The sequence below is a fragment of the Hoplias malabaricus genome, chromosome 15, assembly GCF_029633855.1.
Source record: "Hoplias malabaricus isolate fHopMal1 chromosome 15, fHopMal1.hap1, whole genome shotgun sequence".
NCBI lineage: Eukaryota > Metazoa > Chordata > Actinopteri > Characiformes > Erythrinidae > Hoplias > Hoplias malabaricus.
In genome coordinates, this window is record NC_089814.1 from 12,949,893 (window position 1) to 13,094,071 (window position 144,179).

Here is a 144,179-nt window from a genome sequence, read left to right on the forward strand (position 1 = left end):
AGAATAAGAGTGAGAAATCTGTGGGAAGGAGAGCACTACAGTTCTTGGTACTACAAAGAGCTTGAGCTTTTAAGAGCTCCTAGAGAGAGAGAGATAGAGAGAGGGGAGGAAAAGAAAACCCCCTTCTCAGGCGCCTGGCCGCCAGGCGGAGGGACGTTGTTTGGATTAGGCTCAGAGTGATGGAAGGAGAAGAGCCTGAAGAGCTCAGGACAGGGGGAGTGAAGACTTAAAGTGTTTGGAAGCCCTGCTGAAGGCCTGCTTTTATAGAAAAATGATGGGCTGCCATGACTCCACGCTGGATCCACTTGTGGCTAATGTGCAGGGTGCATTAGTACGTCCACTTCTTGTTTTTCAGATCTAACATGTAGTCTTATATTCACTTAAGTGTACCCTGCCCCACTGCACTTTCTGTCCCAGATTATGTTTCTGTAGCAAACGTCTACTTCATGTTCATCTACTTCATTCGACCCTCCAGCAATTACCCATCTTTTAAATGTTGATTTATCCCCCATTTCTGATGAAATTTCTATACAATTATTATTTATTGCACACAGTGCCACAAACCCAGAGAATGTGGGGTCAAACATGCTATCTCTGGAACAGGATAAGCCAATGTACAATGCACCTTGACCAGAGAAATGGGGTGTGGTTGTGGCTGTGTGTCATCCCACGCAAAAAGAGAGACCCAGTGTGTTGTCTAGGTCACCCAACCTCAGATGGCTGAGGTATCACCACGGAGTGAACTAACACTCTCCTGATGGTAGGGTCAGTATTAAGCCACTGAGGATAGACATATTACAATCCAACCATCTTTTTTTGATCTGATAAAAGTCAGAAAGCATGGGATAAAATGACACATTCTGATTTGTGCTGCATCTTACGTGGAGTGCAGACACACAGGAGTTCCCCTTAAACTGGATACCAGTTTAGCATAAAGTGCTATTAGTGGTCTATAAATCTGGTGTAGGGCAAGTGTATTCATCAGATTTGCTACGAATATATGAGCCAAGCAGAACTCTCAGAGCCTTAGAAGACAGTCAGTTACTTATGCCTCTGGTGAAGTCTAAACCCCTTTTACCTACTCTTGCTCTCTAAAACAGAAGAAGCTGACAGAAAAAAGAGAAAGAACTTATTGAAAACACTCCTATAAAAGTTGACAGTTTAAAATATTGTTCACTTTTTATTCTGTAACAGCTCTTTAATAATTACATATCTTTTTACTATTTTTAATTGTAACTTTCCTTCCAATGCCTTTCTGAGGTGCTAGATTTCAGGAATCATCTGATGTATTTTTTTTTTTTTTTGAATAATAATTTATAATAATAGTTTTTAATCATGTATTTTCATTTAAAGTGGACAAATGTTGTACATTTTCTGGATATTTTGGGATCTTTGGGCCATTTGTACACAGATGTACCACTGTACATTGAATGATTGCAGCCAAAAACAACACACCTTTTCGTCATTTTTCATGAAATTAAGTGCAACTTCTAGAGCTGTTGTCCACCATCTACGTCACAGGCAAGACGCCTATTAGAGTTTCCGAACACTGTTGGGGGGTGGGAAGAACCAACGATCTTTTAAACCTTATTCCTTGAATTAGTAAAAAATAACTTGTTTTCTGACTATCAATAAACACAAGTTAGGAACTCAAATTCCACTGTATTTATTTGTTTGACACTTTCATATAGCTGGTACTTAGCTTTTAAACCCTGGACCTGTGTTTATGTAAGAACACAAACAAAACAAGTAAGGAGAAATGTAGCGATTAAATATAGCAAAAACTAGAATGAAGAGAAAAGAGAACTGAAGAGAGAAGTGAAGTATTGTGTGGTATATTTGGAGCAAGACCACTGAGCCCCTGTGACAGTGGAACTCGTAGTTGTAGTTACACATGTACACATCAAAATATCTCAGAGAATTTCCTTTCTGTTTTAATTAGTAATCAGATAATGTGTTACATCGCCCCGTCCAGGGCGTGTCCCTGCCTTGCGCCCAGTGATTCCGGGTCTGCTCTGGACCCACAGCGACCCTGTATTTGTTACATTGTTAGAAACAATGAATCTGGACAAGGCTTTTCATAGGAGGCACTCAGTCACAAAATCAGGAGACATCAGCGAATAGCATTCGACATGTGGCCAACAAGTGCCTCTGACTGGTGAAAGGTTTTCACTGATCTCTGAATAGTGCTCACCTCTGGCTTTACAAATGCACAAATCACTTTTGTACCACCTTTACTAAGATATCTGGTGGAAAAATAGGATCACATATGTGTGAGCAAAAAGTAAATATATTTTGTAAAAAAAAAAAACACACACCAAAAAAAAAACAGCATTTGACGCTACCAGCAGTTACAGTATGTGTTATTAGATGTTCTACAGGTGTGGAACCCTCATTCCATGAATTCACATACTGATTTATGAATAATAAATATTGTCCATGGTTTCACATTATATATGAACCTGCAAATGTTTTGCACCATATTCTCTGCTGCAACTGCAGTAAATCTGTGAGCATATGATATTTCTTTTTTACTTTTAGTGTGATGGGTTTGTGCACCTGCAATGAAAAATGTATGAAGTTATAACTGTTATGTGGTTTTGGGGGGAGAATACTTCAAATTTACTCATCTATGTTTAACTATTTTCTACTTTACACTGTCACAGGTGCTCAGTGATTTTGATCCAAAAATACCTTCATACAGAAACTCTCTCTTATCTGCACACTTCTCTTTACTTCTTTTGTCTGTGTCCAGGATTCAAATTAACAGTCAAATGCAATTAATTAAAAATTAGAATTAAAAACATAAATCTAAAATACATTTGAAATCATTCTGATGTAAAGGAACAGTCACTGACACCAATCAGATCACAGTTACCGTTTATAAACTTGGCACTTTTGTACATTTAGCTGAAAGTCCAAGCCCCATATTCCTCAGTCACAATACAGGATAGCAACAGATACCTCAGACTCAGAAGTGATATGAACGAATGATTCTGCAATCAGCAGATTCTCAATGTACAGAAATCGGTGTGACAGCGCTCAGTGTTTCTGACCGAGTTTCAGCCTCAGACCTAAGCTCTGTGTGCACTTTTATCATCATCTCAATTCACAATGAAGCTCAGTCGGTCGACTGGACTGGACTCAGTGTTAATCTGCTGGAGCCCACTCCTCATTTCCAAAGGCTCTGACCCTTCCTTTGATCTGCCAGGGGTGATTCCTGCTCCTCTTTTTTGACGTTAAGCTCTTCTTTACAGCCTCACAGGGTGATTCCTCCTCTCTCCTCACCTCACTGAGCAGCCTCACATAGCTGGGCCTTTCACACACACTGCTTACAGGCCCATCCTCCTGCCACAGCTTTTACCACTAAACGGCCTTGAAGTGGACAAATGTCTGCTGACCTCTAGTAATGAGCCAGGGCAATTCGCTTTAGCCATTTCTGCTTTGGTGCATTCTTTCAACAGCACAATTGTGTGGGTGTGTACAAATATTTGAACAAAAATCTTTTAACATTAACTTTCATTTTAAGTCAAGAATGTTGTTCCTACGTCGTTCTCTGTGGTCTCTTAGAATGACATGCAGTGATGAATTTTTCTGGAGTTGATTCCAGAAAAGGAATGATAAGGCAACAGGTAGTGTCACCAGGGTCCTGGTGTTGTGGGATGAGTTTGTTGTGTTCTCTCTGTGTCTGCATGGGTTTCCTCTGGGTGTTCTGATGTCTTCCAATAATCCATAGTGTTCATAGTTGTGAGGGTGAATGACTGTGTGTGTCTGTGTGTGTGTTCCCACCAACCAGTGATTCTGGGTAGGCTCCAGACCCACCGCAATTCTGAACAGGATGATGTGGTTACAGAAAATGAGTGAAAGATTGAATAAATGGATTGACTCCTGGTGCCAGCATTAATGAAATTGACTTCTCATTTCCACTTAATTTTAACCACAATTTGTATAAAGTAATTACTCTGTTTTACGAAAGATCGCATCAGAGCCATAGATAAATTCATAGACTTGAAGTTAAACCACATTTTCTAATGCTCTCGCAAACTGGGACTGAGTTTAGTGCAAATATTTCAAAAGCTATTATAATGCCAAAATCCAATCCTTTAGAGTCAAAGAATCAGCCTTTTGCCAAACAAATCATTGAATCCTCCAACTGACACCTGCAATGCTCATGTGCAAAATCACTCCTCAAAATGGTCCTGAATGCAGCACTGTCTTTGAGGGTAATGAATGTAATTGGTTACCAGCTAACAGGCAGTGATCAATGTGATTGGGTAACATGAATTGGGCAGAACTTTTCAAACAAAGGGCTATAAACCAGTAAAGCTCTGCTCTGACTGCCAGAAATGTCTTTGGAAGGAATAAGTGTACAATACAATTTTATTGTTTTGTTACCGGAGACTTAGAGACAAAATCTTGCTCTTTTGTTAAACTTGAATGAATTATAATGTAACTTGCTGCCTCTGAGGGAGCTGCAGAATGTTATAAAATAAGCATATAATCAGAATCAAGCATGTGATGCTCAATAAGGACCTACTCTTTCCATTCTGTATTATTGTTGGGGTGTTTCTTTTGTTTGGGTGTGTATTTGGCACTTACAGGCCACCGTATTTATGTTAGTGTGTTTTGTTTTGTGTATGAAGTTGATGGTTGTTGTGTTCTGTGGTAATCCACTGTCCTCATGCCTTACCCCCTGCATTCTGGCATGTTGTAAAGTAGTAATCAGAATAATGTCTCTGGGCAGGGAGTCGGCTCTTATGGCTCTGTTCTTTTCTGATAGCTGCTTTAAATAAAAACTCATCACTTTTTTTTCCTTTTAGAAAGCAGGGGTTAGCTTCATCTGTGAAAGAATCCTTATGAAGGATTGATCAGATACAAATTTCAAAATCACACCAATATAATTTCATTTCAGGAGTGTGGAACAGGTTAAGCAGCACTACATTACTCATGCTACCAGACCTAATGTCAATGATCAGCATTGTAAACATTACACAGTGCTTTGTTTTCACTAACACCACTCCCTCTCTTCATTATATGTCTGGCTTGCTCAACCACCACTGCTCACTCTCTCTCTGTCTCACGGTTATGGAGCCAGAGGGTGAATGGTTTGTTTAAACAGTAACCGACAAATCGCACTTTGTCAGTGTTGAAGGAGCAGTGTCTGTCTCGAGTGACTGGCTGTCTCTCACTTTTTGCTTGGGGAGAGGAGTTGATTTGAAGCAGACAATGGAATTTGGAAGCAACCATAAAAAAAAAATGATTGTCAAGTCCAACTCAGCTCCCTTCTTTTTTACCAAAGAACCACTGAAAAGGACTGGATCATTAGACAATGTAATATCACTACTGTCAGTATGGGGTGGGCTGTGGGGCTTAACACTGCTTTAGTGAAGGCTGATTTTATATTTCTCATCCTGAAAGTGCCTAGCCTAAATTACTGACACTTATTTATTGTGAATTAAACTTTGGGATAAACTTTGGTCCCTGTAACTGTTTTTTTTTTTCTTTTTTTGGGTCAGTGTATACATTTAGGGCGGCACGGTGGCGCAGCAGGTAGTGTTGCAGTCACACAGCTCCAGGGGCCTGGAGGTTGTGGGTTCGATTCCCGTGAGGAGTTGGTGTGTTCTCCCCGTGTCCGCGTGTGTTTACTCCGGGTGCTCCTGTGCTCTGTGTGTGTGTGTGTCTGTGTTGCCCTGTGAAGGACTGGCGCCCCCTCCAGGGTGTATTCCCTGCCTTGCGCCCAGTGATTCCAGGTAGGCTCTGGACCCACCGCGACCCTGAATTGGATAAGCGGTTACAGATAATGCATGAATAAATGTATACAGTTAACTTCATGTTCAGAGTTGTCTTCACAAGTCAAAGTCTAAACATGTTCAAACAGCAGACAGCATTTTTCTTTGATACAAACTGATGAGTTGCTTGGTTTGTCTCAGTGTTTAGGTGTTCCTCCGTCTTGCTTCCATGTTGCAGACTGGATGATGTAGAATCATGTGACTACATGTCTAGTAATATGGTACATGTACACACAGTACGGGACATAAAAGAGTTAACAAAAAAGAAGAATAGAATTAAAAGGAAAATCAATATAAAGTATAAAAACAAGATTACACTAGTTCTGAATGTTGATTTTGATTCACTTTTGACTAATTGCCCAGCTCTTTTGTTTCCTTGTTTGCCCTCTTTCACCTCTTTTATGTTCTTAAACTGTCGGGACTTGCAACGGACCATAAGTCGAATATTCTCATGTGTGTGTTCTAATTCAACATTTCAAATACAATAAATAATGAAATAATACAATTATATAAAGTAATAATCCATGTACATTCTTGTCAGGTTATACACATTTTATCGCTCTCTATAGCGTTGTTTATCAAAATTGTGGAAATTCCTCAATAAATTAATTTGTTCATACACTGGGTAATGGCTGGTGTCTCCTGCTTGAAATGACATTTTGTAACATAGGGTCCTTGAAGCAGATGCCTGTGTATTTCTGAAACAAGCTGAATTTGTTGGAAATATCAGCAAACATTTGATGGTGATGAACCTCAGTCTTTAAACCTCTAAATTCCCACATTTATTATAAAAGAACTGGATGGAGAGCAATGTATATTTACAACAGTGTTCTTTAAATGTGGGAAGGCCTGAATTTTATTGTCCTGATAATCTAAAGGGTTAATGTGATGTTTTGTGGTGAGACTTGATTCGTGTGATTATCTGTGAAAAAAAAAAAACTTGCTTTGTGCCCTGCCTCTCTTTCTGACATTCTTTGTTTGTCAGACAAATGTAGCATTGTAGTGGAGTTTCTCTGAGGCAGCAGGCACGACTCTCTTTCTCATAACAACAGTCTATTAAATAGAAAATGAAGTTCAAAAGTGCTCTTTATATTGTGTCGTATACCGCCGCAGTTTATGTTGCTTCACATTTAATCACGCATACACATTAAACTTGTAATTACTGTTGGTGCTGTGTAGATGAAAAACTTTCATTCTTTCTCTTTCTCTCACACACACGTACACACACACACTTTCTTTTTTTCTCTCACTCTGTGTTTCTCACACTCTTTGTCTCTCTTTGTCTTTCTCTTCTTGTCTTTCTCTTTTTTTTCTCTCTGTCCCTCTTACATTTTCTCTCTGATTTTTATGCACACTCTACTTCTCTCTTACTCTTATTGTCTATGCTGTCTTTTATTTTCTCTCTGTTTTCAGTTTCATCTCTCACTCTCTCTTTTAATTGTATCCTCTCTACCTTTTGCTCTCTCTAGCTCCCTCTCACTTTCTTTTATTTTACTCTCTTTCTATTTTACTCTGTACTATTCACTTGTTTATTTCTCTCTCTCTCTCTCTCTCTCTCTCTCTCTCTCTCTCTCTCTCTCTCTCTCTCTCTCTCTCTCTCTCTCTCTCATTCCTTCTCCGTTTTAATGTTGATGATTGTGAGGGCTTTTGCCTGCACTGCATGCCAGTTTCAGAAGACTAGTGCAGCTGTAGTCATTTGGACCTCTTAGCACATCTTTACAAATGTCCCTTGGCTTGGTTGCTGTGCTTTTTGGCTCAGAGTCTCTATGAGTCTGTAGATGTCATGCTGAGTCTCTCCACGTCTCTCTGTGTCTTTCTGTGTGCCGTTTCACCCCCACGTCTGCTGTCTGCTCTAAAATGTGTTTAATGGCAATCAGTCAAGCTGAAATGAGGAGCCGTTGGTCTTAACCCTGGACACAGAGGGCCTGTCAGACTGAGAGGAGAAGAGTGTTGGGGTCAGATAAACTGAACAGGAGCTGGAGGATTAAAAGACGTCTTTTGAGAATGAACAAGCTCTCACCAGGCCAAATCAGCTCTTGTAGAGCGGGCATACTCACCCAATGCATAAAGGCTAATATAAAGGTATAGGGGTCCAAAGGTCTAGACCTCTGGCCTCACGACTCAGAGGGGCACTCTTTGAAATTCCCCATGTCAATAAAGGGTTAATGATAATGAACATCCAATCATTAATCCCTTTAAATTCTCATGATAATTGGGAAAAAATTTTAAGTATTTGAATTGCAGTATTGTTCATTAGGAGGGCGCAGTGGAAGTCCAGGCGTTCAGAGACCTGGCAGGACTTGGGCCTTCAAAGGTTAACCCCACCAGCTAACACCATGATAAAAAGCTTATAAAAAGATGTGGGGTTCCAGGGTTTGGTGAAAAGTCTAGGGTCCAAAGCCCAAATCTCAGGTTAGGAGATTTAGAGGAGCAGTGAATATTAAGCCCTATTACTCAGCAGGTCACTACTAATCAACCCCTTCTTCAGAGTGGCCCAGATACCTGTACACACAGCAGTGTACAGCTCTAATAACATAAAAATAGCACAATTTTTACTTAATTACAACCAAGTAGCAATCAAGCTCAAATTATGTAGCCTTTTTTTGATAAACGTTCTTTGTAAGATTTTTCCCCAACTTGTGTGGGTGCCTGAATGACAGGACTAGCATTAGCCTGCATCAAAATGCAGCATAATCACAGGTGTCATCCTCCATAATAAGTGAGTGCACACTAGGGAAAGAAAAGTGATGCATTGTTTCTTTACTTGGAACTCCTATCTGCATGAAAGAAGGAGTTGGGATGAATACTTAAAGAAAGTAATGATGGCAAAATCCTAAATACACTGTTAGCCCTTTTCCACCAAAAGAACTCAGGCTCATGAACCAGTTCCATTAGAATATTGATGTTATCCAGTAAACTAGCCTTTGTTTCTGTCAGTTTTAATGGGAACAAGGATATGTCATCAGCAACAACAACATTTTCCTGTTATATTTCCTGGTTTTGTTTCCAAATCGAAAATCAGATAACAGGTCTTTTACCCAGGACAATGAGGACAATATTACAGGCTGCAAATGACCCCACCCAGCTCCACTGCATTATAACACTTTATTTGAGGCTCTGTGCTCTTTCTGGAGTTTCGTTTTCTTGATAGGCTCATGTGCTGAACAGTTCCAAATTAGGCTTGCGAATGAAAACTGAATTGGTTCCACACTGACAGTAAAGGGCTATGTAGTATGCAGCGCATTTACATACTTTTAAACAGGCTTTCACATTTCATAATTTTTTACTGTCTTCTTTTGGTGGGCAGGTAAATGTGATTGAGTGAGATGAATTGTGGCCTCTCTCCTGTGTAAGTCTGCATAAATATCCAGACAAACCCTAATTATAAGCAACCAATATGAGGCATGTTCAGGGATTTCACAGAGAAAAAACAAGTAAACAGTCCAAGGTCAAAGCATAAGAAAAACACAGACACAGAAGTAGAATAGGCTAATCCAAAAGGCAGAGCCAAAGCCAGAAAAAAAAATAGGTTGGTGCATGAGAAAACAACAACAAAGTACGCTCAGTGTGCATTGAGAGAGAGACAATACTCAACAAAGCACACGAGACAACAAAAAGCTTATTACACAGGTGAACAGGATCAGTAATTCTGTGAATTCAGTTCTCTGATTGGGCTGTGAGCTCTCAGTGTGGAGCATATGATCCTCAGGGGGATTCTGGCAGTTGGAGTTCTCCCAGGTTAGTGTGATTATTTTTCAATTGTTTTCCATTTTTCACTGATCAATAAAGATTACTGTCAAAGGTTATTGATATTTTAAAGGTTGATCCTGATGACCTGCCACATGGAATAAGGATTTCAGCTAAAAAAATGCGAGGGCACCCCAGCTTGGACATGAACATCTTTTTATGCCAATAAGAGTCCCCTGGGCAAGACTCCAAATCCTGCATTCACTTCTTATGTACAGCTTGAATGATCTCCATGGATAGCCATTGTTCAGAGAATAGGAACCTCTGGATCAGTGCACAGAATGCCCAATACCAAGCAGGGGCCTCCCAGAACTGGACTGTGGCGCAGAGTATCTGTATTCTCAGGCATGATGGAGCTCCATCCAACCTCAACTCACAAATGTGAATGGCATCAACATCCAGTACAAAGCCTTCCCAGAAGAGTAGGAGGGCAAACTCTTTGGATAATCCGGCGCCAAACAAATTCTGCAGAGCATGTGTTACTGCACAACGAATTACTTGTAGGTCCACCTTTAGCCTGAATAACATATTGTGATAACATTTTATGAACCCCTGTAATCTCTTGATGTATTCCATCCTTAGGACTGGTGTTCTGTAATAGGTCTGAGTGTAATTACAGCTAGCTCAGTTATTCTGAAGATCTAAGAGGAATGGATGTCTGGATCTGGTGGTGTTTCCTGGAAATCAAGGGGTTAACGCAATGATGAGTGGTTGAGTGCTCATCATTCACAGGCCGTAAGACATTTCTGGCCAAATCTTTTACACTCCAGCACCATCCATTTCTCTGAGATGGTCGTCGCTGTTGTTGTTGGAGCTCAGTCTGTACTGGAATGGCCCACACTAACATTTGTCCTAAATGACACACTATGTTCATCCCTTTCAAAAAGTTCATTACCTCACAACACTTTCCACCATCATCATGAGAAATACTCCCCAAACCCAGCTTTCACAGAAACTAATCTAAATATTTTCTACAAATTCATGCGATCTGTTGGAAGCCATGCTCATTGCTAAGCTGAGGATTTTGAGAATAGAGCTCCATATAGTCTGTTTTCATAATGAATTTTAAAGAATGAATTTTGTGAAAAACAGCTGAACTAATCAAACTCTCTGGCTTTATGTGGCCTGGTTAATCCTCAGAATTTACAGTTATCCCCAGTTGTAATAAAAATATGGTGCCATTTTAATATTAATGATATAATGTAATTGTTTCTCTTTCAAATTCCGCACATGCGCCAATCAAACGTAATTAAAGTTCAGATTTTGTGAACAAGTTATTTGTTTAGATTCAAAGCACCTCACAGATTTTTATTGCAATTCACTCACTCACATATATACTCATTCACCCACATATACAAACTCTCTAACATCATTCTCAGTCACTCACATGCATATACACACATATTTACTGAGTCACTGACACACTTAATTACTCACTCACTCATAAACTTACGGACTCACACTCATACTCTCACATAAATACCCACTCACTCACACAGATTCCCACACATACACCCACTCACTCTTTCACTACCTCACTTTCCACATTTAGACACTGCTCCTCAAGGGGGTGCTATTCAATGCTTCACATCCACTTAGCGTTTATTTGAAAGCTTCTGAAGAGACAGAACATCAGCTTTTATTTTTAGAGAGGTGGGGAAATCAGGCCACACTCTGGCTTCATACTCGAAGATTTCTGTCCATTCTTCAGCCGTGAGAAAACAACTCAATGCTTTGGGTCTGAAAGGATGTGGAGCTGTTAAAGATCTATTAAGATACAGTGTTCACAGAATGTTGGACTGATACCAGACCTTAACACTGCTGAGTGTGCATGGGATTACTCAGATTGTAAAAAGCTGATTTGGAAGCACTGAGAAAAAAAAAATCCCTGCTTAATTCTTTACAAAACTGAAAATGATACTCACTGTAAACATCCTTCACTGTGCAGCATTGTAATTACTTACTTATTTAATTATATACTACTTGACATTACATGAAATGGCTAATCTTGTCAGGGTGTTTGAGTGAGAAGTGGAGCACAGAGTACATGAAATACCAATCAAGCACGACAAAACGACGCTGGAGAGGGTTGAGTTTGCAGGGTACACAGTAGGGGACGCTATTTATGACATGTAATGTCACTAACAGACTTCTACAGAGTGAGTATGATATCATAACCCTGGTGTGTGTAATGCACACTCACATCCCCCAGCAGCTCATACATCAGCCTCAGCACAGTGAGACACAGAGGAGCAAATTCCCCCTAAAATCCTCCACATCCTGCCCTCCCCCTTCTTCTAAACCAACACTAAATAACCCCCCTCCCACACACTCACCTCCCCGCTGACCATACACACACTAACATACACACCCTGCTGTCCATAAACATAAATTACCCTGCGAATGACACACACAGAGGAGACGGCTGCTCCTCCTCACCTATTTAGGCCAGGATCTCTAAGTCCTCTCTGAGTGTTGACTTATTTATTTATGACCTTACTTGTTTATAATTCAGATATAATATGCTAATACGGTTTGCAGTTTGTAGCTGAGAATTACTTTAGGTCCATTTTCTAACATTTTGCATGGGCAAGAGCATTTGTACTAAGTGTGTATAGTGCTTATATCATAAACACCCATCTATGAGATTTTGGAATGTAATTACACTAATTATTATAATGTAATTTACAGCAAGACTGTATATATAGTTTTCTGAGGCTCTTGTAAGCTTTCCACATGCGCGTTAGAAGGCTGAATGATGTTGAAAACTATTTGATGAGACTAAATCACAGATGTCTGTCAGTTCCCTGTCAGCCTATCAGTGATGGCCTGTTTACTATAAGTGGTTAAAGGGTCAGTATGAAGGGAATGTGTGTTGCTGCAATGCAGGTGTTCTCAATGTTCACTCCTGGGGCCTGCTGTAGTCTCACTGTTTACATTCCCTTTTTTCTCAGGCACTAAAGTGCCATGGCCTGGAGTATGTTAGCTTAGCTTATCTAAATTAGCTGCTCTCCTCGCTGACTGGCCATCTGTATTGCCCTGTCCGGTGAGAAGGGGGGTTATTGTTACGCATTTATAGGCGCCTATTTGCAGATTTACCCCTCTTTTGTCGCAGTAATTTGCTCTGCAATCATTCTTCAGCCTTTACTCACAGTCCAGCACACATACAGACACACACATACATTCTCAAGCAGAAAATACCTCTCTGTGCTGCTTAACCCAGGCCCTTCTCAAAGTCTGAGCACATAATGGATTGTTTGAGCAGCAAGATAAACAGGTTTGGGGACCTGAGGTTGTGAAATGTGATCGCCAGGTCATCGTGGAAGATTTATGGGCCCTGATGATGAATTGTTTTTCAGAGAGAAGGGTGTAATGATCAATTGGGACTGGACTGAAGTCACTGCGCTAATCTGTGGATTCAGCTGCGTCCCACATGCCCCCACACCTTTAGCTGCTGAGAGACTGTGGTGGGTTTGTTTAATCTGACCCTCGCTCACCTTTTTTTTCTTTTTTTTTTTATCAGTCTCAACATCTACTCAGGCCAGACAGAACAAGGCCAAAGGCCAGGCTACTCGGGCCAAGTGGTCAGCAAAAGACTGATAGTACATCAACAAGGACAACAGCTCTGGTTGTGGTCTTCTCCAGAGCCTGAATGACAAATATATTAACATGTACTGATCTGTGCTACCAGATGCAAACATCTATCCGTATATCCGTTTCTTTTTTGTATAAAAAAAAAAATGCAGTTTAATTATAACACATTTGTTATTGTTAATCAGATTCTGTAAACATGATGTACACAAGACATGGACACTAAAATGTCCATTTCATATCAATGTTAGTCAGTCCAATTCCACCTATTAGTTAAGTCTCTTACCGTACGATACTTTAAAACTGAAAAAAGGTGAATGCTAACAGGTGCTCACTGTTTCTTACTGCAACAAATTGTGCCTGCACATTAGAAAAAAGAGTGTAGATGCCAAAGCAGACAGACTTGTCTATCTAGGAGGCATGACCATGGCAGAGGGGTGGAGTTTGTTCCAATGTTTCTATTGGCTGATGTACTTCCATGTCAGAATTGCAGCAAAAGTGATAATGTCTTTCTGTAGATGAAGGCACAGAAATACTGAAATACATTGGGGATCTATCTCTATCTATCTCTAATGTGTAGACAGCGTAACATGTCAACATGCTTTCAGGAGAACATTAACTGCCAATTCTGTAACTTCACCTAACAGAAGCCAGTGTTATCATCACACTAATGGTGAATTTCCACTGCATTGTACCTGCTTTACTCGGCTCTACTCACTTTTTGGTCCGTGGTACCTGATTTGTTTTCTTCTACAAAGTCTTCCCCCGAAATGTAGCCAGTGACATCGTAAAACACAGAATCTAATGGGAACCGCAGGCTGTGGAAACAGCAACAATTGCAGAGATATAATTAAGCATTGTTTACTCATTTTGTATTATTTTGTTTTGTGTTGTTGTTTTTGGGACTGAACATGGCTTAGCCAAGCATCAATTTGCACACATCACTGTAGATTTTTTTTTCCTTGTTGCCTAGTCTAGCTCTCACTGAAGTCTTTCATCTGCCACCAGTCCAAGAAGCGTTTGAACATTCACAAAACAAATATAATCACTACTGTAGCTTGGAGATTTTACAAATCGTACTGCGCTGGATGTCTGCATTTCGCTGTGACTGACAAGTTACATATTAGTTCCCACTTGGCTTGCTTGGAACCATGAGAGAGCAGGAACTAAAAAAGTGTTCAGCTCCAGATACCACTGCCCAAATTTGCTTAATTGAAAAGTGAGTCAATTCTAATACCACCAGGTGGAAAAACATTGTTTTATCTAGCATTACAAGCCTTCCTGTGGAGGGTCACTATTTACACCAACAATCCTTTCTCATAGACTTGTTGTCTTGCCAGGTGAGGACAAGACAGAGGTTGCTGAGGGTCCTTAATATAAATATCATGCAGACCCCCTGCCTTAATCTATAATCCAACAGACCAATACTGCCATGAAGTGATTAACAAACATCAGTCAATGCCTGAAGATGTAAGAACATCACAACACAAGTCATCAGACCTTCATCATTGAATTAAGGATCACGGGAATCTAATCTGCATGCTGTTTGTACTGTCTGAATGTTCCAGAAGCATGTGACAGCAGTGCAATAAGGACAACAGACCAGGGCCTGTTCTTCCATTAGCTTTCCCCAATAAGACAGTGTGTTTGTGCACATTCAGATAACCGCATCTGTGTCCTGCAAGGATTCTGTAATAACTGCCCAGCACCAGCTCCTGGACCTGATACTCGGGTCAAGCCCGAGTTAATACAATGTCTCAGACACATACATAAACACACACGCACAGCCAGAGGTGTGTAGTAAATTTAACATGCTGGCCTCTGCTGATATGGTTGAGTCCTGAGGCACAGTGGACATGCATATACAGTGACATTATTATTTTTTTTCTTATTCTGGTCATGTTTCAGTTTCAGGAAAGGTTGAGGGGGGGGGGGGTGGCTGGGTGATGAAGAAAAGAAAAAAGCTTCTGAATGAATGTTGTGATGCTTGTAAAGGATTTACTATGTTAATGTCTAAAAACCCAATTCCAAAAAAGCTGTGAAATGTGAAATGCAAATAAAAACAGAGCAGTGATTTGTAAACCAACTTTGACCTGTATTTGAAACGGACTTATTATAACTGACTCTTTTTTCCCCCCCAGTGCACTTGCACATTAATTTGGGAATCTAGAGCTTCAATCCACAAACTGTGAAAAATACCAGAGAGAATGTTTTATGTCCTGTGTGAAAACATGGCCTAAGACAAGTTGTTCTGATTCTGTGCTGATTTTTACATAAAGTGCAGAGGTTTTTTTTAACTGCCTTCTTGTCTGAGTCCAATCACGTTGCTGGACCCATCCTTATATGAAAGTGCAAGGATGAGGTTAAACAAAGTAAAACAAACACAACAAGCACAAAGAAATAAGATTACTGATTAAATATGGAGAAAAACTAAATGGAGAAGAAAGAGAACCAAGTAAAAATGGCTAAAATCCAGAGTTTCTGCTCCTCACTCCTGGGCTCTTATACTAAACTGAGCTGTAAACCAGTCGTTCTCAACAGGGCTGCTTAGACGAAGGAGAATGGCAGTGTGTTGTTTGATCCTTGTGGTATTTTGTGTTAACTTGCGGAATACTTGTGGTAGACTACAGACTAGTACTTTAGATAAAGCAGAGTTCTTCAGGAGCAGGGGCAGGTTGGGGCTTGTCCTAAGAACAAATATTTCGACAACAGTTAAAAGCTAAACACTAGCTAATATTTACTATAAAAATACAGCTTTAAAAATCATTGTGATTCTCTACTGACTAGAATAGAGACTCTGATTTTGCTACTCCAGGCTCAGCACTGCAGAAATTGCACTATGTAACTTCTGGAGAAAGCAAGGAAATCATGTTTTTCCTGGCAGGTTTTTGTGGGGTGTTTCTTGTATGCAGTGGCTACTAAAAGTGGTTCAAACAGGGTGACCAGACGTCCTCTTTTACCCGGACATGTCCTCTTTTTTAGACGTAAAAAAAATGTCAGGGCGGAATTTCATAAACGTCCGGGACTTTGTTTTTCTAGAGCTTACATAGAACTTGGAGAAGCGTTTTGTTCACAAACTAGTCCCGCCCTCCCCTACTCCGATTGGTTCGCTTGAGTGAGAAGGGGACCTGGTGAAGTAGCCTAAAATCTTCTGACTGGACGGTCTGACTGATTGGACGGAGACTGTTATTGGTCAATAACCTTCTCTGTGAACATATAATTGGTCAGTCTGCACATCAGTAGTTGTCGTCGCGCCCCCCCCCATGAGACGTGTCCTTTTTTTCACCATCTCAGATCTGGTCACCTTAGGTTCAAGTGAATACAGTCCTCAAAGTTCACTGAGGCATGACGGAAGCAAAGGCTAGTCGTTCTGGTCTGAACACAGAAGAGCTACAGTAGCATAAACTGCTAAAAAAGATCCAGCTGGCTGTGACAGATAGGTGTCTGAAGCCACAGATCATGACCATTTGTGCTACAGTAGCTTTTCTGTGGGATCAGACCAGACGAGCTAGCCGCCGCTCCCTATAGGTATAAACATGCAATTGTTTATTCACTGTTTATCTTACCCTTTTCTTAGACACTGGCTATTGCATACAGGGAACACTCCACAAGTCCTGCCATTTTAGAGATGCTCTGATAAATCATTTAACCTCAGCTCCAGCAACTGGTTCATCTGTGTTTTCACTTCACCTGCCAGTAGTTGTAATCTTGTGGCTGTTCTGTTAATGCTAGTATTTCACTTACTCTGGAAACTGTGGGCTGTTTTACGCATCGGGGCATCGTCACTTATCTTACGGTATGTGGGTGAAATCAATAAGAAACTGCATTTATGTGATTAAACTGGAGTGCAGATCAGACCGAATGCTTAATTGCCTTGTGTTTTGGAGCTGGCTGCAGGGGGCTAGTGGTGGCATGGTGATTAAAGCAGTGCTGGTAAATGAAGCATACCTGTGCCAGGCTGCTTCTCTTCTAGTAATTAATGGAAGGCACTGGCTCTCTGTTTTGATCTCTGATTTATATCTATAAATATTCTGGTCAATAGTTTCACGTCAGTGGTTTGCAGAGTACCCACTGCCAAAGAACACATATAATTTATGGCCAAAAGTTTATGAACACCTGCTTGTCCAATAGTTCTTGCTAAATAAAGCATATTTATTAGTAATAAAAGGTTTGTGTCCTGTTATATAACTGGACAGAACAGTTATTAGTGACTGCATGTTAAGGGTCACCACAGCAGATAAACCAATATACACTGTTAACTTGGCTTTTACATCAGATGCCCTTCCTAACGCAACCCTCCTATTGCACTTGGTCTTGGAGCACCCAGACTGATGCAAGGGCGTAGGATTAGCATGGACGAAGGTGACAAATGAAGAAAAACCAATATGGCCAGTGAGATTGGCTATGTCTTTCCCTGCTGTCACGTGAGTCTCTGTAGTTTGATTGTGTGCAGCTCTAAAACAGTAAGGAAAACTTTCATAGGTGAGCGTTAATGAGCAAGACTCAGGTGCATTGTGGGTGACACACGGGTGTCAAAAGCGAGTTCGGATGGCAGCAAAAAAAAGAAGGTGGACATATGGAGCTATTTTTCAAAGGAACGTGGAAGTCACTTAAAGTCATGTTTGCTAATTAAATGAGTCCATCATAATAACAGCAGGCTAAAATCGTCTGTGGCTATGAATAACATGGTTTGGAAATTAACTGCACAACAAACTGCCAATTGTCAGTTCTCTTACATTGTCGTTTTATCATTAGGTTAGATTCATAGGTCCCCACCAATGCCAAGAGCAAATCTACACCATTGGACTGACGCAACCCCCAGCAGCTGAAGAACACATTAAAATCTATACAGACAATGACCTGAAGCAGTGACTGAACTCCAGACCCCCAGGCCCTGGAGCTGTGCAGCAGTGGTATCCTTGTCTCCCCACCTTGTCTACCCTTATTGATGGAAATGTAAGATAATAAAAAGTTTGACCACTGTATGACAAAAAAAAAAAATCACAGTGGACACTAGAACATCAAACAGGAGCTTGTCTCGCTCCTCACAGCAGCAGTGTCTACTCTTCTGGGAGGGCTTAAAATGACATGTTAGTATAGTGTGGGTTTGATTACATTCAGCCACCAAAACACTAAGTGAGTCACATTTAAGTTATCCTTTAAGAAACACTAGGTAGTATTTTTACCTTAAAATCACAGCTACAAACTCACTGTGATGCTTCACTGTTCTGTAATAGGGAGAATAGAATATTTGTCATTGCTACAGCAGGCTTAGGACTGCAGAAACTGCTCTGTGTAACTTTTGGAGATGGGTAGGAAACCACCCCCATACTCTCTCCCACTCTCCCTTGATGTGAGGACAGTGTAAATATGAATTACACGTTGCAAAACAACTCTAGGGGGAGCGCCAAATAAAATATTAATTAATTCATTCATTCATTGTCTGTGACCACTTATCCAGTTCAGGGTCGCGGTGGGTCTGGAGCCTACTTGGAATCCCTGGGCACAAGGCGGGACCACACCCTGGAGGGGGCGCCAGTCCTTCACAGGGCGACACACACTCATACATTCACTCACACCTAGGGACACTTCTTTTTTGAGTCACCAATCCACCTACCAAAGTGTGTTTTTGAACCATGGGAGGAAACCGGAGCACCTGGAGGAAACACACGCAGACACAGGGAGAACACACCAACTCCTCACAGACAGTCACCCGCAGCGGGACTCGAACCCATAACCCCAGGCCCCTGGAGCTGTGTGACTGCGACACTACCTGCTGCGCTACTATATAATCTACTACCAAGATTAAAAAATTCTTACCTAATATTGTTTTTTACAAACGCTTGGACATATATCAGAATTATTTCATAAATGTCAGAAAGACTTTACATTGCCTTTCATATCAGCTGATGTAAATTTACGCAAACACCTTTACAAAAAAGCTTCATTAAAGTGTCACTAATGTTTCTAATGTAGTGGACGTTAACATGCATATATTGTCATATGTTATGAAATATACTGCAGTCTTAATTAACATCTCATTAGTGAGACTGGCATCTGTTTATCGCTCTTGTGTTTGTGACGGCTGACGCACGTGCTCTGGCTGTTGATGTGGACAGAGACGAGCGGTGTGTAAAATATCCTCCTACACCTGTTAGTCTCAGCATTATTCCACCTGAGACATGTAGCAGTAGAGCTGTGAGGGGAAGAAGCTCAGATTAGTGGTGGCATGCCTTGTGCTTCTATGAAAATGGGGAAAGCTTCTGTACCAATCGTTAGAAAGTGATTTATCTTCCTTTTCTCCCTAAAGTGCCACTTTGAAATATTCCTGTTGTCTCTTAGCAGTCAGTCCATCACCGCCAAAATATGGCACTCATCACCTCCTCGGGATTATAACGCCTGCACAGTTTATTCACCTTTTTCTCTGATAGTAGAATGACTGAAATAACACAGAGCTCATGACGTGTGGGCAGGAAGCGAGCGATCACACACACTCACGGCGAGAGCTGAATACCTGCGAATGGGGGAGATTTGTTGGAGCTCAGTCTGCAAAGCCACTCTGAGTCGGCTGAGATCAATACATTTCATTTTTAACAGAGGGATGCCATCGATCGGCGAGAGTGTCTTTACACAGGGCCAATCTCTTGTTGCACGCTAAGGCGCATATTATTTTAATCATCGGGATGTTTCATCTGCCAGTCCTGCCGGCTGAAACTGTTTCGAAGTCCAGGCACCTCTCAAAGTCAAGCTGAACCAATTCCCTGGAAGCAATACGCACTTTTCATGCAGTTTTTTTGGTGCGTAATCCTCCCCTCTTTCCCTACAAACCCTTAGCTTTTAGCTGCCTTGCCCCTTTTCTTTCATTCATTCCATAATTCTCATTCACTCTCCTCCTCTGTCTTTCTTGATCACTTCTTCAGTCTGCTTTCACTCTCACTCCCTTCACCTCATACACACATAAAGCCTACAGCAGCTCAGTCAGTTCCTACGCTCAAGCACCCATACATACACACAGACAAAGGCCTGCTATGGATTGTGACGAATGAGGCGGCCAAATCGGCCAATGTGTGAAAGAAATATTCATCCCGAAATCGTTTTCATCTGTAAAGCCTCATTAACCCAATCCACATCCATCAGGCGTCTCGCGGGGATGCTGAGGAAACTGTCCATTGCTCAAAAGTGAGACAGCGCGGGGAGATTTTCATCCTCACATGCCAGCCGCCCTGACAAATCACTGTCCCTCCTCTCGGGTGGGGTGGGGGGGGCATGACATCACATGGCTCTGGAGCCACTATCTTATCCTCCCCTTGTCCAATAAACAGCTCGCAGCCATTACGGCATCCCACTCCAGCCGGTAAATACCACCATCATTAGAAAGGCACTAAATGGCAGGAGGTGCTCTCGCTGGGATCGGAGTAAATGCCAAAAGGGTCAGGAGTGTAACAGCACGGCAAATAGCACTGGGTCAGCTCTGGGATGAACAGCCACATGCTAAAGGCCATGAGCCTCTCCTCGGACACTCAGTACTGGGTACAATGGACTCTAAGGCTATGATCTCTTTCAGTGAAGGACAGACCATGATGGAGCACAGAAGGAATTCAGGTTATTTAGATAGTATAATGAGATGGGCTTTTCAGGACCACAAAGTCCATGCCAGGTTTTCTTCCAACTGCCTGAAAAGATCTGCAGCTGAGCTAACTGAAGAAGCCAGGCAGTTGGAACAAAACCCAGGGGAGGATTTGTATGGTCTGGATCTGAACTCTCCAAATGTTGACATCTGTTGCAAAGCAGCTTGAGAGAAATCTGGGTCCCTACCTCAAATAGGAACACATTCTCCTCTGTGTTTTTGGTTTCTGTTTCTGTAATAATAAAGGTGCCAAGTGGCATAAGTAAAAAATGGTGCAGTTCTGATTTGTAACAATATTGGAATTGATTGCTGCATAACAAGTTCCTTAAAGAATGTATTCAATATGTTACCCATTTTATGGCACTGCATGGTACATGACTCCTCCTGGTTTTTGGTCCCACACCACCCCCTTCCTACCACACACACACACACACACACACACACACACACACACACACTCAATGATACTGGAAAAACAATTTCTAATAGGAACAGCAGGCTTTGGAATCCACAACAATAGTGATGATATGGTTAAGCATGTTATAGTTACTCATCGTGTGCTCATGTGGTGTTGTTGTTGTTCAGGTCTCACTGGATTAATCAGCCACCAATCCATAGATATATTCTCTTCAAAAGTCCATGGCGTAAATTTACAAGCTGCTGTTGTGAGTCAGATAAAAACAAATGTGATCACTACTGTAACTTGGGCATTTTACAAATGCCTAGTTTGTGCTGGATGTCTGCATTTCATTGTTATTTACAAGTCTCTCTTGTCAATCACCACTCTGAAAGGTTTACATGTTATGTTTAATCCCTACTCTGCCAGCTCTGAACCATGAGTGAGCAAGTACAAAATAAATACCTGGTTCTATCTACCAGGGACCAAAATAACCTGTGGAAAAGCAAAAAAGCAGAGCCGAGTACAGTAGAGTAGGTACGCAGTCGAAAACGCAATAAGAGAAGGTCCAATGAACAAGTTAAATAGCCACTGTTGAGTGTTTATGGTTCTATAAGAGAGCCAATGCCTAGAGAACCCTTGGAGAACAATTTTAGGATGCATATGGCTGAATTTTTGTTTTGAACACTTATTTCTGTCCGTTAATATTTGATGTCCTCTGGCCAGTTTGTCAATTTTGCTTTTATCCAAATGGCAGCAATTGTGTTAAATGGCAGGGTTTGTAATCAGCGATCTCTCTAACAGCACAGCCCTGATGCACTGGTCATTTAGATGCTGTGGAGTCAAGTGAGACACAATAAAAGAAGTTGGAGTCTTTCATATGTAATTGCTTGGTTAATACTTGTCAAGTCAGTTTGGGAGGGGGGTAGATTGGAATCTTGTGAGCAGTTTATCACGCTGAGTGGTGAGCCCAGCGCACTTCCACCCAATGTACCATAATTTTATTCATCGGGCAAATTTGCAAATGAAAGGAATGGCGCATTCATAACGTGCAAATGGGCGCGGACAGAAAGCAATCATGAAGTGTGTTGCTGCTTGCCCGGTGATTCATCGGCTGGGAGATGCCAGAAACTGCAGCACAGAACTCCTTGTCAAGGGCAAACATGCACATATTGGGCACTGTGTTCCAATGTATCCTCTCTTATGCTGTGTTGTCACTTCTCTGAAAGTTTTTTTTAATTGTGGGTGAGTTAATGTAATGGAACGTTGTACCAGTTCTGTTAGGCGGTTTGTTACAAATAGACCATAATTCAATAAGTGTGCGTATAACTAAATCTAAAAATGACCACACACATATTTGACCGACAGTTTTGTAATTCATTATCTTCATCTTTGGCCCATGTGCTGTGGACAAACGTCTGTAGAACACCTGTTCATCCAACACTAATGCAGTATGATTAGTGTTTATTGAGGTTCCATCACTTTAGAGCAGGTTTTCAAATTACAGGGATTTGGGGGCGAAACATTTACATGTCCTTCTTACCTGTAACGTTAAATATTACAATAAATGTACAATATCCATGCCTGGAAGTATCTTGCCTCATGCATATTGTTGGTCACGTGGATTGCGTCCTCATTAAGCACCTGCACAAGCCAGAGAAGGCAATACATGTACGTAGCTAATTAGCTTTTTAATAACACTTTTTTGCCTTCAGAAAATTACTGATGCTAGATGTTACCATTCCACCTTAAATGTTACAGTGGTGACACACAAGTTTCAGCCTGAAAATGTGTTTTAGGCACTTTGAACAAAACTTTGTCAGCTTTCAAGGTGGAACAGATCATTCAAAAAGAAGCCATGCTTATTTTTTTATGTGAGCTGTTTGTATTATCCGCACAACATAAGCAGAAATGTATAAAATGCATCAAGAACTTAACATCTTCTACAAGCTCAATACAATGTATGCACCATTTTAAGGCAGAAGGAAAAATTTGAACAAGATCCTGGAAACTTCATAATCTGGTGGCTGTAGTAGTATATAGTGTGCTGTAGGCTGTAGTGTGCTTAGGCACACTGGTTTCACTTAACGTAATGAGAGTTTACTAAAAGAGAGTTTACTTTGGAAGTTAACAATAGCCAATCTTCTATATAAAAGCATTCCACCACACTACCCTTAACATTACACATTATAGGTGTTGTATTGGTCCCAGTATGAATGGATGAGGCAGTACAAAAGCTTAAACTACAATGACTTTCAGTGACTTTATACCCATTTATTCCGAATTAATTAATTCATGGTTCCCCTGGAAGAGATTTTGTATAATATATGAATTTCGCATTCAGGGCAAGAAAATTGCTGACAGACTTTCATCATTGGGTGGTCTATGCCTTTACGACGGAATACAAAGGTTGTCGTGTGGTATGTGACACATTAGCTGGTGTAATGGATTTGTCATTAATGTACTGCAGAAATTACAGTAAACAAGCAAGACTCTGTAAGGATTGTAAGACTTCAGTTTACTGAACCACACACCTGTGCTGTACTGGTTTCCCATGATGACCCCCTAGTGTAGGGGGTCTTTATAACCTTTTGGTCATTGGTGACCTGTAGGCTCATGTGTGTCTTCTCCAATGCATCCAATTCCCAATGGCTTCTTGATTTTCTCTAGGGATTATAAGTGGTGTCAAACTTTTGGGCGTATAATGAATATACACCAGTTCAGAGCCACTGCACTGCACGCATGAGGAATTACTGGGCACACAAATATTCCCAAAGTTTAAATGCCACTGGATTCGCTTTAAGCAAATCTGTTTGATTTCATTAAACATGATCCAATCTATGCTACCTCCCTGCACTGTTTAATCCCTAAACTGGAGTCATACAGTGTTGGCAAGAGTCTCTGAACATTCACAGAACTTCTATCACGGTCTTGATCCTATCTGTTCCAGCCTTCAAGTCTTTCTTTCATCTCCCAATACACTTCCATTTATCTCAGCTCTCTTTGAATTCCCATTCTTCAGAAAGGCTCTAGTCCCCTAGTCGTTTTGCATATGCGTCCCATGCAAAATTCATACCCTTCCTCTCATAAGACGTTCAGGTGGAGGCTATAGTGAAATATGGAGGCACCTTTTCGCGCACCGTGATTGGATATGTGGAAGATGGTAGCCCATGACCAGGCTGGTGATGCGTAGCATCGTAATGAGAAGCTGTCCCTCTCACATATCATTACAGCCAGGGCCCAGGAGACCATAAATCTCCACACCACATCTCATCTCAGTGTCCGCTTCTATTTCTCACATGTTAGCTACTGCAGACTTTGCTTTTCTACTCTTCTGTCTATTTCACTAGACTGCAGAAAATGGTATCTCAGCAAGTGGAATCATCTTAAATCTTGGTAATAGAAAGCCGCAAGGTCAGAAAGCATCCTTCATTTATTTCATTTTCAATAAAAGCCTCCATTAACTTATTCATTCTTCAGGTGATACTTCTGAGGAGAATAGAGTAGAAATATAATATAATTCATGTGCAGTAGGAAGAGGAAAATCAAAGTGAAAAGTAGAAATTTAAAAACTTTAATATAACAGTGTCCTTACAGTGTTTTCCTTGTTTAAAATCATTTAATTCTCACAATAATTTAAATGAAACTATATACCTTTACTTGGATATCTGTTTGAATTATGTTGTTCTAGAGTATGTTTTTAATATTTTATAAAAATTGTATTTTATTTTTAATTAGTGCAGTAGTATATTAGTATATTATACTACTGAAATCATCTGGTGAAAACATTAGACACTAATGATGTAACAGTTTGGCAGTGCAGAGTTCTGCTCACAGTACATGTGAACCGCAGTTTTTCTTTATACAGTTTTACACTTTCTAGTTGGCAAAACTGTGTCTTTTGATGCTCACAAAACCAAACTGAACCGCAAACCGGCTGAACTGGGCTGGACACATCTATTAGATACACTGACTGCATTTAACTTGCCTGGACGTAATTCGTTGCAGTCAAGTAGTCGTTTCCACAAAGACTGAGTTGTGAGGTGAGCTGAGCCCTTGATCTGACCTCGTGTCGACCCGTGGCCTCATTAGAATGTCTCCCTAATCCCAGCGAGCACATTTCTACAGTTACTGCACTGAAGAAAAACACAGTGCTGGAAAACACACCTTCTCTTCAGCTTTATGGGCAGATCTCAGGGGAGCCCAGCTGGGGAGTGATCACTTTACTGCTGTTTTAGAACCACAGCTACCCCACATGTGCTTGAAAAAAAAAAAAAAATATATATATATATATATATATATATATATATATATATGTGTGTGTGTGTGTGTGTGTGTGTGTGTGTGTGTGTGTGTGTGTGTGTGAGTAACTGACCATTTTATAGTCCATTTGTTTATTTGGAGCAGATGTTTGCTTGCTTCTGGTTGGTCTAACTCATGTCATCTATATTTCTCATCTTGCCAAAAGTAAAGTTGTAGTTCTGGCTCTATTTGACTATTGTGCTGTTCTTATAAAAACAATTCATCTTTGAGCCCTAGTTTGAGATATGTTTGTGTGTTGGTGTGTATAAAAAGAGCTTTATCGTCCCACCATTGTTTACGAGTGTGATGTGGCAGAGCTGAGGGCTGAGAGAGTAGTTTGTGCAGATGTGGTGCGGTGGGCAGCTCGTGTTTGGGGTTAGCTGGATTAACGTGTCACATATAAAGCTCTGCACAATTGCTCTCCCTGCTGAGTAAAGCGTGGTTGATGCATTAGGGCCTACGCTTACTTACCACATCTCTGCCGTGCCTTTACTGCACCATGTTTTCTTTCCCTACTTTTGACTAATGGGTGCATTTAGAAACAGTAACCTGCTCCATGCTGAAAGCCAGAGAGAAACCGCACAGAATGAGACATGCACAGTGTGGTACAGCTGAGGCCTGACAATATCCAGGCTCTTCCAGCCCACCCTCAGCTAAATGTTTGAGATTTTTAATCCAGTCCTGCCTTTTTAACACTCTCTAAACTTCCACTGCATTATTTGGGTTTGCAGTAGATGGGTGGTTTGCATTAAATATGAGGCACTAAAGCAGAGGTGGGCAGAACAATCACATATTCAAGTACAAGCATTGTTACTTTGGTGAAGTATTGAATGAAGTAGAATTATAAATAGCTCTCCATTACATTACATTACATTACATTGTATTGTGGATACATGCAGTTAGGTATGTAAAAGCTTGCCTAATCCCCATAGAAAACATGAACTTAATGGTATGTGGGTTCTATAAGGGTGCTTTTGTAAAGGCGATGTTTCCATATAGGACCAGCAGTTGAACCAGCTGCATGGTGAAATGGTTCTTCAGATTCAGAGAATATGTTGTATATGTTTTTTGGAGCACTAAAAAAGCCTGACCTTTGAACAGAAGTAGAACCATTTTTGGTGCTATTCAGGACTTTTTTTATTTTTAATGTACTACATCATTTGAACACAGCAGCTGTCCTGAATGGACCAATAGAAATGCTCCAGAATTACTTGGATTACTATTTTTTACATTGTCCTCCATTTGACAATTATAAAGGGTTTTTTTCCCTTCACAATATAAAATTACTATTTTGGAGATGCATATTTTTTCTTTAGACAGTGGCGATATTATATAAAATCATAAAGAACAAATGTTTGGCATCAGGTTTCATACAAGGTGTGGGATGATAACTATAAACACTACTTGTGTTTATTGGAAAGAGAATTGGAAATGGTTGTGTGAACACACTAGCGTACAGCCACTTTTTATTGAACTAATATTATTTGCAGTAGTATTAATAAACATAAAGGAAAAATCACTTGTTCAGTGCATGAGCACAATAATTTAAAGATCAGGTTCTGAGTAGGTGCTGAATGTGGTCTTTCTGAACCGGGCTGTTTAGACAGGGGGAGAATGTTGCTGTGCTGTTTGGTCTTTGTGGTATTTTGAACAAAGTATGTTATAGATGTTTCATTAAGAACCCATGGAAGTGTGTTCACTAATGGAAGAGGGATGGAAAATGTTCCATTTAAATAAAATGTGCAAATGTTTCAGTAGAATTTGCATATAAATGTGTAAAAGTTTAAATATTTTTAGAAAATTATTCCAGAAATACATATAGCCTGTGCACATAGAGTAAACGTAACCAGTGGAGGTTCTACCTACCCCTGGAATGGACATAATTCATAATTTTCAATGGTAATTAAGCTTTGATACGCTTATACTTAAATGAGCTGATCGGTTGTCAGGGGTTGGGGCGGATGGTAGTGAGAAAGGAAAGGTGCAGAGCATGAGAAGAACAGACCCTGTATGTGTGTCTGTCTGTGTGTGTGTGTGTGTGTGTGTGTGTGTGTGTGTGTGTGTGTGTGTGTGTAAGTGAGTGAGAGTGTGTGTAAGTGTGTGCCTGAGAGAGAAGGCGAGCTGTAAAGCGAGTGAGGCTCTCCGGCACTAATGTATCCTGACAGGGTGAGTGAAGAGGCAGTTCATTATTATGCCACGCATCAGGAGTGTGGCAGTGACCCCTGACACTCTACAACCCCAGCCTAACACGAGCCCCTCACACCAGCACGCTGCTCCACAGCCTGCAGCCCATCTAGCTTTTAACAAGAGAAATCCCTATTACTATTTAATACAGGGCCGTGTAACAGATTTTTTAATACCTGTAGGCCGATGAATAAGCCCTGGCCTGGTGGACATTCACCCTGCTTTGAACTCTGGAGCTGAAGTGTTGTGCTAAGTAGAGGCCTGAAAACTAATTAATCATAAAAGCGACAGATACCCTAAATCTTAATAAGGGAGCTATTATGCACCTCCAGAAACCAATAAATCAACGCTGGGTGTCAACAACGTTTACCTCATACATTTGTAATGAGGGCTGAGAATTCAGTGGAGCGACAGCAGCTTTTTGGCCACAGCTTCTTGACAGCGCCCGGGTTGATGCCACTGATCATTTGCTGTTCTGTCGTGTTCGGTGCTAGATGGCCGGGCCGTGGTCACCTTGCGTCGCAGTATTCCGCGGAAGATGAAATGGCTTAGTCTTCATAATCACTCACCTGTGACATAACAGCAATGAGAAAGCAGCTGCTCACTGCTCTACATGTCGTAATAACTTTATTGTGTGGATGAAAGATGGCCTGTCTATTTCAGACTGGACATAAGACGACTCAACCTATCCTTCTATGTCCAATTAGCTGGAGAATATGAAGGTGAGGTGACCAGTGACAATTTTGGGCATGGTACAGTCTGCTCAGCTCTATTTGGCTCTGCTTCACTTTCTGGTTGGCTTGCTTGGTTGGTTCCCCACTATAGTGGTTCCCCCTGAAATGTAGCCAGGGACATCGCAGCAACACATGTCTGACAGGAACTGCAGGATTTGAAAACCACAAAAACTGTGGCTGTATGGTTAGGCGTTGTTTATTTAGGGTGTATTCATAAGTTCACAGCTCTGCACAGCAGTTTAAACAGATTAGTGTAGTTTTTTGTTCCTTGTTGCACCGTACATCTCTTGCTGGATTATTTTTTATCAGTCACCAATCCAAGTAGCATTTGAATCTCTATAAAAGACAATGGTGTCATTTTACAAGCAACCATTGTGAGTCAGATAAAAAACAAGTGTGAACTGTACTGTAGCTGGAAGATTGTACAAATGGCTATTTTTTGCTGATGCTGTGTTGCATCATGATGGACAAGACTCTCTGGCCTGTCAGCACTCTGCAAGGTTTACATGTCATGTTTAGTCCCTACTCTGCTTGCTCGGAACCATATTATACACTCTCCCAAAAAAGGTACAGTAGAGGTGCATTATTAGTCACTAAAGGTACAAACAGTGCAGATGTACAACAGTGGTGTTAAAGTCCACTTTTGTTCCCTAGAGGTACATTACATTCTCTTTTCCTGAAGACGATTTGTGAATATTTGTAATATATAATTGTAGAAATGTGCAAAATAAAGTAACACAATTTAAGCCCAAAAGATGAAATTGTATGAAATCAACACAATTGTAATCTACAATTATAATTATCTTCTGTACCTTAATGGAAGGAAATGTACCCTTGAGGGTACCACCACAATGACAGCAAAAGGTACAATGCAGTGACAGTTTTTCTGACAGTCTTCATTGGCCCCCAATGAACCCAACAGATCTCTTAGCTATAGGATAGATGGCCAAGTAACTATAACCACAGGAAGTTTAAACTATCTTTGTGCTGTACTTACACTAGTATCCTGTGTTCCTGAGATCATACGACCAGAATTACCCACTGTTATTATCACCACTTCAAAGCTCTTTTCCAAAGTGACTGTTTCCCCATCAATCTGTCAGTCACATGCTCCAGAACATGCCGGAATGACTTGAGCAGACCATGTCCTTTCAAGCAATGGAAAAAGGCCACCTCTGGCCCTCTGACTTTATTGAAATGCGTTCGTCTGTTTCATTCATGCTCAGCGGCTCCCACAGGAGGGTCAGGTATCTCTCGGAAATGAAGCCAGACATTCCTTTTTTCCAGTGTATTCCCTCTTGTGCCGGCACAAACCTTGTCACGCCTAGATCTCTGGTTGTGCTGGGGAAATCCCGGCTGATTTTGTTTGATGGGGTAGGGGTGTGTGGGGGTGAGCTGTTGTCTCTCTTGCACATGAGTTCTTAGATCTGCTCTACATCTGCGAGAGCTTACACTACTCCTCATATCAAACTGCCTGCTCCCTATAGGCCTGTCTTCAACAAGTACCTTCTTCAGCAGAAACTCTTTCACTCAAAGAATTCTGAGCATTGGCATTTACCAGGGTTATGTAAGTTGGCTTATGTAGCCATGCTGCAAAAATGAATAGCTAGATTATATGCAGTGTTTCGTAATCCAGTATTAAATGTATTTATGTGTTTGATACTCTAATACACTTAAAGCAAGTAATGATTAAAGCTAACTGATATTTTTATGCTGTGCCCACAGATTTTGTCTGACATAGCTCTCCATGCTCTGTACAGTGTTGCTAGTTTGGATATGCTTTTACGAGTACTAGCAAAAAGCCAGTGCCTTGTTAGCTAGAGAAAGGCTTTAGGTTTGAGCCATAAACATCAAAACGCATGCTAATTGCTAGGATAATGCTAACGCTAAACTCATAAATTTTCCAAGTTAGTCAGGAATTTTGCTGAGGATCTGTGAGCTCTTTATACTCTTTGCTGATTTTGAAGAAAAGGAGTGAGAGAATGCAGGCAAGCACTTGCACCCAAAAACATGGAGAATCATGTAGATTTGACTCTGGACAGGACTAACATGATCAGGCGAGCACTGAGTATGTGATAAATGATAGGTAATTTTCTGCGGAGAGAACAGAGGGACGAAAAGCAGACCTGGCTGATTGGGATGACAACAAATCCCAGAGGAGCACCTGTAAAAAGAACAAAGAAGGCTACCCCAGGACCCCATGACCTTCTAATCCCATCAAAATAAAGCTTGTGTATTTATTTTGAAGAGAAACAAAGGTAAATGGTAAACCCAATAAAACAGCATGAATAGTTGAATTAATGAAACAGAAAATGGTTGCCCTTGCTCATATTTATATACATACACACACACACACACACACACACATTACATAGACATTCATTTTGTGGAATTGTACCCTGACCTTAACCAAAATTACCACAACCCTAACCCATCCATAATGCTATCCCTATCCCTCATCCTAACCTTAACACATCGTCACCTTAAAATGTAATGGTTTCCTTTATGGGGACAATGTGAGTGTGTAAACAGATTTTTTCACATTATTTAGACCACACACACACACACAAACACACACACACACACACACACACACACACACACACACTAAGTCAGTTTACCATTAGATTAAATAGGATTTTGTGGACACAGCATGAATATGTCAATGAACAAACCCTGAGGAGGGTTATGATCCACTGTTTAAAGTAGCAGATGTGCATGTTTAGAATTCTGAGGTATTAACTGCTCTTATATGTCAATGTTTTTAGGCCTGTTGCGATGCTGCAAAGTCAGTTTTAACGGTGTTGAATATGGGTGGATCTGTTTCTTTTCTCACACATATTTCACAGGACTTCCTCTGGGACACTCTCTAGTTCTTGTAAATTTTTTGTTAGTTAGCTTGAGTTAAAAGATCCCCATGGGTTTGATACAGTAGAAGCTGAAAAAAGTGCTGGAAGACTTCCTGACTTGCATTTCTTTATCTGTGGACCTGACATCTGAGAATGTGTTCTGGGACCAAGATCCCCCAAATGAAGTCACTCGAAACTAATATAAGAGCTGAGCCAAGCAGGCTGAATGAATCCGGGTCTTGTTTTCTGATCTGGCTCTATCAGCTGCTTGGGCCACAGTGGATCAGAGTGGTGCAGATCTCCACAGTAACGCTAAACTACGGTGAGAACTTCCCGTTCCGAAATAGCAGGCATTCCGATGTCAGCAGCGCTCACTTTTCATACAATGAGCCTAAACAGGAGGCTGTGGGTCATGGCCACTGCAGTGGAGAGGCTAGTAGCACGCCTCACTGTCTGTAAGCAGGAGAGGCCAATGTGTATGAACTAGGGGTCACGTAAAGATAAGAGAGGTCAGCAGGGGGTGCCTCATACACACACACACTCATGCACACACCCACCTAAAATAAATCAGATGTGTTTGTACAAGTCCAAGCGGTGTGAGTCAGGCACCAGGCTTAGTGCTTCAGTGCCAGGGCCTCGGGCTCAGTCTCTGAGCAGACAGAGTAAAATTATCTGCAGCAGTCTGAAAATAACCTCTCGCATTATTAGTTAAGGTCTTTATCACCTCATTATGCTGGATGAAATAAGATCTATTCTTCACATTTCTAAGAGCTGCACAGTTCATTTTCCCTTACAGTTTATGACTGTTTATTAAAGCACCCACTTAGCGATTACATACTGCTAATAGACAGTCGCTTCATAACTGATTATAGTATTGTACTGTTACATTCTGTTCTGAGACACAGCTAATTTACAGTACGTATTTGGTAGCTCTGAAAGTCAGTTACTACCAGCGTCTAGTGTAATTTAATCTTTGATATTATTTAGAAGATAACCTTAAGCAGGGGTCACAAATAGGCGGCCCACGTTCCGAGTCCGGACTAGACGCTGTCCTATGACCTGTAATAGTATGATAAACTATTAAGAGCTGTTTAATTTTTAACAGAATGTTTGTTTTAAATTGTATAACTCTTCTAGTCATTACGGTTCAGGTTTAGTGCTACAGGGATTGACCAGACTAATCGCATGCGTTTCTGCATATCACACGTGAGACTACTCAGCCAATCAGATCTGTGCATTACGATGAGCGCTGTGACAAATGACACAGGGCAGGGCTTCAGACACCGCTGTCCTAGGGCCAGTAAAAATAGCCCAAGGGACATGATAAAATCTCTTTCGGGACACTTTCAGAACGACAGTGTTGTGTAAGTTAAAACCAGAAACTTTAAAAATAAGGTAAAGATCACAGATTGAAATTCTCATGACGCTGAACATGGATTCCAGACCTTCAACATAAAGAGCTAATCAGCTTGCTGTTAACGGTAAAGTCCCTTCCAGCAACAAGAATCAATCGGATTACTGTTTATGCAAAGCAGTAAAGTCAACTGCAACTATGCATTTTTTTTTTCAAAATCATTGTTTTATTTGTAAATTTAACTTTAAATGAGAAAATTACATTTTATTTATAATATTTATAAATCCTGTTGAAATATATTAAAATGTAATTAAAAGGGTAATTTTATTTAAAATTCCATTGTTAACTACATAACATGTTGTTATAACTACAAGGCTACTTCAATATGCAGGATATGGTACTGATCATAATGCAGGTTTTACACTGTGTTCCGGACCTTGGCTTGAGAAAATTTCCCCTAATTGGACCGTAAATAATTGTAATTAATTACCCCTGGTCTAAAGTCTGATAATCTATTGGATTTCTTTTGGATTTCCTATACTCTAAATTATTTATGGGTTTCAAAATGAGCCATTTCCTTCAATATGTTTTGAAGCTTTTAAAAAGGCAGACACTTCACATACCCTCTGTTTTTCCTCTCTCCCAAAATCACTGGTAAATACTGTAAATAATCATACTGACTCAACTCCAGGGCTATGGGCCCTGCTTTTGAGCCTCACCTCTGGGCACTATTCGACTCCATGGTGGCTACACTACTGAACTCAGTTTGTTTTGCTTTTCCATTAATCAAATGTGATGCTTTGTGCCTGAAACCGTGTCCCTTTTTAGTTGCTTCTTGCTTCTGGTTCCAGGCTGAAAAAATCTCTGGCAAGATTCAGATAATTGAACAAGAGAAAGAAAAACTACTAACCTGTCTGACCTCATGCGTCACTAAGCTATGTTCAGTCCCCGAAAAAATGTGAATACACGATGAGTAAACATCATTTAACATTACCTTTGCCATTTTTGTGAATTCCAAAGCCTGCAGTTCCCATTAAGAGATTTTAATGTTTTGCAATGTCACCAGCTACCAGGGATTGAAGAAGTGAGTAAAGTGGAGTGGAGTACTGTAGGCAAAACACTGTGAAAAAGTGGCATCAGTGTCTTCTCACTACATTTGCTACACAGCCACTGAGGTTTCACTTGTGCATTGCTGGGGCCAGTCCCAACCCCAGGTGAAATGGGAGCACTCTGCCACAAAGGGCATCTGGCACAGGTTGGCAGCTGATCTGCTGCAGTAATGCATCAATGACAACAGCAATAATAAAAGGCAATTTCATCATTTGAAAAATAATAATCAATAAAAGTAATTGAGATCTAATTACAAAACACTTTAAAAGTAACATGAAGTACTTTTTTTAAAGTATTAAATTAATGTAATTCTGAGAAGCTCTGAAGATTACCTTTGAGAATATTACTGTATTTAACAACTTCAAAGCCTAGGACCTGCTGCAGATCCTACATTATCTATTAAATGTATAACCCCAATTCCAATGAAGTTGAGACGTTGTATAAAACATAAATAAAAACAGAATATAATGATTTGCAAATAATTTTCAACTTATATTCAATTGAAGACGCTACAAAGACAAGATATTTAATGTTCAAACAGATAAACTTTATAGTTTTTTTTGCAAATATTCACTCATTTTGAATTTAAGGCCTGCAACACGTTCCAAAAGACTTGGGCCAGGGGCAACAAAAGACTGGGAGCATTGAGGAATGCTCAAAAAACACCTGTTTGGAACTTTCCACAGGTGAACAGGTTAATTGGAAACGGGTGTGTCATGATTGGGTATAAAGCGAGCATCCCTGATGTGCTCAGTCATTCACAAGCAAGGATGGGGTGAGGTTCACCACTTTGTGAACAACTGCATGAGCAAATCGTCCAACAGTTTAAGAACAACGCTTCTCAACGTACAATTGCAAGGAATTTAGGGATTTCATCATCTACAGTCCATAATGTCATCAAAAGATTCTGAGAATCTTGAGAAATCTCTGCAAGTGGCAAGGAAACCAACATTGAATTCCCGTGACCTGCAATCTTTGCTTCCGTAAATATAGATTTGATCCATTAATGAGAGTAAAGTAGAGAGATGAGAGTTTTCGGCCAAATGGTACTGACAGGTGCAGTTACATTGCATGGTTGGTTTTTACATTGCAAGGTTTGGATTGCTTGTGAGCCTCAGGATGTAATACATCTGGGAATTGAAAGGGTTAACCTACTGTTATCCTTTGACCGTTGTATTCTATTTATACTTGCTTCTTGCTATTGCAGCCAAGGAGACATGGTTGCAGTTTCTGTGGAAACCTTAACACCTTCTGAATCAACAATTATCAGTGACCACATATCAATAATCACGTTTACCCAATCAATGATTAAACTAAGCCTTACTCCTCCACACTCTCCTGCCAGCAGTGACCTCAGCAGAGCCTCCATCCATCATTCCCTCTTTCCCTCTCCCTCTCTTTCCTTCTTTAGTGACGCTGTTGAACTCTGTTCTCCAGTCTCTGATGCCCTGACGCCCCATGCACACGTTCCAGTTCCACATGAAGGCTCATGGATCCAGCTGGAGTCAGTCACATTAGAGTTTCTGCTCCCTAAGATACAGACACATAAATGGCTTTGCCAGGCCAGAGATAAACATTTATTCTGCCAGAAGGGGCTTGTTCAGCAGGGAGCACTGAACAGTGCAGGCACATTCAGCATTTGAAGATGAGGAACTTGAAAGGGAGAAGAAAGCATTGAGTATGTTTTTGTCTGGTTTTCTGCTGTCCCACAGAAGATCTGCATCTTAGCAGCTACTTCAAAAAATGCACAGTAGACTGGAGTGGGAAAACTGGGGCATGGCTAATTTTCTTAAGATACTACACATAATATTGTACATAATATTGAAATGGGTCTGCATGAACATTTTGCTGGACTTTCAAGAGGAACTCAAATACGCGTTTGAATTCTCTTATTAAAGAGTAGATCTCATATGTAATTTTGCCCCAGTGCAAGTATAATCAGAGAATTGCTTTTGGGAGCATATTTTCTCTGAAAGGAGCTTATCAGAAGGATGTGAAATGTATGCAAGGATTTTGGTGCTCAAATTGTGCAGTTATTATGTGATTACGCACAGCTTATCCCCCACTAATGGAATGAGGATATGGAGGAAAGATGCCATCACCCTTTACAGTACAAACACATTGGGTGTATGATGACAACTGCTTTTGTTGTACATCAATATTGCAGTAAATGGACGAGCAGTTTTAATCTGCCCGTAATCTCCTTTATTTCCCAAACTCAATCTCCACCTCCGGTCTTAGTGTGTGTCTGTGTGTGTGTGTGTGTGTGTGTGTGAGAGAGAGAGAGAGAGAGAGAGAGAGAGAGAGAGAGAGAGAGAGAGAGAAAGAGAAAGAGATTACAGCTGTACAATGAAACTACCCTGTCTGTAATTTATTCATTTAAATGAAAGGCTTCTTTGTCTAGTCAACGTAGACAGTAACAGTTACGGATTAGTCTGCAGGGGTGATGGCCTCTTGGTGGGACATATTAAGCAGCATGTCCCATTTCCAGAACAGCCAGCCCAAACAAACACAGCATGAGTTCACTGATTTCTTTTAATATATATTAGGCAAATAAGACTAAGCAGACATGTTTATCATATTAAATTATATTATTTGGCTCCTTGGGCTGCTTATGTACAGGGCCAGAGGAAATATGAGAGAGAGAGAGAGAGAGAGAGAGAGAGAGAGAGAGAGAGAGAGAGAGAGAGAGAGAGAGAGAGAGAGAGAAAGAGAGAGAGAGAGAGAGAGTTTTCCCTCACTCCACTGTGAGGCGTGTGAGGCATGTTGGGACTTTGCTGATTTCAAACACACTGGACATGTCACTTTCCACTTTCACTTGTCTTTAAGGATGCTATAATTCATTCATTCATTCATTCATTATCTGTAACCCTTATCCAATTCAGGGTCGTGGTGGGTCCAGAGCCTACCTGAAATCATTGGGCGCAAGGTGGGAATACACCCTGGAGGGGGCGCCAGTCCTTCACAGGGCAGGATGCTATAAGCTAATTTAATTACATTTTCTAATTAGAGAAAAATAAATGCAAAATACTGAGAAATTAAGGAAACCATTAACAAATAGCTATTTAAACAATATCATCAGCACAGGCACATTTTAAGCCTAAGAAAACTTGTTTGACAAATGCCACTTGGGACAGAGTCTTTATTTATACTGAATTCATGTCAGTTATTTTAACAGACCCTCCCGAATGCTCCTTAATCCACCCCATCTTTGTACGGTGAGCATAGAGATGTGGTCTATTCCGCAAGGGTCCTAACATCAGCAGTTGCTTATAATAAGAATGGTGGTTTTAAAAACCCTATATTTAAAAAGTAAGTAAATGGTTTTTTTTTTTTGTTTTGTTTTTTTTTTAAAAAAAAGGTACATAAAGTGCATTTGTGAGCATGTATAATTATCTTTTCCCCCGATCATCTTCTACCGTTGCTATGGAGATGGCATGGGCTAGCTTGGTTTTGGGGTTTTGGTCTAACTCCAAATGTGTTTACAGAATAAAACTAAAGAAACACTCAATTAAGTTTTTGGGGTTATTTTATTTTATTTTCAAAGGGCAAAAAAATATAATATTAAAAAATTTCAGAATACAGGAAACTGGAATCTCAAGTTGGATGCCTAGTTTGTAACTATAGCATTTTATCTTTTATAATCAAACAGTATCCTAGATTTGTTTTCAGTATACATATACATTGTAAAGATAAATGTATTATGGGTAATTGTTATGCAAATTACATTCTTATCATGAAGCAGTTTCATTATTTCTTTCTTTTTTTTTTTTTTTTTGCCTTTATTCAAAGTACCTAAACTCTAGTCATCAGGTAGATATTTGCATATTTTGCTCTGAACAAAATATAAGTTGAATATTAGTAATTTTATAATAATTTTGGATACTTTTTGCAATGCATATATATATACACTTTTTCTTTCTACAAATTTCCATTTTCCAGTCTTGATCTAGGACGGGTATTACTGACAAGCCAGTGGGTTTTTTTTGTTTGTTTGTTTGTTTGTTTTTCAATATTAGAAATATTCCTCTGTACTTGACAATTACCATCCAGAGAGCTATTCCTAAAACGTCTGAATGGTACAGGGAACAATGGTTTATTACTGACTTTTATAGCTTATTAAAGCTTTATTCAATTTAGTGGTTATTTCTTGTCTATGAGAAAACGAAGGGCTATCCGGATAAACGGAAATGGCTATGATAAATAATCTTAGTTAAAAAAATAAATCATTTAAGTAAATGCTCTGTTTCCATGACCGACAGAAAAATAAAATCAGCCTCATAATAATCTGAGCATGAAAACCACTACATTTAAGAAATATATTATTAAAATGAAAAAACAAATCGAAATTTAACTAGTTGTCATGACTACCCGAAAACATTTGCTCACGTGAGAATGTTGCTCGCTCCCGGAGCCCGCTTGGTGATTGGCTGTTGACTTGCAGGGGCGGAGCTGTAACAGACGGAGCCCGAACCGCTCTCAGTCGGCTCATGGAGAGAGAGGTGAGTCGGAGTGCGCGGACAGAGAGAGGATCTCAGCGGCCTCTCGGAGAGACTTCATCCGCGAAACCTACACCTTACAGGCTTGGGCAGTTTCATTTCTGTCAGTTTTGAGCTGAAGCTACATTTCATTGTGGGCTGTTGTGGTTTGCGTTGTCTTCTTTACATTTCTTTTCCACCGTTGACAGTTTGAATACGAGTGGAAAGTACGTTACGCTCGGGACGGACACGGCAAAACAAAACTCAGCGTGGCTCTTTAGCTCCAGAGTTCATTCTGCTCACACCGTGGAACCTGTTCTGGACATATTTTAACTCACCAGAAACTTCCACCTGCTGGGTCATTTTGTGTGTTTGAGTAGAGTGGTTTCATTTGGGGGCTGTAAGAGTTTCTCGGTGTTGATGCAGACACGGTAAGCTCCTGGAGGAGCGATGCGCTGCCACACAGACGGGACTGTACTCTAAAAAACAGACGCCGAAACAGTTTTCGTCCAACGTTTCTCTCACTCTCTACTTGTTGTTGCGCTCCAGAAACATCTTTCGCTGAATGTTCGGCCACAGTTCTCTTCACACGTGGAGCTACTGAATAAAGCCCGGCTTAAGGGGCCACAGATGTGAGTTTGTCTGGCGTTTGTTTTTTACCCGCTCCAGCCCAAGGTCCAGCACCAGCCTTAGCGCCGTACGCGGGAAGAGAGCGAGAAAGACCGTGAGCGATGCCGCAGGTGGGAGTGCTGCTCTTCCTCGTCCTCCTCCTGTGGATGTGTGTGCTGGGTCAGGAGCCTGCTTCCAAGCTGGTGGCGGATCGCTATGCCGTCTACTGGAACCGCACCAACCCGAGGTGAGTGATCACAAGACTGTCCTTCAGTAGCAGGCGGCTGCCCCCCCCCTTTCCGCTCAAATCTGTCATCTAAGGCCACTTCTACATTAACTTTGGTTATTGGATGCTTTAAAGGGACCATGTTTTTTCTGTGCGTTCATAGGTTATATATGCGCCTCGTAGAATGACTAACACAATGCCCAAACAAACTTGGAGACGTTATTTAAGGTGGATAACTGTGGCTAAGCCTGTGAAATGATTCCTTTACTGGACGTCTAGCGATTAGATCTGGCCTCGGTGTCAGGTTTAGGTGTTATGTACATTGTAACATGCAGATCACAAGGGCCAAAGTGATATTTTAAGAGGGAAAGTAGTTCCACATCACAATCAAGGTCTTAACGAGAACTAGATTTATAAAAATGCTGCCCAAACATTAAAATGACTCAAATATATGTGTCTCTCTGCTTCTTAACCCCAATATCATCCGTTGTTTTGTGGTTTATAGGTAAAACTGAGCTAACTGATCTTGTTCTAAGCTTCCATTCCATTTTTATTCTAAGCCTTTGTCTTCTGATGGTTGTTTATAGACAGTTGGTCAGTTTATGATTATTATTATTATTATTTTGTGTGTGTGTTTGAGCAGGATTTGTCTTCTGAATTGTAGAGCGTTTGGCAGTGTGCATGTGTCTCTGTACCAGATCAAAATCCGAGCAGTGTGCTTTCACGAGTCCTGAAACACGCATCAAAATATATGTCCGTATCACGTTAGAAAACCAGCTTCAGGATTTTCCTGTATTCTAAATTCCTGGGACCCCCAGTCATCAGCTAAATGTGCTGAATTTGTCCAGGTCTTTCAACACAAACTGTAGGGTAGATTATATAACTCAGGCATCTCACCCTTGTACAATGACCCCCTACCATTGAGGACCTCAGATAAAAACAGTTTGGCCTTGAGAATGCATTTAAAATGGCAAGCGTACTGTCCTCTGCTCTTTGGAGGAGTTCATGGCTTGTCTGTGAAAACCAACTCTTCCCCATTCCCTGTTCTCCGTGCTCAGTTGCCATGGGGCTCTCTCTGTGCCCTGCGCTCCAGCCCCATGCCGAGCCAACACAATAGCCAAGGCTCAGAGCGGTCTTCAGTGGGGCCTGCTGCCCAGCCGGGGGCACGCTCATGAGAGGGAAACGCATGCCGAGCTCACACATTCAGAGGTAACAGCATTGAGCCTGTGTTAACCATCAACGGAGCTGTGCTGGACTCCGTTTAGGGTGCAGCCCCAGGGCATGCACTGCCTTTAAGACCAGTGCTGGGACTGTATGGGGGTACTGTATGTGTGTGTGTGTGTGTGTGTCACAGACACCCTGCCTGGGTTTTATCCAGGCAGAATGAGGCCCCTCTGGTAAATAAATGAGTTTGTCCAAATGAGTGTCTCTCATTCGCATTCATGCGCTCACTCAGTGGTCTAATCCAAATCGGACCATGCTGTATAATGTAGCAGCACTGTCTGTCATGACCTTGAGGCCCAGAATTTGCTGTTAAACTCTCAAAACAAGTCCCTTTATGTGCCCTTCCTATCCTGACTGTCTTTAACACTCTCTCCATCCACCAGGCCTTTAAACCCATCTCAATTACTTTAACCTTAATATGGAAGTAGACTTGTTTCAGATGTGAAAGATGCATTTTAAGCTTTCATTTCCTGACCACATCAAAGATTTGCACTTTGCATTCAGCGGGTAGTTATTTAGCCCTTTGGATTGAAAGTCTTGGATCATGACTTCTTTTACTCTACAGCTGCTTCATCTTCTCTTTTGAATATCTCCCATTAATGTGCAAAAATTACAGGCATTAGAACAAATCTTACAAGAGATCAAATCAAAAGCTTTAGCCAAGCCTGCTGTGAAATACTAGGGCATCAGTTGGTGGCAGAAGATGATTGCATGAATTGAAATGAATTTAACTGCCATTTTAAAGTGTTTAATAGTACTTCTGATTTTTTTTTTATAACAAATAGAGATAAAATTACATTTTCATTTCACTCTCAAACACTAACTCTCAGCTGCTAATCAAATTCATTTTAAATTTTCAATCATAATTATTATGTTCACATAAATACCAGTGATCACATCTTTTTTTTGGTGTGGGTGACATTTTTGTAATTTCAGGCTAATTTTCACAAACTCATATAATTTTAAACATATAAACTCAAGCATAAAAACTGGGAAAACAAAAACAAATGTGAATTGCAGCACCTAAAATGCTTTTCATAAACATTGGAGCTTTGTTCTGTAGACATAAAACAGCTTTGTGCCAACTGCCATGGATTTCGCTATAGTGTAGTGTATAGAAATTCTTCAGAGGATTTAAAAGCAACTGCTCCTTTAGTTTTAGAGTTTAGAAGCTCAGCTATTCACATGCAAGTTTCCCTCTGTCTCTACATATGGTCTCCCAGGCTTCACTGGGTTTTGGGGCTTTTTGGTAATACGGCCAGGGCACTCGCAATTACAAATCAGGATAATTTATGTTGGCACCATATGTTGTTTCCTTAAATTGACTTTTTTTTAGGCAATGTTCTTTATGAGAAAGTTTGCTGCTTGTTTTTTACATTTCTATACTTCTTCTGTTTTGTGAAAAATCTGTGTGCGTGTGTGTGTGTGTGTGTTAGTTGCAATTGTTCAAATGTATTCTCAAGGTAATCAGCTCGTGTTGAAAATGAGAGCTGTTTATTTGTTGCTGATGGGATGGATCAGTCAAGAATCAGTATCGAATTCCACTCTTAATCTTCTGGATGTTTGTGTATGTGGTGCCATGGAAGCTGATACCGCTGTCCATCAAAGGGAACCATGGAGTAGGTCTAAGGGCTCAGCAGCTGGAAAGAGGGATCTTTGGAGAGCAGAACCTTTTCTGCAATGCTCTTTTAATCTCAGATAATGCCTTTCAAAGCTTTGCCTAACAGATGGAAAACACTTTTTCTGTCAAAATTGCAAAGTTGCTCAATTCTTGGCTTGCAGGAGCACCACAGCTAGTTTGGAAATGTCTGAGGTTCACTTTCTGTGGGGGTCTAATTCAGCACTTTTCCTGTCTTTATCTGTCCTTCACAGAAATGTGATGGATTTCTTTTAAAGCCCCCTCTTTTCCACCTCATAACCCCCAGCTCTGATGCACATCCTTAGTTAAGTGCTACGTAAAATGACCTCAAATGTTTTCCTTTATGTTACAGCTCAGTTTTAATCTCCACTTAAAACACAAAGCCCCCTCTTTTCTTGTGGTTTGTGGCCAGTCGATGTTGTGATAGCTGCTCGGTGTATTGTATAGCACTCGCTTGGTATTGTCCCTTATGTTTACCCTGCTTTTCCCTCTTCAGTTGCTGCTGGCTCCTTACTGCTTTGTTCAGCTTCAGTTCTACAATTAAAAAAAAAAGAAAAGAAAAAAAAAACCCAAAAACATACAAATATTGACTGGATTTCAAGCCCTCTGTCCTCTAGCCAGTACCCGACCTATGTGAAAGGGTGCCATTGTTCCTGTCTTAGTGGATTTTTGCCAGGGTCTAAAGTATGTAAGCTTGTACGCACGGGAAAGGCATACCACAAGGCTTATATGTAAGAATATGTAGGGCCATAGAGCAGGGGTAAGTCACAGTTTGGAAATGGTGCATCACCCTCCTTACAACTGTAAAGAGGAACTGGGGCCTTTAAGGGTTGAATCTACTGTCCCACAGCCCCTTCCTGAAGAATCCCAAAACAGAAGTTCTGGAACAATCTCAAGAGACAAGGAGTGTCAGAAGGATGATCTCTGCCAAGAGAAAGTCCTCCTGTGAGTAACTAACACAACCTGCTGTTAGGTGACCCTTTCACATTGAGTAGGGTTCTCTAAAGTCTGCTTTGATTTTCTAATGTTTCGTTATGTTATAACACTCATGTTTTCAAACAAAGTTTACAGTGTTAAATCAAAGAATTGATTTTTTAAAAAAATTTTTGGTGTTAAAATTCTTGATTCTGAACAGCTCTATGTACAACATTTTGTTTAGCTGAGTATTAGGATGTCCTTGTGCAAACAGGAATTCATATATATGTTTGTGGGTTAGTGAATTTTTACACTTTTGCTAATAGGTAGGAAGGAAAAAATTGTGAGTTTATCTGATGATTACTGACTATTAGTTCCTTCATTCATTGACGGTAACCATTTGTCTTGTTCATGGTTGTGGTGGATCCGGTGCCTACCCAGAATCATTGGGCAAGAACACACCCTGGAGGGGGGCGTCAGTCCTTCACTGCATGACACTAGCCATTGAAACATTTGCAACTAGCTACACTTTTTTAATGTTTGAGGCCATTAAACAACACATTTGGCCTCCTGACTGTGGCTAAAACTCTGACAGGACAGAAGAATAACGTGATTATCAAAAGTGTAAACATAAGTAGCTAATTGAAGTCAGCAAAAATGATTGTGATCAATTCAAAAATTGTAATTTGATAAATATTTTAGACCAGCTGTTAGGTATTTGTGGCTTTATTAAACACATGACAATACATGTAATAGTTGCTACATTTTCATAAGCAGTTGCTACTGTCTTCCGTAATTGGCAAACCTCTTTTTTTGTTCTGTTGAATGAAAATTGTTGGTGTTGCCTTAGTGATCCCTTCTTCTCATGGGAGGCTTTTCTTCTAAGTGACGCTTTTCATCCGTTCGTGTTTACTCCTGGTAAACTGCTCATACTTTTAAAATGTGAGTGTTGAAATGGCTTCTCTCAGGTCTTTGAAGGTCCGGTGAAGGTATTAACAGAGAGACTCTAAAGGACTTAAGAGGTCATCGGCCTATTGTGTAGAGACACAAAACACTTCCTCTGAACCCCTTCACCCTTCCCTCTCTCCTCCAGTGAGCCACAACCTCACCGACCATTCATATTCATCAGCCTCAGGCCCTAAAGACCCCGATAAAGTTCTCGAGAGGACCCTAAAGTTTGCTAAGCCTGCTTGATAAGCATTGCAGAAAAATGTTGTTTGTGATACCAACTGCTTTGCACATTGTATCGCTGCAAAAGTATCAAACGGTGCCCGATCTAGGGCCCTTTGTGCCCTTCATTACGCCACGTTTAATTGCAAAGGGAAATAATGAAGGAAGTATTTGTCCAACAGACTAAGCTAATAAAAATGGGTAAAAGCAAGCGAGAGAAATATTGCCACTGCCTGGAAAGCAGGCAAGTGTCAGTGATGTAATATTGTCCATTTATTGTGAAGGCTACTGTCATTGGAGACTGATGGATTCAGAATGGTGAAACCTGGATTAATATTGAACACAGTGAACACTTTCGTCCATTTGATTTGAGTGGACAGTTTTGGAGTGTGATTTTCGAAGATGCAATGTGCCATGTTCTGTGAAGATTGGAGTTTGACATGCAGGTAAATCTTTAACCTGGTTTAGAAAAACACCACAGGGTTCTTTACAAATGGAATGAGCCTATTACCCCTTCTGTTTGTCAATCAGGACACTGACACTTCTGTCATGTCAACATAATGAGAGTGTATAGGGCTTCTACTGAGTCTGCAAAATCCTGGTTACTACAGTATCATGGTGACATCATGTTTTGAACTTTATTCTGGCGACTGAGAGTTTTATTATAAACAAAATGCCTCCAAGGGAATATTAGTGTAGTTTTATTGAGCAGTTCATTAACACCTAATGGAAAAACAGAGCCGCTTCACTTAATTGCCTTTCTATTTATGTCATGTTTTTTTGTAACAAATTGACCGAAAGACAAGTGCTACTTATGAGGCAGGGTTTCGTCAGGACTGCACATTGTTTGTTAACTTCAATTTCTGAAGACTCTTTATGAACATTTCCTCCAGTGTAATATCAGCTCTTCATGTTTTAGATCATTTCCTTCCCAGATAAAGGTCTCCTCTCTAACATACCTGCACATTAGCAACATCTTGCGTGAGAATAAACACGCTCTCCATTGTCTCTGTGTGACTATAAGTAAACTTTTATGAGAATTATTAGCCTGTAGAGAAAAGCATAAAGCATTTTCTTGTATTGAACGTCATTTCCCTGAGAGCTTTGGGATCTATGAAATATTAAAAGCTGTTTGCGATCTCAGAGTCAAGTCTAGCCAAAAAAACCTTCACACGCAATGTGTGGAAAATGAGGTCAGGATGGCCATGATTGGAATGTCGGGGTCGACATTTTGTCTTAAGAGCTGTGTTGCATTTGGCCTGATTTTGCTTTTTTTTCCCGCTTTTTGTCCTTTTCCATTTTGCATACTCTGGAGTTCCATGAGTTTTCTTTTATTATGAATATGTTGGACCCCAGCAAGTTTCAGTAGTGATTAAAATGGCAGAGTTATATCATGTTTGTTGTTCTCCAGGAGAAAGTCTTCCTTTTTTGAGACTGCGAGGTGTGCGCAATCCGCCATTTTCAAACTTGCCACCATTTTGTTTCCAGAGCGGAACGGCTTCGGCAGATTGGAGATGACTCCTCAGGCATGTGCTTTTTTTGGGACCATCAAGCAGCGGTATTTTTTCCCCTTTTGAATCTGTGCTGAATTATATTCTGTGCCGTTAGCAAATGCAAACTATCATCCAAATATTAAATATTATTTCGATTTTCGCGGAATGCAAGTGAATGAAATGATGTTTGGATTTGTTTTACTCCAATGACAACTAAACTAAAATAAAGACTAATTAGATCATGAAAATGTTGCGCGACTGTCATAATTTTAAGTGTAAAGTGTTAGTGTTGTGGCTGTGTGTTGGCAGGATACAGAAGTGTTTCTGTGCTGCCCGAGTGGCCGTGTGGTTGTGCTCTGGTGTGTGTGTGCCATACCAGTGCCAGCGTGCTGCTCTATGTCCTGGCACTCGTATCACTGGTAGAGGGGAGACGTAGACGCGCGTTGGAATCACAGAGTCTTGTACAGCTCCTTTATGCCTGTGCTTTGGCCAGGCCTCAGTTATTCTTGTGCATAATTGATGGAAAAGTTAGAATAGCAGAAGTAATGCGATGAGAGGGTGCAGTGAAGCGGCACGACAGACAAGCGCACTGCTGGCAGCCAAGAGAGGAATCGCGTGCGTGGGACAGCAAACATTGGTGGGGAGGAAAGGGCATCTGGAGTAACAGGTCCTGACACAGAGACGGGACAAAGTGTCAGCGTCCAGTCAATCAGAGCCCCCGTGTTCATAGAGTAACCTTACGGTCAGCAGCATCGCAATGTAGTAATTCACTCAAGACTAGATCTGGGAATCTATAGAAGAAGGTGTTCCTTCAACCCTATTTGGCAAACTTAAAGGGGAATTACATCCATTTTTCTATATTTCTGCATAAATATATCAATAAAATATAAACTAAGTTTATCAGCTTGATTACTTGTGACATTGTCCTTTTTAGAGAAACTTGCCAAGGACCACACAAGCTTTTTTTGTCCTAAGATCTGTTTAGTGTGAAGAAATAGGCAAATAGTCCCCAAAGAAGATAAATTATCATTAATCGTAATCAGAATGCAACATTCCTAAATAGAATAGCATTGAGAATGACTGTTCATATCTTATCACTTTGTTAATGCAGACGTTTTGAGAATAAATATGATGCAACTAACTTTAAATACTAAAATCCTTTTGAATTGTTTTTCAGTAAATCTTAATAGTGTTCAGTCTTTAGTTTCAGTTATCAATCTTAGTTTTTCAGCAACAGCAAATTTTGTGATAAAAATCCTGATATAAAGTTAAAAGCATGAATTATTAAAATATGAGATTAAACTCTTTAAAAGCTATGTTTTTGTTTTTTTTATTTTTCCTTCCTTTTAAAAACTGTCCCTTACTTGATTCCCAGATGTGTATCACACCTTGCACAGTCATTACAAAGAGGTGCTAATAGGCGAACAACTCTGCTTTATCTCACCAACAATGAGCCATGACTGTAACCTGGATCATCCAGTTTCAAAGCAGCCTGACAAACCTTCACAAGACTCTGGTTACACTGGATATCTCAGAAACATCTCAGGGATATTGTTTTGATCTGCCCAGAAACCAAAACCAAATCCACCCTTTTGTGATGACAAACTATGAAACGAATTTACTGCCCTGTCCTGACAGAAATTTTATAATTTAATAATTATAATAACCTAATATAAATAACATAATAATCATGTTATTACGATGTATTAGTTACCTGTTTATCAGAAGAATTTTCTTTTAACATATGTTTATTTTTTTTACTGTTAGAGAATGGCATAGTAGCAAATTTGCAGAAAATATACAAACATGAATTATATGTGTTCCAATTTCGTTGTACTATGTATACTGTGTATGATGTGTATAATGACAATAAAGGCTTTCTATGTAGCTTGTAGATATATTTATCATCTAAGGAAAGCTTGGGAAGCAACACTGACTAACATAGTCCTGACTTGATTAAATTAATGACTATTACTATTGTCTAAAACAAGTTCTTACAGCAATTGATGCTAATTATACCATTTATTTGCCTGATAAAACTGTCATTTTGATCAGATTAAAAATCTGATTTCTACCATAGTATTTAATATGACCTGGTTCAGTTTATATTGCTGTTTACCAGTGCAATATATTAGTTGCTTACCTTTTTTAAAGACTCTCAGTTTGATCATAAATTTAATATATAATTTCTCCAATAGTAGTGTAATAAGATCATTCAGTTTCTATTGCAGTTTTCAACTGGGTCAGCCAGAAAGTAGTGGTCAGAAAAGTGGCTTTGTAATGTAAAGGAAACCATCTGTCCTAGGCATAAATATTGCAGAGAACCTATAAAGACTTCCGATGGAAACATAAGCACCAAATGTGCTCAGGAAACAAATAAAGCAACTTTATGACTGCACCTAAAGCCCACTGGCCCTTTCCACTGTGCTGAACAGACCTGACTCCAGCCTTTCAAATCACCAATCCTCAGCGTCCTCGTATACACAGCCTGTTTCTTCAAACATTTGCTATCTGAATTATTACTCTTATGTTAGTACTATGAGTTTCACACAAGCATTTTAACATTTAAAAGTAAATTTTGTGGTTGCATGTAGTTCCATTAGAGTGGTTCAAAAGGTGGACACTAGAAATTGTTTTCCAATGACAGTGAAACCTTATACATGTTATACTATAATAAAAAAGTAATTTTCAAGATGTGCTTGGAGTTTTCTTCAGACAGTAAATAAGCAGGACATATACAATTAAGCATTTAAGAATAAATTTAATTTAATTTAATTTAATTTACTTTTAATATTCTTCTAATTAAAAAAAAAGTGCAGAAAAATTGATATGTAATTTAGAATTTAATTTAGTTAAATTTTTCATTGGCACAATATTACTTTTGACTGATTATATATATGTTTTTTAAAACTTTATTGATAGTTAAATTAAATTCAATAGTTTTTTTATTAAAATGTTTGTGAAATTAAATTGAGATTTTTTTTGTTGTTGTTCATTTTATAAACCCATATATTATTATTATTTTAAAACCTTTTTAAACCTTTTTGCATTTAAGCAAAATTAGTTTTAAGTTTTTAACATGTAATTAAATATACAGATTTCTAAACCAACATAGCAATTTCCAACAGATTGTACTTTTTGTACCTTTCTAAGGTCCATCTTAGTGCAGTATTGGACATTCGCAGATAGAGAAGGGTTAAATGCAACCCTTTCGTGACTGCCTCTCACTCACACACTCACTTGTCTTTTCTTATGCTCCCCTGAGCATCAAAAATGATTTGAGGCTAAAAGAGAACCTGCTGTAAAAGGGGGAAAGTGGTCTTAGTATGCGTGACCGTGGCTTTAGTCACATGGAAGTGAGAGCTGGCTTGGTGAGGTGCAGACACGCGATGCACTTGGGACTTTTAAATGGCTTCCCCAGTGCTGCTCACACTTACGCTGGTGCTTCATTCCATTGTCTGCAGAAAGTGAATGGACTGGTAAAAATCTGTATTGTTTTGGCTTTATGGCCTGTGTTTTTTCTACAGGAGGATGACTCAAATGTTGATTTACTTGAGTATTTTCAGCAGCCTAGTATTCTATGGTCTGAATATATTGGAAGACAACTTTGAGTTGTCTGTTATTTTACAATGTCACTTTATTCTTTAGTGAATAGTGTCTAGGATATGACAGCTTTCTTACTAAATTACAATGACTGTAGGCTTCGTTAAACTAGGTCACGAAAATAGAGAAATCGGTGGGAGTGGTCAGAAGCGTGGGCCAATAGGCGCGCTGATACACACTCTGCAGATGTATGGTAACCAATAAGGTTTTGAGGGTCTGAATATTTTTGGGGAGATGAGGGTGTCTCTCAGTGGTAACCTGAAGTGGGGCTGGAAACAGTGTGTGTTAATCTTTATCACTGTCAGAAACGGGAACTTCGGACGGGTTTTTCAGAGTGATTTATTTTTAAGCTCATTTAAAGCTTGCAGGGAAATCGACTACTGCTTTTGAATTTATGTTTACTGTTGCGCTGGCTCAGACTACAGTAAGATGAATGTGATTTTGTGTTCTTAGAAGTCATAAGAGCTCAAGGACACACACTCATACACACACAGTGTCAGGGCATAGACTTACACTCTTCACTCTGTCGAAATGGAACCTCCATTTCTCTCGTGTTTCATGATTTGAAATGATGAGCTGCTTAATGTTTCAAATGTTATGACATTAATTAGAATAAGATCCACTTACACTAACTTTTAAGTTGAGAATGTTTTTTTCTTCTCCTGTAATGATTCGCTGTGGTTATTTTTTTTTTCTGAAGATGTCCAGCGATGAAATCCATTGTAACAATTTGAACTGCCATACAAACATATACATTTAAAAAAATTGTCCTTTATCCTTTATATTTTATGATGAATGGGTGACGTGAAATGGTCAAAAATGACTAAAATTATATTTCAATATTACAGTAAATGTAGTTTTTTCATGTATGACATTATGAAAATGATGGTGGTTAACTACTATATTATGAGTAAAACTTAAACTAACTCTAAATGACTTTAACAAAAAGAAAATTCTTTGTCTTTTAAATTTTAAAAAGCCTTATTTTGACCTGGTATTGTAAGTTATAGCCCTGATTTTCTGAGTTTCTTTCCAAAGATTTTAACAAATACAATTTTAAGTCCTGAATATATAAGAAAACAAACACAGGCACACACACCCTCGTGAAGACTTCTCGCTTTCTCTGAGAGATCCGGTGTGAATGTGAGAACGTTACGGGGGTGGGGGCCTCCCTCAGATTCATGGCCCTCCCCCATCACTCACAGTCTCTCTCTCTCTCTCTCTCTCTCTCTCTCTCTCTCTCTCTCTCTCTCTCTCTCTCTCTCTCTCACTCTCTCTCCTGTCGCCAATCGTCTGGTGTGTCCGCTGACTGCGTCTTAAGGGCTGATATCAGATATATGAGGGATGAAATGGCTTAGACTAGGGCACATCTCCGGCTGAGCTGAGCTCTAACCCCTTTTCATTGTCCGCTGTTTTTTCTGATGTCATTTCCCTCCCCTCCAGCGACCCTGCTGAACTGATAATAATCTATCGTGGATGACTCTCTTGTCCCAGTAATCCCAGCATGCATACAGAGCTTGCTGTTTTTCTGAGAGCTGGGCTGCATGTCTGGGTACTGGTGTTGTATTATATGAGCCTCCCACAGTTTTGCCTTCCCAATAGAGTTTCAAATCACTTCCTATCCATGTCTCACCTTATCGTACATCTCATTACGACGTGTTTTCTCTGACTGTTTCATTTTTGTTTTGCCACACATGGCTTTGCTACCTGTCTGTGAGTGATATTGCCAGTCTATTGCCACATGGAGCACATGCCGAGCAGCTTCAGTGGGTCCAGATGCTCTTCAGATGATTGGGAGACTCTGCGTGATTTTAATTTGAATCTTCGCTCTCGCACACACAGAGCTACTAATTTCATTTGCAGTGGAAATGTGTGAGCAGACGGGGTGGAGACGTTACTGAAGTTCACCCACATCCACTCTGGTTACACTTATGAGGTCTGGCATGTCCAGGACAGTTTGTGGCCTTTCAGCCCTCAGTTGTCAAGCGTTATTGCTTTCATTCCCTGATTTCAAGTTACTATTGAATAATATGGTCAATTTAATCAATATCGACTTCTGCTCAATTAATGGGTTAAGCTATTGATGGCATTTAAGTTTGTTTTGAATTCCATGTCTGTAGAACATAATCTACACTTTGTTCAGTGGAAGAAAATGTGGTAAAGCTATTTTTAAAATATTAGTATTATAAACTATTAACAATAAAACAGAGTCAATTCAAATCCTACACAATAAAAAAGATATATAATTAATAAAGTCTTTGCACTGTAAATATTAGTCCCCACTTGTTTCAGCCAGCCTCCAGTGAGCAATAATTAATAGCAAATTACATCAGGCAGTACTCTCCTGAAGCAAAAGATCTTCTAGAACAGTGCTATATCCATTCTAATAACTTTTGTAAACAAGAATATGAAAAACTTCCTAAAGAATAAAGATTTTTTTTACAACCATATATCCAAGCTAAGGACCAGTTTACAACCTTCCTATATCAGCGTATGTCTGTGATTACTAAGGCTCGACACACATTTTTAAAAAATAATATTTTGGCTCATATACCTAACCTTATTTGGTTAAGACTGAAATACAACACTTTGAACAAATGTACAATGCCTAATGTGATCTCACAATATTGAAAGGAAGACTGAATATTTACTTTGGTGCCTTAGCACTCAACAGGGTTTTCTACACAGCATTTTGTTACGCTCCAGAATGGAGATGACGCGTATGAAACCAGACATGCGATCTGGAGTCCAGCGGTTCATTATTTCTGGCTTTTCTCACCATGGGACAAGGGGGAAAATGGACTCTGTAAAGAAAAAATACTTGTAGTCCGACCTCATGGCAGCAGTGCAATGTTAGATCCAGAGGTTTATGGACTAGGGTCAGGCCTACACAGCCATGAGTTGCCGTCCCATACTGGGGGGGTGCTGCTTTTAAACCCTGTGGGGGGTGTGGTTTCATCCTAGGCTAATCACTACTCTGCTCTCGGTGATGTTTATGATGCATTTAGAATGTTTTATGTCTCTTGGTCGACGTGTGTGAAAAAATCAGGCCTCTTGCCCAATAGTAATAATTCAGACTGATTCAGGGAGCTTTTCGTTCAGGTTCAGATTTGCTATAAAGATCAAGGTCACCTTGAACTTACAAAATGTAACTATTATTCTTTTCACCTGTTATTAAACTTTAGAGGTTATGGTTATTGACAATAAGGAAAAAGAAACATTTTAAATGACTTCTCTCTCACTCTATTGCTCTTTTAGGCTTTTGAAGTGAGTTTCACAATTGTGAACTGAATCGTTTTAAGCCCATATTCATTACAATATTCCTGGATATGCCTTTCTGTGTACTTATTGTGAGTACTTGCCAGGGGCATGTTTATTACAGTGTAATAAGTGTGTTTGGATTCAGAGTAGTGTGTTAAATTAAACATTAAATTAAAAATAAAAATAGTTTTTGTGAAATATTTTAGAAATGTAGCACCACTAGGACCCTTTAACAACTCTTTAACTTATTAAACATTATTATAACAGTACACTGTGATTCATATCCTGCACTGTAGGCCTTACAATATCATTATGATATATTTATGCCATGATACAGACTTCTAATTCTAAACCTATATTCCGTATCCCAACAATGTGTCTGAAATAGCTCTCTATTCACTGTTTGTGTATTGCTTGTAATACATTGCACTAGTATAGAGAACTGGGTTCAGGAGGTTGGTGAACGATTTCAAACAGTACCTCTTGAAGGATTTTGCCAAACAAAGCATTGGATTACGGTTGTACATGGGTTGTACACTATGTTTTGCACTACACTGTGGGTTTGTTGAATTACCCTGAAAATTGTCCACTATGTTTACGGACACTACTGCTAAATGTCAGAACCCCAAAATGTATGATACAGTGAATAGGGCACAGCTTATATTTGTTTGTCAGTAGGAGAGGGCTTTAATTTGATTAGTTTTTGTTTAGTATTTTCTTGAAAAATGAGGGTGAAGATTTTAAGATATTTCAGTGTAATTGTAATTAATTGTGTAAGATGTGATGAAATCATTTTAAAAACAGTTTCTAAGGCTTTTTTGGAAAATCTTTTTTGTAAACACCACTTTAACTTGCTTTAGATTTTTTTGGACAAAAGACGACTTATTCACTGTTCAGTGGTGGCTTTTAGTACAAGGTCAACTAAGGGGTATTTTTAGAGGCTAAATAAGTTTGTTTGTGAGAGTGTATGTGTGTGTGTGTGTGTGAGTGTGTGTGGTAGGCCATTATTCAGCTGTTAGCTGCTGGCTCTACTCTCTACTCAACTAAACCTGCCTGGCAGAGATTTGCAGTGTCAGGAAGAAGTCAGTTCAGTCTTTAGCAGTAGATGAGCTCCCTCAACAAATCTCACTCCAGGGCCTGCAGGCTTTGGAAAACTTTACAGACAGAAAACAAAGGCAAAGACGTTCCTCTAGTCTTTGATATTATTTCTGAAGAAATGTTTTGTTTGGGTGTGTTTTGTATTGATCCACCGTCTTTACTCCCATCGCTCATTTTCTCACAGCATAAGCTGCCATGTTGCTGTGCATTGATGAAAGCGTGGCTTGCTGATAGAAGCACCCTGAACAGTGTCTGCTAATGCTCTGTTCACAATGATTAATGGGGAGCCAGACACATCCAGTTAGTCGAACGCAGCAGCTTGCAGGCTTCCTCAATTCCAAACCTGCCGCATGTAATCACTAAAAAAAAAACCCAGCAGGAAACAAACGAGCAAAAATAGAATATTGGACAGAGCTCCAGCAGGTGCTGACGAAGGCCACGCTCAACAAACGGCCTCGCAGAATCCTCCAATTAGAGAGCGCAAAAACAGATGACATAATTACCCAGAGGAGTCCACTGTCTTTCAGGTGCTAATTGAATCAGCATGTTTGCCAAAAAACCTTGCCCATCCAGGCAAGAGAAATGGGGAACGAGGGAAGAAAAAAGCGAGACGGAGGGCAGTCTGCATGGACCCATGGCAAACTCGCTAAACCCACAGGCATTTTTACAGGGCATGCCGATAGTGTTTTGAGAGAAAATATGCTAACCGTGCGATATGTGATACGTCTGATAGTGAATCGTGTGTCATACTCTCCTGCGGCTCATCAAATCAGCAAGCTGTGTGCGCCCTTGTTAAAGGGTTTGTGTGGAAACAGCACTTAGCCAAATGAGCCTTGATGAAAGAGTGCACAGTTCTTTCTTACAGCAATTATCCTCAATAACTATTGAGAATGCACTGAAATTAGTGTTTAGGTACTTCTAGCTAAGTTGTGCTCCTGTATTGTTTTGTAGACAACGGTAAAAATATCTCTGCTTTTCGTTTCGGAGTGTTTCCTGATTGCAGGAGGAAGCTTATACAAGTAGATGAGGAAAAGCATTGAACAAAATCATTGTAAATGAGGGGAGACAAGAAGCACTTTTGTCCTCTCAGTCCAGAGCATAAGCATCTAATAGTGTGTGACACCTCGCTGCGGCCCAGGGAGGAGTTTCCAGATTTGCAGGAATGGAAAAGCTCTGCTCAGTCTCCTAAAGCCATTCTTCATCGCTCTGCTTATGCAGGAAGATTCTATACATCAATAACCAACAACTCCATTTGAGTTTGGGAGTTAATGGCAGTGTGTGAGTGACTGGGGTTTCTCGTGCTTTTGGTCCATTAGCTGCGTAAATAAACGCCATGGCGAGGCGTTTGTATTGTGTGAGCGAAAAAATAAACACAAACTCGGCGAGAGATTGGGATCTGGGGCCGTAGGAGCAGCTCCATCCTCCGTGTGTGTGTGTATGTGTGTTTCCCCACTAAGTCAGCAACATAAGCTGTTTCACACAGATGGAGGAAACTACACACCAAGTGTGTGACTATCAGCACCATCACAGGGATTTTTCCTCACTCCCTCTCACCTCGGCATGCTCTTTTTCTCACCCCAGTCAGCGAGGAGGTCACGCTGAAGCCCGGTTATGACTTATCCGGCTGTCTAGACACAGGGGCTTGATCGATATATTGGTTGACTCTTAATATTGTCTAATATTTTTTTAAAAAAGCTAATTACTTCTGGGGGCAAAGTAAGCTGGAGGAGTTTTGTTCTTACTGTAAGATGCTGTGTTATCAATCACTTTATAACTTTCTGACTTTTTTTTTGAGTGGTCAAGTTTATTTATTTAGAATATGTTTTAAATCAGTGAACAAATATTATAATTTATTGCATTATTTAATTTTATTCTTAGAATTAAAAAAATACTGTATCATCAATACTGAGTTCCAATGACACAAAAAGTTAAGAAGAGAAAAGATCTATGAAGAAATCTATGGAGACTCAAGAAAAACATGTTTATGAGGGAAAGAAATGGTAGTGGTACTCCTGCACTACCATTGCCATTTTGTGAGCTTATATTTATTCCCTTTAAATTGCTACAGGTTTCAATCACACAGTGTTCACACTGATAGAAAAAACATATTTATAGCTGCCGTCTCTCATAGGTCTGTACAGTTCACCAAATACCATCCTCATATGTTCTGCTAGCTAGATTACCTACTAATCCCATTTTGCACTGGCTCACAAAGCATGGATTTTTCACTTGAACACCTTGAGAAGTGCTTAAGCGTGCATCGGTGCATGGGTGTCTGAGCGTGTGAGCGCTCACACATGCCCCTTGAGTGCCCGCCTAATTGTGTGTGTCTAAAAAGGCCTTTGTTACAGTTTCCTGTACAGAAAAATCAGTGGGCAGGGTCAGGCGGCCCAGGCTCACCCTGCATGCCCAGGACAAGCCTCGCTTTTGTTGTTCCTCATGACCCCATTCAGACCTTCATCACCGTAACAAAGTGGCCCCCACTGACCTCAACACAGAGCCTGAGAATCCCAGAGCTAGCCATGCAAAAAGTCAGAAACCTGGCAGACTCATCTCAGATCAGTTCTGGATGTGAGAAGTTTGCCATCCTCTTAGTCCTGTGACTAAAAATGTGCTACTAAACACTATTCCTTACCTGCGCTATTCAATTTAAAAACTGTTTGACTGCTTGTGAATTTGACAGTCAAGAAATAACAAAAATCTGACACAAGAACAGTTCTTCTTCAGTAACTTTACATGAAACTCAAGTCGTAATTAAGTATTTCCTCTTCTCCCAATTAAAAAATACACGTAAGATCAATTCAAAGTAATTTCTCTGCTTTTCAGTGAGCAATGAAAGAATATCAATAACTAAGGAATTTAGAAATTAGATCATGCCTTTGTTCTTGCTGGTGAAAACTAATGGTTAGATAGAAATTTTCCCATGACATGCTCTGGCCACCACAGTGGTTTTCAGATGTGTGTCTGGAGGGTAAAGGCTGTTGAAAATATGCTGCCGGAATACGCCGCCGGTATGCCATTTTGGGCTCTTAGATGCTTTGACTTGTGGCTGCAGAAATGTCTGCTGGATGTGCAAATAATCCTGGTGATTAACTCGGCCTGTCGTGGTGCCGTGATGTGGCGTGGCCTGAAAGCTGCTTTTATGAGCCTGTATATTGCTGAGTGAATCAGGCCGTAAAGCTGTCTCGACATAAAGTGCACAGCCCTGTGTGCTGTCTGCCTTTCATAAACATGGACCTGCTTATGTCCAGTACAGTCATTACCCCTGTACAGCAGTATATTAGGTAAATGCATAAACACGGGAATCTGTTCTGTTAGTCAACATCTGGCTCTCTTTTACCTCACCACTCTGCATGTTCCGGACAGTACAGTAATACCTGAAGGTGCATGATGAAATGTGATTGCACAGGAAGTATCTGTGTTTAGCGTGATCAGCGGGCACATGGCTATTCATGGAGCAGTTGTCATGGCACCAGTAAACACGGGTACCTTATTTGTTGAGCTTATTTGGACACACTTGTTTTGCTGTCACTGTCCTGATGGCCGCTGCTGACTTTAGATTTCAAATGTCCTTTCAAACTTAACTCACCTGAATAAGCTCTACTGCAATCCGAGTGCCGCACTAAATGTCCGTTCCCTGTGCTCCTTGCGAGACAAAAAAGAAGCATTCGATCCCTGTGGGATTTCCTGAGGGAATTACAAATACAACAAAGTACAAAAAGGAGAGAATTCCTCCTTTGCTAAAAAGGGGACGGTGTGTATACAATTATGGTTTGAATGAATGCGCATTGTGAGTGACCGGTTCACCCCATTTACATTCGAGCTGAATATGCGCCGAAGCGGCTATTAAACCTTGAGGTTCCCAGCACATAAAAGGCTTCATTGTGACACCAAAGAAATTCTAGTGACATCTAATCACAAAATAAAAGGCCTGAAAATCTCAGGATCTCACAGCAATCTTTCTGGGTTATCTTGAGGCAGCGTGACCTTTGTGACATTGATAGGATTTTACACACACACACACAAAAAAGTGCCTAAGTAGACACACAGGCGCACACCCTCACAAATAAGGGGATGGGAATCTCTAGTCTCACAATGCCATTCGATTTTGATTCAGGGCGCCATGATGTGATTAGGAATCGATTTTCAATTCCTCTTTTTTATTTCTGTAACTTGCTAAGGAAGGGCACAGGTAGTGGGGTACTTAGTTAAAAAATAGTTTTATGTGTTTAACTCCACATATATATGCAAAATAAAAGCATGTATTAGTGAGAGCTAGGGATGCACTGATCCAACATTTTCAGTTCTGATACTGATACATAAACTTTACGTAACGGTCGATATCCCATTTGGGGAAAAAAAGGGGGTGGGCGAACGATGACTCCTCAAGAATGATGATTGCGAGTGACTGAATGTATTCTGTAGAGAGATGAGCTGAGCTTCGGAAGAAAGGACGTACAGAAGTGAATGTAAGGAGGTAAAGAGTTCCAGAGAGACTGAATGACCTACCACCGACAGTGGACAGATCGAACTTGGGGTTTTTGTGTGATCATGATTGTAGTTAAGGAAATTTATAAAGTGAAGGATTTTCAATACAGAGAATCATGATGTATCAAAGAATCTGTTATTTTTCCCTTCCTGAAAGGCATGACATTAGCAAACCCAAGTGCCACATAACCCACCTGCCTTTACTCTGTGTGGGAACTTTTGTGTGTGTGTGTGTGTGTGTGTGTGTATTGCTGCATTGTGTGTCTTTCTCTTTGAAGCCATAGGAATCTTTGGGCAGACAGCTTCATGGTGTTGCTCTCTGCTGCTAGTTACTACAAAAGCACAGAGCTGGCCTTGGAGCCACGGCTACTTGAACTTGAGAAAATAGACCTGAAACATATTAAATGTTTTCATAACATTTTACACAAGTTGAAAATAGCAATGACATCTTTTTTCAGATTGGATGGCCAGTGGCCACTTCATAAAAATTTGATGGTGCATTGAAAGCATTGCATGCACATTGTTAATGTCTCTTTACTGTGGCATTGGCTGGACGGTGATGGAATCAGCCCAAAACCATCCAGACTTCTCCCAGCCTCTCAATTTCTCTGACAGTTACCTCTCATGTGAGTCCAAACATATGCTTTCCTTTAATATTGGTTCTGTGATAACCTACAGTGTCTTCTTCTCCCTCATTTTTCCATGAGCTGTAAATAAAATAAACATCCTTTCTTTATTTTTGGCTTGAAAAGCCAGACAGATGAGGTGTTCCTGTCTCCTGTTTTAAATCATCTACCAGTGCAGGAAGGCCTGCACCAGGGGTCCACATGGGCTAATTTGACTAATGCTATTCTCAAGCTGATCAGCAGCAGGGAAGTCCAAACTTCATCTTCTCAATGATTCATCCCACATTCGCACATTCTGCCTCAGTGTTGTGTCCTGGAGTTGAATTTTCATATTTCAGACTTTTTTTTTTCCGCTTTATTGCCATACACTTTTCTGAAGGTGTCATGTTTACTGTCAGTTCATTTTAAAACAATTCAAAAACAACATGTTTCATTACAAATAAATTTTGTCATCAGGACATTCCTATTTGAAACTTTTAATAAAAATAAATGTATAATTTTTTATACTGTACTAGTATGTGTGATTTTCAACTTATCAACCCTCAGAAATGAGCGATGAATTATGAAAATGTCTTCAGTTTCCCCTTATCTTAAACTAACTGAAAACAGGGACATGAATATTTCATACATTAATAAACTTAAATAAAGTCCTGCAATTCACAAGTGTAGATAGACATTGATAAATGGAGCAACAACTTGATGCCAAAAGGGCAAGTTCCTCAGACTCCATTTTGGCAAAGAGTTAGACATTCCTTGCATCCTTTTTCTAGACAGTGGAAAACAGGGTGTACAGTGCTCTTTTAGGGACACCGTCCCGGTGAAAAGCTCTCATCTGAACGTTTTGCACCATGCACAACACTACACTGATAAGATGACACGTCTCCAGTCAGTCTTCTATTCATGCATTATCTTTGGATTTATGGTGACCTGTCGCCTGTTGCTTTTCTCTCTGTGTGCCAGTGAAGGGTAGAATATATGTAGATGACACCCCTGAATAATCCAGAACACCTGCATGAGGCTGGGTATCAGTTTAATCTGCTTCAGTCGCTAAAACTGGGGTTTACGTGCACTGGGGTTCTCGCTTTTGGGAGGCTGATGCGGTGTGTAAATGAACGGCTTTGTCAGGATTTGGGATTTGGGAATTGTAGGTTTATAGTGATGTCCTGAGAGACTGCGCCGACTGACACACTGACCTTTCCTCTGCTGAAATCCGCCAGGTCTCAAATGCCACTCATCTCAACATGACAACTGTGAGTGCCATCCTGCACCACATAGTGTGAATGTCAACCACCTCCCCACATACAAAAGCTCCTACACTCATTCTTCCTGCTTGTCTCCTCTATACTAGCGTGGAGCCTACATTGTGATGAAAGAGTATACCAGGTACATGGCAGTGGCCCTAACCACTCATTCTCTTCCAGATCCGCTATGAAAAGGTGGATTGTTCTTGTGCCAGCCTCTGACTGAGATAATTACTATGTACAACACAATGTCGATCTCTGTACGAGCAGCCTGGGATTTTTTTTGTTGTTGTTTTATGTGCGATTGTTTGCAGGCTCTTTTGTTAACTGTGTGAGAACTTGAGCCTTATGGTGGTATCAGACGCATTATCGGCATTCCTGTCTGTTAATGCGTCTCTTGATCTCATTTATGCGTCCTATCAGGCCTGGGAAGCCCGCAGAGCTTGCGTCTGCAGACTCATGGCACCAGTATCAGATGGCTGAGGACTGTGCCAGTGTGCCTTAGGTGTGGGCTGAGGAAGTGCTACACACAAGCCCTTCCTTACATGGTGTCATATGGTGTCATTTAGTATTTCAGAGAATGCCCTGAGGGAAGCAATACATAATTCCTGCATGTGTGCATTTGGATGTGCGGTATTTGCATGGAAGGGCACACGTGTTCTCACGTACACATACGTGCAGCTGAAACCACATCTTCTGTAGTGTGCATTGGCTAACAGATGATAAAAGATGAAAAGCCTTTAGACAAACACATTACGCCTTTGCAGGCCAAGATAAATCCCATAAAGACTCTCGGGTGATTGAAATGCACCATGCACTCCATCCATTAATGTCCTGGGGCAGGAAAAGGCAGACATAAAGAAAGAAAGAAAAACCTTATCTTTCTATAACGCGCCATGTGCATTTGATGAAAGCAGCATGTGTATTGTTATCTGTACATTAAGGAGTTTGGGGGGTGGGGTGGGGTGGGGGTAATGACCTCATCAAGACATGACTTTACCCCTCCAGTGTTCTCTACCCGCCTCACCATGGCCAGAAAGCAGCTCGGATGACACCTCGTTATCCTAGATCTGTGGAACGCTCGCAAAATGATCAATATTTCATAGGGATACGCTTTTAATCTCGGATCACCCGGCAGCATATTGGTGAGGGGCTAGCATATCCAGCTCATCTTTTTCAGGAGATCCATTCGTCCATCCGTCTGATAGTGACACGCAGTGACTCCGTAATAAGGCTGGACCTTCGCGGGACCTCTGCAGGATAGAAAGGCAGCTTTAGACAGTAAGCTGTTAGTGCTCCTCTATGAGAGCCATTGACTCTTCAGGTTAGATTTAAATCCCCTGCTTTAGTGCTCTCTATATTGGTAAAGGCAAACACTGGAGAGCCTCAGACCAAGTCATTGAGTGTATTCCGTGTAGAATGAAGTGGAGGTGAAGCCAATTCTTGATATACCTTCTTAAAGGTGAAAGTTTATTTTGAGCAAAGCCTTAATAGAACCACTTTTAGTTTCCAAAAGAAGATTTCAAACTATGTATGGTTTGTTTTGTAAAAGAGATGTGAATGTGTGAAGAGCCTGTAGGGTTAATGAACCTCTGCATATCCAAAATTTGGTAGATTTGGTAGGAAGCTTTACTTTTACGAGTGCATTAAAAATAGGTACCTTTAACAAAATATTTCTGGAGTATACTGTATCTATAAAGACAGCTCAATGAACCCGTTGGGTTTTCTATACTCAAAAGGAACTGTACACAATGCTTTTTACTTCTGTATAAAATTGCTGACGTTTGTAGAAGTTAAAATGTTCTTCCAGCTCAATCAAGCAGCCTGTGACTGCTTTCAGTAGCATTTGCTTGATTTGAGTCACATGTCCATCCCCCTGCATGATGCCCCCTCACTCTGTGAGTCTGTGTGTAAAAATCTTGCCATGCAGTATGGAAACTCTGCTCAGTGGGATGTGTGAATCACTGACCGATCTGAAGCAGCATATTTGGACACCAGAAGGTTGTGGCAGTGCTTTGTGGCGACATCAGAGCTCACATTAATTCCTGACTGGGAGAAGAGGGTGCAAGAGAGAAGCCTGCTGTCCATCGGTCATCATTAAAGACACTGTTGTTGCGGCTGCTTGTCATCTCTGTCTTCCACAGGGCATTTATGGGCTGGATTTATTAGCCTTTGACCTGCTAGGTTAGTGTAGAGTGCTGTGAAATGGCAGAAGACAAAGCCAAGTGAATAGAGAGGCCCTGATCAATAATACTGAAGTGCACTCCATTTGGCTAATGGACGGGGTGTCATAACTGTTCTTCCTGAGTGAAGTGTCATGAGGTTATATGTGATCTGTCAGGAAACAGGGTTTTTTGTCGAGTCGTTAGGGGACACCACGGAGATGACTTTCTGCACCAGCTGCTAACAGTTAAGGCTAATTTATGCTTCTGTGTTGAAACTTTGCTGTAAGCAACGTGTAGGTCCTGTGTAGACACTTCTTCAGAACTGCAACTACGTAGACCTCAACAGCTGTTATGGGTCTGCAGTCAGACAAACATGGATCAAGTTGAACCAAGAAGTCCGGAAACATGAACTCTTCTACCCCACACTACAGAGACTGCATACAGCAGCAAATTAAAGGCGAGAGATTTCCTCAAACATTGGTCTGGACATCACAGGACAAATCAAAAGTTGGAACAAGTGAAAAATACTGAAACAAACTGACGATGGTACGAGGAGTGGGAACACCCAACTCCCTAAATAGTGCACTTCACAGATTATAAAACTAATAAAAGATATTTGTGATTCAGCCCTAGTGTTTTGGTGGTGTTATCGCAGACCAAGTTTAAACGTTAGTCGCATAGGACACTCGCTCTGCACTGGGTCAATGCAGATGCATAAATTGCCCTTTATCTATGACTCAATGTCATACCCAGTGATGGTCCTGGAAAATACAGAGATGACAGTTTAATGGCAGTAGACTTTAATTGACCATCTGATAAAGTAGTGCAGAAATGGTAATGTGTCTCATTAACCTGTCAATCACACTTCCGTTTTTCAATGCTATTGAGTACTGAGCATTTAAAGCAAATTGCTCATGTGCAGACACCCACACTCTTACAGAGGGAGAACCCTGAAGTGGCTGCATGCTTGTTGAGCTATTTCAGGTGCTAGGCCACCCAGGCAGCTGCATTTCAGCAGGCTGAATAATATGATGGAAATGTGATGGAAAACAATAACCATATAAACTGAAGTCTCTCTCTCTCTCTCTCTCTCTCTCTCTCTCTCTCTCTCTCTGGCACTATATGACATCTGAATGCCACTGGCTCAGGTAAGATATTGAGACTCGCCTAATGTATTCTGTCTGTTAGTATAATTGCTTGGAAATATTATGGGCCCATAACAGACCGACTCTGGCAGCCCAAGGAGAGGTGCGTCTGAAGTTTTGTCTGTTGTCTCAGCTATCCAGCTCTGAGATGCATGATGTGTCAGCACGTCGAGTCCTTGCACCGTCGCAGGTCACAGTCTGGCTCCGCACGCTCCTAGCAGACATCTGCGCCACGTTAGCGCCGTTCAGTAGAAACATGTGGGAGCGCCGTAATAAATAAACAGCCCATTGCCGTGCGCTAACAAGCCAGAGCCCGGCACTGCGCATTAGTAATGCAACCTTCACTCCACAAGAGGGGAACTAGCAGCAGAGCATGGATGCTTAAGCAGATGCGTGCCTGCCGGCGGCTCATCCGCTCCCCTCCTCTGGATCTGCCAGATGGGGGTTATTGATGGCCAGCCACCGTGCACAGGCAAGAGGCACAGTCATTAGCAGAGCACGAGAGAGAGAGAGAGAGACCGAAACCTTTCTCTATGGGCTCATTCATCAAGCAGGTCCACCGCATGCCTTTTCTGCACTGGGTTTGAGAAAGGGAACTCAAGAGAGAAAGAGAGAGAATGAATAGACGTGTAGAGTAAGTTGGGCTATCAGCCCTTCTCTCTCAGTATTTGTTGTTTATTTTAGGAGATAACTTTGCCCCAGACAGTGCAGTGACTGTACAGGGTGTGTGGCCTGTGTCAATAGTGTCTGATGTATTTGCTGGCTGATTATGGTGGTTGGCTGGACTGAGAGTAAGCCTTGCATGCCAAGGCTGAAGTCCCTGTCCCTCTAGACAACTTCACAACTGCCTCTTAGAGTCTATTCTAGAGTCCTTTAGAGAGGCATTCCTTTTAATATCCTTCTGAAGAGTTGTGGTTGTAATTTCTTTGTTCCTTGTATAGGGAACTTATCTACTTCAGATAATCTGCGTGAGATGTGGTGTATGCTCTTTGATGTGAAGCTCTAGCGTGTGCTGTCATTTCACTGGTATGTCTAAGGAAAACAGGCATTACTTGAAATGGAATGGAAGTAAATAACAGGCTTACCTTTGTTATAAAGCTTTCTCATCTTTCAAAATGCGCACGATTTGCCTGTAAAATTTGTTTAATGGTACTTAGTGTAAGTATTGTCTTTAGATATTCATTCCCTTGTGGATCACATCTGGGATTAAGGCGAGGTGTGGCCTGGGCTGATTTAAGGCAGAGTTATGGCAGCGTAGCTGATAGGTTAGGCTTTAGTTTGGGATCTTGTTGGGTCCTGGGACCTGTTCAAGGAAGTAGGGTTTGAAAGATTAATCATTTTTTTATATTAAGTACTGAAAGAGTGCATTTATACTGTTCACCACCCTGAGCACTGCCTGCTGCCTCTCTTCCTTGAACAGGTCCCAGGACCCAACAAGATCCCAAACTAAAGCCTAACCTCAGGGCCTAGACCAGCTGGCCTAACATATCTAAATGCTAGTCTAACCCAATCACAGGCAACCAAACATGGTGCTGTGTACAATGACCACAACTGACTCACAGTCTGGAACTCTAAGTTCGGTCTTTAAATTGAAAGCTTAACTTCACTTGGTGTACGAATAAGTTTCAAAGCATTTTTGTGTAGTGTATGGTTGTAATTTAAAAATTATCCTGCTCTTTTGTTATTTTATGGTAACCAAGTAGTATTAAACATGACAATTGTCACTTTTTTGAACAGAAAATAACATGAAATTTAAGTAGCTTTAACATGGCAAGTAAGAAGTATTTATTTATTTATTTATTTATTCATTTATTTATTTAAGGAAAAGCTCTTCCAAAGCATGTGCATTGATTTCTTCTGTTCTTGGGGATAATATTTTATCCATAAAGTAGGTGTTTATATGATTTTAAAAAGGTGATTTCAATGTTAGCGAACATGGACATAGTGCATTTATACTTGGTTTTAGTTGATTTTGTTTGTTGAATATTTTTAATACTACACAACAGTTAAATGACAAAGCAGAGGAAGAATGTTTGAATGTTGAGTTACAAATACATTTTAAACAAAAACATATTCGCACACCTAATAATTGCAATTCAAATTTGAATCAAATTGTTTGTCAGAAAAATCCCAATTAACTAAATCATGAAGCTTTAATGGACGGAGGGTTGGGGATGTACAATAGTTTGATTGTAAATGTGTGACAGCACAGCCCTTTGCAATACTTATTTTTTTATTTATTTATTGATTCATTTATAATTTTTTTTGAGGCTCTAAATATGCATTTCTGCTCTCAGGAACTATAACACATTTTTACTGTGTTTGTGTGAACTACGCAAACCAATCTTCAGTCCTGTTGGGGATTACCCAATATGTTTTTTAGTAAATTCTTTTTAGTACCTTACAATGCATTTTGAGATATAAAGCAACATAAAATAAGTATTCTATCCAATCATGCAGCTCCTATTGAGGGTTGGGAGGTGTAGAGAGAAGAGGCTTTGAGCCTGGTTCCTAATCAGGGCTTACCACAGCCCCCCTGGCATTCTCCACCAGCCTAAGGTGTCCGTCTGAAGAGACAGACTGTCAACGCGGAGGGTCTTCTCCTAGGCTTGGAGTGTTCTGCAGATTAGATTCCCAAATTCCAAAGATAGAGCTGGAGACTCTGCTCTTTGGTGCTAAAGTAGCAGTAGAGCTAACTGGAAGAGTAATGATCTCTTAGACCCAGTAGAGCACAGATAAGGGTATCTCTCCCTCATGTGCCACAGACATTATCCATTCATGTATCATCTGAAGTCAGACTCCAATTTTGACAACTTGATGGCGTCTTCAAGAGGAGGAGGTGTCTGGTTCCAGCTCGCAGGAGAAGAGAGCAGTGAGCTCATAGCTCCTGAGGGTGGAGGGTGTCACAGTGAAACTGCCTATGTGTGATTCATGCTGAGAGTTAATACCTTTCTGTTTATTCATTCTTTCACTTTGCGTTTTTTGACAGCGCTAGCATACACAAGGCTAGCGCCTAAGCTAACATGCTGCTAACAAGGTAAATTATGAGGAATTTCTCGCTGGCATTTCAGCTGTGTGTTCTGAAACATCACCCAGGATCAGATTTTAAACTTTCAACATCAGACTCTCACCACACAGCCTCCTCAGTGTGTTATTTGGCCTGCGGCGAAGCACGCCAAAGCCGAGGCAAGTTTAAAAAGTATCCACACCTGGATCGATTACAATGTGGCTTTGTCCAGCCATCTCAACAAAACCGAGGTTTCCTCATCCTTCTTTCTTTCTCACATCCAATGAGGCAGCAGCCAAGGCCACTGATAATACAACATGCTTTATGTCTTTCCTGTTAACTATTTCCATATCCTCTTAGCTCTCACTGCATGAGCTCATCCCTGAGGGCTGATTTAGCGCTTTTGAGCATGAGCTTCCTGCTAAGCCAGGTTTAGGCCCACGGATGGCAGAGCCGGAGTTTTCCTGTTTGGGTGTGTGTTGAAGGGCGAGCTTAAGTCTCATTAGATTTGAATGGAGTCTAGGCCAGAGAATGTGTTTGTGTTTGGAAGCATGCCTGACATTCACTCATGAGTCAGAGAGAAAAAGCTCTGCATCTCACATTTCAAATCCTCTTAGATGAAGATGATAGGGCTGTGAAATAGAGATGATCATGTTTGCTCTAAACAACAGTGCACAAACGGCCTCGTGTGGTAGGGAATTCCTTTGATAAAGAGGAATAGATGGAAAGAGATGATGAAAGGCACCTCTGAAATGGCTTAGGGGTAGAGGCTACATCTGCTACGGTACCTCCTGTACCTAGAACACTCTCTGACACTGTGTAGAACATGGTACTGTGATGTCTCTCCAGATTTTTGAATGACAGCAAATGGGCTGAAAGTTCTTTGGTTCTACCCACTGAGTCACAGATGTAGTCCTAGAGCTCAGGAATGGGGGGGTACACTGCTATTTTAAAATAAGGGGTAAAATCGCTTCATCTTTTATGTTGCCCTCCTCCTACTCTCTATCTTCAGTGAACGCATGCAGCTGGTTTCGGCTCCGTCATAAGGCATTTTGTTATCCTGGAGCCTACTCACTCTGTCTCCCATCCTGGCCTATTTGCACTTGGATTTGTAGAGAAAATAACCAAATCTTCAGAGTGCTTTGTGTTGCGTATATGTTCAGTGCGGTGCATCTGTCTCCCAGCTGAAGAGCTCTGTCTAAACTGTGTTAAATACCTCAGCATGAGCTGCTGACAGAAGAAAGACCTGGCAGCCCTCGCAGCTTCACTACAGCAGTGTGAAAGACCTGGCAACCCTTGCCGCTAACACCACAGAACTCTGAAAGGCTCATTAGGGACTACTGTTCGCCTCCACAGAGACAACAGCTTCTTCGGCAGTGAGTTACAAAGGGAAAAAAAAAAGAGAATTGAAGACGACAGTATGTTCGACTGATAGCGGTACTGATGTAGTAATGAAATGTAGACACGCAAGTTGCAGCCACTGGTCTGTGTATCAGATTTACAGAAGGGAATTTACTGTACCATGGGAGAAAAAAAAAGTCTTTGTGGGTGCCTGAATAGAAACATGCTGCACATCTGTTCGCTGTTTAAAAGGCACTATTATTCTTCCTTTACCATGCCTCAAAAACAAAATAAAATGTCCACGTTTTAAAGCATGCACACGTCGCTTTCTTGTCGTCTGCCTCCATTTTGAAGCAGGGCTTCACGTTCCCCAGCCTCTAGCAGGAAGTCTTGAATAAAGAGAAGCAGGAGGAGGTTGAGAGCTTCCAGCCCAGATGGTGCTAAATACTGATTAAACCTTGGATCTTTGAACCCCATAGATCTTTCCAATTAGCCATTGTGTGGACAACAGGCTGAAGTGGCGGGGGATTGGGAGGCCCCCCAGTGAGGCTTCAGGCCCAGCTTTGTCACCTGACACTTCCCCCATGCTAACAGGCCCGTAAGAGACTCTTCAGATGACTTGAAAACATTTGAGTGGCTGAATTTCTGTGTGACAAGTGTGAAGGGACAAGAGCCAGCAGGCACATAGGAATGCTATGTATGGGGGAACTGAATGTGGGCCCATCCTTTTCTGAATATGTGGGTAGATGTGCTTGGGGTGTGTGAGTGTGTGTGGGTGCATACACATGTTTAATGCGCCTGTGTTTGTGTGTGTTTGTGTTATATGCTTTTTTGCGGAAGCAAATACTGAGTGTTTTTTTTTAGATCTTTGCCTAGTTTGAGCTAACCGCCAGTTGCTAGCTAACTCATACTGACTGTTTTTATTTTTCTCTATTGAATTCCTCCCACATCCCTCAACCCCCCACCTCTCCACCCCATACATAAACACATAGTAAGACTTTACCTCTTGCCTAAGGTCTGTGTGTGAGCTCTCTCAGCTGTATCACCGCTCACCTGCTTTTCATTAGCAGCGAAAGAGGATTAGCGCTAGTGCGCCGTGCCTGCCGTGAGAAAGAGCAACATCATCAGTCTGGCCCTGACAGCATTGCTTAAGTCCGTCAGCAGCTCGCAAGATGGCTCGCCTCAACCTGTTCCTCCAATAAGCAGCACCCCCACCCCCAAACACCACCACCACCCCCGTCTCAGAATGCAACCCGAACCTGCCTTTAACCCGCTTCCTCCCCAACAAACAAGCACAGCTCCCAGGTAATCACCCAGGATCCCCTCTGTAAACTACCCCCTCTTTGCTTTAGGGCTGAATGATCACCTCTGTGGGCCTGAAAGCTTTTCTCCTGAGGGATGAATAAGTAGGGAGAGTCTTTGTGTTGTTAACGCAAGTTTTTTTTTCTGCTAGGCGTAGGCCGAGACGCTGCAAGTGCATTGAGTGCAATACTCTTGCATAAAGCATGCGAGGTGGATAGTATCATTTCTTTCTTCAAAAACAGCAGTTCATCTCCTGTGTTACTGCTGCATAAGTTATGAAAGCCTATTGATTTCATTGATTTCTACTGAAGTTATGAAAGCCTATTGAATTCAGGTGCATTGGCAACAGCTCATCTGCAAAAGAAAGTCCAGTGTTGACCCCAGTGTTTGTTGGATTTGCTGGTTAGTTCATGAAAATTCAATAAAAAGTCCAATGAATTAAGTCCTATGCAAGTATCATAGTGTGTGTCAAAACATAATTCAGAAATGTAAACAAAGCTTGATGTGAAATGCAAGTAAGATGTTCTCACAATGTTGATGTTGAACGTGCATGTGTTTTCCATCAATAATGGAAAACGGGAAAACCTATAAAAAATATTTTTATTGTGGATTTATAAGATGTAGCTTTTAGAAACATGAAGTGCTTTGTGGTGAACAACTCTGACTCAGTTAGTTTCTTGGAAATGGAGCATCAGATCAGTCTGAACAACTTTGTTTACATCCTATTGATTAACTAATTAAAAAAATGGAAACATTTTTAATAGCAGTGCTTGGTTGATGTTGCTGAAGTCAGGTTTTCCTGGCTGTTTGGGAGTTGTTCAGAGCTTTTTTATTTTCTTGGAAAGAGTTCAATATGCTGGATGTCCTGTGGTCTTAATGCTCAAAGGCCCGAACGATCTATCGATCTGTTTGTCTGTCTGTCTGTCTCCTTCCTTCCTTCCTTCTTTCCTACCTTTTTGTTTGTTTATTTGTTTGTCCCATAAACGTGTTTGATTAATTGAGTTCATTTATATATATATATATATATATATATATATATATATATATATATATATATATATATATATATATATATATATATATATATATACACACAAACCAAACCATATCATCTAAAAACCCTTCTTAGCCACAGAATGTGAACTGATGGCATATTATTCCCAAAACCACCCTCAGAATAATGTCACCATGCAGCAATATATTCTTACATCAAGTTAAATATCAGCATTTTATTTTGGCCAGAAATGCCTCTGTCTCTGATTAGATATGCACTGAACAGCTGCAGAGTTACAGTGAAAAGATTTAAATGTACTGAAATGTATTAAGTACAGAAGAGCGGTCAGGCTCCCATTACTTGCTCCCCATGGGCCAGATGCGATGTGGGCATTCCTGTCATTCGGATGATTTGTGTATTAATACATGGCATCATGTGTTCATGAACCTTGCAGCCTCACCGCTCTGTTCTGTCAGGTTTCCCCGATCGGCTGCCTCTGGGGCAAGGCCGCTCAATAAGTCTGTTAAGGTGAGAACAGCCGAGGCATTTGCGCGCTAACAATAGAGCGGTAACTACCACATAGCAATAACACTTCCATGAAGCAACAGGTTAAATCTGGGGTTGTGTGCTTTACTGGGCAATGCTAATCACTTTGCATGTCTAAATAAACTACGGTGGCTATCTGCTGGATTACAGCTCTATATTAGCATGCGGTTAACCTCAAATTAATATCTATAGCAAGCTAATCACACTTGTTAAATCAACACCCTGATAAATACAGCTAGGACGGTAATGCACACACCAAATGTCGCTTGGTACAAAAATACTCCCAGTAGATTTAGGATATTTGTGTTCATGACTTCAAAGAATACCAAAGCAATTATAGTATTTTTAAACGGAGGTATTATCTTATGATGTCAATCATGCAACCACAGCCCATACAAAATATTTGCTCAGAAGAGAAAATGTTGAACTTGGAGTCCTCAGTTCAGGATGTAGAAATGAAATGAAGGTTTTGTGGGATCATGGGAGGGACGCTGTCCTCCCATAGAGAAACATTGTGTCCGGACATGGCATGCCTTAACAAACACACACACACAGAGAAATGCATGCATTCCTCATGTCCACTTTCCTGACCGATCAGAGGGAGATAAAAAACATCTGTCCCCTGCTCTCTTTTTCTCAGTCATCTTTATCCATTAGGCAGCATGCTGTTTGCTTTGGGCTGTAATAAGTTTGTGAGACAGAGGCAGGCCTGAGCTGATATATGGAAGCATGTTTTGTCCAGCTTTATCACCTATCATCAGATGGAGATGGTAAATCTCTGCGTTTATGAGAGGTCTGCGGTGGCCCTGGCCAGGCCGGGGGGAGGAGGAGTGGACTTGGCTCTAGTCTGAAGCACTGGCTCTAAGTCAAACTGCAATTTGGCTCTGCCGCCCGTCCTGCACAATATGCACCGCATCACTGAGCTGATCCCTCCGAGCAGAGGATGAGGGAAATTCAAATGAGGCATGCAGGTGTTGCTCCTCAAGAAATTGTGAGACCTCCACCACTGTCTGGCCAAATCAAAATGTATTTATTTATATAGTGCTTTTTAGAACTGACGTTGTCACAAAGCAGCTTTACATAATTAATATCAGAATAGATCATTTGAATCAAAGCTCAGTGCGAGCCAGTCGAAGATGACAGTGGCAAAGAAAAGCTCCCTCAAGGCTGGAGGAAGAAACCTTGGGAGGAAAGGCTTCTCAAGGCCCTGAAGCACGTACACATGCACATATTACTGAAGATGTTAACAGCTGCAAAGTCCATATAAAATGGTTTGTTTCAATGTGTGTGTACAGCTCAGCAGAAGCCGCGTGACTAATGTCTGCAACTAGACACATCAAAGTGTTGTAACAAAACCTTGTTTCTCAGAAATAGGAATATTAAAGGAGTATGAGTATATAGTAAAGTTTGTAGCTAAAATTAATGTTCATTTATTGTAAAGTTGTACTTTTATTTATAATGAAAAAAGTGGTACATCAAATGTCTGATGCAGCTGGGTGTTTAGCACCGTTTATTATATTTTTATACATTAGCAACAGCAAAATCCATTCTTAGCTCAAGTTTGAATTAATTTGGTTAAATTAAGAAAGTAAGAAGAATCAGTGGGCGTTATGAAAATAAAGAAACTAATTAAGTGCAATTATTTGAAAAAGAATAGTGTTATACATTGGCGCTATCCAATTTAAAACATTTATCTCCCATATAAGTACATTTACAGCAGAAGGAAAAACTTACTAACCTTTCAGTGCAAGTGAAAGTAAAAGATTTTATTACAAGTAATTTCAGAGCATTTCTAATGGTTCATTCATCATGAAATGTTAACATGGTGTGAAGGATAACTACTGTGTTAAAATCATATGTAGTAAACTGAAAATTGATGCACGTTTTATTTGGACAGTTTATTTGCATTTTTATGTATATATAAGTGTGTGTGTGTGTGTGTAATATTTATCATCAGAAATTATGAGAATGAAAATATTTCCATATTGTCCAACCCTAACATCAAGATAAATGAAAGCAAACCTTTTAGTGGTTGTCATATCAAAGCTCTTAAAGCCTTTTGACTGTGTGTGTGTGTGTGTTTTCTGGCCCTGGGCTCTGCAGGCTGATGGAGGAGGTTCTGACAGGCTCTGAGGGAGGAAGACTGGGCAAGCAGAGGGAGATTGAGGACGCCAGGTGTTTGGGGCCTGAGCATGCTCGGCACTCTGGGGGCATTCTATGTTTAGATGTTACACGGCGTTACATGCGCTGTTTTTTCTGTAGCTGCTGCGTTTGTTGAAGATAAAAACGTTGGGCCTGCTGGTGCTCGGACCACCCTCTCGCTCTGGCCCTTCGCTCACTTCAGACAGCAACACTATCACTCTTCCACCACCACCCCCTCTCTGCTGATCGATTGGGTCTAAGCTTTTTTTCAAAAACACCCAGGGCATATTCCCACAGAGTGATCTGCACTGCTGACTGTATTTCAGACCGTCTGTGAACGCGAGGCTGAATGCTGCGGACAGTTAGCGTCACTTGTTGATTTATAGCCAGAATTTGTGGTTTGCTAACTGCTACTTTTCTTTTTAATTGATTCAGCATTGACATGATTGGATGCAGAGCACTCTTTGCCTAAGGCCCAGGAAAGTGATCTGGGGTGGGCTGCAGACTGGTCCCTGTGGGAAATATGGGAGACAGGTCTTTGTTTGCACAGATCAGTGGTCCAGTGGAAAGGGGAATTTGTGTGGGACATATGCCCACACACCTTGTGACCCAGAATTTGGTTGAAAATAAATAAATAAATAATATATTATTTTAGCCTATTACCAATATTAATACTGCATTAATTATTTTAGGTTATTACCTGTGTCAGTTTTACATTTTTACATAAGATAACACTATTGATCCTGAAGGAAATTTGAGTGTACTGTGCAAAAGAGAAGACATACAGAACGAAGTAACAGTAAATAGTGCATGGATATGGTAGTGGGTTACAGGGGTAAAAATAGGTGTGGTACACCAGTGCTATGAACCTTAATATATTAGAATTTAGTTCTATATACATTTTAGTTCTGTATATGTCTCGAGCAGTATAAAAACACTTGAAACCCATAACGTTTACATATTTAGGTTTTCTTACATCTTTGAGAGTCTAGTTTGTCTAATTGCATTAACATAATTTGCTGTAGTCACTATAAGGTTAGACTAGACTGATCTGAGCTGATGTAGTAGAGTGAAGAACAACACTGATTGCTGTGCAGCTGTAAATTAGTATTTGGTTCCCCACTTCATTTTCTGTAAGTGGTCCTGGTTTAGAAGGTCAACCCAATGTGTACATGTAATAATAGTGCTGCCTTAAAAGTATCATGTGCCTTTAGACCATTCCAATAGAGAAGATTTACAACAGAGTGTTGTGGGTTGACTGTTTGTTTGCCCTGCTGGAAAGGTAATTTGTCCTTGTTTGCAAGGGCCTAATATTTTAGCTATTCACCCTGTTTAAACACACTTCCCACTCCTTCCCCAGTACCCCCAAGTTGGATGACCTGGGGGTCAGTGCCGTCGCCCTTTTCAGCCTCTTCTGAATAATGGGGGCTTCATTAATAATAAGCAATCCATGGCCTCCGACCTAAGGTTCTGACCTCGTAGAGGCTCAATGTGACAGACACTCGTTTGCCTCAGTGTATCCCCACGCAGGGCTAAGATGCCCCTTGTCCAAAGTAGTCCACTCTAGCTGATGAGATTTTTATTTTAGAGGATTGCATTGGTTTAACAGTTCACGTGGTCATGCACAGCTGAAGGTATGTGGAGTGTGAAAGCACTTCTGCATACATGAAAGGAATATGGGCTCAACGTTACAAGACGGCACCATGGAAACATGCATGAAGGTCAGCCTTCAGAGGTGTGTGTGTGTGTCTTTCTCTCTGTCATTGTATGAAAGTCCCTTGGGTTAACCACAGTGGGAGTGCTGTAACCATGTTGAGGGAGTGGGGGGTGATGAGTGACACACACCATGCGGCAACACACTCACCACTAATCATGATGACATGAGACAAGCCAGATTAACCGACACCACTGTGAATATCTTCCACATATTGTACATGAAAGACATACACCATTCTCACCTAGACTGATATAGCTATTCTCACTCACACTCTCGCCATCCTCTGCACAGATACAGCTCTGTCAGGCCAGTATCATCCGTGTCTTTTATTCTGTGTCTTCCAGCCAAAATTCAGTCCAAATTCTGGGGCCCTTTAATTTTTTATTTACCAAATTAGGGCTGTGTGATACGTACAAAAGAGCTTGTAATTGATTTGTAGTTTTATCACAGTAGTAAGGTAGTGTTGTTTATTAATGAAGTTACACACATTTGCTGAAATACATGCATCTACAGCACATCTGTCACTGTTAGGATGCTTCTAGCAAGTTATAAATGAATGTTTTATGTCAATTTCATGCACAAATTGGCTGTGATATATGACAATGTCACAGCTCTAGACTAGAGCGCCTGGAAAAACACAAAACATGCCTCACTTACTCATGCCTAGGCATTCGAGAGAGGACATTACAGACTTAAAAGACTTGACATTGAGAGATTTCACTTAAAACAACAGCAGACACAACGGTTAGTCTGAGGCTCAGACCTCAGACCCAAGCTGAAAGAATGCTGACCATCAGATTAACACTAGCTAAACTTGCACGACCAGATGTACGCACGTGTGAAGACATACAACAAAACATGGGTTGTTGTGGCTGCGGATTGTCTGCACAGCCCCTGTTAAACTGTTTTCTACACTGGTGTTAAATTACATTCCTCTAGAGTGTTTTGGGAGAAAAGAATTCATCAGTGGACCTCTTCTACACTGAACTTCCTTTGTCTCTTTGGTCGCCAGCTTGTTGCTTTTTAAACCATGCCACTCTCAAGGAAACAATTAGTGGATGGGTTTCTACACAGTTTGCGTGATAAGCTGCAGTCGAAGTGAGCAAACAGCAAATTCATTTGCATACAGTGCTCACATCAAGGCTCATAATTTGTGCCACAGTTTCTCAGATGCATACATCTGCATCTGAGAGCATAAATAGAGCTATTCCAGTGGAACACATTCTTTCTGCACCGAACCTTCCCTTTTATGTACATCTGGCCCTCAGTGATTGGTTAGATGCTTTTTGTTTTTTTGCACAGGCTAGAATCACAGCAGTAATTAGGAAATGATGTATTGTTCTGGCTTTTCCCACCAACGTCACTGCATTTTCAGTGTAAAGAGTAATATGTCATATCTCTATGCGCAGAATTCCTTGAAACACACGTCCGTTCCCTGGGAAATGCACAGACCAAGAGAGCAGCTTCTTATTTATTCAATTTTTCCTACCTTCATCTGTCTATTGAGGTTTTTGCCAGGCCAGCTCAGCATGGAGTCCTGGCAGTCTATTGTATGTGCGTAACGTTAATGCGTCTGGACAGACATTCGTTTGGAAGGGGAGAATGAGTGATAGGCGAGGCATTAGAAGATGTGCCACTGCCTCCACTGAGTGAATGATGGGCCAACTGTGTGTGAGTGCTGCAGCAGTGCTCGAGGAGCTGTAATTCGAGGAGGAGCTCGTCCATCTGTGGCTCTGAAAGGGCCATAGGGCCATGGGCTTAGCTGACCTGTGCCCGAGGGAGCAACGGCAGTGATTACCTAAAGAGCTCCCTCTAGAGGCTATGGGAATTAAGAACTGGTTGAGCACGGACAGGTGGGCTGAAGGCTTCAGGATTGTTCCCCAGAGCAGCTGCGTGGGACCAGCTGAGCGATGATTGGCTACTTCGTTTTACTAACGTCTGTTGCATTATTATATTACCTGCTCATTCTCCTGACCTCTTCTTTGAACGTATCATATAATTTAACCATCAATCTCTAAAGGCTAATATGTGGACTCCCACTTTAGTTTCTCATTTTACAAAACGATTTAGCATACGGGTTAGTCACGGAATATTTCATAGTCATTTATACCGTAATTATATATTAGTGTCATAATACATCACGATGGGAAGGAATATCACTCCTTTTATCTCTTTTGTTTCCCACTTTTTAAAGATTGTGTAATGGCATTGATCTTTGTTATTTTTGTTAATTACTATTTGTAAAGTATCATTATCATATTTAATTTTGAATACAATATGAAGGAAATTATATTATGTGCTGAATCTGAATTACCAAATTATTAGTCTTTAAATTATGGGTGTTGTATGTAGCACATAGTATAATTAGTGCTGTCAGTATTAAGGAGTTAAGCCGTGAGGGAATTTAACATGATTTTTTCATGCTGATTTGTTATTTTGCCAAATTTGTCCACAAATCCCTTCTATAATTCACTGTTTTTACAGAGTCTTGTGACATATTAGTGGTTTTACTTATCATTGTAAACACAGCGTCGCTACTGTTGAGTTCAGCAAATTAAGAGATTCTAATTTTAAATTTATCAAAACTACACTGGGGTATTATCATAATGTAAAAAGAATAATAAATAAATAACTGTTTCCTCTGCCGAGTTTGTCTTGAAGATCACACTACACATTTATCCCCCTCCTAATGACACAAAGAAGTACTAGAATTTGTTTTTGTTTGATTGACACTACTTATATAAGTGTAATTTCACTGTGTTGATCTTACCTTGATTCAGTTATTTTACGTTTAAATATTCGTTTTTAAAAGCTTCAGTCTTAAGAAGGAACAATGTGATTAATCACGATTTAATTGTAGTGTTTTTCGTAACTAGCATTCTGAAGTTAAATCAGCATTGTGTAACATAAAATGTATTAAATGCTGAAATAAAGTGAAAATGGAAGGATTGACATATTATAAAGCATTAATATAACTTTTTTTTTGTTTTGTGGTTTAAATAAAAAAGATTATTAATTGAAAATGAAAGCTTGGGTCTTTTCTTTAGTTTCCTTTGATGTAGATGAAAAGGACAAGTTGATAGTTTTGCTTGTTTGATATTGTCCTTTGAAACTCAATTCTGTAGTCAAGCCCCTCCCTCATTTTCTGCCTATTGTTGAAGCTCAGGAATACGACCTGGTTTTGACACAGTTTCAATCACACTGATTTAGGAAACACCAGGAGAGCTTTCACGCCCAGTCTCTGGCCTTTTCTGAGACAGAAGCCTGCCCCGGTCATCACCTATACATCCCTGTGTCAGCCAGGTCAAAGAGAGAGAGAGGGAGAGAGAATGAGAGAGTGAGTGTCTGCATGAATAGGAGGATTATCATTAGCGTGAAGGCTTTGTCGCAGACCTTGCTGCGGGGTCGGCCATGTTCTGTGTGTTTGCGTAAGTAGCTGTGATAGATGCAGCTAATGAACTCCTTTTTTTTAATCTTAATGATGAATTGCGATTGCATTGTGTGGCTTACTGAGCAGCCGGGCCATCTCTCCTCCCTGAATGAATGAAGAAATGAATGAGCGTCACGTTGATGTGTTGTTTGTTTTGTTCCTGTAGTCTAATGGGGTCAGCTCTCTTTATGAATCATTAGAGCAGATCCTATACTCACTGAAAGCATGCTACTGAGTCGGCGTTTGCTTCAGTATCATGTAATGAAAATGTGATGTTGTGTTTAAGCCATGTATTTATTGATTTTACAAGCTAGGACAGAAAATAGGCCCATCCTTGTCTGGCTCAAGTAACAGGGTAATCCTCTGCTATTTGTTTTTTCATAGTTGACACAAATCCTTGCCTTAGTGACCTGAGACAGATGAACTCTTAGTATCCTCCAGCAAAAAGCTCAGTCCATATTCTCAGCACAGCGTATGAATGTCTCAGGTAAGAGCTGATGGATAAGCGAATGGGCCTGTGCTTTGACTCAGATCATTTGCAGCTAATTTGAAGGCCAGATTGGGGTATTGAAAGATAAATGTGGAGTTTCCCCGGGTGATAATAGCTGTGTAGGCGTAACTTGCACCGGTTCAGTCAGCAGAGCTGTCTTGGGGCTCAGAGACAGATGTTGACAACGGCTTCGCAGTGGCAGCCCCGAGCAGAATCATCCTTTCTGGAATTACAGGAAACGTAAGACGCTAATAACGTGTCTGAGGAAATACCTGATTTTCACTGCTGATGACCCGTGACTAGCATGTCATCTGGAGAGCTTCCAATTTTTTTTAAGTTCAGTGAAGTGGTTTTACCAGAGAGGAAAACTGAAATACTATTTTATTCATTATAAAACAGGCTGAAATTGAACAGGGCCAAATTTGTCTCGTAGCTTGGCTTTTGGTTTTAATTAGGATGAACACAAAACTCACACACACACTCACCCAAACCAACAGGGACACACTCAGTATTCTAGCTGTGAGTTTGAAAACACACATAATGATAATCTGATAGCTCTTAAGCTCCATCTGTGCTCAGTAGTCTTTTATTGTCCCTAATGAGTGGAAATCTTTGTGTCAGCGTACCCAGCTGTGCTGCTGTCCACAGCAGGATCTCAGCAGTAACCTCACATTAGCTCAGGAGCTCGTCTGACTCTGTCCAGGGTGGCTTCTCACCGTCCACTGGCTGGGGCTTAGTGACTTCAGGGTTCACTGAGTCATCTGACGCTGTGGAATCTCCCCCACATCCTCACACATTATTCATCAACCCCCTATTCACATCCCACACAACTTTGTTTTTTTTTTTTTCTTTAGTTAATTGAGTAAAACGGGAAAAAAATATACAAACATATAATTCATATATTTAATTCACATCAGACTAAATTCAGTAATATATATGAAGGCTGTGCTCACATGGCAAAATAAAATTCCCGGGGTATTATCAAAGGCAACCTCCCTTTTTCTCCCTTCATTTCTACTTAGCAACACACATGCAGGATTGAATGTGTCGAAACCATTCTACAGGTAAAAAAGATATTGAATTACATCATGCTTTCCGTATGAGTGATAACTGCAACTTCTGAAGGTTTAAACAGAATGTGTAAACCAGTAGAAACAGCTGAACGCGTCACACACAAGCCTCCTGTCGCTAAGCCGACGCAGTTCATCTCCACTAAAGCTGTGCAAATGTAGCCTTATATGGTGCCTTTGGGAGTATATGTTTTTCAACCGCTTCCTCGTTCAGGAATACCTTGCATATCCCGCCGACGCTCATGCTTACTTAGATCCTCTCGAGGTATTCTCATTTTACAATAAACAAGATGTAAATCTGAAATAGCGGGCCAGAGATGCACGTAGTTCCCCTCTATGAAATTCCTCTGAGAGCAATCATTCAAAATGTCATACTTCACCCATAAAAGCCTCTTATTTTTCAAATTATTTAAAGCTCTGATGTCAGAGATATGATTAGATGATTTAAGTTGCTTCACATTTATGCTAATTACTCCTAAAGAAGAGCCTTCCTCTGGAAGCGGCCTCTTTGTGGAACAGCCTATGAGCATGAGTTGTACAGAAGGACTAAATGAGGACAAGCGCAAGAGGAATGTTACACACATCCTTTCTAGTCTAGCACAAGATTGTAAATAATCAAATTTTTTTTTTCACAGATTCTACAGAGGAGACTACCACATTGACGTGTGCATAAATGATTACCTGGATGTCTACTGCCCCCACTACATGGACTCTGTGCCAGAGGAGAGAACCGAGCGCTACATGCTTTACATGGTCAACTACGATGGCTACAGTTCCTGTGATCATAAGGCTACAGGCTTCAAGCGCTGGGAGTGTAACCGGCCTCACTCGCCCAATGGACCTCTGAAGTTCTCTGAAAAGTTCCAGCTCTTTACGCCATTCTCCCTGGGCTTTGAATTCCGACCAGGCCGAGAGTACTACTATATATGTGAGTATTAAAAAAAATACCAGAATAAATGCTACTGTTGGCATCCACTGTAGTACTGCAGTTCTGTCTGTTAATGTACAGCTAAATTGAATTTATATTTTTCTGCTTAAAAATGTTGAACCACTGGTAATCATAATTTTTTTAATATATTTACTATACAGTTCTTCGTACACAATGTCCAGTTAAATATTATAAACTTTAGTAATTTTAGGTTGTTTTTATTTTAGTATTCCAGGTAAGGAACAGATGAAAACTAGTTAAATGATAAATCACATAAATTACAAAATTGGAATTGGCCATAAAATCTATGTTCATTGTTCTACAAATGACTGGATAATTTATATTTAATGCAGTCATTTGCACCAATCATTAAGTTTTATTAGCCAATTCAAATTTTACAACCAAGTTGTCATTTTGTAATTAATGGGCCAAAGTTGTTTATTTAAATAATATGAGTCAAATCAAATACAACATCAAAAGCAGGACGGAACTGGCTATATACTTTACAGTATGGTAGAGGTATAATAACAGCATTCAGATACAAAATTTAACTGAATGACATATATATGCAATAATTAAAAACAAATAAACAAACAAACATACAAACCAAAATTAACATAATAATTGACAGACCGTTGAACATATACTAACATAAACATATACTAGACCCGCAGAGTGCTGTACGTTCTGTGGAACACTTGGGAGTTACCTCAGCCATCACCGGTGTGCAGCATCTACAAGAATGATGCAACCGCAGCCAATCTGCGCCAGCACGCTCACCGCTCGTCGCCTATTTGGTATTTGGACCTGAAATCAGCCAGTGCCAATTCCTAGTAATTTGTCCATTTACTTGACAAGAGACCTGATCACATCTTCAACTACAAGGCCTTCCAGAGATTACATTTATTATAAATGAATAAGATTTTAATTATTTGTACTGTACAGCTTTTTTGGCATTTTAGAATCCTTGTCACTACACATATCCTTCTGAACACATCTAACATATTTTCCTACAATGAGCAGGCTGCATAGTATTAAAAACATTGCTTCCAATCTTTCAAACCATAGTGCCACTGTAGCATCTTAAACAGATGTTGTGATAGTGTCTGTGCGGAGTATGGGAAATATCTGAGCATAAGCATTTGATTCCAAGCAAGGAAGAGGAAAGCCATGGCTCAAGCCAAGTATGAGTTTGTGTTACAGGAGTCCTGGCAAAACAGACTCAAACAAAAACACGAACCTTCATGGAAAAGAGTCCTGACTCTTGCGGTCTTCCTGTAAGGAGTCTTTGTTACAAACTCCCGGTCTCAACTTTCGCTTGCTCGTGAGAGGGCTCTTTAAAACAAGCATCTAAACCCTTGTTTTTACATCTGGAGTCAGATCCCTGTAGAGTGGGAGCGGGAAGACAAAATAAGGCACAGGAGTAGTCCTCCTCGGACAGCTCAAGCCTGAGATAGCTGCAGTTATGCAGGCGCATACAGGAGAGGCAGATTTAGTGGCATTTAACCTGATGAACTGACAGATCGCACAGCAACATCAAAACAATGTGTGCGATATGAAGGAGCGATAAGGAAGAAATGGAAGGAGAGAGGGAGAGAGAGAGAGAGAGAGGAATGCACAGTAAACAATGATTAGGGCTAAGATCCGAGCAGGAGATTAGATTGTGTTTTTTCTACATGGGTGTGCATGAAAGGCTTTGCCACAGCGTAAAGCGGAGTTCATTTTCCTGGATCTTTGAGTCAGGACAGTAGGATGTGAAACATTTCAGATGAAATAGTGGAGCTGTCAGGTAATCTGAAGGTTTTACTCGACGACTGAGCGGGAGAATATGAAGCAGCGCTGCTCACAGCTCTTTCCTGTGTGACTCAGTTTTATGACTCAACAGTTGCAGATCCATTTAAACAAAGAGCCAGTTTCTGTCCAACCTACCGATGCTACTAAAGGGAGAGCAAAATAACAAACAGTCTGTCAGCAATCAGGCATTTTGGCTCCAATCATGATAGAAAGTAGAGTGTTAAAGTAATCATACACCCACGGTGCAGAGAATTTAATCTCAAGAAGAAAGCAGCTGCGTAACCGTCAGTAAACCAGATCATATCACCAACAACCACTTCACAACTGTTTGGATAACCGTATGTGTGGACCTTAAACGAATCTGACAACAAGGAAATTTATGATAATCGTTTGTTGTACTGTGGCTGTCTTTGTTTATGATATTGAGGGGTGTAAACATTTACATGAAGGTGGTGATTCCAACACATTTTTTTAAAAGTAGTAGAATAAATACTAATCATAGATAATCATTTTCAGCAAAACGTAGGAACAAAATAAAATTCTTGAAATTTCAGAAAAAAAGAAAAGATATTATTTTATTGTCTTTTTGCACTATTTCTTTCTCTTTATTATATTTTTAAAATAATATTTTATTTTAAAATACATTGGAATTCAGGATGCCAGTAATGTTTAAAGAAAACAAAAAATGGAAAAACAAAACAAGATCACAGAATGATCCAGGCCTGTTACTGTGTAGTTTTTACATTTACAGTGCGCTGGCTGTTGCTGTAAGATTTTATGGTGCGCTGAGAGAGTTCCTGGAATTGTAATACAATGGAGTGGCTGTAAGGTCAAAGATAGACACCCCTAAATATAATTTATTGTCATGTATTTATTTTTTTTAGGGAAACGTCTGGGGTCAGTCAGTGCTTGTAGCTGTGAATCACGGCTCTGGTTGGATGGGGAGCTATGTGTCTGTAAAGTAGACAGAGTGCCTTTGTTAAGATTTCGATGGTTAATCAGTGGGAGTGAGAGGTCTCTCTGAGAGAGCCTGAGGGTGACACGCGTGGCCCCTGGGCTGTCAGTCAGGGGCCCGTCCCGCTCAGGAAGCGATCACTGGGGATCAGAGGGCCGGCCTGGTGGGGTCAAATGTGAACATGCTCCGATGACTGCAGTTGAACTTTGGATCCTGAATGGCTTAAGGCAGCATGTTTTTCCAATATGGCCTTGGTGGAAGTCTGATCTTAATCTCCGAGGATAGAAATCCAATTTCAAGGGAGGTTTTTAGCCTGTCTCCCCACCCCCTCTGTGCGAGAGGGTCTGACAGCAGAGCACCCCGTCTGATAGAAGCGTGCTTCAAAAGCACACGGCTGGCACTGGCGGTCAGCATTCCCTGTGTCGATGATACGATAGGCCAGCAGCGTTTCCAGTGTACACTCAGATCACATCTGACCCCTGGATAAGAACAGGACTTTACATAACGCGGGTCTTTTGTGAGTCTTTTAACGAGCAACTTAACCTCATTTTTCTTTATGTTGGAAAGTGCTCTCTGAGTCTGAGAGTGTGGCACGACAGATCAGAAGCCTGCAGGGAGCCTTATCTCTCCGACAGGGCATCAATCCTTCTTCCTCCTGTTTATCAGACTTCTCAGTTTCATCACATCTGATCTCTGCACCCATAGCTAGGTTAGTGGTGTCTAGAGGGTTTTTACTAACCCCGTATGTTTACAGTGCACACCTAATGTCTGCTATGTGACGCTGTAGACGGGGAGAAGCTGCTCAACTTGTTGGCAATGTATGGTGAAGAGAGGCCTTGGATAGTCTAAGCTGCTTTCATCTAGTCTTAACTCTTAAATTCCGAGCCAGAAAAAAAAAACTGTTTCAGTTAGAAACTGCTATTCTGAAAAAGCCTACATTTGAATGTAACCCAATCAGCCATAACATTACTACCACCTCTTTGTTTCCACGCTCACTGTTCATTGACTGTATACATGCACTTTGTAAGTCTACAGTTACAGACTGGAGTCCATCTTATGCTCAGCCCCCTGTTCGTCAGTGATCAGGACCACTACAGAGCAGCGATCCATTTGTACAAGCACAACACACACTTAACACACCACCACCTTGTCAGGGACACTGCAGTGCTGAGAGTGATCTGCCACCCAAATTACTCCGGGGTGGTCCTGTGACGGTGCTGACCACTGAAAGACAGGGTCAAAGTATATGGAGCAACACGGAGGCTGTGGTCTGTTATTGTGGAACGACAGTTGATAACATGGACAACGTGTAGAGAAACAAGAAGGTGGTAGTAATGTTATAGCTAAATGATGTATATATTTCACTCACATTTGCCTGTGTTACACTGATGAAATGAGCAGGAATAAGACTTTACTGATCCTCAATGAATGCATTTGTATTGTTGCTGAGAAATAATCACAGTGTACCCAACCTTACAGAAGTGCCATAGGATGTTGTAGTCCTTTAATATACTTGATGAATAATTAATAATGTAATATATATTAATAATGTGTGTATACATATACACATACAGTATTGTTCTGACGTCTTAGGCACCTAAGATATATGCCATCTCAGTAAACATGGTGCTTGTATAAAGTTATATATAATCACAGTAAGTACAAAAAACAATAATATAAACATATAAGATATAAGATTTTATAAGTAGTAAGTGTGAGTGATTTGAAGAACAATGTTTTGTTCAGATTCTCCTTGATTCCATGAATTTGTTCAACAGCACACTTTATTTAAAATCATTATTTATTAACCATTAAAACTAGGTATTGGATGATAACCTCAAATAATACGGACTGCAACAAGGAGAGATTTGGAAAAAGTTAAACCAACACATTCACACACAGAATATCACACTCACTGGAATAATGTTATTTGCTTTTATTTTAATGTTTTTTAAGCAAATAAACTGCTCAGATTAATAGCTTTTTTAAATCTCATAATCTTTGGTGCCTACAACTTTTTACAGTACTGTATATGTACAGAATGCATTTAAAGGAGTACAGCAACAGTGAAAAGAACTCTGCAAGACACACATATATTAGAGTAATAATGCTAGCCCAGCTGAAATTGAAATAAATATTAGCAAATAATCGATATAGTACTTAATTGGTATTATAAGAGTTCTGCCAAATAATGATTTAATTATAATGATTATTATAATGATATCATCATTTATCCCTAAGTAAATGAGGATAAAGCTATAGTTCAAGAATTTATTACCACTTTTACATTAGGTAAGAGAGGCTGCGGCAGGCTTAGGTAAGTTACATGATCCAGTAGCGGCTGACAAAGGCACAATGTTCTGTGATTGACAAGCTGGAGTTCTTTTATGGGCCACCAGTGTAATTATCCTAATGCAGTGTGCCGTGTTGGTAGCTGTTCTTTCTCGCTATTGTAAATTCTGAAAGAGTAATTCTGAAGCCATTCCGCTGTGTGCCTGTTTAAAAAGGGGAGACATTAAAAGGATCTAAATTGGCATAAATAATCACCAACATGCAGCAGGAATATTAACGTACACAAAAAAAATGCACGCAGCTACTGTAAGATAGAAAAAGATGGTGCGTTGTAAAAGACTGTGTTGGAACAACCCCCTCAGCTCGGCTGCAGCTTTCTCAAGTGATGTTTCCAATCAGCACTCGGCTTCTGCTCCAAACTGGGCCAGACTTGAGAAATGAGACAAAAGCAATTTCGCTCAAATCAAAGTAAATATGCTTGTGGGGACATGATTAAGGGTTCAGAACCCCCCAGTGTGTCACTGTAGACAGCGTATAAGCAGTTTGATTTAACCCATCCTTTCCCCACAGTCGAGGGTGTGGGGGATGAAAGGGGAGACAGCAGGCAGATTAAGAGCAGCTGGAGACCCCACACAACAGGGAAGCTCTGGGGTCAAGGCTAACAGCAGTGCATTATGGAAATATACACGGACACTTTTACATGAACATGTCTCTCATATTCAGTAGAGAGGGACATGACTGTTCGATTAATTGATAACTCAAAAGCAGTTTTGAGAACAGATTGGTTAATTATATGGAAATTACCTTTCGTACCATTACTCATCCTCATAAAACCTGGGAGCTTCTCTAATCATGTATTGGTTGATCAGCCGGGGTGGGGAACTTTTGAGCAGAGAAATAAAAGAAACCCTGTTCTGCAGTGTCTACAAACAGTGGAATGCTTGCATCAACCAAATCCAGTGGCTGCATCGTTTGAACAGAGGTCATTTTTATCATCAGTAAAGATCTTTTAGTAACAGGTGTGGCTTTCATCGTCTGCCACTTGCAGCTGTTGATGTTATTAGAAGCCAATAGGACTTTAAGTAGCAGGTGTTGATGTATGTAGTAGCCAATCAAGCTGAAGAGGCAGGTGGAACGATCATGTTCATCCAATAGAAGTCAAAACGTCAAAGCCAGGGTTCATTTTCTGTACTTAGGTATTTGAAAGCACTTCACGTGTTACTTGGGACCAAGGCTAAATATTTGACCCTCTCCTTTTCTGATTGTACGTTTTCATCAAACAAAAATAGCCTTCGATATTTAAAAAAATTATATTTTTAGCAGCTGAAGCAATGTCTTTGCCTTGTTTTGACCGTGTGAATTAGAAGCTGTGTTGTGTAGCTTTGAATGAGGGTCTTTATTTGAAGTGTTTTCTTCTGCTCATTACTTAGTCACCTTTACTTCTCAAGTGATCTGTGAGAGAAATACCAAAGCTCTCCTCCCCCTCGCTCCTCGACCCTCATTTGCATTGGCTCCTGACAGCAGGAGATTGCATTACCTACTGCACAAAGAGCGTGTGGCCGCAAGAGGAGCCTGTCTCCCTGTTCCTCTTTAAGCACTAATAGGCTTTCCTTTATGGAGAGGACAAATTGAGAAACATGGCCCATGGCTAAGATGACAGGGGAAACAGCATATCCAATGTAGCGTTGCCTGTATATATAGGTAGGAAATGAAATGAATGCTGATTGTGTTTCCCTCTGAGGCCACTGTGCTTGTGCAGGCATTTATATGAGGCCCGAAACATGTAGAAAATGCCTAAATGTCAGTGGCTCTGCTGAGACAAGTAATGGTGGAGGAGATGTTGAATGTTCAGGTATCAAACTGCGTTTTCCCACTCCAAGTGGTTTGTTTTCTATCAGCCTTTTTGTGTCCTCTGCCATTTTTTCTTTCCATTTGCTACACTTCGCAGTAGATTACAATTCCCCACAGCAGAAAAGGCTCATACTCTTACCTGCAAAGAGTTTAATCTGCATAGGGCAGATTGCGTTGTCCTCCTGCCATAGGATTTGGGTGGGAAAATGTTACGCAGTATTTTTACAAGTTTTTTATTATTTTTTTTACTATAAAATAAGATGCTTGGTGTTTTGCTGTGCATGTGGCATGGATTTACAAGGTGTAGTTCTAAAATATCTTAATTGTTTTTACAGCCTCTACAGTTGGTGAAACTGGAAGAAGAAACTGCCTAAGGCTGAAAGTTTTTGTCAGACCAGCAAGTAAGTTTTTATGAGGCCTTATGGGAATTTGGCATTGTTTCATGTGTGCTGTAATTGCCTTGTTTATCAAGGTTTGAAATTGTCAGTAAGAGCCAGATAGTGATGATGTCATGCTGATTTGCCTGACAACAGCCTGTTTTATGTTCCTTTCACAGACAACTGTGTGAAAACCGTCAGCGTTCACGACCGGGTGTTCGATGTTAATGACAGAGTGGATAACTCTATAGAGCCAAGAGGTTTGTATGTTCCAGGGAGTTTTCCCTGTTCAGTGTACACTCTTAAAAGTAAAGGTGTTAAATAGGCCTGTTCCACTAACAGAATCCTCTTATTTGGATAATTGTGTGGAAAATAGTTGTGGTTACTGTTTAAAATGTGTTCTGCTTTGCTTTCTTTTCTGTTTTGCAAATTTCGAGCTTCAACTCACGCTATCACTTTGTTTGCTGCCGTGTTTGTTTCAGTTAAAGTTAGAAGCCATGTAGGACTGAAAAACTATATATATAGAGAGAGAATAGAATAGAATAGAATCGAATAGAATCGAATAGAATAGAATAGAAAGCCTTTATTGTCATTATACACAGCATACACAGTATACATAGTACAACAAAACTGGAAGCTGCTCCTTAATATTTAAATAGAAAAGTTAGAACTATCTTATAAAAACTATAGAAACATATAAGTACCCTATAGACAAGTAGGACAGACAAACCAGATGACACACTGTAAATGTCAGTTAGTGCAGATTCCCATTTAGCAACGTGATGGCTTTGGGAAAGAAGCTGTCCCTGAGTCTGTTAGTTTTGGCCGGTATGGACCTGTAGCGCCTACCAGAAGGCAACAGGTTAAGGAGGTGGAAGCCAGGATGGGTGTTATCCTTCAGAATGTTCCTGGCCCTACGGAGACAGCGAGAATTGAAGATTGATTAAATCACCCAAAATAGTGATTCCAATCCACACATCATATTTACTAAAATGGTTCTGTAGCCCTTAGGAGTCTTGGATTATTTTGCCCATTTTTGTATACTTCTGATTTTGCCTTTAAATGCCACATTAAACTATGTTTAACATTCCCGAGTTTTGTATTATTTTTCATTATTGTTCATATGTCTTTCTCATTTGAACTGATTTGAGAGTCCCACTTTTGTTCATGTGGGAGCATGATGTTTTAATCACATTTCAATTATGATATTTCTGTTTATACTTTGTCCTAAAAAAAAAACCCTGAAATTTTCAGTGAAATTGGCGACAATGCTCAGTGTGACTTCGGTTTGAAGCGTCTTGTCTTGATCCAGTCACAAAGTTTGAGCATGTCGGCGTGATCAGTGACTCCTAGGGGTTAATGGACCATCCCTTGTGCACATCTAAGATACAGCTATGATGTAATACGGCTAGCTACAGTTGAATTGGGAGAAACCACTTGTTATATTACATGTTGAGCAATTTCAATTTTTCTTTGATGGGTTTATTGCAAACAGCTGAAAGTTTATAGATTTTTAATAAACCTTATTTGCAGCGGGGTTGAGTAATATTGATTGCAACTGTGGATATTTAATGATCATTACTCGTGCATGTTCACAGTTATTCACTAAACTATTTCCTCTGTTTCTTCAGATGACACAAGCCATGAATCAGCAGAGCCATCTCGAGGTGATGTGAACTCTGCTGGCCGTGTACGTGTGGCTGGCTCTCTGCTGGCCTCAGCCCTGCTCCTCTTGGTCTCTCTCTTATCATTATAGCAGCCCGCATGAGTGCAGTAACATGTCACAATCTTAACACGCTGGAAGACTCATAAAAGGACACTTTTAAGTAGACATCGGAGGTCCTCATTATCTCGACGGGGATGCAGAACATGTTCCTCTAACAAGGAGATGGCAAAAGTGTTCTGACTCAGGCCACAAAGGGAAGATTTTTCTCATAGCCCTGTGGCATTACTGGATGGATGTTGGTGGATTTCAATTAATATGTCCTCGCCTCTCAACCAGCTTTCTACGTGACACAAAAGAACCATGCCCACACCCTCATATATACATACATCTATATATATATATAAATATATACACATATTTTCTCCCTCCTAAGCTCACTGCTTCAAGGGCTTATCTTGAAGGAGAAGGTTGAAAAGGGAAAAAAGAAAATGACTTTTAAAAGAGACTGATTTCTATACCATCCACTTACTGCATTTGACACAGTGAAGAAGTTTTACGACACAACGACAGAGGACTCCCACCAATGAGTTTGAGACCACTGTGTTGAAGAAATGAAGCCACTGGAAATGTGAGCAACTTTGAGGACTGCGGACTCACTGGTTTACAGGATCGAATGAGCGGCTTCAGAGTGAGTCTTCTATCAGAAAGAGAGACAGAACATCATTTTTAATGGGACAAGTCACTGAGGACTCTCTCGGAGAAACAGCAGTTTTCAAGAAGAGTTTTCCTAGAAAAAGAATAAAGCACTCATTTTTGTACATTGTGTACAGTTATGGGAATAAGAATTGGACACTGTCTTCTTGACGTGAATGGCTCTGTTCAAGTGTAGTAGCTATACTGATATTTTGTTATAGAGTTTGGAGCCTCATTGATCTGTTGTTTAAGCGAATACTAATTTGTTTGGCAAAGTATTTTCCCCCTATTTATTGCTCAGTCCTTGTGCTCCTCACACACTGCCGCCGCAGCCAATAGCCAGGATTCAGGAGCTGAAGACAACCTAGCCTCAGCACTAATTCAGCCTAACCATAATCCATGTATTTAATCTGGGTTCGATTAAGACACCCCCGCAGACTGTAGTCTCACTGTGGGATACTGCTCAGTTGTTTTATGCTGTTTCTAAATTGATATCAGGGAAAGAACGGTCTCGAGAATGTTGCCATGTCGTACTGAATGCCTGTGGTCATTTCAAACAAAGTAAATGGTTTTATTCAATAGATTAAATGGGGTCCATGTTTAGGCGAGCAACTCATTTATTGATTTATTGACAACCGGTCTCCCATCCCAGAATATCATTCACATCTTAATTTATCCTAATGGAATTGCACATGAAGCCAATAATAAATTATAAAAGCAGTGCATATCAAAACAAGGTTTTTCAGGGAACTGTTTTATTGTAAATGAGCTCAGCTTCATTTTTCAGCTGGATTTTGTTCCAGGAGTTTTACCATTTGTCTTATTTCACTGGCTTTTGGAAATCCGGTGCTGAGCCGGCCAAACACCATCTAAATGTTGCTCGAACAGTGCATTGACAGAGAGTTTCACCCATCCATGGTGGCAGCTGACGCCCTGATGTGATTTAATAGACTCTTTGATGTTGTCCAGAGTGTCAGGCATGTGGGCCACATACTGCGGCCTCATGTGGGTCATTTCTGGAATTAAAAATCGACTGGAGCGCGAGCGTGTCTCGGTGTCCGGTTCAGCTGCAGGCTAGCGTTACTCTCGTGAACCTGGGCGAGAGGAGTGGGGGAAAGACGAGAGCTCCTGCTGCGATCAATAGTAATGGGCTTCACACATAGGAAAAACAGGATAAATATTTGCCTCAGCCTCTGTGCTGACTGCTACAGTTTCCATGCCCACACGCAGGTAACGGTAGACTAGACATAGAACAGGTTTCATGCAGGTCTCGCAGGTCTTAAATGTTTATGATTGTCCTTTAGAGTAGATTGTTCTGTAGCACAGAAGGTTGAGGGCAGAGGTGGGCAATGTGACAATAATTCATTATCATGATACCTTTTTCATCATATACATGATATATCCCCATATTTTGACACAAAAATAATACACTAAAAAAGCCACAATTAAAAACTGACGTCAGAAGCTGGGCACAACATTTAACAAACTGCATTGTGCTACATACATTTAACAGGACTCTGTTTGTAATGAAACAGGCAGTTGGTCAGTGTTATTTAAATATTGTAGATGTGCTCAGAAAATCATGATAAAAATGCAATATTGTCTTATTGCCCACCGATATTTGAGGGCCAACATTTTGCTGTAGGGCAGAGTTCATAAAGCTACATAACACCTTCATAAGCATTCATGACAAATGACATCAGCCTACATGAATGTTTTGTATATTTATTCCAACAGGCATCATTTCTTATAAAAAGCTGGTTTCTCCACATTCACAGTCTCTGCATCAGTTGAGCTTTTCTCTGGCCTTACGTTCATAGCTCAGTGTATATCACAGCTACGTAATAAGCTGGTAATAAGTGTTAGTTTGACAAGGCTATGTAACATTATCAGAATTCTATCACTGTGTGATATACATTAATCTCCAAATGTATATCACGTATGCCACATGCCCATCTGTTATTTCACCCAAGAGACAATGTCATAAAAAAATGTCAGATAATAAAGTCTGACCTAAGTGCTGTCAGAGCCGTCTGTATGACAGAGGAAGAGCTGGAACAGCCTGTTGGGGGGTGGGTGGGTGGTTGGGGGCTTTATAAATGTTCATGTAGGTTTTTGTCAGTTGTGAACTTCACACTCTTAAAAATTTTTCAAAGGTTATTTAGTAAAGGCAATTGTTCTAGAAAAGTCTGAGTTCTATAAAGAAAATTCCACATTGTGAATATGTTCTTTGCCTGATCAAATGGTTGTTCAGATGAACTCTGTGTATGATCGTAGCACCTTTCGGAAAATGGTTCTTCTATTGTTACGATTCAATACAAAGAACTAGTTCACAATGCAGACGGTTCTGTACAGAACTCATGTTTCTAAAAAAGGACCACTGCTTTCATTAAAGAACTTTTGAAAAACCTTTTTCTTTTATAAATGAGTGTACCCTAGAGTAAAAAGTCCCCATGAGGCTGACGAGGATGAATGTGGCGTGCTGCTATAACATAAAATGACTCTTTAGAAAAACTAAACACGGGAGCATATGGATCCTAATGTTATGGATACTGTGTATCCTTAGGTTGTCTGTGTGGTATACAGTGTTAGAGCAGTTACATTTTGTACCTCTGCCTAGGAAAAAAAACAAAAAAAAAAGACAAGAAGAATTCGTTTAACAAGAAAGATGTTTAATATCAATGTTCATTGTCTGTTTCTTTTGTATTTGACACTAATATTCCTGATGTTATGCTGACTTCACCTGTGCATGGTTCTCATTTTGGAATAGGATGCTCTGATATTTAACCATCTGCCTTATTTAACATAGGCACTCAAACCAGGAGCTGCTATTGTTTGTGGATGGTGCACTGACGGTCCCTTACACCAGACTCGTTTTTCCCACATAAAATGCATCTGGACAGGTCCTAGATGAGCAGATACTTGTTTGTGTTTTCCATATTTCCTCCTGGTATGTTTACAGAACATCTGAAATGACCTTGCATCCGGAGACAATTCCTGGTGCTTATTTATAAGAAGAAAAGGGACCTTTCTTGTAACGTGACCCAATTCAGGAAACATTTCTTGTGTTAAACGTTTTCTCAATGTTGACTGTGCCTAGAAGCATTGTCATTTCATTTTCTGTATTCTGTGTTACAATGTGGCACCTGAATTCTCTTCTGTCAAATGCCATTGGAAATGCTTGTTGAGAAAAGGAATGACCATGGTGTGCTATTCTTGTCTTTACCTTGAGTCTAGCATGGATCATTGTGCCTCTGTATTTTTTAAGGATCCTTTTTCTGTCCTCCCCTGGACCATTTCTCCTCTGCACCGTGACATTACATTGTCTTGTTTTTTTTTTTTGTGAGGCTGTTCTAGCCACAAGACTCGGACCATCATTCGCCTCTGCAATTAAACTCGGCCTGGGCCCCTGCGTCAGTCACTTTCTTTTGAGTGGTGCTCCAGCCTCCCTCCCTTACGTTAGACACACATTTTATATCTTCAAATGCCATTGTTTGTAAATACACCTGTTGGAGCAGCTAAGACTAACTATGAGAAGACAAAAAAAAAGATGAAATAAATCTTTGTCATTGTTGTAAATGCCGTCTCTGTTTGATTCTTTCCATTTCTTAAGCCCACATTTTCTCATAAGTGCCACCACTGAAAGTAACTTTGGAAAAGACTGGCTGTGGCCTTCTCCAAGGTCACTGGAATATTCGAGAAGAAAGCAAATGAAGGAAAGCACAGTGGACATGGGGTGTTAATCCCCAGCGCATAAAACAGCAGCCACAGTGTGAACAGTTTGACGATGACTCGGGTCACAGATAATCCTATTCAAACCAGATCCCATTCCTCACATCCAGATTATGCCCACTGAAGTGTTTTAGTCCAGAAATCTGCCGCTATATCCTTAACAATTTCATTCACAGGTCAGCAACTCCTCTAAAATATATATCTTGGTAGAGAAGTGAAGAGAAAAAAGTGCACAAGCTCTTTTTTTCAGGCCAAAATATAATCTTTTTCTGAATATTCATTTTGTCAGCATGTTATTTTCTTAAAATTTCATCTTAGTTTCTTAAAATAAGTATATGAATAAAACACAATTAATTTAGTACCTTATTGTGTTAAAATAGTGTTCCCCCTGAGACTGTGTGGCTTTCCTCTGTTTTACACTGGTTTCCTTCCACAGTCCAAAAACTTGTTGGTAGATGGATTGTCTGAGTGACATTGTGCCCAGGGGAGAGTGGGTGAATTGGTGTGATACCCTGTTCAGGGTCTGTTCTTGCTTTGCACCAATGATTCCTGATAGCCACTGGACACAAGCCTTAACTAAAAAATCCTGAGAAAGACCTTATTTTGACATCATTTGTAGCTCAGGTTGTTTTGATTTGTAGCTCTTTCTGTCTGTGTTTACTTTCATGCACTCTCTGGAATTTGGGGTCAGTTCCATGGAATTCATTCATTGTCTGTAACCGGGTATCCAGTTCAGGGTCGTAGTGTATCGAGTGCCTATCCTGAATCACTGGGCGCAAGGCAGGAACACACCCTGGAGGGGGCACCAGTCCTTCACAGAGCAACACACACACACGCATCTATGGAAACTTTTGAGTCACCATTCTACCTATCAATGTGTGTTTTTAGACCGTTGGAGCAAAACAGAGCACCAGGAGGAAACCCACACAGACACAGGGAGAACACACCAAACTCCTCACAGACAGTCACCCGGAGCAAGACTTGGGCCCACAACCTCCAGGTCCGTGGAGCTTTGTGACTGTGACACTACCTGCTGCGCCACCTCGCCACCTGCTGCTCCATGTTAAATAATGTGAAATAGCACAAATAAGTCAACGTTATGGGCCACAAAGTGGTCCTGGAGCACACCAGCTGAACCTGGAGGAAACCTACGCAGACAATGGGAGAACACACCGAACTCCTCACAGACTGTGATGGACTGGCACCCAGTCCAGGGTGTGTTCCCAACTTGCGCCCAGTGATTCTGGGTAGACTATGGACCCTCCATGACCTGTTACAGAATAAATAGATAAGAGGACAAGCTGTTACAGAAAACTAATGCATGAAAAATTTAACCATACCCACCTATGGAGCAGGAACAGAGCAACATCCTCATGTCTTTTCATGTTTTTCAACATTTGGAGTTTTCTCCACCATCCACAAACCTCCAGTTGCCATTTCTCGGGGTTTAGCCAGTGACGCACAGAGAAAATAAGGCTGAGCCTTTTCAGACCTTACTTTTTCCCCAATTTATGAGACTAGGGCTGATTTCCAGCATACAAACAGACTGGAGAACTAGTGAATGATGAGCAATCATTCTCTGAAATTTCTTTTATATTTATTATAGTTTTTATTTTATTAAAATCTTGAGCATCACCTTTAAGTGAACTAAGATGCTCTAGAGAAGTGGCACATGAGCCTAAGGTCACTGTGCCCAATGCCAAGCATTGCTTATACGGCTATAACCACCCCAAGCATTGGAATTCCCTAGAGTAGCTGATCATTTTGGGATGAGCTTCAATGCCGTTTGTCATCCATAACTTCCACAAGCATCCGTAGCTGATCTCACTGGTTTGCCTGAATGACATCAAAGCTTCACAGCAACATCTAGTGCCTTCCCAGAAGTGTAGAGGCTGTCACTGCAATAAAAAGGACAAACTGCCTATTAATCCACTTTCAGAAAAAAAATGTTGGACTTGCTGGAAACCTCAAACATTTGGCCATACGTATTAAGTCGTTATTTTGATGTGATCAATGACCATGGAACAGAAAACACACTGATTCAAAACATCTTCCTTCTTTTGTAAGAATATTGGAAGCAGTGGGTTTCCTTTACTTTGAAAGGTTTTATATAAAACCAAAAGTGGTTCTTCTGTGTCATCACTGCAAATAACCCATTATTTTTAAGAGTGGATTCTGTCAGAGTCCTCTTATTGTTTGTAAGCCTTTGTGAAGTCCACGCCCAGTGAGTGGTGAGGGCTGAGTGAGCTGTGTTTCACTGCCATTACTGCAGAGTTATGATGAAAGGTGCCGAGACTCAAGACTTATGGCACACGCAGGAGTAGCATCAGTTTCCGTGGGAACGGTCCTCCGTGTGACAGGTCTGAGTGATGTAGGCACATAGTTTTCCCCTGATCAGCCCCAAAAGTTATTAATCAGGCTATTATGTCATAACATGGGTTGAAATTCATATCCGAGGATGAATGGATTAGGTGTTAACTTTGAGAGAGAGAGAGAGAGAGAGAGATAGATAGATAGAGAGAGAGAGAGAGAGAGAGAGCAGATTAGCTCTGCACTGTTATTACACTGCTGTGTGCTTTACTCACTGCTCAATGATAATGTCACTGGAAGTTAATAAAGAGAGTTTGAGGGGTGTAGACCTGAGATGATTTCCTGAAATGCTTTCATGAAGAATCTTAAAGTTTACTATGACCTTTAAAGACAGACACTACAACTGAATAAATGAATTTATTAAAGAAAATACAACCCCCATCCCAGAATAATTTGTAGAAAGCAATAAAAACAAGGCTGTGATTTGTTCATACTCTTGAAAATGTATTTATCTGTTAAAAGTTCAAAGAAAAGGTTTTCAATGTTTTCTCTGGCCAACTATTTCCTGTAAATAATTAATTAATTCATAATTAACTTTCACTATATTATCTATAAATATCATTGTGAAACACTAAGGAACTCTGGAGAAATCTCTATTGAATGAGTGTGACCTTCAAGCCCTCGATCAGCACTGCATGAGAAAGTGTTATGCTGCTGTGATAAATACTAACAGACTGCTACTGCAGTGAGAAATGAAAGCTGAAAATCTAATACATGAGAAGAAATCAATTCATTAATTCTATGCAGAAACACTGCTGAGTTCTTTGGACCTAAGCTTATTTCAGACTGTGTGTGTGCTTGACTGACCTGCCTACAGTCCAGATCTGTCTCCTATGGTGCATCATGAAGATGCTGCTGAGCGGCTGAAGTCTTGTATCAAACAACAACAAAAAAAAAGAAACGTAACAATATTAAAAGGAAGGCTGGTGTAACACAGTGGTATACACACTTCTGTCACTGTTTTTGGAGTTTATTACAGATGTCAAATTTGAAATAATTTCATATTTATAAAATTAAGTTTTTTAGTGAAAACATTGCAAATATTTTTTGTGCTTTTGTCATTTAATAAAACATCAAGAGAATAACTGCATTTTACAAAACAGCCCATATTTTTTTGAGATCGTTTGTGTACAACAATTAATATTAGTTGATTACTGACATTCTTACAAGTATTTTTTTGTATTGCAGGTACAAATTACGTTACCTAAATATGCATTTTCTTGAATACATACACACACCAAACCCTTTGTAAAGGTAACAGTCTCTAATCTGAGAAGAATTTAGTACTTTAAACCTATTGGAACATTGCTATGTAGATATGATCGCCTGCATCCACATGAACTTTACTGAGCTCAGGTATTGATGTTGAATCAATAGTCCTGGATCATAAGGACTATTTCCACTCACGACAAAGGAAATGAATGGTGTACTTCCCCTGCTACATCGGCTAAAGCTGTGGATCCCTATACCACTCCAGCAGATGGTTGGCATTAGGCAACTTTGTGTGTACAGTTATACTGCTGAAAGGTATTGTGGTCAGAAATGTATCCACCTTAAAGCAGATTTATTCACTCATTAAGTGAGGTCTAAATAAACCTGTGGGCGCACAGTGTAAATTCTAATGAAGATTGGAATAGTGTATGTGTAACTCAGCTACTGGGGACAATGTGGTTTTAATGGCATACAAAATTATTTTAAATGAAAATCAGCTCATTATTGTCTTGTGAAGACAGGTGTTGAATTACACAAAATAAGTTTATTCGAGAAAGTTGAGTTGCTGAACTAAGTAAACATATGCTGTAGAGCAAATCCCCTCTAGCAGACACTTGTTTACTTCATGCCATCTGAACACATTTTATTCAGTTTCTGCACTGGGCTGAACCATCATAAAATGTCTTATATATCAAACAGATGCTGCAGAATGAACTGACTGTATGTTTTAATTATGCTGGAGTAGCAATTATAATTAAGTGTGTTTTTAATCTACAGGCTTCAAATTGAGTGTGAAATCAGTAATACTGACCTGAAGCCAGATTTAGTATCATGAACTCTGCAGTACAGTAGTTTTCGTGTATGAGACGAGCGTCTCCTTGATCTGTTCTAAAGGTTTGATATAAAACTTCCGGGGTGTTTGATATTTCAGGTGTTTAAATAATAAGGGTTTCTTGGGTAAAATCACCTCTCTGGAGTGTCTTCACATTAAATAAACGGTTGAAATCTAACACGACATGAATCCTGTTTTCTGGCTTTTACAACACATGCATAAATATGCAATGCAATATTTGTGTAATAATTAAATCTTATTTGCATGTCCACATTTTTCCATTCATTCATCTTCTGTGACCATTTCATTCTGATCAGGATCCAGAGCCTACCCGGAATCACTGGGCACAAGGTAGGACAACATCTTGGAAATTGTATCTGTGGACAATATCATACACTCACCCAAGACCCTGGAGCTGTGGCACCAACACTAACAGCATCACAATCATATATATATATTTCTCTTTTCTCATTCTTTCTGGCTGATGTTTTGGTTACTTTTGCATTTTGTCAGTGCTCTCACCCCTAAAGGTAGCAGGAGGCAGTGTCTACAACCCACAGAAGTTGAACAGGTAGTGAAGCTCATCCAGGATGACACATCAATGCAAGCTGTGGCAAGAATGTTTGCTGTGTCTGTCAGCACAGTGTACAGAACATTGGAAGGCCGGTAGACCAGGAGACTAGGAGGGCAACAACCCAGCAGCAGCATCACTACCTCTTCCTTTGTGCAAGGAGGAACAGGAGAACCAGTGCCAGAGCCCTGCAAAATGACCTGCAGCAGGCCACTACTATCCATGTTTCTGCGCAAGCGGTCAGAAACAGATTCTATGAGGGTGGTATGAAGGTCTGAAGTCCACAAGTGGGGCTTACAGCCCAACACCATGCAGGACGACTGGCATTTGCCAGAGAACACCAAGATTCACAGAATCGCCATTGGCACCCTGTGCTCTTCACGGATGAGAGCAGGTTCAGGTTCGTCTGGAGACGCTGTGGAGAGCATTCTACTGCCTGCAACATCATTCAGCATGAACGGTTTGGCAGTGGATCAGTAATGGTGTACACTGACTGCCATTAAGTACCAGGATGAGATCCTCAGGCCCATTGTGACGCCATATGCTGGTGCAGTGGGCCCTGATGCAGGCCTCATGTGGCTGAAGTGTGTCAGCAGTTCCTGCATGATGAAGGCATTGATGCTATGGACTGGCCTGCCCCTTCCCCAGACCTCCACTAACAGTTGCACCACAGAAGGTCCAGGAGTTGACTGATGCTTTAATCCAGGTCTGGGAGGAGATCCCTCAGGAGAACATGCGCCACCTCATCAGGAGCATGCCTAAGCGTTGTAGGGATGTCATACAGCACGTGGAGGCCACACACACTACTGAGCCTTATTTTAATTTGTCTTGAGGAATTTCCACTGAAGTTGGATCAGCCTGTAATTTGATTTTCCACTTTTATTTTGAATATGACTCCAAATCCAGACCTCCATGGGATAATATTTTTTATGTTATTTTGTTCTCAGCACATTCCACTATGTAATGAATAAAGGTTTTCAACTGGACTGTTACATTAATTGAGATCTAGGATGTGTTATATTAGTGTTCCCTTTATTTTTCCGAGCAGTATTTTCATTTATTTATTTGACAGCTAAAATATATATGGTGGATTGGCGACTCAAATGTGTCCATAGATGTGAGTGTTTGAGTGAACGTGTGAGTGCGTGTTGCCCTGCGAAGGACTGACACCCCTTCCATGGTGTGTTCCTGCCTTGCATCCAGTGATTCCGGGTGGGCTCTGGATCCATTGCGACCCTGAACTGGATAAGTGATTACAGACAATGAATGAATGAATATACATGTATATTCATGTATATTGCTGGCCCTCTTTGTCCCTTCCTCAAGCTCAATTGTAGTGCAAGCATCTATTTACTGGCATCAGATTTTTGGGCTGTACACTTCAGTTTTCTTCTAAAATGCTATGTTAGAATCTGTAATTATTATCTCTATTGAATACGCTTTGAAAAGCAGTGTGTTCAATTTGACAGCCGCAAATTATTGAGACACATTTTAGTTAATATTTATACCTCAGCTTTTTATAGCCTTTAATATTGAGTGCAGTAATAAAAAGTTTTGGTGCTCGTATCCTTGATTCCTTCTTTATACGTAAAACACACTTTTATATTTGTGCTGTGTCATTTCAAAATATGTACTCTGTATTTTAAGGAGTGTAGCACGGTGGCATAGCAGGTAGTTTTGAAGTCACACAGCTCCAGGGTCCTCGCTCTGTAAGGAGTTTGTGTCTAAAACCCACACGTTGGTAGGTGGATTGGCTACTCAAAAAAAAATGTATACATAGATGTGAGTGTGTGAGTGAATGTGTGAGTGTGTGTCACCCTGTGAAGGACTGGCGCCACCTCCAGGGTGTGTTCCTGCCTTGCGCCCAGTGGTTCTGGGTAGGCTCCAGTCCCACCGTGACCCTGAATTTGATAAGCGGTGGATGGATCGGTGTATTTCAAGGAACACTAGTTAAGGAAGGAGGAAAGAAGAAGGGTGTTTTCCTATTGTTTTCTAAATGTTACATAGTTACATTTCTGCAGTGCTGAGCCAGGAGTAGCAATGACAGAGGCTATATTCTCCCTATTACAGCTCAGTAAGGGGTCACAATTATTTTAAAGCTGTATTTTAAAAGGCAAAGCTAATAAGAATTAAAATGATGAAAGACAAACATGACCTGTAAGTTAATCCTGTGTTGTTGTCTTTTGGTTACTTATGACTGCTGAGGTGAGAAATGTCTCTTAACATAGTAATCTCTGTTAGAACTTCCCATTTAATAGTTTGTTAATGTCATGTGACGTGATGACACAGAATACTCGAGGCAGGGCTAAACACATGAAACAGCAGTGAGACTGACAATTCAACACACACACACCAAAACAAGCACAAGAATGAGTGGAAGGTGCACACACACACACACACACACCTAAGTGATTAGGGACAATGAACATGCACGCACTCCTGGTGGGCAGCCAACTCTCCACTTGGGAAACAGGGGTTACGTGCCTTTAATTGCTCAAGTACCACTTACTGTTTACTTCATGGAGCAACATCAGTTGATCACTACAATTTCCCTGAAATCAATGCTGGAAGAAATGTGTGAGAGATATTAAGTGTATTGATATTAAGTCTAAGATTTCCTGTAAACCTAACCTCTGGTTTTTGGCAAACATTTTAAAAATCGATTTTACCATATTCATGAAATACTGCTAAAAGCCAGCAGAATGCCTCAAAAGGCCAACATCAGACCTTGTTTCAGAATGGAAGGCTATTCAGCTTTATACAGCCCATCTGCAACTCTATTCAGTGTTCTAAAAATACTCCCGCACTACAGCTGAGAGTATTCATTTCTCCTTTCATACAGGGACAGCCTGAGGCTGGGTGTTATTTCCAGGGCCAGAGAGCATGCTGTAGAAGGCCTCATGGTGGTGGTCCTCTTAAATGGGCAAATGCACCAAATCAGTTTATGACCCACCTACACACAGAGAACCAGTGAGTGAAAAAGATTATTCAATAACAAAAAAGAAAACTTTAATAATTGTTTTTGTAAGATGTTTTTGCCTGATGGCATAGTTCCTCCCAGTATTAATACAGACTCACATTAACAATATACATTATATATATATAAGATATTACAATATATAAACATGAATATGCAATGGGGTGGCACGGTGGCGCAGCAGGTAGTGTCTCAGTCACACAGCTCCAGGGACCTAGAGATTGTGAGTTCGAGTCCCGCTCCGGGTGACTGTCTGTGAGGAGTATGGTGTGTTCTCCCTGTGTCCACGTGGGTTTCTTCCAGGTGGTCCAATTTCCTCCCACAGTCCAAAAACACACAGTAGGTGTATTGGAGACTCAAAAGTGTCCATAGGTGTGAGCGTGTGAGTTAATGTGTGAGTGTGTGAAGGACTGGTGCCCCCGCCTTGTGCCCAGTGATTCTGGTTAGGCTTCGGACCCACCACAACCCTGAATTGGATAAGTGGTTACAGACAATGAATCAATGAATAAATCAATTAATAAATGAATGAATATGCAATGTTTATATTACTATTTAAGTATAGGCATTAAATAATATATGAATTCCCAATGTAGTGTGACAAAGTGGTGGGTTCAGTGTGGCCGAGCTCTTAGTTCCATATCCAGTAAATAAGTAAAAAACTAAATGCAAAGTGCTAAGTGAATTTGTATGGTGAGGTGAGTCTGTGATGGACTGTGGACTGGTGCAGTGTGCTATTGGCTGTGCAGCAGCCTGATGGCTTGGGGGAAGAAATTCTCTGAATTAGCCATTTCTGGACTTCACGCCTCTGCACCATGGGTGGAGTGGAGACTTCCTCAGACAGTGGGCGGTGTATAAATCCAGGAGGTTGGGGAGTTGAACACCAGTGAAATGCTGGGCTGTGTGCAACACACTTTAAAGGGCTCATGAGCTGTGCAATTCCCTTAACAGGGGGGTAATACAGCACCTCAGAATGCTCTGTGCAGTGCAGGTGTTGAATGTCCTGATGATGCAGGAATTCATACCAAACTTCCTTAGCCCTCTGAGGTAGAAGAGGCACTGTTGTGCCTTTCTCACCTCCCTTGTGTTGTGTTCGGTCGAAGTAAGTTCCCCTGTGATGTGAACACCAAGGAACATGAAGCTGCTGTCCCTCTCCACAGTGGCTCCACTGATGGAGATAAGGGGTGTGCACTTCCTCCTTCTCCCACTATCAGCTTGCTCTTGTTGTTTTTAACAAAAAAAAGGTTAATCATCATTTTATCATGGAAGTTAATGGCTGTGCAGTCATGGGTCTACAGTCAGTGCAGGAGCAGACTGACCTGAATGGCTTTAGTGCTGAAGTTCAGTGAGGAGGATGTGATGATGCCCATCCATTCCACCTTTCCAGCTTGTCAGGAGGTTCAGGATCCAGCTTGATACTGAGCCTTGGGGTAACTATGGTGAATGATGAACTGTAGTCCAGAAACAGCATTCTCACGTATGTGTCTTCATTAATATCCAGCTGGAAACCCATGGGAATATCTGGTCCTTCAGAGAAGGTCTAAACGTCTTAGCCTAAATCAGCCTAAACAGCTATAAAATATACAGTTTCATTATTTGCATTGTTTTAACGAAAGACAAAGGCTTAAAGTTTAAAACAGTCTAAAACACATGTTGTTAGGTGGATTGGATATTCATATATGTTCATAATTTTAAATGAGAGTGAATACATGTGTGTGTGGTGCTTTGTGAAGGAGGTGCCTACCTTGCGCCCAGTGATTCAAGGTAGAGTAGACTCCTGACCCACTGCAGCACTAAAGAGGAAACTGTGGTTACAGAAAGTGTTACAGATGCAAAAAGCACAGCTCTATGTCCAAGTAAACTGCTTATGGGGTAAAATTCCTGTCAATGTTTCAAGCTTCAAAATTAGATTTAGTCAATAATGTCCAAAGAATTTCCATGTGATTTATTGTTAAATTGTGTTGACAAACTACTAGATACAAGATGAGTGCTAGTAGAAAGTTGCTTTATTGCAGATGTCTATTTCTTCTACAACATTTTGACACTGATTGCCCAGACTGAAGGCCTCACATATTAATATACAGAGTGGGCCATTTATATGGATACACCTAAATAAAATGAGAATGGTTGGTGATATTAACATCCTGTTTGTGGCACATTAGTATATAGGAGCGGAGAAACGTTTTCACCTGAAACTACGAATACTGGAAGCCTGTGCTTGCATTTCTCCTGCAGTGTTGCTATCAGTGTGTGAAGAGTGGGAGAAGAGGGTTGCACTGACAATCCAACACAATGGGCAGCATTTTGAACACATTTTATAAGTGGCCAGAAGCTTGTAAATAACTCATGATAGAATAAAGTTACGTTAAAACCACACCATTGTTTTTCTTGTGAAATTCCCAATATGTTTCATGTGTCACATGACCCTCTTCCCACTGAAAAAACAAAAGTTGAATCCAAAATGGCTGACTTCAAAATGGCCACCATTATCACCACCCATCTTGAAAAGTTTCCCCCCTCCCATATACTAATGTTCCAAAAACAGGAAGTTAATATCACCAAACATTCCCATTTTATTAAGGTGTATCCATATAAATGGCCCACCCTGTATATGAAAACACAAGGAGTGTATTAGCTGTAATATCATTAATGTGTAGGATGCCAAGGGGTTTATGGGAGAGAGCTGCAGGCCTCTTGAGCAGGTGTTCCAGTCAGTCTGAACCTCCTGAGAACACCTGGCTGATTACACACACGTCCCACAGGGCCAGTTCAGTGGCGGGACAGCTCTATTACAGCACACAGCACAGTGCACTGAGCAATAAAAGCAGAGGAACAGGACAATGCTATATTCAGGACAGGAAGCAGAATATCTCTGTGTGTGTGTGTGTGTGTGTGTGTGTGTGTGTGTGTGTGTTCAGGAGGTGGAGGTTAGGGGTGAGGCAGAGGGAGTGGTTAAAGGTTTGCTCTGAAAAGAGAAAACTATCTCTAAAGGCTCCTTTTGAATGTCACATTGCCTAACAGAACAGGATTTTTTATATCCATTTATTTAAATTTTTGGCATAACATGAATGTACAATCTGCACTTGATATTGTGTAGATGTTTCATAATGGTGAGAAGGCAAAAAAGGTCCAAAAGTGCTTGGAACAAAATCTAATTTACATTAAATTACCTTGAAAGTAAATGATGTTTTTTTTTTCCTTCTTCTGAAAAATGACCATTTTGGAGATATATATTTTTTTATCTGACAGCAACAGCTTGCTGGTATCATCATTGTCTCAAAAATAGATGATCAAACAAACCACTTTGCCTTTTATCAGCTGCAAAAATGGTGGGAGATTTAATTAGCACGGTAAAAGCTTTGGCGCAGCAGTTTCAGTCTGTATTAGCCACTTTAGGAAAAGCACCTCTGGCTAAGTCCATTGTGCTCTGCAGAGGACTACACTCTATTTCCATTGTATTGGTGCCGCATGAGCTCACATCCAAGTCAAGGCCAGACACAGTAGTTGAGTGATGAGATAGAACAGGCCTAAAACTATTTTTGCTCTGTTTAGGCCACTGCTGTGTAGACTCAGCTTTCTTTGTGACCCAAACATCAACTGAAAAAAGTGTTATCACCCCTCCAAAACGATACCTGATAATCATAACTATTAAGATGCTTTTCCAATATTGATGACATGCATTCATCAACACTGTCCTGTCCTGTTCCTTAAACATAGTTCCTTTAAACCACACAAAAACTACCAAACAATATTTATTCAATTATATATGTAGTATTTTACACACTTGAGATGTATTAGCAACAGACTGCTATGTAATTTCTCAAAGAACCCTGTGCTCCATAGCATGGTTTCCCTGCAAATGAGGACTGTATTGTTAAAAACAGGTTTAGTACACAATCCCTAATATATCCAGGCCACTGGGTGTCATTATAACGGCTGTTTTATAACACGAAGAAGAGTCTTTGTACAAAATGACTGCTCCTTCAAAAATAATTCAGCATCAAATGCTTGAACTGTGAGCAGTTGCTACTCCAGTGCACTAGATGGTGATGTGTATGCTTTTCACTTGATATTCACTTAAAGTTCAAGAGGAAGAAGTCATTAACAAATAATGGTACAGATGAACTGTTTTAATTTTTAAAGGAGATTTATACTGGCTACATGGAAAAATGTCTTGGAAAGAGTGGATTGCTACAAAGAAAGCTCCAGACCCGCTAACAATCTGGAACAGGTATGTTACTTTATATCAGATATACCTGCAAGCAGATGTGCTCAACCAGAATAAGCATTTTATTTTAGTTCTAAATATTTTTCAGATTTAAAATTACAAATAAGCAAATGCATGATTATCCATATAGACTGATATGGAAACACATACTGTGGCCATATTGCCATAGCTGTGTAGAGCAGGCTACATCCAGACTCAGTAAATCTGTGAAAAAAAAAAAGCCTGTAAAAAACACAATAAAACTGTAGCAGGAAGTGTTAGCTTTTATTAGCTTTGGACTAACGTTTGTGACACTCTGTTAATCTCTTTTTGGATGCCTTTTGTCTGAACCCTGCTGAAAGAAACAGCACAGGGTTGATCTAAGATGGCTTATGCTGGTCAGCCAGTATAGACATGCTATGACCAAAATTCCAAAAGACAACATATCTTTTTTTTGCTGTTGGCTGGTGTTTGCTCATTTTTCTAGCAGGAAAATAAAATGCTGTACATCAAATATCAGGGATCAGTCACAAAGTGGAACATATGTTAAAAAAAATGAATGTTTTATATATTACGTATCATAGATAATAATGCTTTGTAAATAGCTACTCAGTAAAGTATGATTCTGTGTAACTAGTTCACTTCTGCATATGATCCATGCCTTTTTAAATTTGTTGACTTTGTGTTCGTAGTTATGTTAATTAGAAAGAGACTTTCTTGAATTGTTCATTTTTCCATGTTTTTCAGTTCTGTGTTTGTGACTCAGCCTGAATTTGTATGTAGCCTGGATGACAGACTTTAACCATGAATAACCATGAAGTATCTAAAGCAGCTTCTCGTGGTAACAAGAACCACACAAACAGAGCATGTTTTTGGACTGTTAAAGGAAATAAATCTTCCATGAGTCTGTGTGCTGAGAAACACAGGAATGATCAGCTGTTTTTTTTTTTGTTTTTTTTTCTTTTTTTCCCCCCTTGGCTGAGTCTGACCTTTACTTTGCTTTTGGGTTGTTTAGTATGGAAGGGTCAAAGGGCTCCAGGTATGTAATGTTAGGGTTTTCCTACAGTGTCTCCAGCTTTTCCAAATGATAAAACAAATGATGTGCTAGAGCTGCAGTTTGTAACTCAATATGCAATGAGCTGACTCCTTGCCTTCAAACTTAAGCTTTAAAATCCAGCCAATTTCGAGGATGATTTAAAGTAGTTAGCAAGTCATTGCTGCCAACTAAATACATGAATGTATAATTATGTGCAGATGGGAGAAGCTGACGAGTGTGGAGTTGCTGGTGTGGTTTTTGGTTTGGTGTTGACCAAGCAGCCAGATGCAATGAGAAGGATGTGGTTTTTAGAAATGAACTGTACACCTCTTGTCATTATTGGGAGAGCATGTTCTCTCTGTGACTGCATTTGATTTACAGCAAACTGAAGACTCCCTGCTGAACATGTACCGAGACTGATTATATCCCTGATGTACTTCTTTTAGAAGGAAAAGATGTAACCTATAATAGTCAACAGTTTATTGACACCCACTGGCTCAGTGTTTCTTTCCGAAATCAAGGATGTTAACAAGTAGTTTCTCCCACTTTGCTTCACCAACAGCTTCTTCTACTATTCTGGAATGTGGCTATACCACATGTTGGAACATTACTGTGAGGATTTGGTTGCATCCAGCCACAAACATTGTGAGGTCAGTGCTATAGTTGGATGAATAGCTTTGAATCAAAAACACCACTCAATATCATTCCAACTGCACAAAGCACATTTTAGACTCATGCGCATCACCCATCTTCCCAGTGAATACACACAGACATATACACAAGTGCACTAGTAACAGTGAGCTTACACACACACCTGGAGCATCAGACAGCCACCCCCAGCACATGGGGAGCAGTTGGAAGTTAGATGCCTTGCTCAAGGGCAATTCAGCCATGGACTGAGGGAGAAGTTTTTTTTCCTTACTCTCCTTGGCCCTAATTTTCCTGCTGATCATGGGAATTGAACCGGTGACCTTCAGTCCTAAGCCCCTTCTCTAAACATTAGGTTGTGGCTGCCCCTGGTTTAGCTGCGCCTGTTGTCTATTACCATGACTGCCCCAAAAAAAATAATGATTTACATGAACATTATTATTTTATTGCAACAAATAGTCCCCAGATCTACAGTAGATTGAGGTCTGGACTGAGGCCTGCCATTTTGTGATGCCCACTATAAACAGTGTTTTTCTTTTCTTTGGAGATTATACAAACTCTTTCAGCAGTGGGTAGGAGCAGAAATATCTCTCATTAGAAGAAGGGTTTGTCCAGGTAGTGTATATTGCTGCTGTCTTATCAAAGATTTGTTAGCATATTTTTCAGTTATTATTTCATATCATTTGAACACCCCAGATGCCCTTTACATTGCATAAATATTCCATGATAGATGGACCAATAGAAATGCGCCAAAATTACTTGGAACACAATCTCATAATATTAACTATGTTAAAGCTGAGAATGTATTTTCCCGTATTCCTTAAAGTTATACCTTCTGAGATAAGAAATTTTGCTAGGATAGCATTGATGTAATATAAAGAATGAGCTGGAAAAAAAAAGATAAAGCAGTTGCTTTAATGCAAGGTTGTTTAGAAGATTTTGCTTTTTCTTCCCACAGAGCTTTATTTTAATGTCAGTCTCAGTGAAGGCCGTCATTATTTTTTCCTCTGAGTAAAGCAGGCCTTATGTCGGGCACTGGTGGTGTGAAAGAGCCCGAGCTTTTCAAAGCCTACACAGCCGCAGTGTTAAAAGACAGTGTGAATGTAAACATTTCTGCTGAGATATTTTATCCCCTCATCAGCGAGTGTGATTTGAACACACTGCTCACATAGCTTCGGTGGCTCAGTTTTTCCAGATGCCGTCCGGATGTGTCTGCGAGTCTAAACTGATGGAGATGCCTGAAAGGAATATTTCTTTTGGCTCCTGACTTGTCAGCTCGAAATTAAGCGTGCGCTTGAATAACGGCCGGTGTCAGGGTTGCACGTTGTCTCAGGAATCTGCTGCCGGCCGAGGGGACGGGAGGTGTGAAAAGGGGGAGTGACCCAGCTGCCGGTCATATGGATGCTTTGGCCTGGAAGCCAGTCACTCACACACTCAATGAAACATCACATACGTCCACACAAAGCTTTCTTTCTCTTTCTCTCCAGTAGAGGCCTCCTGGTTATTCACTGAAACTTGGCACGGAACCCATGTATGGACAGTGTGTACAACACTGAAAAATTATGTTTTAGCAAATGAAGTCATCTTGAACTGACTCAATATATCTAACATTTCTCATTTTGATGTAGCTGTACGGATATTATACGATTATTTTAGGGTTTCTTTCCACAAAAAATGTGCTTGTTCAAGCAGTTTCATTCATTCATACATCTTTTGTAACTGCATCACCCTGTTAAGTTTGAGGGTCCAGAGCACAAATCAATATCACAATTTACATTTTACCACAATTATGATTAATGAACAATTCTTTTGTTTTTGGTTTTTTTGACCTTCATAGTTCAGTGATGAGGCTCGTACAGTAAATAGCTCCAGTATTAAAGCTGGGATATTTTTTTAAAGTTTGCTGGGAGCTTGTTCCTCCCCTTTTTTTTTGAGCACTGTTTATATTTTGTTTGTGATTGTGTTTTGATCGCTGAAACTGTTTTCTCTCAGTGTTTACAATCGACTTCTTTTTGTTCAGTGACGTCTAAATTATTGTCAAAACACAGCATGTCCAAACCATAGATGATGTGTTTTTCTTTGGTACAAGTTGCTTAAGTCGCTCAGTCGGCTTCGGTGTAAAGGTTTCCAGATAAAGGCAGAATCATATGACTACAGTGTGGTACTAAATGAATAGAACATGAACACACAGTGGGGACATAACAGAATTAAAAAAAAAAAGTGTGTGTGTGTGTATATATATATATATATATATATATATATATATATATATATATATATATATATATATATATATATATATATATATATATATATATGTGTGTATACATTTTTATCTTGATTAGATATTCTGAATGTCGATTTCGATCAATTGCCCAGCACTACTCCAGAGCCTGCACATAATCACCGGGCACAAGGCAGGAACACACCTTTGGCAGGGCCAAACCCACAATGCCAGGACCCTGGAAACCTGTTGGCCAGAGGGCTGCTCTGTTTAAGCTATTTATCAAGTCAAAATGTCTCACGGTTAGCCGATAATGTGGATGTTTTATCTAGATAAATGCTAAAAATTATTGGATTAAATCGTACAGTAATCTCAGAATGAGAAATATTAAAATATATCAGCATGATTTAACATGATGGTTTCACTTGCTAGGACATTATTTTTGTGGTGAACCAGTGACATCACAGTCATGAGCTCTATAATATATAACAGTATTACAGTTAAAGTTAGACCCAGTGTTGTTTTATACTAGCTGTGAAACACCAATTAGTCAGTATTAAACCCACTAATGAAAGTTTGTGAGTGTTTAGGAAATGCAGGCGGGTTATTAATCACTTCACAAACTCAATGAGCCAGTTTCATATTGTGTTGTGCGTCAATATTATGGCTCCCCCCAAAACATGTGCTCCAAATGAGGCCACTAATGTTTCCCTGCTATTCCAAGAGCTCTGCAGGCTCTAACAGAGCGGAACTTTCAGATGGGCAATGGTTCATGTACAAGAGTCCAGGGAGGGCAAATAAAGTCAGTGTTTCATATCTAATAATATGCCCTATTTATCACTGCTCACCTCTGCAAAAATTAATACTAAAGGTTCACGGGAATTTCTTTTGTGACCATGGCAATAAGCATGGGATTATTAAGAGTGTTTTATTCTGCAACGCCAATAGCGTTTAATTACTCGGTCAGTTAAATTTACCGCGGCTGTATGGTGAAGTAATAAAGATTTACTGCCTACAGAATGTAACAGAACTGATATTGTGTTCGTTCCTGAGGTTCACCGCAGAGGTTGTAAAGAACCTGAACTCCAAACAATGATGAGGTTCTGAGATTCTGACTCGCATTCATGACATTTTATGTCAAAATATAATTTTCCTTTCATCCCGGCCCACAGAAAGCAGCTGTGCGGGAAGGAGGTCTTCAGAGCAGTATCAGAGAGCGCTGGAACTCGGTCAGGAAAGAGATGTAATGAGATCTAAAGCATTAAATAAAAGTCCCAGGGAGATTTACTCTCGCCAAACAGCACCGGCTGACCACAGTTCAAGCCTTCAGCCTGATTTATGAGCTACTTTATCTGATTTAATGAGCATTTCAACAATTAGCCTAGCCCGTATCAGAGTGTTCAGAGCCCAGAAGTCCTCTATCTGCCATGACCTGCAAAAAATGCAGCTGCTCCCCCCTCCCCCCACTTCTACTTCTTTTAACGACCGCAAACCTGGGGTTTCTTTTTAATGGGTGGCTATCACAGCTCAGTCGCAGGCAAGGCTCATTATGCCATCTTGGAAGAGCAGGCCACAGTTTCTCCTCCTTTCTGGCACCTCTGCCACTGACTTTTAGGCGAATAATACATCATCTCTCAAAATAGCCTGTCCCACACTCCATGTATCAGTGTAGTGAGTGGAAGAAGATTGGAAAATCAATTAGGGCCAGGAGGCAGCCTGTTGTCACTGACATGTCATTAGTGGCTTAATCAAGACTATTGTGATGCTTCTGGGGCCAAGGAAGGGTTGGGATTATTAGAATATGTGGTTAGATTCGGGCAGTTTTGATATCACCTACAGTACACACAGTAAGGAAGAAAACCATGTCGGATAACAACTAGATTAACCAGCCTAATAAAATTCAAATGTGTCAGTGATCTGTTCAAAAATGCAGAAATTATCGTTCATAAAAATGTGTAATTCCACTTTAAGTGAGAAATAGTGTTCCATAGCAACGCAATCATCGGCTATATAAAAATTGGTCATGGATCAAACCCTTAAAACCTCATCTTTGTTCATCAAGATTACAGATTTAGTAGACGTTTTCAAGAAAAACAAAAGCCCCTATTGTCTTAATAGTGGTTTAGATGTTCATGCATCTATTCTTACTCCTCCAACTTTCACCTGCAGCTCAAAAGCCCCACCAAACAACTTGACAGGACTGGTTAATTAGGTTTATGACATAAAACCTGGCTGTCTGACTCGGCCTATTTTGAGACCAAGTGGGCATTTTTAGCCATAGCTCTGACTGCTTATTTTGTGTGTGATATGTCTTTGTATGAAATAAACAACACCACACGAAAAAGTTAGCCAGGTTAAGCACTTATTTTTCACCTTGAGGGGGTATTTAAATAAACTTACTGAAGTAGCAAAGGTGCTGGCAGTTTAACTGAAATAGAAAAAAAGTGAAAAAGACAATCGCATTGAACAAGTTTTGTTGTTTAGCAAAATGTTGATGATGCAAACTTATTAAGTTCTAATTATAATGATTTGTGTTGTTTTTGTAACACCTTGGGAGCTACATTATTGAGATGCATGTTGTTGCCCACTCGCAGAACTCCAAATCTGAACAGAAAATGTGAGTCAGTTTGCTGTCCATTACTTTTTTTTTTTTTTTTTAAACTGTTGGATTTTTCACTGAAAGCTTTAGTGGGTGCAGCCCTAGCTGTCCACTACACACACACCCCCACACAAAACACACACGTACTGAATATGCTCGGAGTGTCAGAGAGCAGAGAGGTGGTGGAATACAAAGAGCTCTGCAGCGGCAGGCTTTTCAATAGCCTTAAGAGGGAAGAAACAGCGGTCTGTCATGGTGACATGTTGCTAAGCAACAAATAACAGATTTTATTAATCTTGGACTACATGTTGCTCATAAAAGGAAGGATGCACAGCTTTGCAGAATATGAATCAGACGTCTAACCCTGCGTCTGTGCGTTGGGTTCTATGGTTAGGCAACAACAGCAAACCCCTAAATCCGTCAGACTATAAAACGAGATTAGTAAAGGAAATTAATACAAATTTTCTTCCCTGTCTAGACTAATAGAAATTTCTACTGTATACACAAGAGTGTCTCAGTCCCTCCCAGAATAATGCACGTGTTTATCCGTATTTTCTTTCAAACTGGATTTAATTTCACAGTCTGCTCCAGGAAGCCCCTGTAAATCTGAAATTTCGTTAGGCTTATCGCGTCCACAGAGCATGTGTAGTTAATTAAAGCTGACCAGCTTGAACCTGGGAGTAAGTAAGGCCTCTCAGAAGCCATGCGTAACATTTCAGGCCCATTACAGTCAGTTTGTCAACAAAGAAAATGCTCCACCAGTAGAAATGGACATATTTAAGTCCAGCAGTAAAGCAGTTACCTGTGGTTTGGTCAAGCTCATTGCAAATGCCAGATGTAATAAAATTTAATGTTGGAGTGGAATTAAAATGCCATGCTGTTGAAGTCACATGGTTTTACTGTCAGTCAATATAGTATTGAATGCGCCAAAGTGTTAAAAAAAAAAAAAACCCTTGGAATAACTTGGAGTTGTATTTCTGAACTTTTACATGTACATACATGGCATTTGGCACACACTCTTATCCAGAGCACCTTAACGTTTTAATCATATTACAGGGGTAGGTGAATGTAGTGCTAAGAGTCTTGCCCAAGGTTTGCTTAATCTGGGCTGGGAGTCAAACCGCATTCCTCTGTGTAGAAAAACAGATACCAATTCACCACAAATAAGAGAAACATGATTCGTTTAATAATTGGTGAGAGTATGTGATGGACAATAATTCACATGAAGAATATCCTCAATGGATATAATAGAAAATCCACTATAATTGCACTGCTGCTGACGTCAAGAAGCACCTATGATAATCATGGAAACGTAAGCACATACTGAATCCTCTGCCAGCCACACAGAGGTAATAGTTGTGAGCTGTGATTACTCAATCACACGTACTTAAGTGGGATTTTGCATTCCATCATTCAAGTAGTATGTCATGATAAATGCTTCAGTATATTTTAAATATTAATCTGGTGTTGACAGCAGTAGATATGGACAGTTTCCTGTCTTATGTCTCTCTTTTATTTTCTCTTTAATACACTACATCTAACACTATAATTATATAAAATGTAACAAAACTTCACAGTAAAAAAAAAAAAAAAAATACAGAATAGTCGCTATGCTGAGGGGCGGCATGGTGGTGCAGCAGGTAGTGTTGCAGTCACATAGCTCCAGGGACCTGGAGGTTGTTGGTTCAAGTCCTGCTCCAGGTGATTGTCTGTGTATGTGAGTTGTGGAGGGGGTGTGTTTTCTCTGTGTCTGCGTGGGTTTCCTCCTGGTGCTCTGGTTTCCTCCCACGATCCAAAAAAGTGTTGCCCTGTGAAGGACTGGCGTCCCCTCCAGGGTGTATTCCTGCCTTGCGCCATGATTATCACAGTATTGATTTATTTAAAAACTATGACAACATTTATCGTGAACAATACGATATGGCACAGCCCTACCCCCAAAGGTTTGTAGACACCAGTTATGCTTTAAGGGACACACGTGTTAGAGATGTTAGAGAGGTCCGCAGACCAGCAATGACACTGGGGGCATCACTGCTGTTTCTCATCCACTCATACCAGTACAACACATCACCACCACGTCAGTGTCACTGTAGCGCTGAGAATGATCCATTACCCAAATTGTACCTTCTCTGTAGTTGTCCTGATCATTCAAAAAAAAGGGTGAAATGAGAATAAGAAAGCAGAGAAACTGCGTAAACTACTGTCTGTAATTGTAGTAACACAAGGGCTCCTGTATGGTCAGTGGAGCTGATAAAATGGACAAGGAATGTAGATCCTAATCAGTGATCAGTCGGCGTATAATTTCCATTGAAATTAAATTAGGAACAGCTACACATGAGCCTAAGGTCACCACACTCAATGCCAAGAGTTGACTATAGGAGTTAAAAGCACCACAGCATTCGTCTGGAGCAATTGAGCTCTGTTAAATACATCTGAGATGATTAGAAGCTTAATTTCTAGCATAAAGCCGTCCAAGAAAAGTTATCTAAGAAGTGGGGACAAACTACCTGTGATACAATTCAGTGCCTGAAAAACATTCCTTTGGTAGGTGTCCACAGATGTCGTAGTGTATCTTCTACACCTTACATATCGGCTCCCCTTTTTCTCTTTAGGGGCTGTTGGCTCGGAGAAGCAGAACACATGTTTGGATGGAACATTTTTGAGTACACTACCTATAGAAATGGAAAGACTCTAGGTACCTTCAGCCAGAATGAATGGTGAAATGTCCTCTTTAATGTTGTGTTTCTCTCACGCTACAGTTTATATTTAGTACAAAGAAAGCTTTTTGTGGCCTGATTTGACACAGTTAAATGAAGCACATCTCCGTGCCTCTGGCTCCCCATGTGTCTCCCTGTGTGGAGTCGGAAGATCCAGTCAGACTGCTGGCACACATATACAAACACACACACATACACTGTCTCTGAGGACACACAACACAATCAGGGCTCCTTTATTTATTTTGTGTGTTGCTTGGAAACACGTAATTTGTGTGAAAAGAATATATATAGTAATCTAATAACCCAGTATCAGTGTAAAAGAAAAAAATAGATTTGATTCAGTACCCTGAAGTATCACAGGGCTGCCCATGATACAGTTAATCATGTGTATTTTAACATTCAAGAGGTAGATTTTAATGTTGTTTGTTGTTATACAGAATTCTGTTGCACAAAATTGTTTCCCTCATCCAGTTCTGTATAATGGAATTCAGTTTTTTCACACTATACCCAACGTGCATTAGACATTCTGAAGCCTTGCCATGTCAACCAGTCTTGAGCCTCATCTGTTTGATAATAAATGCAGCAGAGTTAGCTTTAGTGTAACCCCTACATTGACCATGTATCATAATCTTAATGAAAGTATCATTTTTATAATCACACAATGTTTGCCAATGAAATGTCCTTTCCTTTCAGCCAGAGAGTAAAATAATGCCAGGTCCAAGTAAAGTATCTAAGCAGCCAGGGGGTTGCCTTGTTAATTTGGTTTTTGGTTTGTTATTCTCTTCATTTGACGAGTCACTTCTGTCCTTCAATTAATCCTCACTGTCCATTGTCATGATGATTTGAGGTCTGCAGTTATTTGCAGCAAAAACGGTAACAAAGTTCCTCCCACCTTCAAAATACATCAGCCAAAAGAAGTTTTCCCAATTTTGTATACTTCCCAGTTTTGTCATAGTCACCTGTGACCACCAGCTGAGTTAAACCTGAAGGCGACGGCACAGACACACCACAATGGTTTTGTATTTGTTTATGGCTGGGATTTTATTTATTTATTTATTTATTTATTTATTTATTTTATTATCCAGACAGACATTTTTTCTTCTAAAACAATACAATACAGCAGTTAATAAAAAAAAAAAGCAATTTGGGAAATTAGCTACTTTTTTTTTTAATAGTCTAATTTTGTATGAACAAATTGTGATAATTTATTTTTGTTTATTTGTTTGTCTCTGGAATTTAAAATGCAGAAAATTTGTCCCACTCTTGGCTATGCAGTATATTATAGCAAAGTGTTTGAATTAGTGTATTTTACGTTAATGTGAGATTCCTCAAAATGGCTTATTTTAAAGCTTGTTTTTTTGTTTGTTTGTTCTAATATTTGTATTTTTACCAGGCAGTTCCAAGTTTTCAGTATTTTCAGTTATCTCAAAAGAAAAAACTGGCATAGTGGTTAATGCATTTTGCAGGACATAGATCTGCTATTTATTTATTTGTGGATTCATTTATATTGACAGCTTCCTAACGTTATTAAAGAGACTGATGGCTCTGACTGTGTCTAAGAGGATGGAGGACAGCTGATGTGGAGCTTGATTAAATGGAATCATCCTGTAAGTCCAGGGCTGGGAGAGTAAAGGTTTTGAGCTCAGGGCTGAGGACAGTAATGATTCCTGGGGAAAGCTCAAGGCTGATGGAGATATAATAGGCCCTGCTCAACCTCTCATGTGGCTGGGTTTGTGGTCCTATCTTGCAGTGACTCATACACTCCTTTATCTTGGGTTTCAGCACAGGGAAACCTCAGCGTGCAAACCACATTTTATAAAAAGCCAGAGCTATGAATCTTGGGATTGTGCGATACAGCCAATATTTGATCCTCACAGTAGGCCTGGCGCATAATAAATCACGTCACAGTTTGTCAGCATGGAATGCCAGGCCTCCTCTAAGATAAACGACAGTCTGCAAGCAGAAAAAACCCTCAGCAACACTTGCATGGACTGCCAGGTTGCGGATAATGAACTTACGGGAACAAGTGCAAGAGGAGTTCAAGGGCTTTGAGGATGGCAAGTGACTCCTACAGTGTATGTGCATGCAATGTTTTATTTGCACATTATAAACAGCATATTTTATTAAACTCTCTCACTAGTAGCTAGATGCACATCTCAATTTGGTTTTTCAAACCCAAGACCATTATCCTGAAGATAAAAGCTAATTGTTCAAAAAATACACAATGTAGTTGGAGTTATTACTTTCCATACCCAGATAACATATTGCTCAGTTCTACAGATAATGTATAAATAATTTCACATTTACTTTGAGTAGTAGCATACTCTTCTTCCTTATTGCAGCCTGATGTAACTTGGATCTCTTTTATGAAGTAAGAAAATTATATAATCAACGTATACACACAGAAAAGTCTACATCAATTCAAAGCTAGTGACATATCACCATCCACAGATTCAACCATAATATTGAATAAACCCTTGTAAAATGAGTGATGGATAAATAGGTGGTAGTTAGGAATAAGAGTAACGTTAATCAATTTGGCTCAAGGTATACAGTAAAGTGAGTCAACATAGAGTGAAACGTGCAGTTTCTGTCATGCTTTGTGCTGCTGAGGAAGTAACCGCCGTGGCCCAACTGCTCCGCTGTTCACGTTACCATGATGCAGCATAATGGGGTTAGCCAGCATAAGTTGGGATCACTTTACTTGTCTCAAATACTCGCTGCTTGATAACCCAGCTGTGTACAGGGTATGAATGTGAGTAGCTGAACATTGGAAAATTATCCAACTTGGCGTCCGTGTTGTACTCTTTCTGGATTCAAAGTTGTCTGTCTTTCAGATGATTCACCAGTATTTATTCTTATTTTACATCGCCACTTATCATTGAGCTTTTTACAAGGATGCAGAGGCTTTTTAGGTCTGGATGTTTAAAATCTGTTTGCTTGCTTGCTTCCATGGCTGCAGCACTCTGTGTTTTTCTGCTATTGTGTTTAATACCTGCCAACTTGGAGCTTGGAAACAGTACTCTGGATTAGGCAGTCGGCAGGATCGGACCACAACGCTGACTTCCTCACTTGTTCACAGAATTTACACAAAGGGCCCAACCTATTGTTTTCACACATCCCTTGCCACCTGCCAAGATTTTCACAGGGATCAGACACCTCCCTTTGTATGTGGTTTGCTGACATAAGCCCACAACACCGCCAGAATGTTCAACAGTGAGGTCCGGTGTCCTACACCAACCCCTTTCAAGGTCACTTTACAGACATATCGTTTAACCATCCTCTTATGTGTAGATCCACATTAGCTTCCTTGGTGCCTACGGCCATAGCCACACATGCATCATTAATTTATGCTCAGTGCCGCTAGTCCCATGTGAACTTTGCCTGACACATTACCAACTACATTTTCAACAATTGCTAAAGATTCCCTATAACTACCCACCATGCTACACCTGCACACATCAATCTTTTACTGCACTTCCCTAACCAATCTGTGCACTTCTTACGGCAGATTTATGTTTCTGCATTGACTTGACTAAGAGCCAGTGGTTAGAGTGGTTAGCCAGTGGTTAAATTATATGCTTGCTAATTAGCCGTGCATTCTCCTAGAAAACTGTCGACGTTGTGAATGTAACTGTTCACGTACTTGCCTATGTGCTACAACTGACAGTAAAGGGTTTCACAAGAGGGCAGGCCAGAGCAAAACATGGGTCGCTGCAGACTTGACTCTGAAAAGGCCTTATTCAAAATTTTCATTTAGGTGTGTACTGAACCTTTTGTACACGTAGCCCTTAATTTTTAAGGATGTGCACATTTAACACATCAAACTGATGCAGGACATGCAAAGCAGCCATCATGCATGCATGAATGCATAGTTAACACTCCAAATCTCTCTAGCTTATGCTGGAGACTACATAAGAGCCCTATGCCATTGTAAGCATTTATGCTTGTGTGTCTGCGTCGCTCTGCAGTTATACCGCCAAACCACTAGGCCTGAATCACGATTTTCTTCCTTTAAACTATGAACTACACAATGTTTAGGACAGAGCATATTTTACATGAGGTGCCAGGAAAGAAACAAATGAAAAGCCATCATGTTTTTCCCATTTCTGGTCCCACTACTCATTGCAAGATTCCCCCCCTTTTTCAAACTTTTTATTTCATTTTGTGACATCCAAACCACGAGGAAATCTCTTGCCATGAATTTGCTTCTCTCTGTATTCTCCAGTGTGGAGGAGTTCATGTTTCTGGAGTTCCTCAGTTCAGCTTGATCTCTGTTTCTCTGACTGCACATCAATCACAGTTGTTGTGGTCTGCGTTGACGCAATGCATAGTTACAATTTGGAGGCTACACTGTAGGTTACGGCATAGGGTTCGCATTGACATATCGCCTATGGCGTAGGATTGATGCAAAAGCAAATATCTGGCTTTATCCACAACCATTGACTTGCCTTTCAGCCAGTTCCTTCAAGGCTGCCCTTAGCATACAGCTTCTAAATCTAAATTTAACCAAAAGTATGTAGCAGACTTCTCTAGAGGTCCCCTAACTACTCTCTACTACTATTCTATCTCTACTGGCCTAATACATGCCTGCCACACTCGTTCGCTCACATCAGACACTACTTCATCTTCGAGTGGGACTGTGATATAAACTACCCGTTTATTCTTTGATTACAACACCATATCTGATCTCAATGCACTGTGGAACCAGTGGTTTCATACTTACATCTGCTATCAACCTCCAGTTTTGCACTTTAACCTATTTCCCAATATATGTTACACCTACCCACTGCCCAAGGGTTAGGAAAGTTGGAAGAATATTGTAAGTAGTTTCCCAAAGGAAATGTATCTGACCTGCATCCATAACCCATAAGGTTTGCTAGATAACTGCTGTTTCTACAGTCTCCCATCTGAACCATTGTCCCCATTTTCCTTGAGAGGTTGTTCTTGTGCAACTTGCATTCTCTTCCTACTTTCAAATCTATCTAATAATCATTCACCCTCTCTCTGGGAATGTGGCCTTAAATTCTTTACATGGATCAACTGACCATTTCCCTGCCTTCCCATTTTACACCTGCCCTACCACATCCCTATATTCCAGTGTTCTCGTAGCTAAATGCACCACCTATCATGGATTCCACATCTTTTCTACTTTTGTGACTGGCACAGCTGCATTTTTTAAGTATTCGCTGATTGTTTTTCTCCTGATTTCTTAAAGATGAAATCTTTTGAGTATTTTTATATGATGGTGATATCTGGGTTGGTCTGTGAGTTCTTGCATGGTTAGGAGTGTATTATTTTGTAATGTATTACATTTAATTTTCTTCTCTATGCTCTGTATTTGGAATGAATGTACAAAACACATAAGAATTTCTTTGTATGACCTTTCCACTTCAGCTCCCATTAGACTCATAAATGGTTTTCAGTGTAAGTGAGTCATTTTTTTCTGCTTTTTATTGCTGCATTTCCCTTGCTTTTTGAGGTTTATATTGATGGTGAAATGCTACATCATCTGTAAAACATCTTCTGTACGCGTCAATTGAAAACTCCTCCTCCCCTGTTCTCTAACGACAGTCTAATGGGACAAAATGTATTCAGACTTGAAAAGGGCTGAGATTTACACATAGACTAGTGTTTAATGGCAGACAGAGATTAATAGTGTATTGCTATCTCCAGTTTCTGCCTTACTTTTTCCTGTGGAAGTTGTTAGTTTTAAGACTTCAGTCTTGGTTTCACCCACCTGCAGAGAGAGGGGCAGAGGTCGGCATCAGGTCACTTAACCCTGAGGCTTAGAGTTACTGCTAAATTATTCTTTCTTGTTTCATTACTCTCTCTTTCTTACACATGCACGTAAGCGATAATCCTGACAAAATCTGATTAGAAAAACAGTATGAAATATTGTCGTTAGAGTCAGACTGTATCCTGCATCTGTGCTGAGTCCTAAGTGAACACTGCTGTAATACTCTCTTCACTACCCTGCAATCTATTCAGGGGCTTTAAATATCTTCACGTGCATGCCACATTATATAGTGCTGTGTTTTTCTCACGCTGGGGGTATAAATAAATTGAGACAGATTAACAGTAATTGGCAATTTTACCAACGACAAAATAATGGTTATACAAAAATTTTACACTCATGCGACCCAGACGTGGCCAGCATTCTTGACCCAGGCTATATCATATTTGTATCTTTTTGGACTAATACATTTTAACCAAAGCAGAGGGAAAGTAATGGCAGGCTTTCTCCCTACATGGTTCGAGCTGCATATTAAGTTATAAGTGCCTGACACATGGAAATTGGCTTTTACATTTTCTGCCCTCCTGCTCTTTTTGGAATTCATCCCAGACGGTGTCTTTTTGAAGGATTACAGCAAACTCCAAAAAATTGCAACCAAAAAGAGTTGTTACCTCTGTTAAATATTAGAGACTATTGAGATTTTAAAGAGATGTTAAATGCATGCTAAAAAAGATGTATTTACCTTTATGGTGGGAATAACCTTCATTGGACAATGTAGACATATAATGTGTTCAAAACAGTTCCAAGATCATTTCTCTGGATCATTCCAAGCAGAATTTCAATGTATTTCGTTTTCTTTCTGTGGCGCTAAAACATCACAGGTGTTATTATGAAAATACCATCTGGTTCATTAATTTGAAGTGATTCCAGACAATTACATCCCCCCTGAGGACTGATACATGAAGTCGGCATACTCATAAAGTGCATGGAGGGTTTTAAATATCACTAGAGAGCGAGCTGTGCTTACATGCTGTGAGACTTGATCACATTTCATAGTGATGGTGTATTATAGGATATTTACAAATGCTCAGATAGTTGCAAAACTAGCAGGTCAAGCAGTCAGTGTTGGAGCACGTGTGGGGTTTTTGAGCTAAGGCTATGTTAAGAGAAAGGAGAATTCCACTGACTTTTTCATATAAAGTCATTCCTAATTGGTTGGATGTAAAGTGCACTGGGCTAGAAATTGTTCACGGGGCAGTGATTGGAACCTTGTGGAATTTCCCTTTTAATAAACATTAAATTGAATGTGAATTAAAGACGAGCAGGAGATCTACAGTGTCACTCGTCAAACAGACATAGAGGAAAAGGTCTAATGAGCAGTAAGTGGTAGATGACAGCTTGATGGCTTAAGAAGGATTGACAGCTCTTGGTGAGAAGGCTGAAGGTGGGACTGAGTTTGGGGGGGTCAGTGATATGAGTGACCGGGCTGTGACCCGTAGGGTGAAAGGTCAGGCTGTCCTGGTGCTCAGTGACAAAGTCGGCCTGAGGCGAAGAGCGAGGCGTCAGTCTCCCACACCCTTAACTTAACCCCTTCATCCCTGCAGGGCACACAACTACAGCTATTTGTACCTCACTGAACAAGACAGTCACTCACATCTGCTTCTGCTTGAGGCTTGGCTATTAACTGCATTGAGTAAATTCAATTTCCAGCCACTTCTACTTCTCTCAACTTCAAATTTACTTGCACTTAGTTTTACTCAAGTCCCTACAAGCATCAGCTCTTCAGAATGGCGGACAATGGAAGCCATCATATATCAGCCGTATGCAAAAGTTTGAGAACACATGGTCACATGGAGAATAAGCACACATTCGTTTTCAGAAACCACACTCCTGCTCATACAAGTTTTGTGTTTTATACATTTTTGTTTTAATATGGAATTCAATATGATAAAGTCTGCACATAGACAGAAACTTGCCAACAACAATTGGCAGAAAAACACCACAACCAAATGTGCTTCTGGAACAAAAAAAGGCTTGAATTGATTGATTAAATCCTCCAAACCTTACAAGCGAGTAACTGTTTCATATTCATTCATTCATCCGTTTCTGTAAACGAGTCATCCTGATCAGAGCTGTGGTAGATCCAGATCCTACCCAGAATCCTACACAGTACAGAAAAACATCCTGGACAAGGTGGAAGAAAACTCGAGCCCACAGACGAAGCCCACAAGAACAAAACCTCAAACTCCTCACAGAAAGTGAATCAAGGCAAGGATTGAATCCAGGACCCCGAAGGTGTGTGGCAGTGACAACACCTGTTGTTATTGATTTATAAAAGACAAGACAAATGGTCAGGTCCTATGACACATTTACTGCAAATTAATCAGGATACTGTAGGCCTAATATCATTACTCACATACAGTGCACCCTTAGGTAAATATGCACCATTAGATGTGTGGTGAGATATTAGTCATAATTGTGTAGCTCCTTGACATGCTATATACAGTAAATTGCTGTTTTTAATGAAAATGCCTGCACATAATATTGTTATCCATGAGATCTAGTTTATTCTTTTACATGAATGAAGGACATTTTGTCCCTGTGTGGGTTTCCTCAGGGTGCTCCGGTGTCTTCCCATAGTCCAAAAACACATGATGAATCGGCTATGCAGTATGTCCATGTGTGTGAGTGAATGTGTGTGGATTGGCACCCTGTCCAGGGCATGTTTTTGCTTATCCAGGTTGGCACCGGACCCACCATGACCCTGAACAGCATGAAGTGGTTACAGAAATTGAATAAATGAATTAGAGACTTGAGTACCCTCAAGTCCTGCCATTTAGGGCCAAATATTCTGGCCATTGGCTCTTGTCAGAATCCCTGAGATATTCACCCAACCGACTGTCCACTCGCCATCTAATATATTCCAGACCTCAACATGTGCTCTTGTTATGAGATGTGATGTTACTTTAAAATTATTCACTGCATCTACAATTATAATAATGTTTATTGATTACAGAAATGCATCCACATGCTTCACAGCATTGGCTCAGGTTTAGAGCCTTTTAATTTTGATATAACTGACCGCCATCTCAATAGAAACCATATCAGACTAGCAGTGATGCCAATTCACACATCCCGACTCAGGGCCAGGACCAATCAGTGCACAATTCATCAGACTAAAATTAAACACAGATGGCAGGAAACAATGCGGATTATTTTTGTCATTTGGAGATGCTGGGAAACAAGGAAGGCATTTTAATGAATTGTAAAATTCCTCTATCAGCAGAGATGGAGGAGATGAAGGAGATAGAGGGAGTATTATTGAGTGCTTAATATCTGCGGAGAGATGGATGTTGTGCCAGAGCTGCAGGGCTCACGCGACCCTGCCACAGATTAACTCCACCGCTCATGACCGCCACTGTCAGGGCCAAAAGAAATGAATGGAAAAGAGTAAGTGCGACAGACTAATTAGGCCTTTCCTGTGAGGCAGTTTATTTTCATATTTACTCCAGAGTGTCGGAGGCCAAGTCCCTGCACCCCCCTCAGGACTGCACCATACAAACACATCATAATTACTAACCAAATAGTCCTGATTGCTTTTTGATTGGGCTAATGCTCATACTGCAACATGCCTTATTCACTGCCACACAGTGGGGGACAAGGGACAGATACCAGAGAAATACACATCAAGTCCAAATGGTTGTAGACTCTACTTTATGGCACACCCATTGTGGATACAAATTTTCAGATGTGCCTGCAAACCTGATTAGAAATGCTTTAAACACAATTGACTGTCCCGGTTTCATGATGTCCAGTGCCAGTGTTGGCTAGAGTGGTGTACAGTCCCCCATTGTGTTGTGGAGAACAGTAAGTGTCTTTAAAGTGTTCAAATTTGATTGAATCTATGAGTTGGAGTGGTGTCTATGATCTATACCTAATCATCCGACATCAACACAGGACCTTACAAATGTTTTCAAGGGTCAGTTCCATCAAGTCCTCACAGAATTGTTCCAGCAGGTGTCCACACATTTTGGCCATATGTACTGGACCATACAGAGTTTAGTTTCTTTGGAAATACAGTGTTTTAAAGAGTTAAAGAGTGTTTTTTTCCTGAATAACTTTATTGTATTTGTAAATATTGTGAAACAAATTTACAATCTAAGGCCTGCAATACACCCCTTGGAACGGAGGCATGTTTACCACTGAGATACATCACTTTTATGTTTAATTGGCCATTTTAATAGTTTGTTGTGGTTTTCCAAGTTTTTTGCCCATTTTTGCCAGATACACACTAATAACCACATGCTAGTGTTGTTCACAATGTTTCTGTCCCATTAGTGCAGGCCTCAAATTCTACATTTGTTTACATTTACAAAATATAGTCAAGTTGTTCAGTGAAATCTTTGTACTTTTGTCAGTTAAAGCTTGGAGAGTATGAACAAATCACAGATTCACTGTTTCAAAGCATCTGATAAAATATCCCAATTTTACCAGGGTTAGGGTTTGTTATAGTTATTTTTGTAATGATTGTGAGCTTGAGCGGTGGGAAAATCGTGACCCCAGTTTAGCTGCTAATTACACACCAGCCCAGAATGAATCACGTCTGGAATATTACTGGGTCAGAATATGCAACGCATGCTTTGATATGTCTAGTTTGAAAACTGATGTTTTGAGTTTTAAGTCATGAGAATTTTGTCAAAAGAGCCAAACAGTCTGTACAGCCTAGATTTTAGAGATGTCGGCTAGTGCTTGTTAATTTATCACCACAGTCCCAGTGTTTAAATGAAGAAGCACTGGCTTTAACAAAAACCACAGTGGGTTTTGTCGTATGTTATCACGCTCACTTTCACAGTAGCAAGCGTGCTTGTTTTGTCTGCTCTCCTGGGGTAATGGCAGATCTGTAAATGCCACCCTCTGCTGGTTAAGAAGAACTATGTCAGCAGGAGTTGGTTCTCACTCATCAGCTTTGTGATGACAAGTCTGTGCTGCTCTGAATTTTATTGATTCAGATTTGTACCTCTTGTCAAAATTAATGAATTCCACCAGTGCAGATAAATAGTTTCTGGGGTTTTAAATTGTTTGTGACGTGTTAATGCTTTGCATTTGTTTAATTTAATTACTCATTAAATTTAAACGAAGTCAACTAAAAAATATCACATTATATTTTGTACTATACTTTAAAAAATAATAATAATAACGTTTTTTACCCTTTAACGTTTAAATAATGTTGGATTATGGAAAATGTTTTGTTTACTTAAAGAGGAAACAAGGCCAACAACCTGCCTCTGTGCAGAGAAAACAAAAAAGATGCAAGTGTAAAGTGTAAATATACTGTATTTGTTACTGAATGTAAATAAAATTTCAAAAGTAGGATACAAAATTTATTTTGCTCCCCAAGTGGCCCAAGAATTGTTCAGAGATCAAAATTAATTTTAGTTAATTTAATTGTAGTGATTGAAAGTTGAGTTAACTTAAACTGCCTTCTAATTTCTTCCTGATCTTTTCTTTCCTGTGTTTTTTTTTTTTTTTAAACATTGTAAACGATGAAAAGTTAATTGACCATGTTAGTATATGTTGCACTCCGGATGTTACCCCTTCGTTTAAAACCATTCCTCGTTATTTTTCTGACATTATAAACTACTCAGTGAAGCAGATTTGGTGTTTCTAAAGGAATGTCCTACCTCCATTTACTTCTTTACATTAGCAGCTATCAGCTGTGCTAAAGACTAACATTTCCTTGTATAAAGTCGTACTGACGCCATAAGATTGAGTCAGTTAGTTGTGAGAATGTTTTGTGTTGTTGTTGTTGTTATTAAGTAGATGCTAATAATGGTGCATGTTACACTTAAATCGCGCTTTGACCATTTCCTGTGTTGAAAGCAGTGACTGATCTCTCCCCAAGGATAATTGCAGAGTATGTCTGAGCCTTTCTTCTGTGATTTCCTGTCCAATAAAACTACATTTCACTCTGGTCCATTTATCATTCCATCGCCACTGTGCTGTTTTCTAAATATAATCTAAAGCTCTGTGAAAGCCAGCTTTCCCATGCCAACCACAATATAGCTATCCCAGATATGTCCACGCTCGCTTGATTATAGCATTCCCCCTGACCTTCCTCTTGTATAAAAACACAATACATCAGTTCTACCATTCCCCATTTACTCGCATTGGTCTGATAAGTGTTAGATATTTAATCACTATGATGTTTGAGTGAGATCTAAAGCTGTGAAATCACTGATGTTGGCTGTAAATCTACAGAGAATCTAGAGAATGCAGAGCTCTCGCATACGGTTCATGCTGTGATTTTATTCCTCTTGGACTTTGAGCCACATGACCAAAGTTCATTTATTCTCCTATATTTGTTTCATTCTGATCAAGACAGCAGTGGGTTCAGGGACCACCCAGAATCGTTATGTGCGAGACAGGAACACACAGGGCATCACACAGTCAAACCTATGGATAATTTCACCTACCAGCATGTGTTTTTGGAAACTAACAGGAAACCAGAGCACCTGGGGAAAACCCACACAGACACAGGGAGGACACATCAAACTCCTCAGACCATGATCCAAGGCAAGGATCAAACCCAAGACCCCAGGCCCCTGGAGCTGTGAGGCAGTAACACTAGTCCCACAGTGACACCCATGAAACGGCACATTCCCCTGCGATGGACACATTCAAACCGAAGCTGCAGTGGTGAGGTCACAGAATCCTAGCCACTAGACCAGCAGGGATAGATGTATGATCATAGCTGATATTTATCACAGTTACACAGCTGTTTGATATTTATTCTGTGCTAGTTTTTGTGTTGAAGCTGGTTGGTTATGTATTAGGACAGAATGATGCTTATTGTCGCTGTCATATTTTCACTCTGTTTTGGTCTTTGTTTTTCATGGAGTGTTTTTACATCTGGATAATTTCATTAGAGCTAGGCCTGGACATTATTTAAATATGTGATTGTGACATATTCCACATATTTAAAAAAAGAAAATAATAAGATAAAGATAAAAGATAATCCATATATTATATTTGTAATATTGGTGTAATGACAGATTGTTGTTGCTTAGTCAAAATGAATCTGCTTCAGACCGATTTGACATGTATTTAAAATATATATAAGGATGTCTTTAATGTAATCCAGGAGAATGGAATGTTTAGGTTTATACTTTTACAGCTGACGTGGACCAGCAGAGACTTCCTCAGTAAACTGCTCTTTGGAAAAAGCAGCGATTTTTGTCTCGCTATATCTAACTTTTCTCCTTCTCAGAACAGTGAAGGACAATGATTACTTATCAATTATCTCCGTGATCAGATTTCAGCTCCTTTGCATAGACCTAGGAAAATCCATTTACAGAGCTCCAAAATAATCTGGTGTAATAGCTTTCTGTTTCAGATATATCAGGTTTTCTTAAGAGTAACAAAATTATGAAGTAATATAGGAATGGTTAAAAACTAATCTTGTCGTGAGAGAGGCGTGCACATGGCTAGAACCTAGCATACTAAGGACAGAACTACTATGGTAAAGAAAAGAAAAAAAGACCCATCTTCGATATCTTAGACGCCTCTTGAACTGGTTATGTCTGGATTTTGTTTACTTCTCAAGTGGCCAGTAACCTATTGCATACAATATTGTTCTCCGCTGGACGTCTCCACATGGAAGATAACCTTCCCTCTTGCTGTTGCTTTATCGGCGTGGGAAATGTGGATTATGGATGTCCTTAATTTTGTCTCCATTGATTCACAGGCTCATTTCTGACATGCCTGAGATGATTACCTGGGTCTCCAAACGGCTCTGTGACTCTTATCATGTTCCTCTTGCTGCATTCATAACCCTGCTTCCCGCCGTGGATTAATGCAAACCATGCTTTGTGTGATGGGCACAGGGAGGGCCTGACTGTGGGATTTCACTAAAGCCATATTTCTGTCTTGGTCAGGGAGATAATTTTGTGTGTGTGTGTGTGTCACTATTGGTCCAGAATGGAAGGAAAAATTTCAGGTACATGCTGGAGAGGAATCAGAAAGAATAACAGCATCTCCGTTCAGATCTGCTCCTACTCACACTCAGACATGTTTCCAGTTAAGGCTTAGACATAATACAGGAGGATAAAATGGTCTGAAATGACCAAGTAGAAGCAGTTTGAAGAGAAATGAACGACATTTGATAGGTGAATGTCTGGTATGCTCTGGAGGGCTGATGCCTGGGGACAGCCCTAATGCTGGACGAGGGAAGGAATTTCAGGAAATCTCCTTTTAAACAGTCCATATGAAACTCTCACTGCATTTTTTTTAGGCAGTTGAGAATCAATGACAGGGGATTTGGACTGTTAAATGGAGAATGGTTACTTTTATTTGAGAGCTACTCCGAGAACTTAACAAAATTGCACCCTTGTGTTTAAAGGTTTATGGGTAGCCTTTAAAACATGACGCTGAGGAGATTTCTGACCAGCCACTCACTCACTCACTCACTTGCTCAGGAGGCTTGGGTTTCATGGAAATGTGCTTTCCAGCTTAACAATCATATCCACTGGCCTTGAGTTCTCTCAGTTCACCTTCAAATGCTCACTCATTGGTGGCGACGTATAATGAAATTAAGCAGCACTTTTGTCCTTCGTTGGAAGGATCAATAAGACCTGAGGGTATCGGGTTCCTCAAGCGGGCAGAAGGGTGGGGTGCCTGACCTGATGGCTCCAAGCTGCTGGGTCCACTAGACTAGAAACCCAGGCCTGGTTTGACTGGGATAACCCTCGTTCATCATCTTCCATCTTCAGTCTGTCTCTGTGACGCCATCACAGAGAGAGAGACGCCACCAGAGGATGAAGGCCGGCACCCACCAAAGACCTCCAACCTCGGCCTTCGGCTTGCTCTCCTGCCTTTCTCTCTTCACCTAGTTCATCATCCTAAACCTCAAAGGGAGGGGGACTTCAGTGGCAAGATCTGTAACCCATGCCTGACCCTTCTGTGGTCCAAGCTGGGCTTTGAAAGTCTTGTGACCAAAATAAAGAGGTCAGCGATTCTCTGGGTAAAGATTCTGGAAAAGGAAGTATCGGACAAAATGCCAGGCCGTTTTCGTTTGTGTTCAACCTTTACTGTGGTGGACAGTAATAATAGTCGGAATATTCCCAATGCTCAATATCCATTCCTCATCTCTGACATAAAACCAAGGGGAAAAACCTTAAGCCCATGCTCTGTGGGAATGCTTGGCTCGGAATTCCCATTCAGTACTTGGGGTGGTGGTGGTGGGGGGGGTGAGTCTTGTATGTTTTCTTAAAATCGGGTTGGTCTGACAGGCTGTGTAAAATTACCTGTAGCTGTGTGAGTGTGTGATGCTCTGTGATGGACTGGAGCTCTGTCCAGTGTGTTTTCCAAAGATTCCATGTAGGAAGCAGGCCCACTGTGACTCCCTAAACAGGATGAAGAGGTTACAGAAGATGGATGAATGGCCTCTGACATTAGCACGGTAGTGTAGATTTGAAAGTATGAATAGAAACTATCCAGATTTTCACTTCTCTATTCTTGTAAAACAGGGTACCTTAAATGTTTCAAGAAATGATAAATGTGTTAAATAATTAAAGCAGTCTGTTATTAGGCCTGTCATTGCCTGGTTAATGCTTATGTATTATGTATCGCAGCTAAAGTGTCTAGAATCCTTTTTCCAGCCTCAGCTACAAATTGATTTTCATTAAAGCAAGTACATGAGTTAAAGAACACGGCAGAACAGACCACGTGTCCGGTATGTGTTCAATAGTCACGTCTGGTATTGGCAACTTTTATGTCTGAGTTACACTGTCTGGAGCAAACGTTTGCGCACTCAAGTCCAGACTTATTCCTGCACAATTTAATGCACACTACTTTTTTGCTACATGTAAGATTTATTTGAAGAAATGTAAATATTTTATTTGTTGTTTTAGTTTGTTCCAATATGATAAATTTATCATATAATTGTCAAATTTAAGTTTGATCACTGTGGAAGATTATTTAACACATTTTCACTTTGAAAATCAACAAAATGTGTCTTCTAACAAGGGACAAATTCTCTGTAGTGGCTTTGCATCCAGTGTCAAAGTAAATCAAACTCTCTGAGAGTTTGCTGCTGTAGAACTCCTCACACGGGTAGATTACATGCTGGTTTGATACAACATCAGTCACTGTTATTTCTCTGTGGTTTGTGCAGTTCATCTTCCCTTTAAATGAGTCAGACTTGGCTGTTTGACCCCCCCACCCCCACCCCCTTTCTCTGTTTCTCTCACTCTCTCACTGAGCCAGAAATAATCCACTGCTTCTTTTCATTACCTGGGCCTTAATGAGCCCAGTTAACTGGTGCTGACCTCGGAAAGTGAGTGTAGAAGGGGGTGGGTTTGGCCTTGTGTTCTAAAGGCATACACTTTTCAACCATAAGAACTCTGAGCAAGGTGTTTAAGGTATGTGGCTTATAGAGTGGCACTTAAGTTATTCTTGGACAGAACTGTGTCCATTTGAAGTTCATTTTCCTCCGGCATTATATCTCTGGAAGAGCCCCAAAGCCTGCCGTAGGTGTTCTGCTCTTTTATAACTTTCAGAAAATACAGTGGGTGGATCCAGAGAGTCATTACTTTCTTGTCCTGTGTTGTAGCAGATTAAGCCAAGCTCAAAGGTTCAGCAGTGGGTGTGCGGGTTGCAGCAGTTTTAACTTTGTCTATTCTCTCTGCCTTGCCCACTAAAGCCCAATGAATAATGAATGCTATATTTGCTTTTCAATTTCCACAGCCATCAACATCTGACTTGCTGTTGACCTTGAGCAGCACAGCCGCATATTAACTAAATCCCAGATTAAAAGCTACTCTGAGCACACACATGAGGTGTCTCCATGACCCCCCACCCCCTCCTATTATCAGATTAAATAAAGATAATGTCTTTAATTGAATGATAAAGTATGAGTATTAGAAATTAGTGCTGATTTCTGGGCAACATTTGCAGTGTGTCTTTTACTGCAAGCTATTTAGAGTCAGCTCTTACTCTTTCTGATTCTGGGGACTCTAATTCTTGACCTTCAAAAACCAGTGCCATTACACACCACCAGAGGAGAGAACAACGTTTTATATTTCCTCAAGTGTATGAGTACTGTTTCACTGGATTTGCACTTTCTTGGCTATTTTCAATCATAACACTTTGACATCTAGTTACTCAGATGCAAATCAGCTGTTCAAATATAGTTAATGATTAATTTCTCGTGTTTCATTTAAAGCCACCCTACATAAGAATTTGTATTTTTGCTCCTGTATTTTTGTGCAATCACAGAGTGTAATTAATTTTTAAAGTAATGCCCTGAAATCAAAGGGGAAGAGGTTGTGGATTCTTACCTTCCTCCAAAATATACATAGTGCAGTTTCAAAAGAGGTTCTAGTCTCCCTATTACAGGCCACTATATATTCACAGTTACTTTGGAGCTGTAATTTTAAGGTACAACTACCACCTAGTGTTGCTTTAGTTCTGTTTTGTGAGTGTTTCTTTGTAGCTGTTGATGCCACAACATGTAGCCTAGTGGTTTTGTACTTCTGTTCAGGTTGTATTGCTGAGTCAGACCCCTTTCATTTGCATGTGTTAAAGGTACATTTCTGTTCACTAATGGTGCAAAGAGTGTACCAACAAATGTACAATTATAGGTAAAACAATAGGTCTAACAACCAATTGTTTTCACTACATTCTCTCCCAGATGGAACAGTGAATATTTGTGCATTAATCACATAACTAAATATATAACAAATAAGTGTTGTGTTCGTGTTGTATTGGTGTTGAAAAGGGTAAGGTAGGACTGTAAAGCTGGCTTGGAGGGGGCTGGGTCTGGGATGCCAGACTTCACTGTTGAGCCTTCTGAAGGTGTTGTGGGGTTAATTCACTGAAACACCAACGAGAGTAGGTGCCTACCTGATGACCCCTGTGAAGAGCTAGTGTTACAGTGGGTGGTTTGGGTACTCATGGGCTCGGCTCAATGAGTAACTGTAGTTGTTAAGGATAGATTGTTGCTGATCAGTTCATAAATCCAGGGTCCTGGGGTTGTGGGTTCAAGCCTGCTCTGGGTCACTGTCTGTGAGGAGTCTGGTGTGTTCTTCCACATCTGTGTAAGTTTCCTCTGGGTGCTCCAGTTTTCTTCTCACTGTCCAAAAACAAACGTTGGTAGGTGAATTGGAGACTCAAATTATCCATAGGTGTGAGTGTGTGTGTCACCTTGCGAAGGACTTGATGCTCCCTCAGGGTGTGCTCCCACTTTGCGCCCAGTGATTCTGGGTAGGCTCTAGATCCGCTGTGACCATGAACTGGGTAAACGGTTACAGCACATTAAAAATCAAATCAACATAAATCAAATAGTAACCTTCACACTGACAGTTATTCTGAGATTGGAGATAACTTTTACAGCTGTTGGAATGGTATAGTGGACAACACTGAGTGTCCTCCACATGGCAAACTACAGTTCATTTCCCAGCTTGGACAGGACCACACCACACTAAACAAGATTTCTTGGGCAAGACTCCTAATGCTCTGCTTGCTTACTTCATGTGACATGAATAAAACTGTAAGGGGGAGTATCTGCCAAATGCCATAAATTTAAAAAGAACCGGCCTCACAGCATGTGGTCCTGTCTTTTTTAGCTCAGCTCAAGCTTCATTGAAAACCATGTGCTTTTACTGCTGACCTGTGGAATGTGCTTTCTGCCATTCCTCTCTTCTTCATTTGGCTGAAAGACCCGCTAGCCTCCAGCAGCAGTCAGACGTTAAAGAGGAAAAGCCTCTGAATCGGGGGCTTTAGGACCTGCCAAACACCCTGTCACTTAGCCCAACACTCCATGTCTCTTTTGACTTTATGTATTTTAATGTATTTGCCTCCCACTCACTCAGCCACCCACATGTGTCCAAATCTCTTGTTTATTTATCATAGGGCCCCTTTTTTCTTCTTTCCTTACATCTACAGGGCCCAGCAGTCAGTAAGAGCTCATGCTTCACCTCTTTCACAGAGCCGCACGTGGCATGGAGAGAAATATTGAGGCCAAAGCAATTGGCTGCTAAAGTCAAAGCCCAACACACTTCATCTGTTCTGTGTAAATCCAACAAGTCAGAGGATATTTCATCCTGAAGCCTGATGAAATAAGTAGAGCTCAGGGAAGGTCAGAAAACTGCTCTCAATCTTATGCTAGAGTGTCATTATAGTTGTTGCAGTCTTCAGCTAAAAGGGGAATAAAAGTAAACTATTATTTTGGAACAGTGCCTAAAGAGAAAAAGACATAATGCTGGAAAGAATATTTGATGAAAGCAAGACACTTGGAATTGTGTTTGAATTGTGTGATAATCTTCATTTTTAATGGTGGACGTGCTTCTCATTTTTTATTTGGCAGTTTTATTCACTGTCCTCTTGAACATGGATTTCTCCCTCTCCATCACGCTCTTCATCCTAAGCATAAGTGTAACTGAGTTGTTGTACAGAGAACAAAATTGAATCTAATGACACTAATGTTAATATTTTGGTAACTATTTTAGAGGAGGTTTAAGAGATATAACAAGCATTCACTTTTATCATATTCATATAATATTACATCAAGTCATTTACTCTTCTGCTCAGTTGTAGAATCTGTTCTGTATCTGCTCATCAGTGTACTCTCAGGATGATGGCAATGATTCTATTTATCAGTAAATATTTGCCATTTGAAAGTGGTAAATAGAAGCTGATGACAGGTTCCACATAATATAATTTACAGGCTTCCCATCAGTCCTTTTTATCTAATGCAGTGTGTTGCTCTTTTTTTTTTATATACTTTCCTTGATGTGTCATTGCCACACAGCTGCACTGATGATATTTCAATTCTGCTATGAGTAATATGATCTACACTATATGTCTGAATGTTTCTAGAAGCCCCTTTTTATTTGTGAATCAGCTACCTTAAAGCATACTCATTGTGTACAGGGACTGCTAGTATAACCTCCAAAACCATGCATTAAAATGACACTGCAGTTAAATTGTCACCAGTGCGAAGTATCATCAAGAGCGCAATGGAACTCCCTTTTATATTATATACATTATAAAGTTGGAGTGATGTTAATGATCCACATCCAGTCACCCAACATTAGGGTCTGACTCCACTTATGTCCGTGTGACTATATGCCATCAAATCCTCAAAGAAATGTTGCTAAAATGTAGTGTAAAGTGGAGGCTGTTACTGCAGGAAAGTGGGTATTTTTGAGTTTTCTGATGGAAGAAGGGAAGGAGCTGTTCCTGAAGCATTTGCTTTGCCAGAGGGAAGACGTTGATATATGAGGAGGGCTGGGTGAGAGAGGTCAGAGGTCTTTTTTTGAAGCTGTTTTCTTGATATATATGATGTACGGGGATTGTACCGCTGGGAGATAATGCCCAGTTATTTTAGAAACACTGCTATTCAGGTTTCCTCTAAAGCACATATGGTAGCACTAGAAAGCAGTGGCTTTACCACAAAACCTCAACAGATACTCAGCTTTGTCCAGAAACTAAAGTTTAGTGCAAAGAAGCAGCCATTCACACAGCTCTTGATCTTCTCTGTAATCATTCAGAGATTAAGAGCGTCTCCAATGATAACACGGACTAAACCAACCACACAGACATTCTAATTATATTAACTTAGTGTTTTAGTAAGAAATGATAAATCAAAGTCGTCAGCTCTCAGAGGGAAGAGAGGGAGCATTCTACAACTGTGTGAATGAGGAAGAACATTCCAAAATTTTTAACATTTTAGGATAAGATGATTCTGGGAACACTACATTCTCCCCCAGTGCATTCATAATTTATAGTAAATATTGTAGCTCACTACATGAGCTGAATGTGAACAAAAATGCATTGCGAGTTTCTTTGTTACTAAGCGACATACAGTGGAAGTGATGGAAATCACTTATGATTCTAGAACCACTTAATGAATTTAAATGCAATGTTCAAAATTGCACTCAAAAAAACGCGTTATAAAATTCATCCATTTGCTGCTCTGCAGTCGGTTTGCGCACTAGAATCTGATCTAATGTGTTGACAAAGCCCAAGTGTTGGTTAACGGTTTAAAAAAAAAAAATGATATTGGTCCGATATGCTAGGCTTTATCTCTCCGCTGGATTTGTTTAGACAGACCTCCAAACATTGAAAAGCATGAAAAAAGATGAGGATATCGCTGTGTTCCTGCTCCATACGTAGGCAATACTGACTTTTTTTTGCTATATCAGATCACTTAAGGTGAAACTGAGGTCAAATTCAGCAGAGTACTAAAGGAAAGACAGAACGAAAGTGCTGCAAATTGAAATAACTCATTCATTCATTGTCTGTAAGCGCTTATTCAGTTCAGGATCACGGTGGGTCCAGAGCCTACCCAGAATCACTGGGCACAAGAGAGGAACACACCCTGGAGGGGGCACCAGTCCTTCACAGAGCAACACAAACTCTCACATTCCCTCACTCCTATGGGCACTTTTGAGTTGCCAATACACCTACCAATATGTGTTTTTGGACTGTGGGAGGAAACCGGAGCACCTGGAGGAAACCTACACGGACACTGGGAGAACACACCAAACTCCTCACAGACAGTCACCTGGAGTGGTCCCTGGAGCTGTGTGACAGCGACACTACCTGCTGTGCCACTGTGCCACCCCCAAAATTACTCTGTGTTTCTGTGGTAATTTAAACAGTGAATAAAAACTTTAACCACATTCAACTTGAGCCATGTACAAAACACATTTTCCCTCTAACATATCGTTTCATTTCAAGATGCTGAGCTTCACAACACAAGCAAATGAGAGAACAGCACTTGCCCAGAATCATCGATATTCCCTTTAATAATGCTTCCTTATATATCACAAAATGTTCTTTGGAGTGTGTTTTGAGCACAATGCTGTATGTTTAGAATGATCTTGTGTAGCTTTAGACATCCAGGGCCAAAGTGCCATCAAATCCTAACTGTTATAATTGCAGTAAGGAGAGTTATAATAACACTCAATACCATTCGCCACAAGGCAGGAGCACAACCTGGACCAGGCACCAGTCCGTCGCAGGGCATCACTCACTCACTCTGTCTCACACTCACATCTGTGGACAATTTTGCACACCTACATTTCCACCTACCAGCATGTGTTTTTGGATTGAGAGAGGAAGTCCAATAGACACAAGGAGAACACATCAAACTCCTCACAGATCCAAGGCAGGAATCAAACCCAGGATCCCAGGACCCTGGCTGTATGGCAGTGACACAATCTGCATCACCACTGTGCTGCCCAAAGAAGAGACAGACTCTCTTTAAATACATTATCATTATTATCACACAGGTTGCTGTATGGTGATGGGAAGATTAATCAGTTTGTGAAATCTGACTCAGATGTAATAGATGCATTGATGTAATATACATTAATCCTGCCAAATTCATTCCAGCCTTTTTAATATTTTAAGTCTTAAACTGCATTTTGCTATGTTTGTGTATGGGTGCGGATGTGAAGATAATTTATGACCCCCTGCAGCTGTGTAAATATCAGTGTTTGGGAACATTCCTCAGTGCAGATGAAGGCCTGTATTATAATAATGAGCCATCAGCATATCATTCATCTGAGAATAAAATATGCAACAAGTTTACATTTGTTTTGCAGCCATTCATCACTGATGGCATTATGCTGCCTAGAGTAGCATAACAGATTAACACAACAAAATGCTGCTAATCTAAGGACAATACATTTTTATTGTTTGCTTGTGGTGGATCCTGAGGCAGAAGTCATGGTGTGAATAACAGAATCAGAAGAGTAGAGGAAATCAGGGTTAACACCGTTCATGTAATTAATGATGAGAACTATTTTATTCTTTTTTTTTTTCTTTTGTAAAAGACCAGAGGGGAGTCCCAACTATTTACACAGAGAGAAGTACATCTACTATCAGTGGACTTCAGAATTATTGAGTATTGTGGAGTTTTCAGCAAAACAGGTGAGGACATCATAGCACACTGTATGAAACAAGCAATTATTCCAGGCCTTATAAAGAATGTCAGGGGTGGACATGGGGAGAGACACCACAGGGTGAGACACTTAAGGACAGTGGATAACTGCATCACACAACAAGCACTGTCTTTACACACAGAACAACTACACCTGACAAGTCTATACAAAATTAGAGTTAGACACTACTACAGCAGCAACACATAACATGACAACGTCCCTTACTGGGGGCTGCAAGGCATGTTGAGAGCCATTTTGAATGTCACCAAACCTTACATTGCTATTAGTTGTGCTGGGGACATTAGTGGACGTCACAGTATTTTTGAAATTTAATTCTTATATTTCAGGTTTATTAAAGAGGAAACAAATGTTACCATTAATATTTAGTTACCTATTGCAATATCAGAGAAAAACGTTCACCTCCATTTTGTGTATTATTTGAACAAACAAAAATGCCTTCACATTGTGTGAAAATCTCATGATGAATGAACCAATAGAAATGCTCGAAAACTTTGATATGCGATCTTTAAACATTGACCTCTCCTGTAAAGTTAATATTTTTAGATACATGTTTTTTTTGGGACAGTAGCAATATGCATTTAGTTTCTTTAATTGAGCTCCATCATTCCAGAAAAAGCAGTCCAATACTGGGCTATGCCCCTCTGGATGATGCCTGGTATTGACCATGGTGACTTTTGGATCATATGCATCATTCTATCAGCAGTGGGGTCCCATAGAACTCAGTATTTCAATTTCATACTTTCTTAAGTATTCTTGAGATGGTCATTTTAAATTTGAGGGTTTTTTTTTTTTTTTTGTCCAGGAAACAAACACTAGAGCTCATCATTCTTAGGGCCTTTCTTGACATCTGTCATAAACCTACACAAACATCAAAAGAGGTTTATTCCAACAAGCACCTAAGTATGGACTGAGGCTATCCCACCCACCTCTGATTATGAATATGGATTATGTTAACAATATGGCACTTGGCAGATACTTTTATTGGGAGATATTTACGATATTAATCATTCTGCAGGGGAAGGCTAGGGCAGTGTTCGTAGTCTTGAAGTGATGTATTCCTGCTTAAAAGGGGAATCAAACCCTAATTTGCTGGACATCAGTGGTGTTACCTGCTACTAAGATAAAATGCTTTACCTTCAATCAATCCAAATGTTCCTGAGGCCTTAGTTTTAGTTATTAGGAAAATGGTAACTCGCAGATACAGGTCAAACTTTTTTAGAGGGTGTTGACAGAATTTAATATTTCTGTCAGACTCTTTGGTTTTCAAACACCTCTGGGTGTAAAATGCACTGCCGTTATTCTGAGCAGGTTCACAGCTTCTGGAAAAGTTCACAGTTGCTATCATCTAAACAGCTCTAATCAAGACCAGCACTGCCGCAGGCCTTTTCTCTCACTCGTTAGTCATGATGACCTCGGTGATGTCACAGATGACAGAGTGAACTCATCAGGCTAAGCACATCAAAGTTTATTTACCCACACTGCCTCAGTGTAGCTTCAGTTTACAGACAGAAGGCTTTCATTTCTCTGGAACTGCACAAACTAGCATTCTCTTTATTTATGCAAAATGTCTAATATTCTGTGTAGGAAGCTGATGTGACTTAGTCTTACGCTAAGTGTTGCTCATGGGCTTCCATTAAACTTCATTATCTGTGAACTGTGAAAATTGAGTTCAAATAAACGTGCCACCGTTTTTCTTAGTGATGACACAGATGCCCACAGTTGGTTTCCTAAAAACATGACATTTTTGTTAATGAGATGTGCATTTGTAGAGAATGTGTAAAACACATTCTAAAGGATTTACCAACTGATATTTCTTTAAAACTGTATACAAATACCACATACATAAAAGGCTATGAAAACATTCATAGTATATTAAATAAATGTAGAAGATGTGATAAATGTGGGTATATATGTATTTAATACTTTCCGTTACGAACTGAATTACACCTATTACACAAATTACATTGAAATACATTTATTGTAAGTACATATCAAGCTCAATCCAGTTCCAGCTTTTTATGTACAAGGACAGGCATGAATACACATCACAGAGGGCACACAGAACTGCAGCATTACTGTCTAAAAACTGATTATTCTCAGACTGTGATTCGCCTTAGGTAGTGAAGACTGTCCGGCACATTACCAGGTCATGTTTTCATGCCATAAACGGTGTAAAAGGATGACCTGCAGCATCAGGAAGGCTTCCTCTCATTTCTCACATGGACTGTTCAAAATTCACCTATCTGGAGAAAATCTACAGAACATCTAGGACAAAGTCCTGCAGACTCATAAACAGTTTTTTTTCGCCCCGTAGGCAATGAGACCTATGAACCCTCTGCCTGATGGACTCACACTCCAAAATAAAATAGCCCTAATCTCTCACCTCATCTTTTATATCACACGTCCATCAGAGGCAATAAAAAGAGACACTGTACTCACGTAATAAGCAGAGCCACATTTATTAACACTTTTCTGTGTTGCTAAGAAGTGATAAATACACAAGCGTGACCCCTGATGGAGACTGACAACTGGTCCGCTGCTTCTTGCCTTTCCAGTTTAATATAGATATTGTTTGTTGTGTATATGCTTTAGTACTAAAGCTGTATAGTGTAGTGTCTGTGTTTATTGTATCTATCATCCTTTTGCACTACCATCTGCTGTTTTTCTGTGTTAAATGTAGCAGTGTTGTGGAGTAACAATATTTACAATATTTCAACAATATTTCTCACATAAAAGAGAAGAAAATGTGTGTGTCTGTGTTCCCCTGTGAAGGACTGGCGCCCCCTCCAGGGTTTATTCCCACCATGCACCCAATGATTCCAGGTAGGCTCTGGACCCACCGCGACTCTGAACTGGATAAGCGCTTACAGATAATGAAAATGAATGAACATACCACAGAAGAAATGTTCAGAATAAATAACAGTAAAGCTGGCTTTGTGTAGCATTTGTGATCTAAAACTAAACATCCAACATTGGTACCCGACCTGATTAATGCTCGAGTGACTGAATGCAAATAAATCTTTACAGAAATGTTTCAACATAAAGCCTTCTTAGAAGACTAGAAACTATTAATGCAGCAAAGGGGGGCAAAGTACATATTGATATAGTTTATTCCAGAAAATAAATGCTATATGAGTAGGTGTCCACATACTTTAAGCCAATTGAAGTCTATTAATAATAATCCAGGCCCATAATGACAAAATTATGGATTCTAGTGGTTACCTTGGAGCTTGCAAAGACATGTTACTTGCAATGTATTGAAAATAGCTATAGGCTTTTATTGCAATTTAAATCATTTATTATTAAAGAAAATCTTGGCATGGTGCTGCCTGTCTTGATGGAAAGGCACTTCATAATGTACTATACAAGCTGAGACTGGACTTTCCTAAGAAATGATATATGAATGAAATATATATATATACTGAGAATCGTCCACCGGTGCCAGGGCAATGGGGGGTTTGGTTTGTTCTCTGGTCTGTTACCCAGTCAATACAGTCAGACTTGTGCGCTCCTGGTGCCGATGGGAAGATTTTGTCAAGAAGAGCATTCATTGTGAAACCTCTGCCAAGTACGCTGCGCAGATCCTTGGCCAGTTGGTGGGTAGTAACCTCTTGTAGGAGCAGCCAAATGTGCAATAACCACAACTTCATATATTTGTTCTGACAGCCATGATTGTAACACAGTGGTGATTAGTAGTTTTGCTGCTGAAAGACCACGTTCTTGTCATGTCATCATGACAATGCTATAATTAAATGAACATGAACCATCACATTGTGATAAATAATCTCCCATATGTCTTAGAGGTTAAGTATCTCATTCTAATTTTAAGTAAACACTGATATCTTCATTAAATAAATGTTCTGTACTCTGGAAGAGCTCTGAGGTATGTGCTCATGCCCAGACTGTACTACTAAAACACTGAGGCTCAGAGTCCAGACCACAAAAATGCATTTTTTTTTACCCACTTCAATCTTCTCTGTGTGGCATTCTTTCTGTTGGTTTTCATGTGTGGCCCTCTCTTCTTAGAGTTCCGTGCCCACTGTTGCTGTCAGATCTGTCGGCTTCTGGGTCTGGGACCTAGCCAAGAATGAAGATTATTACAGAGTTCAAAAGAAGCAGTGTTGTTTATTGCCAAGCCAAATTCTCTACAGATCATTTACCAGAAATGTGTTTTATCATTTACCATGTCTTATTGCAGATCTATAAAAGGTGTATTCTGTAGTTTGTCTACTAGAAAGCAGCAAAAAAATCATTCATGAGTTACTTTTTTGTTATACTTCCATTTCCCCCTGTAAAGTGCCTCTCACATAAGATTAAGTATTAAATCACTTTATAGTCACAGAATGAATTAGATTATGCTCCAGGGACGCTGTACCCCATATGGTGACAGTTATGTTTACAATTACATTTACATTTATGGGATTTAGTAGATGCTCTGATCCAGAGTGATTTACAAATGTGCCCCATAATCGAGTTCAGAGAATACATTCTCAACAATAGAATTATGATGAGAGTCCAACACTATTGACTAAGACACCACTAGATGGTCAAGTTAAACGCTAAAGAGAAACACACCTATCAACAACAGTGCAAAACGAAGCCACTAGATGTCAGTATAATGGCTGTTCCATAATGCGAAAAAGAATCATTGGATAAAATGGCTGCCCCTTTATTGTTTGATAATCAAAACGATTTTCCTCTCCAGAAAGTGTCCAGTGATTCATTAAACGGTAGATTAGCCCTTTCTAGCAGTGAACAAGACAAACCATTATGTTAAAATGTATTCACCCCATTCTCATTCGACCAAATGTGTATTTTCACTGAAGTCCTCAGTGCTTGGTCATTCCTATCCACCTGATTATAGTCCAGACTGTTACACACATTATAAAGAACATTTTGGCTTAATTACAGGAAAGTCTTAAGATGTGGTCATTGAAAATCCATTTAATGATAACTAACTCCATTAGTTTATATTCTATTACATTTGTCTAGGAATGGTCATTTTAAAGGTTATGACTGTGTTAGAGTTCTCCCTGTGTCTGCATGGGTTTCCTCCGAGTGCTCCGGTTTCCTCCCACGGGCCAAAAACACACATTGTTACGTTGATGTGATGTGTGCGCGTGTGCCCTGTGAAGGTCTGAAAAGTATGAAATGAAATTGAGTTCTGTGAAGTAGCTGAACAGAATTCCACGTCATCTTTAAAGCCACCCCGGTAGAGTAGGGGTTTCTACTGCAGTAAAGAGTGGCAAATTCCCCATTAATGGCATTAGCTTTCAGGGGAAAAAATTAAAGAGCAGTGGTCATAAAATTTTGTCCATATAGTATTTAATATACTATTCTATATGAGTATTAGCAGTGTCAGCATTGCACTTAGAAACGGTGCAGGTTTACTGTGTGACCACTAGATGGAAGTGGCAGCTCAATGTTAAACCTTTCACGTTCCAAGAGCATGTTGGCCTCCAAATACTTCACAATGGATTGCAAAGTAAAACAAGCATTGTGACAGAGAGATGAATGACGGGTTCATTTTTGTTTTTCTGCTCCATAAACAGCTTTACACAGAAAAAGCAAATCTGTCAAGTAGTTCAATTGACCTCTGACAGCTTGTGAAAATTGATTTATTGCTGCTGAGAACAGCTATTGTACTTGTTTTATTCCAATGTGGAATGTTGACTTTTTCATCTTTAATAATAATTCTAGTATAAATTGAAATTGTAATTCTTTCTAATTACTTCAACTTCAACAAAAGCAGTACTAATTCATTCATCTGTAACCTCCACAAATGTCGCATGTTTGTGAAGGGTTCAGAGCCTACCTGGAATCATTAGATAAATCAATGTTTAAAAATAATAATTATTATAAAAATAAATAAGTAATATGCATCAACATTTTGGAGGATAAATCTGTGTTTTTACAGTTCTTCAGTTAAAATTGTATTTATATCGCTTCTAACCACTTGCTTGCTGAAATGCAAGACATGTAGAGTAAACTTTGAGAAGTGCAGGTAGAACCAAATATATCATATCACAGACTCACCACTAGAGGTCTATCAACGAGCAGCAGACATCACTGATATAAATAAGAGCTGACTCCTACTAGTGACGCTTGACTCTGGATTTGACCCATTGGCTTAATTTTTTTTAAATTTAAAATGGAATGAACAAGGTTTATCGAGCCAATTATGGCATTAAGCATATAATAATAATGAGTCAAATAAGTCGACTCCATGCGAATCAGATTCATATCGCTAATAAACAAACCAGAGCCACCAACCATCAGTGCTAACACAGGGCTAGCAAACCTCACTAAAAAACGAGAAAAGTGAGGGATTTATACCTCCTGAATATTAGTATGAATTAAAATGATAAATAATTTACGTCTAACTACCTGTTATTGTTTTTTTAAGAAACTTCCCCAATGTATTAATTCTGGTTTTGTACTGATATTGTAGTGGCGGTATCATTCATTATCGACCCAGTAATTTTCTCTTATTTTGATTGTTTTTGTTAGACTACTTCATGAGTTTGTGTATGTAGCTATAATAAAATATCAGTACTTTTTATTAGAGCATGTGTCTCAGCTACTGTAACAATCTGGGAATTCTCCTAGGCCAGGTGCTAAAAGCCTCTCTAATCCCCCTTTTTTTTTTTTTTTTTGTACTTATTTGAATCCTTCTAAATTCTTGTCGTGGAC

The 144,179-nt window shown here is 40.2% G+C and overlaps 1 protein-coding gene across 1 annotated transcript; it reads left to right on the forward strand.

Annotated features, from left to right (window-relative positions):
• The first annotated feature begins 38,187 nt into the window (after window positions 1-38,187).
• efna5a (ephrin-A5a) lies at window positions 38,188-93,194 on the forward strand. Its single transcript, XM_066646570.1, has 5 exons — window positions 38,188-39,018; window positions 79,740-80,032; window positions 87,260-87,325; window positions 87,481-87,561; window positions 88,933-93,194. The coding sequence occupies exons 1-5, from the start codon at window positions 38,894-38,896 to the stop codon at window positions 89,055-89,057; spliced, it is 690 nt and encodes a 229-aa protein (XP_066502667.1). The 5' UTR covers window positions 38,188-38,893; the 3' UTR covers window positions 89,058-93,194.
• The last annotated feature ends 50,985 nt before the right edge of the window (window positions 93,195-144,179 follow it).

Excerpts from the sequence above, each read along its gene's own strand:
- efna5a (XM_066646570.1), top strand. The coding sequence starts at position 38,894 with ATGCCGCAGGTGGGAGTGCTGCTCTTCCTCGTCCTCCTCCTGTGGATG. Across the intron at positions 39,019-79,739 it reads TGGAACCGCACCAACCCGAG|ATTCTACAGAGGAGACTACC; the intron begins GTGAGTGATCAC and ends TTTTTTTCACAG. Across the intron at positions 87,562-88,932 it reads TAACTCTATAGAGCCAAGAG|ATGACACAAGCCATGAATCA; the intron begins GTTTGTATGTTC and ends CTGTTTCTTCAG.